Source organism: Vidua chalybeata, chromosome 13 (genome assembly GCF_026979565.1).
Source record: "Vidua chalybeata isolate OUT-0048 chromosome 13, bVidCha1 merged haplotype, whole genome shotgun sequence".
NCBI lineage: Eukaryota > Metazoa > Chordata > Aves > Passeriformes > Viduidae > Vidua > Vidua chalybeata.
Genome location: NC_071542.1, coordinates 5,333,618 through 5,477,796, shown reverse-complemented (window position 1 = coordinate 5,477,796; position 144,179 = coordinate 5,333,618). Strand labels below are relative to the sequence as shown.

Here is a 144,179-nt window from a genome sequence, read left to right as displayed (position 1 = left end):
GTAAAAAGGCCTCACTGGTGGCAGGCAGAAGAGTTGGAAAGCAGAGTCCCAATTAAGGTGGGCACCTGGTGGACTCCTTCCTGCCCAAAGGAAACCACAACTTGCCTGCCCTTTCACTAAGGGTCAGCTGCTGTTAACTGCCTCATTGTGTTTGTTGTGCTCCTCATTGTGCTTCCTCATTTGCAGGTTTCTCACCTGGGGAATCCCCTAGCCCAAAGAAAATCTGTTGTTTAGAGATGAGCTATAGAGTCAACACTATCTTTGTGCAGCTACTTTGAAACATACAGGCATCTTCTTCACTTCCGTGGGTTCTGTGACCTCCAGCTAGAAGGTGTGTGCTCTGACTCACAGTACTGTAATGTACACGTTAACACTTTTCACCCAAACAATGGCATCACGTGTATTATTTAATATTTTCACTATATAATCAGTAAAGCATTTCCATATGTTATTACGTATCATCACATTCCAATCTGAACTGCCTGTATGGGATTATTTCTGAATGGTATTGCAAGTTACAACATTGAAACACAAATAATGAAAATAAAATTTACCTTACTTATTAAATGAAGGTTTATAATTTACATACAAGTGCTGCCATGGCACTATAGTAATTACTGCAACAAGTAATTAAGCCTGCATCCTTACTTTGTCTGTACAAGATTTCTGTTGCAAGCCTCAGCCTTCAAAGTGCAGTTCTGAAAAACTAGACAGTTATGGGAGAAGGACACAAACATGTCCAAAGCAACATGATGTTACTTCTCTTATTCTGAGACACAGCATGGCAGTTCTGCACTATGGAATAAATACACTGTTATCAGAAAGGCCCAGTTGGTTCTCCAAAAAGCATCCCACTCACTGAAGGCATTTATTATTAATTTTTAAATATCTAGGTTTCTTGGAAAATGCATGACATCATGTCCCTCCCTCACTGTGCTTTGTTCAGCACTTATGCTATGCAGAATCATGAAAAACTGTTAAACAGTAAGCCCTACCCGGTGGCGCTTTGCTGTCACCACTGTGGGACAAGCAGTCCCTTGTTCTGGGCTGTTGTTGACCACAGTCATGGTTCAGATGAGCCCTGACATGCTCAGCTGGACAGAAGAGCACTGGCAGCTGTGGGACAAACACACGCAATTAGCCAGCACCTGGCATGCACAGCACTCACAAGCCTCATTCAGAACATGAAGCTGCCCCCTGATAGATAAGGAAGCTACTAAAGACAGAGTAACTACACTGGAGAGAACACTACAAATTAGACAAGCAACTGTTGCATTGCCTGGATATTATTAGTGAAGCACAGTATACCCCAGAAATTCAACATAGTGTTACTAAGGGGAAATCTCCTAGTCCTTCCTGTACCTGGGAAGAATAATTGCAGAGATGCTGTGACTTCTGCTGCAGGTGTTCAGCAGCAGGAAGACAAAAGAGGGTTTGAAAAGAGCTACTCACGGATTGCACCAAAAAAGCTAAGGTGGTTACTGTTACACAGACCACTAAACCTTTCATTCCTTCCAGCTCCAGCAGGGAATCCTAAGTCTATTGTCCACTTGAAGTACACAGGTCAGGCTTTGTCCTAAATCCAAATGACCACCAGCATGGTATGCACACTGCTGAATGTCACTGAACTCATCCTCTCACTGAACAAGGTTTTTCTTTTTTTTTTTTTTTTTTTAAATACACAAACCACCAAAAAGGAAATTAATCCTCTCAGGCAGGCAATGAATATTCCCACTGCAGAATGCATTGAACCACTTAACTGCACAGAACACAAGCCCACTGCCTAGCAGACCTAGCCAGACCACATTTTCCACTACATTTTTATTTTGAAAACAGCTGAATGCACAAAACAAGTCAGTTTCATTCCCCAAGTAAATAATCTGGGCTAAGAGTAAATCAACCAATGCACTTGGAAAACTATCAGTCTGTATTCTTAACACATTCCACTTAGTGCTATTTGAGCCCTTCTGTTTGTTTTCTTTGAATCTGAGTGAATGCATTTGATTCTGGTGAATAGTAAGTCCTCTGAAGAGCTAACTAAGTCCACACTTCTTTTTTCAACATTTACTCAAAGTAAATTCTGGATTACATAATTACTCTGAAGCAATATAAAAAGATGCATTGGAAATCCATGTTGCCAGTGCTCTCCTATGGCAGTTATTTTAAGGAAATGGAACTACTGCATGAATTGGGAAACTAACCAATAAAACAAATGGCAAATGTTCAGTCACCTGTCCGTAAACCATCTGCATAGCTAGAATTGTGTTGAATAGTGCTAAACAACAAACCATGTTTGTGATATACCCACAAGCAGCTCAACAATAATCAAATAGTTCTGTAGGCAGATGAATTTAAGAAAAACTATTTCCTAGGCTAATCAGCGTGGAATAACTTATGCCCAAAAGCTGCAGCTTCCCATCACAGACAGGGACCTGTCTTCTAGCCACTTACCTCTTTTCAAAGGACATCTACAACATTACTTGTTTTTATCACTTGAACTCACACAAAAAGATGAAGATGTTTTAAGTAGAAAACACACATGGAATTGAGTGAGCCTGGCTTCCATAACAAAAAAATCCATAGCAACCAACCAACCAACTAAGAGGAAGTAGGATCATGCAAAGGAGACTCCAGAAATTTGGCTCTGGATTTTTATGTTTTTCCTTTTGCAAAATTTATGTGGTGACTGCACTGGTTCCTCTATAGTCTAATGAGGTCTAGATTTTCTTTCCTTTAATTCAAAAATATGTGCTTTAATAGTTGATGCTAAGTCTGAAGTGTTACAAACCAGGTACCTTTGATTTCAGTCATATAAAAACCAGGATTGTATGCTAAGGACTCTGAAGATTTACAAAAAATACAATAACAATCTCACCAGTCATTTAAGGAACGAGAGGAAAAAGTTGTAGAGCTCACCTTTACTGTACATAGCCATTTGCACCAAGAAGCAATTTGGTAAATCTGACTTGGCAGAAAGATGGCCCATTCTCTTCCTCAAATGTGGGATGATCAGCTTGAATGACAAATGCTGGAGATTTAGGATAACTCCTAGGGAAAACCATTACTGTGAAAAATCACTCCTGATCCTGAAAAAGCCTATTTAAGTCTGAGCTAGTGAGATAGTTACTGATGTGGTAAGCCTTTCATGAAGGACATTCGATGATTTCAGATGTCTATAGTATGTGGGTCAGTGTGCAAATCATAGAATCACAGAATCATCTAGGCTGGAAAAGATCTTTAAGATCATCCAGTCCTATCTTTAACCCAGAACTGTCAAACCCACTATTTAATCATGTCTCTAAGTGTCACATGAGCACATCTTTTAAATTCCTCTAGAGGTGCTGACTTAAACACTTCCCTGGGCAGCCTGTTCCAATATCTAATAACCCTTTCAGTGAAGAAATTTTTCCTAATATCCAGTCTAAACCTCCCCTACTGCAACTTGAGGCCACTTTCTCTTGTCCACTTATGTTGTGGGAGGCTGACACCTGGTTACACCCTCCTTTCAGGGAGTCATAGAGGGCAATAAGGTCACCCCTGAGCCTCCTTCTCCCCATGTGGAAAACTAAACACTCACAGCTCCCTATAACACTTGTGCTCCAGACCATTCACCAGCTCTGTTGCCATTCTCTGGACTCACTCCAGCACCTCAAGGTTCTTCTTGTAGCAAGGAGCCCAAAACTGGATACAATATTGGAGGTGCAGCAGTGCAGCCTCACCAGTGCGGAGTGAAGGGCACTGCACACTGCACTCAGGTAACGAGTTCTGGGAAAGACATATTTCCAGAACTCAAAGGGAATTTCTCTCATATAGCTCAATGGAGTACATAGGCCTGCTTCAGAAAAAGTTTTCAGGTAGTAAACTAAACTACTCTTAGCTTAAAAAGAAGAAATCACAGCCAGAATTTACGAAATTTATGTCAAAGGTCTCCAAAACTACACAAAAGGAACCCAGTTTTCAAAATGTCTTTGAGCCCAGTGCTCTCAGAAATGGAGAGCATTGCTATAGCTTTGCAGGGACATACTGGACGATTGGGGAAACTTGTGAGCCAGCTCCCAGAGCACCAGCTGGTACAGCTCATGCTTCTGAGCCGTATGACATGCACAGCTTTACCCCTCTGCCTGGCTTTCCTGGAAATAACTAAAGTTTCTGCACAGCACTTAGTCATGTGTGTGATCATTTTTGTACTTCACTCTACAAACTGAGCCTTTTTTGTAGCTTGATGACATATTTCTGCAACTGTCCTCTGCTATAGAGGTATGATCTATCTTCTACATCAGGAACTGACTCAGGAGAGGAGAACATACTGTCATGTTAAATGATGTCACTGTCACCTAGTGATCCTGAAAAAAACCCCAAGAGAACTCTGAAGTCTGTCTGCATACCACACATAGCATCTAAATTGCATGTCTACCACTTAATCCATTTATTGGCATAAACTGTGCTGGTAAAAATTACTTGCTTTTAGGGTGTCAGCAAAACCTGTGCCTGGGAATTTCTGAAAATGCAAGGATCAGATTCTCAAACAAAACACAAAGGTATCCCAGGTCTCATTCTACAACAAAGTCACTTGGTTGGCCTTGAGAGTGCTTTTTTTCTAGTTTAGATTACCTTCCCACATGGATTAAGTTTGGGCATCTATGAATTATTATGGAGTAACTCATCCTATCTCCATCAAAGTATCTGGATTTTAGGCATCTGTAGGGCTGACAGTCAGGTGTCAGTATGTGTGAAAATCAAAGATGCCAGTACAGTGGAGCAGGAGACATGGGCCAGATGCAAGTCTTGTGCTGATAGTGCAAACATGGGCAGTAAACAAGAGGAGGAAAGAAAAGCAAATCACTGCTTCATGAACAGTTTCTGTTCATAAGGAATCATACAAACACTGCATTTAAGAGACTACACTGCATTTAAGAGACTACATGTGTTAAATACATAGGAAACAATGAATCACAGAGTTTACAGTAATAAGGCAGTCAAGCAGTGTGTATTCACAGATGAGAAAGGCTGGCTTAGCTTCTCAGGCCCTGTTTCTGGGAGCAGGATTATCTGCTGGCTAAATTTCCTTCACAGAAGAGGCAATAAAAAAGCAAAAAAAACCCGAAAAAAATAAACAACAAAAAAAGCAAAAAAAAAAAAAAAAAAAGAAAGAAAAAAAACCAAAAAAAAACACCCCAAAAAAACAATTCAGGAAAATCTCCCATTGCTGCCAAGAAATTCACAGCAGAGCAGGAGTTACCAGGAGTTACCAAAAGCTGTGGGTTGGAATAGGTGAAACAGAGCACCAGGACACTGCCTAGGGAGGCAGAACCAGGAAAAGGGACTGGTTTTCATAGACAGGATACAGCAGTAGGAAACTAAGTCCCACAACAGGTTCTCCCTAACTCTCCACACAGTGGGATGAGGGAGAGAACTGGAAGGGCAAAAGTGAGAAAACTTGTGTGTCAACTTAAAGACAGTTTAATCAGGAGAAGGGGAAACACAAAACCAAACTAAAACAAACCAAAATGAAAAACCAGCAATGCAATCACTTAACTCCAGCTACAGCAATACCCAGGCAGTTCCCAAGCAATGGCAACCCCTGGAAAACTCACCCCAGCCTCACTGCTGAGCATGATGTTGTAGAGTATGGAATACGCCATCAGTCGCCTGGGGTCAGCTGTCCTGGCTGTGTCCCCTCCCAGGTTCTTGCCCACCCCCAGCCTCCTCACTGCAGGGACAGAGTGAGAAATGGAGAAAGCCTGGACACTGTGTGAGCTCTGCTCAGCAGTAGCTAAAACATCTGTGTGATATCAGCACTGCTTGGTGACAAATCCAAAGCACAGCACTGCACAGCTGCTGTGAAGTAAATTAACCCCATCTCAGGCAAACCCAGTACAAGGACTCACTCACACCTAGTTAAAGCTGACTGAACCTTGTCAACAGCCCTTATCCCATGCTCAGCCTCCAGCTGCACTTGAGTAATGGTTTCCACAGGAGTGCAGTTCAGGCTTGGGTGCCTCACTCTCTTTAATGAATCAGTAAGAGACAGATTCACTTATTTTACACAAAACTCAGGGAGCTGACTTGCACAGCTTATACAGAAGGCTGTGTGGATAGACTGACTGACCACACACCTGGGCTAGTGACCTAGATGCAGACTAAAGACAGGAATAAAAGGAAGCTTTACGGCACAAAGACCAGTGAAGCTCAAATCTATGCTGATAAATCTTTTAAAAAAGGAAATCCACTTATAAATTCTGTATTCCTGACACAGACCTGTGTAACACTCTTGGACACACTGCAAACTCTGCTGGATTTGGATTTTGCAGGGCACTCCTGGGGAGCAAATTTTGCAGAGGTGGGATCTCCTAGATCCATCTACATTCAGACTCTCGAAATGGGTAAAAGTCTCCCAGTTAAGCGGACATTTTGGGTTAATAGTTTATTCCTTCAGTGGCAATCTTCAGGGAAAGCAAATATACAGATCACACGAGCCTGCTGAAAACCAGTTACTTTTACTTTACATATCACAAGTTACAGGCTCACATAAACACAGTAACCACCCACATACACTTGCCCGCTTTTTCAGCAACCTCACAACTCTCTAACATCAGAGGTCTCTGAGCAATCTAGTTCAGTGTCATTCAGTCTCACACTCTCCCTCTTTTGCTGACCTTTGAATCAAGCAGCAACAAAACAGATTTCTCTCCTTCCAAGTCCTTATCTTTCCTCCACCAGCAGTATGCTTATACTCTACTTAAAAGAAAAAGGCTAAGCAGAGGTGCTTTTATCTATAATTTGTAGCTATTTTGCTAAGCTCTCATCAGCCTCATAACATAATCACTGCTCTTGAATCTCCATTACACTCTCCCCTTTATGTCCAGATTCAGATTATAAATAATGCTCTGCCATGGAAAGCAGCCATTTTCTTACTCACAGAGGCTCCACTGGGATGCACAGCCACCCAGAAATACACAGTATTTCACCACCTCATGTCCAAAAGAATTTAATTTGTTCTTTGCAGTGGCTCAACGGAGAGGCAGAAGAAAAACTGACAGAACTCCCAATTCCAAATTCAGTTTGCAGTCTCACACAAATATACCAACTGCTCAAGAGCAAGCATTATTTGTCAATTGTACCCAAACATCATATCTTTTTATAATGATGCTACAAATATAAAATGCTGATTTTTGAGCATTGACAACTCCAGTAGGCCTAATATATCACGCATGTGACATTATAATATCTGCTTCAGAAAGTATATTGCAAAAATATCCAGCATTTTTTGCAATATTTTGCAGTGGTGTTTTCATCTGTGAGTCACTGCTGACTTGCAAGCATGAACATGAATTAATGTTATGCAACTTTTACTGAATAAGCTACTGGGTCAATTCACTCATCTGAGCACTTCCTGATGATGTGCTGGTATCTTCTGTGCTTTTGAATGAAAAGAAGCTTAGCAAAAGCGACAACACGCAATATTCACACATTGCAAAAAGCACAGAGAAGTTAAGAAACAGAAATAATAAATGGGCAAACCATAAAAGACCAAAACCAATGAGTTAAACTGAGCTCAGTGTAATGATTCTGTGGATTAAATCCAGTGGAAGTGATTATGCTTAATACATGGCTTCTAACTTCATTATTTTCCACTTCATAGCTGGCAAAACCCAACAAAAGTCTGGTTACAGAGTGAAAATAGAAGTAGTAATTATTTTATGTTTTACCTTCCCATATTTGCTGTACCTTAACTTGATGTTTCTCCTTTTCTTTGGTAAGCTTTATTCAACTTGATGTTGCATTTTAAATACATTATTTTCTTTTTCTGACCATATTCTTCACCAATACATAGCAGACACAGAACTTTATGTCATCCTTTCAAGTTCTGTGATTTTCTTATGGCAGGAAATTTGCAATTCCCAATATTCTTAAGCTTTTACATCAGCAGTTAGAAGGCCCTTTACTGGTGCAGCTGCTGATTTATGATTAGATAGCTCAGATCCACTGGCCATCAAACATTAACTCCTTCACTTTGAAATTTTTTCATAGTGTGTTACAGAGCACTGACCTACAGCTTGGCTCTCAATGAATTGCTCTTCTGTAAGGTAGGATGAACAGCAACCTCATGGAAATCAGAAGATAGAAAGGTAAAAGGAAGATAAAGGAAATTAACAGCAAAAATCCTGAATGTTTGGTTGTGGGTCACCACTTCAGAGGTCTCACCACAGAAGAAAAGCAGGTCTGTAGCTGGAAATGAACCAAGACACTCTTGTGCCCCAGCTGCAGAGGTCGGGCACACCATGAACAGGCCTGCTTGGTGTATTTGTTGATCACTGTGCAGCTTTCAATGATGACCAGCTCATCATTATTGGAAGAAACAGCACTAGCACCTTGAAGTCCTCTTGTCCTGCTTCGTGGCTGAAAAAAAACTAAAGAAATAGTCTTTTACAGCTTCATACATGATATTTCTTTGATCACAGCTGTCTCAGAGGTTGTCTGTAAGAAATAATGCCATGAGCATAGCAACTGCAGGTGTCTCCTGTGATCTGCTGAGATCAGTGCAATGTCTGACAGCTGAAGCAGAAACTGAATTTCAGCTAACAAAATTTCCATTTGCTGTTCGCAAAGGAGTGCCTGACTTCTGCCTCTGGGCTTTCCAGTATGGAAAGAGTAATGCCCAGAAGCTACAGAACCTTATAAGCATGTAAGGCACCCCACAGCCCCCAGTCAATGTTGCCACTAAGAAATTCACGAGCATTATTTGCACACAGTGGCTTTGATGACTCTGTGGAGAGTGTCATTGTGTTCTCCCAAAAAATCCATTAAAATTGATTCAGTTTGCATACAATGTCATTGCTGCTCACTTCTAAGATCTAAACTATCATTTCATGCTTTGTGACAGAAAAGAACTAAGCTCTGAACAAGAAATATGCTTCCTTTTGTTTCTCAGCTTTCAGCATTTTCCACAAAGATACAACACTACCCAGTGAATATCAATTCCCTCAGACCAGTGGGAGTGAGCCTAGTTGGGACTCTCCATTTCCCTGCCCCTTCCATTGCCATACTGGTCACTTCAGTCTCCTACTGCAGAAATGAAGACCTGAAAAAAATTAAACCTTTCAATCATTGCTCAATGCAAGATTGTGTTTACATTTATATTAAACTCTCTTTTCCACAGCACACAATAACACAAACTGATGTAATACACACCCAAGAACACAATCTCTTTTGTGTTCCAAAAGTATCAAAATGCTTCTTAAACATGAGACTTTTTTTTTCTTTCAGAGTTTATTTTCCTAATTATACTTTTATCACTGCCATGCCAATACCTTCTCCCATTCTGTGTGCAATCATCATTTACAACAGCACAATGGGCAATATTCTGGCATTTTGGATTCCTGTCACAGCCAGTCCAGGGAGCTCAGTGATAGAGCACACTGCTTTCACCAGAGCTTACAGTGCTTTCTCAGCCCTCCAAAGCTTCTTGCTGTGTTTCTGAAATGTCAAAGTTGCTGACTCACAGGTAAAAATGGCTTCCTGACTTTTTTTAATATTCAAGCCTTACCTCCACCTTTTGCAAAAGTACTGCCAAATGTAAGCCACTAGATATTTTTTTTTACCACATCTTTAACTGGAGTCTTATTTGTGTTGATACCCAATCAAGCAATTACTTGATGTAACACAGTGATTTGTCCAAATTCAAATGAGCTAAAAGGATTCTGAAGATGAGGCTAAACATCTGATACTCTTTTATTAAGACACTGGGATGCCTGGTGAAAACAACTGTGCAAACATTCAGGGAAGAGTGTGGCTCACTTTAGGCAAGAACCTGTTCATTGCCTCCCTCTCTTCCTATCTTCTGCACTTCTGCATTATTATTAACCTGATACCAACAAAACAGAGTGTTAGGCAAGGCTATCTTTGAGAGAGCTGCAGGCCATAGGCTTTATAATTCCATCCCCTTTTATTCCCTTTTCTTTCCAGAGCCCCCCCCAACCATGAAACCACTAAGGAAGAACAATGGGAAAGCATCAGTACAGACTGATAGATTCTGTAAAGGTATTGGATTGTGGCTGCAAGTACTGCAAGAACGCAGGCAGAGACATCTGCTATTTTCTTCTGTTTTCTTTTTTCCTTGCTTCTTCCCTTTCATTGGAAAAGGAACTATTTACATAGGCAAAATGAAATGAAACTACATTTCTTCATCTTACAGATGCTTTGTAGGAACTGAAACAGGGAGAGCTATGTGGCCTTTTCCTGTTCTCATACAGAGCTTCCTGAGATGATATAAAATAACATTACTTCCCTGAAGTCCACAGAACTCCTGTGGCTTACACTTCTTGTATCTCACTCACTGGATCTAATGCAGAAGTGTATGAAAAGAGGAAAAAATTACTGAGCAAACTCAGGCAGGAAAAGTGCTGATGAAATATCTGCTACTATGAAACTGCATGTTTAGATCTTATCACGTTCTTCACAATAGTAAACTAATTTCTCTCAGATAAAATTCCTCATATTTCCCACTCATAAAATTCTTCCTTCAGATGGCCCAATTTTGCACGTTGCAGTCTTCCACTATTATTTGGTTTATAGCAAACTTTTAATCGGAATAACAGCTTTTACACCAGTTATAAAAAATGTTCCTAGAGCTCAATTATTTCTTTATTTTGGTCATGCCATCAGTCTGGCATTTGTAGAAGGACTTTGTTCCATTCTGTTTAAAGTTCCTGTTAACAGAGTCCATAAAACTATTTTCATTTCACATAGCATTCTAGACTTTCTTATTCCTGTAAATTAAAACAATGAGCTATTTTGGGAAGGGCAAAACAGGATGGAGTCCATGTAAAATTATTCTGCTGCTACGCACTTGTAGCTAAACAGAACTCTAAATTATGTAATATGAAAACAATAAATATTAAAAACCTCTGCCAAAAACCAGGCTGTATTTCTTGAGTGGATAGAAAAATAGTGCCATAACAGAGGGAAAAATTCTCACCTCAGTCTGTGGGCCAGATGCCTGCAGGTAAGAACACATCAACAATATAATCAAACAAGAAAATTAAATAAGGAGGTAGGATCTATTTTTATTACTTTTTTTTTGTAATCTCAGTTTCAAAATTCACCTCCTTTGGTACAAACAAGTCAGGTATAAGATGTTCAACAGGGGTGAATTCGAGATTTACTGTGTACTTACAGAAATTCACTTTTCCAGTTAATCAGAAAAAATAACATGCAACAATTATCCATGAACTAACAGGCAGGTAAATATATACGATTATAAGGAGGAGTTGATAAATGGGCACAGTATTTTGTCTAGTAGTTTTCCATAAATTGTTTTTGTTCTAGGGATCTAATGTAACGACTGAAGTTCCTTGCAAAGCAGAGCGACCCTCTACCCCTGCTGCTTGCAGGGAGGCTATTTACCACTCTTAGTTCACACAGCTGCATTTGAGATTTGCAATCCTGCATTGAAGCCAAAGCTGGTCCCACTGGGCAGCTGGAATTATGTCCACGTGACAAATACACGTACTGCACACCCTGCTCTTGAACAAGCAGCAATAGTGGCTTTCATACTAACGGTGTGCAATACTTTTTTTTTTTTACTTCTAGTGAGCTTTTTGTGAAGCACACTTTTGTTCACAGTTATGATTTAAAAGAGAGTAATACATGAACCCTAACTGGACTGCATAAACATCTGCTGAATACCATTAACTTTTTTTGAATATAAAAGCTTTTCTATTAAAAGTAACCTTCACAACATTACTCTTTCCCAAATGAAGAAGGCAGCTCACAGGGTTCATCCAACCAAAGAAGGAGCAAGCGCTCATCCAAGTAAACCTCCTCCCCTAAGCCCCCCTCCCTGAACGCCACTGTGCCACATTGCCAGCCCGGTACTAACACCAGCTCTCAGCGCAAACCGGCAGAACAACGCAAGAAGCCATGGACCATGGGGAACTTGGTTACGGCCGCTGGTTTAACTTTAAAGGTACTCCTACACAACAGCAGCTGCTATCAGGGCACGGCTTTAACCCAACAGATCATCTTCAGCTCTACCAGCCATTACCCGCTCACAGCCGCTTCTGCCATCGGGCCCGGCTGTGCACACAACGCTGCGCCGCTCTCCGCTGGCCAGACACGCCAGGAACGTGGTGAGCCGTGTCCTACCCGCTCACGCCATGAACACAAAACACGAACAACAGCGGATTATTTCACATAGAGCCGCCGGCCACACGGACAGCACCATCCGCACTGTCCACGCCGGCACCTGCCTGAGGGACGCCTCGCACGGCATGTAAAGGCCTTCCCCATTGGCCGGCCCGCCCCGAGGGGGCCGGGATAGCCAATCACAGTTCTCGTCTCTCCCGAGGGGCTCTCCCCTCACGCCGGGCAGGCGGTGTGGGCCGCGCTGAGCGCGGGAATTCCCGACATCTGCGAGCTCCCTGTCGGCTCTGCGAGCACCTCTGCCCGGCCGGGGACTGGCCACTCCGGCCACTCTGATCCCGGGGAAGCCATTGCTACACAGCGGGAAAGAGCTCGACCAGAACAGCCCGTCACGGGATGAGAGAGCGTCGAGGAGAGGCGGTAGGAGAGGGGCCCAGCAGCGCTGAGAAGGTTGCGTGGGCTGAGGGCACAGAGAATACCAGGGAGCCTCTAGAATCTACATCAGAGCCTGCTGGTGGTTGGCAACCAGAACAGTCCAGATCTCCCTTTTACTGTACATTTTCTGATAATTGTCCTTGATCCCAGAGTTAAGACTGAGAACTTGTGCCTAAGTATTGCCCTTTCTTCATTTTCCTAAAAATGGCCTGTTTCTTCTCAAGCTGAAAGAGCTGCAAGGTTTCTTCTCTGAATCTACTACTAAAGAACCACCAGGTAGGTCTGCTTAAGCAAAGAGAAGAATACAATATTTCTTATAAAGATGTTTTCCACAGAAATCCTTTTTAGTCTAGCAGGTAAGTCCCAAACTCAACGTTTTTATTTGGAAATGTGTTAACATTTCCTGTAGATCTGCTCAGAACAAATGGTATAGTACAGTGTGTCTGCATCAAAATGTTCTGTCTCATTCAGCATTAAACCACATCCTCCTGCACTGGGTACCTTATTTCTTTCTTTGCTACAGAGACATCACCACAGGCCACCCTGTTCTGAGCAGACATGGGGGCACTGTGGCCCGCACAGGTTACCCCATGAGCCTGGCCCTGAAGGGCAGTGCTGCATAGGAACATAAATTCCATTTTTTCACAAAGCACAGTGGTAGCATAAGCAGACTTTACTCTTGAATGTGGTATTTTCACATGTACCAAATCAACTTTTTGCTCAACCTAACAGCAAAACTATTTGGGTTTCTGGAACAGATGTTCACTTCCACTCACGCCGCCTCAAACGCCACAAAATTTTCCTCCAGAAGGAAGGGCTTCCAAAGCAGCCGTCCTCTGATCATCTTTGTCTCAGAGAAAAAAAAATTTCTTTGCTAAAGACCTGAATTTCACAGGAATTACTCTGGAGAAACATGTTCCGGCAAAAGGTAATAGGTGTCACAAGTGCTTTCAGATCTCCATTCAGATGCATTTCCTTACTTCTTCTCGGTCAGTTAATTACACGTACAACTCTCTCCTTGATTCAGGCATTAATCTCTATAAAACTGGCCGAGCTGAATCTTTTACAAGCAGTGAAAAATAATGAAACCCAAGTTATTTGCATTTGTACTTTTAAATAATTCAGAAGCTGCGGAGTGCTGGAGTTTTGACAGGAAGGTGATTTCAAGTGTGTTCCCTGGCAGTTAATTAAACCTGTCACAACCCATTAAAATCCGCGCCCGAGCTCCATCTGTGTGGCTGCGGACCAAACCGTGCAGCCTCGCTCTCTGCTGTCACTTGTACCAGTTCTAACTTCACAACGTTTTAATCTCGTGAAGTTCCGCGCCTGTTAAATTGTTCCTCGCAGTGCAGCTCTAACGGATGCTATCGAATCGCTCGCGTCCGTCAGAGCGGGCAGGGGAGGAGGCGAAAGGCCCGGGACCTCCCCGGCCGCGCCCGGGGCCGGCGGAGGGGTCCGCGCGCACCGCCCTGCGCTCTGCGGCTGCGCCCGCGCCGGGGCGGAGGGTGCCGGCCGCGCGCGCCGCCAGCCAATCGTGCGCCTCCTCCCGTCGGCGGGCGGTGCCTCCGGCGCGCACCGCCCACCTGCTGGCGCGAGCTGCGGCCCCGCGCTGACGTCACGCCCAGATGTTCCCCCAAGGCCACGCCCCGCGGGGTTCGGGCGGCTCCGGGCAGCGATAACGGGGAGTGCTGGGGCCGCTGTCACAGCGCGATGGGAGGGCTGCGAGACCGCATCGCCAGCTCATTGCCTTCCTGAGGAAACGGCATTAATCCATACTCCGAGCAAAAAGCTGCCAGTGACAGGATCTATCTGCTGTTCTTTTTCTCTTCCACTGGACCGCCAACGCTTTTTCGATTTAGTGACAAGCTGGGTGCGATCGTCACGAACAAAGTGTGGGTTTGATGGCTACGATATCAGCCTGTACTCCTACAAACCGATCCTAAGAAATAAGGGAGGGAAAAGTCTGCTTGTGTAATCTTTTTAAAAAGGGAAAGAGCGCTTGTGTTGGGTTTGTTTTTTCTTTTTTTGTCTTCGCCTGTTTGGATTTCTTTTTAAACTTATGAAAAATGGCAACAGCAGCATATGTGGATCATTTTGCAGCAGAGTGCCTTGTTTCTATGTCAAGTCGTGCTGTTATCCATAGTCCCAAAGGGGAGCCTGATCCCCAACCTGATGCAGCAATACTTCCTTCATCCAATGGAGAAGATAGACGGGAAGTCAGAGAAACCGGGAAAGACAATGGATCATCATTACTTGTGGTAGCTAGCATTTTAGCAGATCTGAACCAGCATGTCCCAAACTCATGTGCTCTAAGGACAGAAAAAACAGAGACGCTTGATATAACAGAACAAATACACATTTCTATTGCTCCTAAGGAGTTTGGGGAAGAAAGTCTGTCTTCAGCTGGTAAGAGTGGAGGAGAAAGAGCAGCCACACCTACTAGCTTGGCTGCAGTAACTGAGCCAAGCCCCAGACAAAAGAACAAACGCATAAGAAGCTGGACTGACCCTGGATCACCCCAGAAAAAGCACAAATGCCACTATGTGGGGTGTGAAAAAGTTTATGGCAAATCTTCCCATCTTAAAGCTCATCTAAGGACCCATACAGGTTAGTTACATTCCAGCCAGAGATTTATTTGTTACAGCTTGGTAATTAAAATGAAAAACAAAACCAAACAAACTTTTATTTGGCCACTGTTATGGTTTCACCTCTGGAACTCAAGCTTGGGAAAACCAAACAACAACCAAAAAAACCCTCTGGGAATAAACCCTTACCGGGCATATATTCAAAGCTAATGTTGCCCTTTTTTATTAATGTCATAGGGAACGGCATGCGGGTCATCTGTGTGGATTGTACCAAGCTGTAATTTTTAGCTGCTGGCCTTCTTGTTCTGTGTGTCTTCTACTTCCCTTTCTAGTACTTCTTACCTCCCCATTTTTCCTACTCCGTGCTCCAGTCCCTCTCTTTATACCAGCTTATCACTTCCCATGCAAGTATCGATACTCTTGATATTTTAAAATTAAATGTTCTAGAGGCACCTACATGGCTGTGTATCTGTTTCTTTCTTTAGCAGACACTTTGTGCAAGCTAGAGTAAGTAGAAGGTAGATGAGAGGCTGAACACGAGTCACAAGGAGACACCATAAGTGAGGAGAGAGGGGGATATGGGCAGTGTCTAAAACACTTTTGGCATCTGGGTAGAACCAAATTAAAAAGAAAAAAACATTTGAAAGCAACCAGTGACTTGTACTCATTAGTGTTCAGTGCTTACTTCTTGGTGAAGGCTGAGCACTTTTTTGTTGCTACTGTAATTTATGAGACACACCCAACAGAAAAAGTGGAAATCTTGCAAGCTTTGAGAAAGTTGCACTGAAAGTATTAGGAAGGCCATCTTGAAATAGGCCCCATGACTTGCCACAGCTCACGCCTCTGCCTGGTGCTGGGAAACAGGATGGCTTCCAGTCAGAAAGGGGACAGCAAAAATTGAGGAGACCAGTCTCTGCTGAAGGCACCAATCATAGCACATGTGTCGAGGCACCACACTGACTAGAGCAGACTTGTGCAAGATGTTCCATTGAGTAATTTCAGATGGCAAATTAGTTTACTAAGATGTATGGTCAGTTCTCTTAAAAAGGGCAGTAAGAAAGAGATCCTCAGAATTAAACATGACATAACTCCTGAGCAGTTTTAGCTCTGAGGTGTCAGCCTCACCCATGCTGGCCTTACTTTCAGTGTGCTTTCAGCTTTTCCTGTTGCTTTCCTGAGATAAAGTAAGAGCCAGTCTAATTTGACGGTATGCTTTACTCTCTGTGGGAGAGGAGAAAGCCCCATCAAATTTGAGCATATGGATGGACAATTCCCTGTGGCACACAGCCAAAGGAACAGTGTGTTCCTGGCACCCCAGGCAGCCTGTCCTGATTTGCACTGTGTAACTGCTTTTTACCGCCTTGGGAGTTATACAGAAAAGGTGTTTCCACTTGGCTTGCAGGGAATTGTCTCCATTAATTTTCAGCTCTTTTGCATTCTTATTGCTGGCATTTGCCATTGTCCTGAAAGCGAAGGATAAATTTAGCAACGTTTATGGGTTTCCAAACCAACCAGAGACCAAGAAGGGGAACTCCAGCCCCTGATAAAGAGAGGAAGGCTTGGCATGCCCGCCCTGCGGGGAGAGGAAGGAGGGCAGGGCCGGCGGGGAGTGTCGCTCCAGGCTGCCGGCAGAGCGGAGTCATTCGGGGACGCTGGCTCGACTCCAAGTTCTCTCTTTTTTTTTTTTTTTTCTTTTCTCCCCTTTTTTTTTTTTTTTTTTTTTTTAACTCTTCATTTCCTGTATTTTTTCCAGGACTGTGGGGCTCAGTTGGTTATTGCTGTAGTTAATGGCACTAAGAGAGCACGTGTGTGTGTCTGAGAGCTAAAGGAAAAGCAGGGAAGGGACTGTTTTTGCCCAGGGAGTGGCAGGACCCTCAGGGACTACAGCTTCTTTGTTTTCTTTCGTCTCCAGTGTCTGTGTGGGAAGCTTTAAGCAAAGCTGCCAAGTTTCCCTCCTCACTGGCAACAGGTCTGTCTCTGTTTGGATTGAGTTTTAAACAGGCTTAAATGCCTCTTACTGTCCTTGTAGAATATTTTCTAAGGTGTTTGAATTTTTTTCTATCTTTAAAAGAAATTGTGACAGCCTTGAAAAAAGGTTGTAAGACAATAAGAGTTAAGCTAACAGAAAAAATGATCAGGACTGGTAAATGTTTGTTCTTACAAAACATGTAATGGTGTTTTACTGCTTTAGAGTGAGGGCTTTGGGTCTTCTCTGCTTTCTAGTCATCCTGAACTAGTTAAGTAACACATCAGTCTTCCCAGCTGTCAGATAGATAGGGTGATGGCTATCCACCTCACAGAGCAATGGTGAAAGTGCCCCAGGTACACATGGAAGCTGCTTTTAAACAGCTATCCAAGTAAGTCCCAACCATGTTTGCTAAGAATGGTCAAAATTTCTGCTATGGAGCAGAACTTCTTCCATGTGCTGTAAGACTAGATGAGCTGGTATTTAGGGGTGACCTGAAGGCTGAGGACAGCACTGCAGGCTAGAAGGTAGCTGATGATCATGCAAGAGATACTTGAGCAGTTTATGATCTGCTTTAGAAACTTGCTTGTCCTTGTCTGCTACTTTGGTGAGAAAGTAAAGGCTTTGCTCTTCATGGTTCAGGGAAGGATAGACCAGATCCTTGAGCTTATATCAAAGAGATACAGAGCCTTCCAGGTACTATTGCATCAAATCTAGCCCACATTGATAGGGACGGAGAGCTGGTACTATTTTCCAGCTGCTTGGTGCTCTGTGTGAAATCCTTCTGATAATTATAGCCAGATATCAGAGCTTAAATACATGAAGTAAAAACCATAGTGCAGAGGATGCTAATTCTCCTATTTAAATCAGAAGAACCAAGATGGAAATGCCAAGAGCATCTCATTTTTGTTCTTTACTCAGTGTACAGTGTTTTTTAGTACTCCTATTAGGACAAAATGTGCTGGAGCAAATTCACAGTTTCTTGTGTGCTTTTTTGGTACATACTGGTTAACCTGTTTCAGCCTTATGAATACTTCACCTTTATTACACTGAAAACCCTTGAACCAGGCAAGAAAACTTTTTTAACCAAAATCTTCTCTGTTCTCTCCACCAGCTTTCAAAAGTTCCCATCCCCCTGTGTTTCTTTCCATGTTTATGTTTTCCACTCTAGTCTCTCACTGAATGTCCTGGAGTTGAACATGATCATCAGCCACAAAGCCCTTGAAGTTTTAATGTTTACCAGAAGGTTATATTTAGTGTCAGTGGGTAGTTGTCAAGTCCAAATACTTTTTCACTGAGGCTCCCATGGATCTCAGAAGCTTTGTTGGGGTCCACAGAGGCAGCACCCCAATTTGTCCTAAGCTATACTGACCCCACTGATAAAAAAGGTGTCACCGATGCGTGGATTTTAAAAATCCTCTCCACTGAGAAAATTCCTAAACACAAAGGACTTACAAGAAAGCAGATAAATAATTCACATGACAGAATTCCCCTTCATCTAAGCAGATTTTCAACACACAGGTCTGGACATTTTCTGGAGTTACTGGAAACCAGTTAGTATCTTGATGCACCAGTGGTAGAAGGGAGACAGTACAAAGCCTAAGAGCAATCTACAGGCTACAATCTTGCAGAGCCTTGTCCAGGACCACTGTGTTCTGAGAGGCTGTAGAGAGTCCCAGCTTATTGCATTATATTACATATTTACACATAGAGAAAAAACAACGGGATTTTGAGCAGGAATCACAAGTATCCTATGTATTGCAGCTCCCCACCAAATCATTGTGACCACTCAAGCTTTTAGCCATCTCCATTAGCACACCATCACCATCAGGAAGCAGAAACCACAAAATAAACCTTCATTTAACTTTTTTGAACTTTCCTTCTAAACTTACTAGTTCTAAGCACTAAGCAGCACATCATAACACAGAAACAGCTTTTCAGTCAGTCATCAGAATTAAATGAGTCTGCACAAATTAGCAGAAGCTAAGAACTGGGCACTAGTCTGGAATCTTAGTAATTGATATTTGAAAACAATCTGAGAATAAAGCAATCAGACCTCACTGTGACAAGTATGACAAGAGCATAACAATTAGGCTGGACAAACAGGAGTAGTCTATGGTCTGTGTTCAGGCTGGTAAAGAGGCCTTTATGTAAAGTACAAATTACCCATTTTAAATAGGGGTTTGGATTTCACTTTCAGTTCTAGTAAATCTGATTTGCTCACACTATGTTTATTCAAAACAAAACAGTAAAGCGCAGCTTCCCTTAAGTTCTGAATCAAGATGCTATCCATTGTGTGTAGAAACCAATTAACCAATGTAAGAAGCAAGTTTTTCTATCATAAAAATAAATTCTATCTTCTGTTTTAGCATCTGCCAGTTACCAGAAACATAGCTAGTTAAATAAAAACCCGTGGACTAGACCTGGCTGAGGTTTCTTTTAACTTGTCTCTAGGCGCACAGTGTCTCTTGAAGGTGTATATGTGTATGTGTGTAGCAGGTGGGCAGTGTTGGTAAAGACCCAAGGCTTTGCAGGAAAAGATTAGAAGAGAAGAAACTCAATCTAGGGCCTTCTGTGCCACTCAAGAGCACTGCAAAGCAGGACTGCAGACAGCTCTTTTCTACAGCAGGATGAAATGAGTGATGCTGGTGCTTCAATCCTTCCTCCTGAGCTGCCAGTTTGGCTGCTCTGCATACTGGGACTTACCAGGAGCTGCACTCCCTCTGAACAGGATGCCAAAGGAAATTGAAAAGGCCTTTCCCCAACACAAATTTCCCAAAGGCAAAAGGACAGACTAATTGAATTTATCCCTCTGCATGTTGGGCCTCTTGGGTTTGATTTCTTGTGTTAAAAGTTAGAAACAACTCGTAGGCTCTGTATGCTTCCTTCAGTCTCATTAGCATACACCCAGATTATCCAAAAGCTGCAAGGTGCCTCTAGGTTGTTGTGTCCATTAAGTGCCTTCCACCTCCTTACTTTGCTGAGTGCATCAAAACATTTTCTATAGGGTTTTTTTCTGAGATGGGCCCAAATGGTGACTTCTGGACAGATTCAAATACCAGCCTCACAAAACAGTTGTCTTTCCAGCCTAAGGCGTAAGCCTTCTTTCTCAGTGTTAAGAACTTCAGCAACCTGCTACTTTTTTTCTAAAACTGATAATCTTAACTCTATTAATAAGCCTGTATTTTTTAAAACAATACAGATTTTCAAAGCATTGTTTGTGTTTCCTCTGAAAGAGCTCTGCAAGTCTTTTCTTACTTCCACTAAGAAAATTTCATCATGTAAAAAAAAGTCAGTAGAAAACGTAGAACAACTTCCCTCAAAGTCCTGCCTGAGTCCTCACCCTACAATGCAATTCTCAAGACTAAAGTTCTTATTTAAAAGCATTGATTTTAAACCTAGATCAAACAATCTGTGTTCATTGAAGAGAACAAAAAAATTATATATGCTATAAGTTTCTTAATGTAAAAGTCTTTGAAATAAACACAGGACATAAACTTCTTAAAGAGTAAGCAAATTTTAAAACATGTTTCAAAAGGAGCTGATGTCAAGACTATTCATAGTCAGTCCTTTTACATGACTGCTTCAAGACTGAATAATAAGATTCAGTTAATTCAGCTGCAAAAGAGTTGGGGCTAAATTAGTTGCATGGAGAATCCAGCTGAATGACATCTGTATTTACCACACACTTGATTAATATGAGCTGTTAGGGGGAACTACCTCTCCTGATGGTTATACAGGTTTGTCTGTCAAAAGGTTCCCTTTATTTCCTTTCCCCCCTCTTTCTCCCCAGTCTTTGTGGAGATATTAATGGTGCAGAAGACACAGAAATGAAGTTTCTGGTAACAACAGAATTTAGATATTGTAGCTAAAAAGCATTTAAAGTAAAGCTGTACCTATCATTGTTGCAATTATATGTCTAATGAAAAATCAGAAACATCATAGACTTCTCTTTCCACAAACCATTTTTCTTTTAGCATGGAAGTGGGACTTAGGTCCAGTGTAATGAAACCTATCACTATTGGAAGTAGTGAAGATGGATGACCCTCCAGTTGTTTTCCTCACCCTAGACACAGGTAGCAGCACTTTCCTTCTCAGTGGCAAGACCTAGGTCTTACAAATAGTTGAGAATAAAGTGGCAAACAAGGTTTTTAATGAATGGACAGTTGCAATTGATTGCTGTGTTTGTATTAGAAATTAATCACAGTCCTATGGACAAGAGTATTCAGAATGATCTGCAGAAGACTTTTCTGCAGTAGCATTTCTCTGCAAGACACTGGAAAGTGTATGTCACAGAAGTTTAGCATAAACAAACCTTTTGCTAAACTGGAATTCCATATGAAACAAACTCACAATTGGATTCCATCTGAAAAGAAGGCACCTTTAACCATTTAAAACAACTGTTCCATTGTGTTATTGTCTGGCTGAACATGCTTATGGCACGTCCAAGACCAGAAACCTGGAACTTGTTTATATTGGACATGTGTATTCTAGTTCTGTTTTTTAAGTTAAACATGTTCCAACTTCCCCCCACCCCCTTCCAATCTTGGATCAGCTGTCTGGAAGTTGGTGCTGACAGAGCCAAAAAAATACTCTGCTGTTCAAATGCAGGACAACTTTTGAAGGGTCCTTTCTGTAGAATTTCTATAGGTATACTTTTTCCCTTTGTTACCCACTTGGCTTTTATGAGGTAGATTTGCATGGGCAGTGAGATCATTATCTTGCTGTGTTCAGTTTAACAATAGCTAGACAATGTGGGTTATTTAAGTGCAGGCACTGAAGTCAGACACACATATCCTGTATTTTTCAGGTCTTGCAGATTCAGCAGATCTTACAGGGCCTCCACTTAATAGAAAAGAAAAATTTTAAAAGTTTAGAGTGCCACCGTTGTGGTTACTTGTAGAAAAAGTACCTCAGAAGCTTTTTTGCAGCCTAAACATAAAAAGCATTTACTAACCAAGAACTTGGCACAAGTCAAATGGTATTAAAGTAAGCATATCCTGAAATGACCTCTAGTGCAAGGAAAAGATTTGCTGTAATCACTTACAGTCCTTTTGTAGTGCTCTCAGGAAATATAGGCAAAATACTGATGACTGGGTATCTGCTGATGTTGCAGTCAATGGACCAGTAAGCTATCTTAGATTTATTGCACATGCTATTTCTACCAGGTTATAAGTTATATGAGTTTTTGGAATAGAGGACCTTGAAAAAGTCATATGAAACAACGGTGTTGCTGCTGCATGTTTCATATCTTTCCATCTGCCTCGGTCCTGTAGCCAGCTAGAATATCCCTTGACAATAAATACCCAAGCAGAATGGGCATGCTAGTTATGTCCTTCCTTCCTTCAACAGTAGTTTTTAAAGCTGGTAAAGGAGAGCAGCAGAAATGCTAACTCTCCCAAAGTAAGATCAGGTGAGGTACAGCAGCCAGAAGCAATGTATTGAGCTTTTGAAAGTAAACAGCTGTCAGTATTTCCACTACAGGAAGTTAGAATAGAGCCAGCTGAGAAGGATTAGTACATTTTCAGATATTTCCTGCAAATTTTTGGTAAAATTATGAGCTGTTTGTTAATAGATCAGGGAAATATTTATTTTGTGTTTTCAGGGTAAATAAATGAAATTACACTGGTAGAAATTTACATACTAGACTGGTAAAAATTTACATACTAGAGACTATTTTACATTCTTGCAAACCTCACAGTTGAATATAGTGCTTTCCTACATTCTTAATCTAGTAATTTAGGCCTTTTTCTGCTGCAACAAATAGAACAGAGATGCTGCTGAAACCTCACAGGACCATGGACTAATTCTTGTTATTTATATGTAGAGGCTTACTGAATTTTAATTTGCAATCTCTTTTAAATGCCAGCAGAAGGACTGCAGATGAGCATTAACACATGAGGGCCATGGAAGTTTTTGACTGTTCTGAAGATTGATATCTTTTCCAAGCCCTATGTGAATTGTATGCAGCTTTCTTAGGCACTGAAAGCCCCTCAAAGTCAGTGGAAATTTCTATTTGCTGTATATATGTCTATACAAGCAGTGCCAATAGAATGTTTAGCCTGACTGTGTAATAAATCCAGGATGTGTTTGTAAATATGTCTTCTAAATTCTCCTAACATGGCCAAAACAGAACCAAATTTCTTAGATAGCCCATAGGATTACTTTCAGACTGGATTCTCATTGATACACATTGATACATATTTCCCCTACATATTTCCCCCTTATGCAAAGATGTACCATATTTACACATTCTATTTCCCCCAGCTTTCATAATTGAAAACTACTGAATTCTTCTCAGTAGCATTTAGGAATTTCTCAGACTGGCAACATTCAGAACCAAAAAATTCTAGCTTAAATAGAAATGTATGAGCAAATATATGAGCAACCAGAAAAGCAAATGCTTTGGAATTTATAGGTACCCCTACTTAGTGTTACTAGCATAAACAGACCTATAAGAAATGTATCAAAAAGCTAATTTTTTTTCTTTTTCAAATGACAGAGAAGATGTAAAATTTGATCATGGGATGAAGTAATTCTAATTACTGATTACTAATTTAGTAGATGCTAGGTGTGAATTTAATGGAATCAATTTTCCTTCAAGCTGTATGATATGAGGTAAGACTAGCTAATCACCTACCCCTTATCTTAAAAAAAAAAAAAAAAAACAAAAAAAAAAAAAAAAACCTCTCAGTGTCCCTAATAAAGAAACACACATGGGGTTTTTTAAGTACAGAATCTTGTATTTCATTGGGAAAGAAACCTCTTCCTAACTGACCACCTGCAAATATAATATGCAAATGTATAGCATTACATTAATAATACACATAAAAGTGGGTTTGCACAGCTAAATATAACTTTTAGAGAACCCTAACTCTGATTCTGCTGCTCTTCCATGTGTTGCTGAGACTTTGAAAGGGGAATAGGGCTGTTGCAACTTGGTAGATTAACTCAGCATTGCTCAGTGGAACCTGGAGAGAGAATTCTCCCTCTGCCCAAAACCTCCAGCTCTTACCTGCACGGCAGAATCCCTTGCACTGTTGCGAGGTAAGTTTTCAAATGACTGCCAGAGTCTGTGGGGGTCTGAAACAGTAACCTTAAGAGGAGCATAGCCGAAACTTGTGGGAACAATGTTACTCGGCATTCATTCTGGTACTCCACAGCTTTCTTAACATCTCTTCTGCAGAGTTCAGATATCACGCGAGATCGAGGTAATTACCATGCTGAAAGATTCACACAATTTTCCCACATTTTCCTTCAGCTTGAGTGAGTTTTGTTGTGTTGGCATCTCCTTTCAGTCTGCAGGATAATATCGTTAAGAGCACCACCTCACTGACCAAATCAGATATGATTTAAGCCAACATCTGTTGGAGATTGGAGTGCAAATTTAGCAGTCTAACTTCTGGGGAGCCATTTTAATTAATAAGTGTCATTGGTCACTTTCAGAGGATGAAGTGGTCGGGCAGATTACAATGTTATCTTTGCTGTGCTCACTGATGTAAGCAAATATTGTACAACAGCTGGCACAAATGTTTTACCATGAACCTTGTCCCAGACTTCTATAACTGGGATGTGCAGATGAAATGTGTTTAGGAACATGACTGTCAGATACCTTATACGAAAGTGACAATTTACAAAGCTCTAACTATATACTGCAGAGACAAAAGTGTAATGAGAAACAGCTTTTAAACACTGCTTGTCAAAGTACAGATGTTCAGCACCAGTATCTTCTAAGAAAAGTTTCAGTCAGTTCCCAAAGGGTGTTCTTAAAAAAAAAAAAAAAAAAAAAGACAACAAAAAGAACAGAACATTTTGTGATTCTGCTTCTTACCCTACTGCAGTATTTGGAATTGGCTGATGTTTCCAGTAAGCAGTGTGGACTAAGCAAATGCAGCTTTCCTCTCCCAAGGATAAACTCTGACCCGATCATACCAAAAGGGTGGGCATGGTGAAGGGCTACACATTTTAGAGACTTTTTGCTAACACTGCTTACTGGTGAAAAATCATGTAGAACTTGTCTGTTCTTTCTGCATTTCTGAATGTGATTTTTCTGAGCAGTATGGCCTCTGGAGAAAACAATATCACTGACCTTATCAAAACAAAATCACCTTTGTGATAATATGCTGTTTTCAACCTATCTTTTGCTTGCTACTTCCTTTTCGCTCACCTATAATTTCAAATGAGATTGTTTAATAGACTGCTGTTAATTCTTTGAAGTTTTAGGACTCTGTAACATGAAAAAATCCTAGCTCACCCTTTCACCATGTTTGATAGATTCATAAGGATTTGAGTACTTCCCTTCTCTCAGTCTAACACCAAACCTCTCAGTGAAAAAAAAGAATCCTGACTGATGTTCTTACACATTATTTACAAGAACATAATTTAATTTCTACATGCAATAGACTACTCCCCCTTGATTGTACAAATAATTAGATTAATTTTTGTCTTTAAGGCAAAAATTACTAATTTTTTTTTTTGTCACCAAGAATATAATAAGTTACAAAAACATTCTGAGAGAATGTTATCTGGCTGGTGCTTTGTTTTTGTAATGAATTATTGAAAAAGCAGCTATACTTTCTGAGGTTATGTCATCAGTTTGTGCTCCTAAGGTTAGCATTTGCAGGTGAATTACAGTCTAATTAGTTTAGAAAAACATTCCATACCTCTGCTGAACTTCTGTCCAAATGTTTGCTTAAAGCTTCTTTCCAAGAGCCAACTCTGGTTCTGTGTGTAGAGTATCCTTGGAAAAAATATACATATACACTGTCACTTGGATATGACCACTGTTTTTTGCAAGAGACTCAAACTCATTCGGTATAAGCTATGTCTTCCTGGTGTTGGCATGCAAATTGCTTTCTTAGATGTTTAGACAAATTTATAACAGAAAGACAAGGAGCTGATGTGATTGGTGTGCTTGATAGTTTTTCTTCTTTGAATGCTGTGGAGGAACTGAGTTCCAGTCTCATTTGCAAAGAGATCCAAATTATCACATAACTGTTTCCTCAATCAAATAGTTCTAAGGAGGCTGTACCATTCTCATCTGTGCCATGTAAGGTCTGCGGTATTCCCTCTATGAAGAAGTGACTGTGCTGGTACTTTTTTCACTTAAGTACACATGTTGTGGTTGTGGTTTCACAGACTAACACAGTAAGAACAACAGTAACTTTCACTGTACAGCTGTTTCTTACTTGGAAATCAGACCACCGTTGGATTTTTTAATATCTAATTTTTTTGAATATAAAGAGTCCTAAGTTCCTAGGTCAGTCTTGTACTCTTCTGATTATAAAACACAGCTTAATGAGCATGCAGACAACATGGTGTACAAAATTTACAGTGCTGAAGAATTTCTGTTCTGAAAAAAATGCTAAACACATACCTGGTTTTATGCAGTGTAATGATGAATCATTACAGACTTAAGTTTTTCTCTTATTTGTCCGTTATTCACAAATTCTAAAATTGAGCTCTAAAAACTAATTTTAAAAAGAAAGTCGAAACAAATTCCAACCAATTGGCTGAAAATCAAGTTCAAAGTACTTTGTGTATCACATCTTTTGGGAAGAATAATAAGCTGTCCCATTTGGCACTGTCAAGCTGCAACAGCAATAATTGGATCATATCAATCCCTCAAAGCTAAGTCAGGATACAGCACCACAACTCATGAAGCTGCAATTCCTGTTTTCTTTGGGTTTATTCACAGTCTGTCTGTTGTAACAGAACCTCCTGATTACTCAAGTTTATGAACCTTGCAGTTCTGCATATTGCAATTCCTGAATCTCAGCCCGAGACCCATGGTTGCCAGAGTTGTGCTCAGGAATATGGACCAGAAATAAGGTTCAAATAATTTTGTGGTCCTCAGATTTAGGACTGGATTAAGCAAGAGTCCAAATGGAAGTAAGAACAGCAGGGAACTTCTGTGATCTTTTTCAAAGTAAAAATTATATCCTGTGCATAGGATTTTGGAACTAACCTGCAGACTTACGTGACACTAATATCTTCTAGAATTTCATAGTAATGGTGCAATTCCTATTATATTTCATAGAAGTTCCCTATCCCAGGAATCTTCTCCTGAAAAAATTTGGCCACAATAAGATCCTGTATTGTAGAGTGCTTCATTAGCCCCTGTGCGTCAGGCATGTTAAGTGTGGTCAACTAATTTCCTGCAAACACAGGAAACAGGTGCTCCACCTCAAAAATCCAGAAAGGCCAGTGGATTTCCTCTCCTCACCCAGAAGAGCAGGTCTGTTAGAGAACAGATCTGCACACTTAATCAAACAAGTGTACAAGAGCAGCAATAAATGTGCTTGAGGCACTAGGAATTTATGTTTTGGGAAGTAATAGGGACCTTTCTACTACAACTTGTATACATTTACAGCTACTGAATTTTTACCTGACATGTATGGACCCATAGAACTAAGAATCTCTGCTAAAGAATCACTGATCTCTCACAAGGTGAAATGGTTTACATATGAATCAAGTTTTTAAATACTTTCAGAGAAAATGGTGGTTGCTGGGCAGCCCTTCTGGCATGATTCATATGTATAAACCATATTCTGCAGTGACATGTAACTGGGTTTAACAAAGTTTTAACACTTCACAGAGTGCTCTCTCTGTGAGTCCGTGGTAAAATAGTTTTTTGAAAACACCTCTCCGTTTTTGAGAGGTATGTTATATATCTCAAGATGCTCTTGACAAAGCTGTCTTTGAAATATGTCCATGTTCTACGTAAGATCTCAGCTTTTCAGTTATGTCCCACATCCAGAGTCGTATTCAGATAATTGGCTCATGACTTGGATCCTCCAGAATCCAGAAAATACTCCATTCATTCAATTCCAGCCCTGGCCATGGCCTCTCTCCTACACCGTGACCTCACACGTCAGGGACAGCTGGTGGGGCTGACTCCCTCAGACCCTGCACCCGCTGTCCTCAAAACCAACATCAAACAGGTGGGAGGGCGGGGTGCTCACAGTAGCTGAGCTGCACTTAGGCTGTGTCACACCCTGAGTGTTAATGAGAGAAGTGTTGAAAACCTTCTCTTACTTATTTTCTGATTTGGTATGAGAATGAGGCCTGCATGGGTATGTGCTTAAAACATTTGTAGGGACACATAGAAAAGACTGAAAAAAGCTGAAACTGGAAAGGAGCAAGTAACTTGTGCACTTTTTTCCTTTTCATACAGCTGTGGTTGAAGGGGCTACAAGGAGATGCAAAATAAACAGGGAAGGTATTTATGAAATAGAACATGTAAATTAGACTTGCAAGAATTGAATGTTGAATTGCAAATTGTCTTTTCTAAAAAGTCTACCTGTTTTAAAAATGGGCAGTGTAGAACATTACAACTGTTACAATAGAATCTAATTCCTTTATTGTATCCAAAAAATCTGAAGCTTTAAACAGAGAAGGTGGTTTAACAATCTGGGCAGAAGATTTTGGTGTGTATGCAATAGTTTTATGCATACCTTGAATGGTAGCTGCCTTGTGTCAAGCAACAGATTTTGTGTTTGATTATCAGCCCATAAAACTACTTTCCAGAGCTGCCTGTTCCCTGAAGTTGGATGCTCAATATGGCCATTGTCAGATGCTGCTCATAAACTACTTCAACACCACCTTGCTCTCTGGCAAACAATCCACCCAGAATGAGAATAAAATAACAGGAAATCCCACTCCATCTCTCTCCCACATAGTTGCAATAAACTCTCGGCATCAGATTTTTCACTTAGCTTTACAGCTTTAGCTGGGTTTGTAAATGCTGAAGCCCCATGTTTCAGGCATGCTGTGTTACTGTGATGTTGTTGATTGAACAGTTCAAAAGTTCACAAGGAGACATTTCACAATTACAGCCAAAGACAACTTCACTAACTTATGTTTGCTTGGCTTCTAGCAAAATGAAATCTCATCCTGTCCCCAAATCCTGGGAGCTGCTGTGCACATGAAATGTCATAACTTACCCGCAAGGTCTATCCATGCCAAAGTATGTGCACTTCAGTTGGAGGCAAATGACATTCAACGTCTTCCAGAACTCAGATAAATAAAGTGCAGGTCTCAGATTAGATGAATAATCCTTTAGTCTGTTATTTTGCATAGCAGGACAGCTTTTCATTAATTTGATAAGCTTTGCTTTTACAAGCATTATCCTGTTTTTAGTAGAATAGAATAATAAAAAAGTCATTGATATGTCAACAGAGAAAAGACTGATTTTTCAGGACTGAGAAAGACCCTGAAAAGGGTCATATGATCCCTTCTTTGCAGCTATTCATGCAACTGCTGGGCAGAGCTCATGGAGCCAAAGTTTCCCAATTTCAGCATGAATTCACCCACAGTTCACACCAGATTAATATAATTTGTCATTACCTATTTAATTGCTCTCCCACTTAAAACATTTCCATTGTCTAACCAGAGATCATGAACATTACCATGCAAATTTTTTTGAAAGCCACCACAACTAAAAATTTGTGTGGTATACTGTCATTGAAAGCAGTCTAAACCACTGCAGAGGTCATTCCTGTGGTCATTGTACAGACAGGGATGGTTTATGATGTTTCAGTTTGATTTCAAACATTCTTGCAACATGAGCATCTTCAGTTTCAAGTTTTTATCCATGGAGATACATTTGCAAAAGAATCTCGTGAAAAAAGTTATGACATTAAGAAGTCACTGTGTGCCATTTTTGGTTCCTGCCATTAGACCTATGAGTACCTATTGGTTAATTCTGCTACATATATAATTTCTGTATGCAATGACCACACCACTGAGAATGAATGGCTTGAGAGCTCTGTTGGCACATAATCCTGGGCTTCACAAAGAGAAATTCCCAGATTGGAAGGAGAGGTGCACATGTCCTATAGTGAGACTGTATTATTTTTGTCCACTATAAAGAGTGGCCTGAAGAAAGATGGGATGCCGAGGAGTGTCATACTCCAGAGATCCCATGAAGCTGCTAACAGTCACATGTCTGATCTGGAACTGTTCTGGGTTTGCAGAGTGGGCTGGGTAACAGACTGAGCAATTCTGAGGTAGCACAGGAAGGATCCAGACAGGAGTCTATAATGGAAACCTTGCGCTTCTGTTGGTACCTTAACTGCGCCTTCCCTGTAGATACATTTGGATCTGTTGTTTCCACTATCAGAAAGACATTTTTCCCTCCTGGAGAAAAAAGAATCAAGTCTGGAGAGTTTGTTTTCTTGGCTTCAGTTGCTGTCTGCATAATATTGTCATTAATCACCTTGTTTGCTCTAACATAGGGTGAGTAGTGCAGCTGAAAAGCTTGTAGCAGACAACAAATCAGCATTGCTAGTGTGCTGCAACAGGAGTAACATGAGACCTCAGGTGACTGAACAAGGCCTCAGCCCAGCATATGTATTCATTAAGGGCCACATTATTACTTTCAACTTTTAACTGGACTCGTTCAATAAAAACAGTGCTTAATTATTATGTGCATTTGGAGAGCCCTCCTCTCTAGTCCCTTGTCACTTTAAAAGGTTTGAATTGACTCATCAACAAGACAGAAAAAGAACAAAATCCCACATACCTTCATCAATATTAGTCTTTTTTAAGAGGCCAGACTTTTGTGACCTATGCTGAAGCCACAAATTTTTTTATGAAAGGAATGAAGAAAGTCCCTTAAACAATTTTTGGCTCAAGGCAAGAACTCTAGGCTGAAATTCCTTTGCTGGGGTGATGCAATAGGTCAGATTTGCTGATTAGCACATAGATTTTTTGGATTTTCAGTATTCTTTTCAAGTATATTTATTTAAAAGTTTAATTGACCAATGGAAAAGGAAAAAAAAATTCACCATAATTTAGTTTTTTTGTCATTCAGTAATACCTAGATGTATTTTGAGGCTCTTTTACAGATGGTTTTTTATTTTCTAATCACAATAGATATTTAAATAATCGCCCTTCTTTATTACATTCATAGAGCTGAGTGAAAAAAATAGAAAAATACAGTGATTAAAGGGCTACTATACTAAACTTCAGAATTCACTTCTTTGCTGAGTGTTATACTTCAGTGTGGTTTGCAAATGACACAAAGCTAAGATACATCTTCATCTTCCTCTCCCCAGAATTCATCACTTCATCTTTTCAGCATAACACAATTTAATTATCTGGCATTTAAATGCAAAGTCAAAGGGTCAGCTATTGATCTCCATTCTTGGAACAAACCACAGGAGAGAGAAAATCAAGTGGAAGTTGCTGCTCTTTTAAATTAGTGGATTTCAGCTGTTTTACTGAGCACTTGTCTAGGACTTAATGCCTCAGAGATAAGGAGACACAGTAAGAGTTTTAGGCTTAGTGAACAGAAATTATATGCAGCAATTGCTGGTACTTCACTTTGATAGAAAGCCCAGCATTTAGTTTGCATTATTTTAGAACATAAACTCTCTGTCACTGAGGCTGTTGCCTTTCATTTTTTAAGTTAGGCTTGTCATTGGTATTCAGTATAAGTTTATTTACCCATATATTCCAGCAAGAAGGTAAAAAAATGCTGCTTTTATAATTGGATGTGGCCAAAGTCCATGTAAACAAAGGTATTGCACTTAATGGAAGCACGATCAATAGGAGTTATTCCTGTGGGGCAGGAAGGGTGCATTCCAGTCTGCACTTACCTAGATATGGAAGTTGTCCCTGCTAGTTGGGTAAGTTTCCACCCTCATGGCTGTCCTAATGGCTCAGATGTCTCCCTTTTTGTAGATGAGAAGTCTCTGTTTTGGTCATGTGTCCAAACCTTTAAGAAAGAGTGAAATAGTGAACTTTACACTTCAGAGTTAAAACAGAATCCACAAAGAGCATTAGGTAACAATGATAAATCCATATAGGACTACAAGGAGATTAATACCTTATTTTTGAAATTGTATGCATTGTCAACACCATCTCATACAATTGTGTAAATTACCATTTTTTTGTGTAATGGATTCTCCTTTGTAGGAGATGGCTAGAGTTTTGATTGCTCACAGCTTTACTGACCAACAGGTATTTCTCTACTGGTAGTGCATTTTAAGTGTCCATGCTGTCAGTACAGTCACATAGCAAAACTACAGCAAATACAACAGAAAAGGGTCAAGAGAGATAATATTTATGTAGACTTTGACAAGGCCTCCTGGAAGATACAGCAGTAATGCAGTTGCTGCTACAAAGTTTTTTCTAGCCATGAAAAGAAAGCTACCTGCCTTGTAGATGTGGGGACCATCCTTCATACTCCTGTGAAGAGAAGACACATGTGTGCATCTCCTCCTTACCTAACATGTCTAACCAGAACACCCAGAGTATCAATGAGCAAGTTTACATCTGAGAGGACCTGCTGTTACTACATTTGTATATGATCAACCCTAAGTACCCCAGAAACACCTTGCTAAGGATTTGGAGCTGTTTTGTTAAATTTCAGTGCTTTAGATACCAACAAGAAAGAACATTGATTCTTTCCTTCTTTGTTGTGGCTCCTAGCAGTTTGTGACGGGAAGCTGAGAGGGGAGCAAAACCAAAGATGCCCTCATCAACTTTTCCTAAATGAACTCCCATCATTTGGTAGCAATTGGAGATGACTTTTGACCCTTGCTTAAAAAAGTGATGAGGAATCCCTAAGCCATAGGGGTGTTTTAGACATTACATTTCTCTGTTCCCTCACACTCCCTTTCTCAGCCTTCACTTTCAGAGTTGCCTTTCTGCTGGCTTTTCTATTCCACTGGATTCTTCTGATGCATCAAATCAAGTCATCAGATGCACACATTCATACCTAAGTGATGAGTGGATGACCAGGTTAATTAATTATTCAGAAAGTTATGGAAGTGCTGTTTGTTCAATGCGTTATTCAGCTAATTCAGCTTCTTTGCTGAAATAGCTTTTAAGACTCCAGTTGCTTCTAGAGAAGATGATTTCATAATTTGTGTCCATATACCTAGGCCCCATAATAAAAGGAAGGAATTTTAAATGCTGAACTCACCTTAGTGATTTTGTTTCTGGTTGTGTTTCAAGAGAAAAGCTCTTTAACATATTTAACACACCCCTACACACCCCAGCTGTGTTTTGATGTAGTCTGTATAACTGATTTCAGAGCTTCACAAAGCCCTGGCCTAGTGCAGCTGATTTTTTGTAGTTTCAAAAGAGAAAGGAACACACAAGACAGGGAGGGGTTGTATAAGGAGGAGATAGAGCATGAACTCTTTCTGAAACCAGGAAGTGACAAACTGCACAGGAGAAAGCCAAATATTGGCATTACGTGTCTTAGTATAAAGATACAGTAAAACAAGTAGCATCTCATTGCTCAGGTCTACAGATGTGAATTTCAAATTGGAAATCCTGAAGGGATTTTAATGGCTTTTTTATGATCTTCAGTTGATGGGAAAGAATTGAATTTCTCAATTGCCCAGCAGGATTACCTGTGTTTTGGAGTACTCTCTAGCAGAGAGGAACAACAGTATGAACATAGCTAGAGAGAAGAAAACCAAACAAAATCCAGTACTTATCTATGGGATCATATTGTATCAGTGCAGAGATGATCATAAAAATACATGTTTGGAAAATATGCTTGGTCTTTCAAGCATGAGCTTTGGGTTGGTTGTTTCTTTGTCGTGACAGTGCATGGCACGTTAGTGCATCTTTGTGCTCTTTGAAAGGAGAATTCAAAACAGACACAGTGTTTTGAAGGCTGCATCACTTTACCATGAGTTTGCAAAATGACTCCAAAGGACAAAAGTAGAAGGAAGTGAAAGCAGCTCAGCGTAACTCCGGAAAATGTTTCTTGTACTTAACATGCTGTAGGGAATCACCCAAGGCTTTCTGGGTCATACTGTAATGCCACAGGGCATATTCTCAGGCACATTTTCAGCATAGATCTAAAATCTATTCCAAGATTTCTCTGTGAAGTGTAGGATAAACTTTCATGGTCGTTACCCTTGGCTGTCTTTGGAATTCCCTTGTGCTTATAAACACAGGGAATTTAGTGGAAGCAGAAAGCATAAATGAAATTGTTCCCTTCGAAGATCAGTTCTCCAGTGCGTCACTTAATAAAAATGTCTTCATGGATAGAAAGCTGCCAAGAAATGTTAATGAAGGATATTAGAAATTTTGTATTTCTTTGCTAGCAAGAACTACAGGAACTACATTTTTTGGTGAGCAGTTTTTCACAGACAGTTAGTCAGAAAATTGTTTAAACTGACATTTTTTGTTTTAGAAAAGTTGTGTGTTAGTGTGTTTTATTAATTCATTTCAGATTAACATCCTCACTGTCTTGAAAACTGTCCCCAAAGCTAAAGGAATTTAAATAATGTTACAAAATCCATACTAAAAGAAGTAAAACTTTTTGGTCAACTAAAAATAAAATTACTATGGGTTTCTTTGTTTGCAAAATTCTGCAATTCAGTGGGTTTTTTTAATTTTTCAAATGAGCAGGGAAAAAGTTATCTGCATAGTTCTTGCCTTTATTTCTCTTTTCTATTCAAAACCTTAGCAAAGGATATAGCAATATTTCTTTTTATTAGATTTTTGGACATCTCATTTTAAAGCAAATTTGCTGTAATATTTATTTTCCAGATCTTGAAACATAACTTTAACTACTTGCAGTTTGTGTGAAATAGTCTGGAACTAGGTTTCAGCTGGGAGTGGAACACAGAACTTAATTTACTGTAGACACAGTGGTGTGTAGCAGAGATGAAGCAAGAACTAAACAGGAGTCAAGAGTCAGGATTTTAACTCCTCATCAGGAGTTAAAATGGCAGGCAGAAAATGACTCATTAAAGCTAGCAGGTTCAAATTTCAGATTCTTAATTCACTGTGCAAAAATACAGGATAAAAAAACACAGATATTTAAAATATGCTAAGCTATAGATACTTGGAGCAGTTCAGCTTGGGCACCCCTGCTTGTAAAGAGATTCAGTAAATATGATGGAATGCGTATTTTAGACAATAGAAAGATTATGTGATGGAGGATCCTGGGGAAAAAATAAAGATGGAATAGGTTTGAATGATTCTTCTTTGACAAAAGAGAAACAAATGTGGCTGATAAAAATACAGTGAAGTAGTTAAAATTATTATAAATGGTATTTTTAAGACATTATTGAATAAGTTTGAAATAAAAGCTGAGATATAACTGATAGAATGCAATCTGCTTTAAAAAAAATTGTTTCCATTTTGGTGAAAATGAGTGTTAATTTTTTTAAGAGGACCAGATATCTGCATGGAACACACCAAATGAGCTATTTTGGTTCTCAGACAGACCTGCCTGTGGTTAAGGCTAGGGTAGGAATTTTTCACTACTTACATTTCTCTGGCATTGTAGCTGTTACCATAATAATATCTGACTCTGTGTGCTCGTCATTTGTTATTAAGTTGTTCTAGTTACTGTGGCTGTAACAGATAAATCACAGGGTGTAATCTGTGCTCCCAGATGGAGTAATACAAACACTTGCACAGCAAATGGTAACACACACGGACTTCAAATATAAACTTGCCACTTGGAAATTACCCTTTCAAGAAACATTCATGTCTAAATAACTCAACGAAAATGTTGAAGAACAGAAAATAAACCAAGGATTTCAATCATGGATGTTATGGTAGCTGTTGCACTCTTGCTCAATAGTAGCTTCCTATGCACACAGGAAACATAAGATCCAATAATTTATGAATGTAGTGACTGGATTTAAGGTCAAAATAAAGATGTGCACACTTTAAAGTGAATGAACTTTGTAGATGCCTGGGTTTGTGCCTGCTGGAATTCTGAGAACTCCAGTTCCTAAAAAAAGGTCACATGACAGATAATGGAATTAGCAGGACTTTGCATGCTTCTGTCTGCAGGTCCTAATGCAACCTAGCTGCTGTTGCTGTGTGTCCTAGGGGCATGGGGACTGTTATGTGCCAGTGTCCAGTGACATGGGAACTCTAACTGGAGTTTTTCTTGGATTTGGCCATTCATATCACACTCCCACACTGGGTTTCCAGTGTCTAGTGACAGTTTAATTCACCCTATAACTTTTCTTTTCACTGAGAACATTACTAAAACATCCTAATTTCCCTGGAACTAGTGAAGCTTAATATTGCTGAATTTGCTACCTCTGTTAGATGTGTGTGAAGGTGGCTGAGATACTCCAAAGCTGTTGGACAGACACAAAAAGCAGATGTAAAAAAACCCAATTGCATTTGGCTTATTTGGTTATGAAATATCACCCCTAAAATCATTAATTTAAAACTAAGTGGTTCCATCTTATAGGAATTTGAAATTCTGAGGCTTTGGAAATTTTTAATCCCTTTTTAAATACTTTATAAAGAAACCACCATTCACCTAACATCAAAGCCTTATTCTCTCTTGCACTGAGATTATGGCTTTGTTATTTGACCAAGCAAAAGGACTTTTTTATAAACAAGAGAATATCAGAAATTAAAACAGAAACAGTCATCAATACATATCAGTACTAATGAAGGATGACCTTTCCTTGTTTTTTGGGGGGTTTTTGTTGGTTTTTTTTTCCAAGTAACAGCCCAGTCTCAAGGAACATAGTCTGCTTGGCTGAATGTTTTTCCCAAGATAGCATTTCCTCTCCTGGAGGAAGGCCTCTTCAGTCACATCTCTATTTAACTGTCTGCCCCTCATCCTCCCCACCCAGCCTGCTGATCTGTATTTCCAAATATACTCTTAATTATGTATATGAAAATGTAGAAATATAAGAATAGCATCCAGCAGCATGTTCAGGCTTCTAGTCTGTTTTTATAACAACATTCAACCCTGTTCTGGGAAGCAGCAGAACAGATGAAAGATCACAGAAAATTGTTTCTGGTTTACTGTTTCTGGTTTTGCAGACACTCATGGAATTCCCAGGATACAAATTTCTTTGTTACTGCATGGCCTTGACACGTGCTTGAAGATGCTAACATAAAGTGCAGAGCTATTACATGAGTTAAATTGAAAAAAATAGCCCCCAGTATGTGGTTTGACGTAATAATACTCTAATCTGGCAGCAGATAGGAAACTTCAAATTCTTCACATACAATTGCCTAATCTTTGCATTTTAAGTTGGAAAATGGTTAGGTTCACAATAGTCTCAATCTGTTTGGGCATTTCAGTCATTAGTAGGTTATTTTTAAAGTATGCTTAGGCCTATTCAGTACTTGCTATCTTTTTTTTTAACTGATATTCAGATGCTGGATATCAGACAGATGAATTGGTGAAGCAGGAAGGAGGTTACTCCAGGGTCTGTACAGGAGGCTCACTATATAGGAAAAGAGTCCTTAAAACTATGTGTACACTAAAAGGATTGTACAAATCAAGCTCAGTAGACATTAGATCTGATGCCACCATCTATTTAGTTTTTGTTTCCCATAACTACATACAGTTGTCTCACTATATAATGATTGAAAATACAGAGTAATACAAAGGACCTTTATGTAATATCATAAGAACAGGCTGGCTCTAGTTACTTCCGAATCCTTTCCAGCAAGAGAGGATAGAGGTGCATTTTTTTCATGCTGTTTCTATAGCCCAGGCAACTCTGGGTTTCCTTTGGCAGGCTTCTCTGCCAGACAATGAGCGGCAAGGCCTGTGCCCCTGACAGGAATTCAGAACTCTGTGCACCTGCAGAGCTCACGTACTTTCACTTGGTGAGCACTGCAAGTTTCTTAATGTGGCTTTACACTACCTGCATTTTTTTCTTACTGGATGAAGTTCAGGAAAAAGCCAAAAATGTTCTTGCTTGTGTAATTTTCAGTTGAGATCAGCTGAATCTAATTCTCCAATGTGATGTTTTTCCATCAGTTTGTGTAACCTAAACACAACTTAGATGTCATGTGCCCTGGCAAAGGAGCTAGATAGGTTACCATTTAGTAAGATTTGGAATATGGATATCCAAACCTATTTAAAATATAAATTAAAAAATTACAGTATTCCTTATCTTTTAAAGGCATCTCTTGCCTGCCTCTCCAAAGATAAAGAAGGCAGAGTTGCATTTTGATTAATTTATTTTCAAGCATCTTTATCTTTTAGAAATGTAGGGCTCTGGGAGACCTGTTGGTAAGGCTCATAATGCACAAAGATACTGCTGCTGCCAAGGCACAGCATTGACTCTCATGCTTGATGTGTTTCCTGCCATATCTAAGGTACTTGAAAACACTTCTACAATTATCTATAAGATCAAATTCTTCACTCAGTGTATAAAGGTAAAATTCTGGCTTTGACACTGCCTGAAATGGAGCTGAAAGAATCCTTATTGTGTTGTGTTACAGCCATTTTAATGGTGAAATCTCTCTGTTGAGTACAACATGTCCATGGGTTATTGCTTATGCAGGAACGTTGTATTATGGCTGCATGTTCCCTAATGAAATTAGGCAATCAATTCATATAATCTCTCATTCTGTTGATTGCTTTACTGCTGGTAAAAGGACATTTATATAACTTACCTGCACAGAAAAACCACATCCCTTCTGCTTGAGAGATGAGAATGATGACAGACTGTGAATTTCCATGTGTGGTTTTGGAGCAGCAGCTGGGTCTTGCCTTAATTAATACCCCCCAGCAACTTTGTTCCAGACTGTGTACTAATTTTTTATGACCAATAATAATGACTCTCATATCTTCACACAAGGCATCCAGCATTTCCTCACAATGCAGTTTTTCTTTGAAGAGGAATTGCTAAACCTCAACAAAGCTGGGAAGTACTTTAGAGAATTGTTACCACTACTAGAGTGATGCCAGCTGTCAGTGGAAAATCACTTGGCCAAGAAACTTAAAACCAAGGACCAAGAAGATATAAAATCATGACTAGAGAGGACTGAGGGGGAGAATAGTCCCTAGTAAGGAGAAGTACAGGAATGGTAGAAATACAGTGAAAGAAATACCACATTTTTTGGCTCAGCGCCCAAATCCTCACCACCACTGACATCAAATCAGACAGATGAGTGGGAACCTGAATGTTCTCATCCAGACCTGATGTACACTGAGGAGAAGGGGAGATAAGTTGTGCAATACCTTCATCACCTGGTTAACACTGAGCTTACACAATCCTGCTTCAGAACCACCTCTCTCTTTAGGAACTGGAATGTTGTGCCTACTGCTGGCTCCCAAATGCTAGAATCATGGACAGGAGCAGCTGGTGCCATTAAACTGATTGGAATAGAAGGTACCATTTTTCCTGTGCTTCATAGTGGTGTCAACAGTAGATGCAAAACATTGCATGAAAACTTTTGCCTTCCTTGTCTGAAAGCACTCATTTCATGGGACAGTTCTTCAAGTGGAGAACATTTGCTGATAACATTTGTAATGAAAATAAACAGAGACCTTAACTCAGGCAATAGAAACCTCCAAAGACCATTGTCTTAGCAAAAACGGATGCTATAGCTCAGGGATGAGGAACTCTGATTCTGCAGGCCAGATCTACCCCCAAGACCATGCCTCACTGCCCTTCTTCCCAAAGGTTCTAAAGTCCTCTTGGATGTATATCTGTACTATGACCAAAACATAGGGACAAGACCAGTGAATGTGGTCACACAAAAGGGCTGTCACACCCCAGGCATGTCCCACCACAGGCAGGAACATATCTAAGAGCACAACTGGATATATGACAAACAGCCAGAATACATTTGTTTACTATTTCTAGCAGCTGGTGGAGAGTTCAGTCCCTGACAGTTTGCAGGCAGAATAAGGCTAAGGAGGGCACTGAATGGATTTGCTTGGGTTATTTTATGCAACAAGACTATATCCTTTAAATCCAGTTGCTTGTGGTTTTATTCTTAAATTCATTTGTGTAACCCTGAATTTTTTAGGCTCCGTGTCAGGGGAAGCCACAGTTCTGTTCATCTTTGGTGCCTTTTGCAGTCCCTAGGCGGGGTGGTCCCAGTTCTCCATATGAGAATATCTGTGTGTACTGCACAGAGGCAACCACTGCATTATGCATTGTGGCTGTAGGTGTAATGAAATCCACCAAATGTGCTTAAGAACAGTTGGTTTTAGCGAGCCTTGGTCTTTCTCTTAAATAATCAAGGAAACATCAGGGACACTTACTTTCTCCAGATTCTTGAACAAAATCCTATTTTAAAAAGACTTGTTTGTCTGTTCTTTGAGACACTGTTTTGAGATTTGGCTGAAGTATCTTGGAGGCCTCATGAACAGAGAGAAAAGGAACCTATTAAACTATTTTTCTGAGGAGGAGTTTCCTGAGCAGATTCTAGAGATAAATGTTATTGCCAAATCTGTGAATTTTAAGCAGATTATTGGCTGCTTAGATTGAAGATTTGCTGGGTCAATTTTTATCTCAGACAGTTTTAATTAAGGTGTATTGAATTTCTCCAGGAGGCTAATTTCTTTCTTTATTTCCTATTCAGTGTACTGTGGAGAGAACTTTTATTTATGTAGCTCTGTTGAACAGGGCTATTCAGAATTAGAAACATTAGGATTAGTGCAAGTAGAAAGTTACTAAAATTACAACTACCAAAAATGCTAACTCTATATATTTAGGTATTCACAAAAGAGTAAGATGTTCTCAATTAATAACAATTAAAGAATGTGTGATGTTCAGACTCGTGACAATAACCAAACCAATAAGCAGAAGTAGTAGACAGCAAATTTCAGGATTCAACATTTTCATTTTTATGAAAAGGAGAAACTAAAGATGGAAGCAGATAATATGAGGTGCCCAAGCTATGCAGCATATCAGTGATGAATCTGGAAATAGATTCCAGATACCCATCTACCCAACAGCAATGCTACTTCTGTCTGCAGCCTCTGCAGAGCTTCCTAGGCTGCACATCTACCACAGTGCGTGGCCCTAAAACAGCACCAGGCCTCTGTCCCATGGCTGAGATCTGTTCAGAACTGCACCAGGTCACCAGATTGGTCCTGCTGTGAGCTCACTGCTCATTGCTCCAAGCTTAAGTTCCACAGCTCATGAGGTTTATGTTAGTTATTCAAAAAAGGCCGGTACCTTCAAGGTGACACCTGTCCCCCGCTAGAATACAGCACTCCCTGCCTCACTTTTGAGTAAGACAGAAGGCAGTGAACAAGGGAAACTGCAGTACTTTGTAGCAAATGCAGAAAACACAGGCATAGCTGTGGAGAATACACGGGGAGAGCCTCACATCCAGAGCCTCAAAATTGCCATTTTGCAGTTTCACCATAACTTTTTAAATAGCTGAAGAAGAAGACCTCATCATGCCTTGGTCAGACACATAGGGACAGCTTGGAGGAATAAGTGAATATACTATAAAGCTCAGTACAGATATTATTAAGTCATAAAGTTCAACAGACCACAAGAGATAGGAGATATCCATGAAAGGATCAGGAGCCCAGCATCCCTGAAGACCCATTTATTAAATAAGGTGTCTGACTACTTTGAGAGCATTTTTTAATGGGTTGGAACACCACAGCAGCCTACTCTGGCAGAGGATAACACCTCCATCCACTCACTGCCAAGTGGCATTCACCCTGCTTCCAAACTATTTATTCTATACCCTGCATACAAAAAATAGCCCATGGAAGACGCTGCTCTCCCTTCTAACCGTGCCGTGTTTGCTCCCTGCAGGTGAGCGGCCTTTTGAATGCAACTGGCAGGGCTGTAACAAGAAGTTTGCTCGCTCGGATGAGCTGGCCCGGCACTACCGCACTCACACCGGAGAGAAGAAGTTCAGCTGCCCGCTGTGTGAGAAACGGTTCATGCGCAGCGACCACCTGACCAAGCACGCCCGGCGCCACGCCAACTTCCACCCCAGCATGCTCAAGAGGCGGAGCGGCAGCGGCTCCAGGACGGGCTCTGTCAGTGACTACAGCCGCTCGGACGCCTCGAGCCCCACGATCAGCCCCGCCAGCTCCCCATAGACTACCTGCACTGGATGTCAGCACTTTGCCTCTAATGCCTAACGCGGAGTTTTGTTTGTGTTGCACACATTTTAAAAACTCTGTTGCTTCCCCTCCTTCCATTCCCACCCTCTCTTTTTAAAAAATCAGTAAATAGCTGCCTCCCACTGCAATTTTTAGTCAGATTTTATTTACCCAACCACACAAGTGGCTATTCTAACCTCATGGACAGACAAACCTGTTACACTTAGTGACTCCTGCTGTCTCAATATTTCATATATTTTGCAACCATTTATGGATCCTCTTCATTATTCTTTATAAAAAAATGAAAAAAATCTTTAAAAAAAGGAAAAAAAATCTGCTTAATTCACCTCAGGTGTCGAAGTAGTTAAAACCGAATTGCACAATATAAGCATACATACACTTAAAAATCAACTGTGTTGGATTTGTGTCCCCCTTCTCCTTTCTCAGGGATGGATATTTATGTTACACAATAATTACAATGAAGACACACCCTAACCACGGCCTTACTCTGTAAATATAATTGCACTCAGAAGCTTTTTGTTAGGTTCTTTCACACACTGGGGAAAAAGTAAAAAACAAGCAAACAATACAGAAACCAGCCCAATACTGGAATGTAGTACTGGACTCTTCCATTGCTCATTTTCCTGATTATACACCTGTGTTGGGGAGTCTCCAAACAGGAATCTTGTCTTTCTTCAAGCTGCCCTCTGCCTATGGTAGCAAGCTGTCTTCTCACTTCACACTGAAGATGCTCCAAAACCAACTTCCAAGTGCAAAAATCTCTGTGAGGTTGATAAACTTGTTTGTTGGTTTGTTTCATGCTAGATAAAATTCTGAGAAAAATTTTTCAACAAGGTGCCTTAAATGAGTAACCTAAATCACAAAGAAACAAATTTACACTGGGTAACGTTTTATGGCAAGGTGGCCTGGAATCTCAGAGGCATTCTGTTGTCACTCTCTCCAAGCTATTAAGCTGTCTGCACTGCCTGTTCAGTATGGGACCAACAGAATATTCAAATCAAACCACACTGACTTGAACCATTTCCTTTGTTTCTTCTTCCTTTGTTTTGTTTTGGTTTTTTTTTTTTAATTACCTACGGAAATAGCATTACTGAACCAATGCCCACCAAAACTGTTATCAAGGTACTTATCTACTGTACAGCTGTATCTTAGAAAGAAAAATTGGCCAAGACATAGTTTCTGTATTCTGTTGCATCAAAATTGTGGTTGTTGATAAAAGGAAGTGAAAATCATAAGGTATCTTCTGACTGGAATAATAAAATATGCATTTTTAAGTTTAAAATAAAATTATAGCTCGGCACTACTTCAAGTTTCTCAAACATACACATACCAGCATAAAGCAAGGTGCTCTTATTTCTGAATAACTGCTTAATAACAGAAAGGGAATATTAGCTAGTTTTCAATAACTTTCAAATATTTAACACTAGATAGAGCACAAAGGTTTTTATGTTTTATATGGTAGAAAATATAGTAACAGACCAGAAGCACAGTGATGTACTGAAAACCTCACTGTCAGCAAATACACATTCCTTGGTTTGTCTGGGTCTGATGGTGCATATTATCAATTCAGGTCGTTTTGATTCTGGAATTCTGGGATGTTTGCTGTTTTTACTGTAAAGTATAAATGCAGTTAAGAGTAGCATGGTGAAAAGAAACTCTCTATGCCAAACCTGTCATTTGATATTAAGTGAATGCCTCCAGATTCCCAATGAACCTGTATCTTACTTGCTGCTTTGCATTGATCCAATTTTGCAAGGTTTTATTGTACTGTATGTTAACTGTGAGAAGCTAATATAGATTTCCAAGTAGTTTCATAGGTACTTCCATAATATACGTTATTCCTAATACTACACCTTCTATTAGTTGTACAGATAAATACTCTCAGTATTTATCAATACAAATACAACTATAAATCTAAACAAGTGCAGATGTTTCAGTATTTTTTTCATATTCATTTGCTTCATATTTCACCTCTGTTAATTTCCCCCTCTGAATTGGAAGTTGTGAGAGGCACAATTCTATTTCATTTCACAGAAAATGAAAGAACATAGTAAGGGTTTTTTGCAAGATGATAAATAGAGTTAATGTGATGAGTTGCCCAAGCTCTGGAGTTGAGGGAAAACCAGATCTGTTGGCCTCAACAGACTTCCTGTTCTCTTTCTTTTTTTTTTTTTTTTTTTAATCTCATGTACTGAGATGCACAATTTTAACAACTTGATAGAATTCGGGTAACAGGAATTCACATTCCAATAATTTCTGTCACTCCTAGAAGTGCTCTTGTGCTGTAATTAGTAGAGAGGAATTTCAGATATCTAGCTCAAGGAATTCTACAGGTCAGCTGTGTCTTGTGCACATACTTCAAAACAAGTCAAACACATTTCTCATTATCATTATACCTTAAGAGAGGCATATGGAGGAGAAGGGAAACAAGCAAAATCAAAAGGAGCACTAAGTACTGGCAAACATTATAGGCTTCATGTTCCAAATTCATTTTGCTGTAAAATCACCTGTTCCAACAAGAGCATCATTTAGTCTTCAGGAAAGGAGGAACCACTCCAGTTCATTTATTTAGGACTTAATAATTCAGCATGAATCAATTTATGGATTACAAACAAGTTGTTTTACTAGCCTGGAGAAGGAATATTTGCACCAGGTTTCATTAGTACTGAGATTATAGGATATAAAGGTTTTGGGACAACGTATTCTGAGGGACACAGAACTATGTAATCTTTAACTCAAACAGTTAACTAATATTTTACTCATATTCTTCATAGATTTTACTATTAATTTTTCAAGTTTAAGCAGGAGAAAATAAATTGGTTCAAAGCAAAATTTTCAGTTAAGTCAGTTCATTTAATAAGAACACCATGGGGCTGTATGCAGCCAACATAACGAGACTTTCAGGAAATACTCTGAAATTGGTCATTAAAACTTCTTTGTTTTTACATCTTAGCTGTAAATACCTCAGCATATATTAGGCTGACAGTCAAGTTACTGTGTTTTAAAATCCCAGCTAGAGTTTCAAATACATCCATTAAAAGTTCAATACTTCATAGTTTTAGCATAAAATTATAAATTCCAAACCACTAGTATTTTCCAAAATTGAATGTAAACAAAAACTTCTCTTAATATTTTCATATGAGAGAAGAGTGGGGTTTTCTAGCATCTGCTAGAAGTGTCTGATGATCAGCAAGGTCATTAGACTCCATTCTCATGATGGTTCCTCCTGAGTTTTGCAGATATGAGAAATCAGCAATAGCTCAAATTATGTTTTGAAATCTGTTTACTGATCCAAACTAACCTCAGATTTTTACCCTTCTGTTGTTTCACCAAGCAGTGTAATCTAAAACAGTCTCCTGGCACAGCAAGTAACATGTCACACTCAGGAAATACTGCTCTGGCAAGGTGCAGGTTTCTCCATCTGGAGGAGTGTGCATCTCTCCTGCCTCCTCCTTTCCCCATGCAATCTGTTGAGGTGTTCTCACAAAATACAACATTGCCATGATTTTTTTTTTCATTTCAGATGATAGCAACAGCTTTATTATTATTAAGAAAGCCCTGGAAAATTTGTTTTTCTCCAGCCATGATTCTAACTTCTCTAAGTGTTGAGCTGAACTGCCTTTCTATAGGAAATAGTTGCAAGTGAAAATCATCACCTCGCTACCAGGTGAAATGAAAGATGCTCTTAGAAACTCATTCACCCCTTCCATTAACCTCTCCCTGTGCAAAGGCCTAATGGCAACATGAATTCAGTTTTCATCCTGCTTCTTAGAAAGCAGTCCTGGTAAATTCCTGGCAGCTAGATTTTGTGGGAATTTTTTGTATCTGCAAATTAATTGTTCCTTGCTTTTATAATACATGCCTAGTATCTGTTTACATAACTGCAAAGGTATATATTTATGACGAGTCATCAGAAGCCTCTGTTCGATGGTAACGCCTAGTTCCTGTCTGTATCCCACCCTCTTTACTGCATTAAGCCTTGCAAGAAGTTGTAGCTATGAGAGCCTCTGCACACCTTTAAACCTCATTACCCTCTACCCAGACGTTCAGCACTCTCCTTGTATCACACAGCCAGGCATTAAAGGCTGTGTGAGGAGCCTACCTGTTTCACAACTGCTCGACTCCAGTGTTTTGTCATGAGTTACAGAATTTGTACTTTGTGAAGTGCAGTGTTGGTTTTGCCTTTTCATTGCCATTAGATTTACTAATTTCATCAGGTCATGCATACAAACTAACTTTCAGGTGCTCTTTTACTCCATCACACCATCTGTTTGTGCATTGGGTACTAACATCCTAGTTTATGTCAGTGAATGGTAGGATGAACATCTGTATTTGTAACTCTCGGGGATAAGAGCTATAGCCTTAGGCAGAAGAAAATATCCAAATTAGTCTTGTTTATCCCATAAGCCAGAATATAGAATGCAAAAGCCCATCCACTGGTATAGGTTTTTATAAATATATATATTTATACATATGGATTTATATAAGCATATGCACATATATATATATAAATAGATATATATGTGTATATTGTATAGTGTATGTGTGTATACATAAATACACAGCAGTGTGTCTATACTACACGCTGACTAATGAAGGGATGTCTACAGAGCAAAAATAGGTATCCATTTCATTATAACTAGTGATGGGCCTGAACCAAATTCCTAGACCCAAATGCCATTGCATTTGGACTTTTTGAACCTGTTAGAGATTTGTGGTTGAGTTTCATCTCTGGTTACAGGTGCATTTACTTGTGCATATTGTGCACGTGAGGGACACGTGTGTGCATGTACATGTGCTTTTCCAGCAGCACATGCCCGAGTGGGGGACGGGGGACGTGTGTGCTGGGAAGAGTGCACGTGTTCACAGCTAAACTTCCAGCTGCAGTGAGCTGTAAAGCTGCCAGTGTCACCCTCACTTGGACAAATTTGTCAGCAGCACATGAAAGCTTCTGTGGCTCACTTTTCAACTCTTTAAATCACTACATTGAAGTATTACAGTTGTACAGTTATATGTTCATCTATTCTTGCTCTGCTGTAACTTTTTATGTATTTTGTATTGCATAGATTATATATTGTGATAATGTCCTATGCAACTATAAAAGGAAAAAAATGAAAAAAGGAAGAAAACTAAGAACTGTAAAATATTGTCTTAACTTGTATGCATGGTTAGTGAGGTTTACATTTTCCAAAATAAAACTTATAACTATGAAATATTGGTTTTTTCTTAATTTCCTTCTCTATTTATCACCTAAAAAGCACCAATTGTTAATATTTCTGCTGTTCATTTGAGACTTGATATCTTGTTCAGTGTTTTTATTTAAATTTCACCCAGTGCTATTGTTTAAAATGGGATTTCTTTTAACTTTTGAGAGAAAGTTTTGGTGATGTTTGTTTTGTATTCTGTGCTTTAACTGGTATTTTGTACTTGCATAGTGAAATTCCTTTCTCAAAGGTGGTATATATTGTGGTTTTTTACAAGATGGTTATGGGATTAATATGCATGACCTAGAGTTCAGAGTCAGCCGTCCTTTCGTTCAAAGCCCAGTTCTTTGCAAATTTCTGATATCATCTCTGCAAGTGGCAATACCAATGCAAAACAGTAACAATGTAACCTCACAGTATCCTGAAATGGTTCCTAATTTTAAAGATAAGAAAATTGAAACACAAATTTGAGCCACTTTCTCAAAAACATAAGGCATTGGCAGATGTGAAGGAATGAATCTGAAGTTTCTTGAGAGTACAGGTTACACAACACTTCTAGGCACTGTTTGTTACAACAGGCCCTAAAGAGTGGCATTCCTGAAGTCTTCCTACAACAAAAGATCCACCTCATGTTTGATAAAAGAAGAGCAGTCAGAGATTGTTTCCTAAACTTGCTAGAAGGATGAAAAGGGAAACAATTCCCTCCAAAGGACTATGCCTGTACAGTTTGAGTCTGGAGTTGCTGCCTTGATACTGTAATGTAATGTGCCTCCCTGCCCAGGCACCCACTCTGAAATGTGTATTAATACATTCTGTCCTGCTTCTCCTCTGCCGTTCCTAAATGCAAGGAGTGTGCATCTCTCCTGCCTCCTTTTTCTGTCTTGCAAGGGTTTCTGTCTTGCCTGTGACTCAGCGTTTGCCATGAAATGTTCATAGACTTGGGCAGGAGTCCAGCATTTCAGAAGAGAAGCAAGAATAATGCTAGAATTAGGGTGGGATTTTCCCATTTCCATTTACCTATATATAATTTCTGGCTTCAAAGTAATCCACCTCAAGATTCATTGCACAGGCTTTTCAAGTAACCACACCCATGGCATGCTTTGCTAGTTGACTGCAAGAGATTACAGTGACATTAATATAAATACACTGTCAATAGAAAGAGACAGAAAAGTGAGAGAAGATGAAGACTGAAATAAAAATGAGGTGAGGGCAATGAGACAAGTGTTTGTAGCAGCTGACTTGAAAGGCTTGTACAGCACCAGAATACACGTGGGGCTTCCTACAGAATTTCAGAGCAAGCAAGCAAGGCAGCACCTTCCGAGACGCGCAGAAACTGCAGCATGTTTTCCAATAGCAGCAGAGAAGGGAGCTAAGCAAGCATTGAAACAGGCAAGCACATGTGTTTAGCCAGCTACACTGCACTGCTGGCACAGCTAAGAGGATAAAAAGAAAGGGAAGAATTTTCTGAATTGGTTTCTCAATGCATGCAGCAGAAAAAGGATGGAGTCTGGATGCCGAGATATGTGAGCAGCAAGGTGGGAAGAGAGAAGCATGACTCAACACAGGCTATGGGGCAGATTTGTGCTTTGGGCAACTCGGAGAACAAGATTATGTTAAACAAGTCATTAAAAAAAAAAAAAAAAAAAAAAAAAAAAAAAAAAAAAAAAAAAAAGACACAAGAAAATCTGAGGGGGGTTATAGGCAAGAGTAGGCCCCAAAGATCTGCTAACAAAACCAAACCACTGAGCTTAGTAATAGCTCTACCTCACCAAGAGAAAAGAGCCCGAGAGTATAATTGCTACCTCATCATAATTGTAAATAAAGGATCAACCTGTCCCACCTGGTTGGCACTGGCAGGAGTTAGATTTAATCTTTGGCTCCCGCTGGCTGAAACAAATATTCAATCAAAAAGGAGGGGTTGGCACCAGGGCCTGGACTAAGGGAGGCTCCAGGATGATGTTGCTGCCAGGTTTCTGCTGAGCTGATGTTTCCTCTCTGCATCACTGGATGATTGTGCCTGGCTGAGCACAGCACAGCAGGTCTGGGCCTGCAGCACTAGGACCTACAGTGAATACTCCAAAGGGTTGCAAAGGTTCATAGAGCCGAGGCTGGCTTGTTCAGAGCTAGCCCAAGTGTTCTCCCCAAGGCATACCAGGTGGGATTGGGACATCTCCCAGAGGGAAGGTGTGGTATTGCCGAGTTGATGGATATGAGGACACCATTGAGAAAAAAGGCCCAGCTGAAGGACATGAGATGGTGCTGGTTAGAGACTTTCATGTGTATGGCAGCACGGAAAGAGGGATGAGATGAGCCAATGTGAGGAACAGATGAGAGGTACAATAAATGGGGAAGGTAAGTTAAAGAGGGGGAAGATAAGTATAGACAAATAAGGAAGGAGTAGAGGGTAGGGAAATTTGATGTAATTTTCTAGAGACAAAAAAGCCTAAGGTGCAAAATCCTAACAGGGTTCTAAAGAAATGAGAAAGGTAGCTCATGTGGTAGCAATTCCAGCAGTCAGAAGGTGAGGCATGTCAGTGTGTGATAAACAGGGCTGTGTGTCTTTAAGAGACTAATGTTTGTGTTTTCCCATGCTCTCCTATTGTGGAAATAACTTTCTGAGTCACTTCTCTGATCCTGGAGACAAACTGAACAGACACAAAACATAACAAAACACAATAGCAACGGGAAGAGAGAAATTCCTCCCTCCCCCTTCCACCACACACACATTTTATGTCCGTGATCTGAATGCACTCAAAGTCTCACAGTGGAAGAGAAGGAAGGCAGAGACTGGCAGTGTTTTTTGGTACACACTCTTTGAATCAAGCTCACCTTCTCCACCACTGCATAAACAGTTAAAACATTAAAGCCACACTTCCCTAGTCTGTTACTTTTAAACATTTTCCAGTCTCTTTGGACAAAAGTCTTAGCTTCCAGATTTTCCACAGACAGTGAACTGCAACAGGAATTTGCTAGCTTTTTTTTTAACTTCAAAGCCTTGCACTTCAAAGGCCCTGCATTTTTTTTTTCCCTCAAGCTTCATGCCCCACCCTTTGCAAAAAAGATGTCAGTTTGGGACTCTCAAAATGCCACACTTGGAAGCTCACATATGTCGAAGAATCAACGTCACAGCTACCATCTGCCCAGAGGGGAGTAATGAGATGGGCACACCCACAAGTGGCTGGCCCCAAACCCAGGCTGTATCAAGACGTCCTACACCAAAACACAGAATCACCACTCCTCAGAGCCGAGTTTGAGAACCAACACAAACCCTTTGAAATGATCCATGAAGTTGCAAGGCCTTGCAGATTCGGTTTAACTTCCAAGTGTTTTGTTGACTTCGGAAGTCTTGTAACAAATCCCAAGGTTTCCCTCTCTGGGGTTGCTGTACAAACTGCGTTTGCAGCCTGCTGGGAGAAACAGGATGACTTGATAGAAGAAGAAAGAAGAAAGTTTTGTTCAGCAGCCAAGGGAGACACCCGTACTCCCAGGCACAGCAGCTTGGCAGGTCCCTCAAAGGAAATGACCTACGTGCACCTTCCTGCACGAGAGGAGTTGCTCTCAGGGCTGGAAGGTTTGAAGGCAGCCACCCTCCCCAGATTTTGCAACCTCCCAGAAGCCTGGGTAGGGGATGGCTTCCCCTTCACGTGTCCTCGCAGGCAGCTGTACTGATTAACTGGGTGAGCAAATAAGAGGCAAGCCTAGAAAAAGGAACCTGGTGTAGGGTGGGTCTGCAAAAGCAACAAGGCTGGGTGAATAAATCAGGTCTGGCTGTTGGCTTCCCTGCAAGAAACCTTTCATTAAGGCTCCACTGGATATTTTTGGACCACATCTGTCTATTTTTAGGAGGGATAATTAATGCTAAAGGAAATAAGGAAAAAAGTAAAGTTTTAAGTCCAGGAATGGGAAATTTGTTATTCTCCACAAAATCACTGTGATTAGGGAGATTTAAAACGGAAGGGTTGTATTTCAGGAGTAAAAATATGCTGCAAGTCGTTGTAAAAATTGCATGTTATGGGTGTTTGCTAAGAGAAGGGAAGCTTTTCAAGGAGACTGCACTTCACCACTTAACTGCTATTTAATAGTAGTAAAGGCAGAGCTGTATGGCCAGCCTTAAATTGCAGCTGTGCTGTGGCTGTGTTTTTGGCTAGGTCTGTGCTGTGCTCAGGCTCCCTCTTCTCTGGGTGTTGTGATCTGGCTTTGGGAGGGCCAGCTGGGACCTGAGAACATGTCCAGGCCTGTGCCTGAAATTACATAGTGAAAGAAAAATTGCAGCTAAGCTATGCAGCACCCTCACCAGGTCCTTCAAATAATCTGCCTGAAGTACAGGGCGATTGTAAGGCCAGAAAAGTGGCTTTATGAATTGTCATAGAAGATTCTTGGGGGGAAAAAAAAAACAACACCCTGTTGGTTTCAGGAGCTGAAATATGATGGGCAATGTGTGCAATGCTTTCAAAATTCTGCTGTTTTACTGATGCCAATGGTTTTTATGTTCACATCCCTCAGCCGACATAGGCTTCTACCAGTGTTCGTGTTACCATAGAAGAAAAAAGCTTTTCCTGGGTCATCTTCTGCTTGTGTGCTCACATCCCACTGCACTCCAAACAGCAGCTGCTTCAGAGCAGGGCCTCCCTGCTTGCCTGCTCAGCCTCTTCTGCCCAGCACCTTGCAACCAACACACACAGGATGGCATCCTTGCCCTCCTCCAAGGGAAAAATCTGGCTCTCTACTATCCAATTGCAATCTACATGCACTGCTACATACACTAATCTTTATACTGTAGGAGCACCTCAGTCTGGACTGAGCCCAGCTTCTAAATTCCTGACAGCACAGGGAACATTTGTGTGAAACACCTGACACAAGTGGAACATGTCAAGGGGCAGCAGTCAGGATCTAAAGCTGTACCTTCCTTTGAGGTGCTTCTAAAAAGATTTGCTTTGGGGAGTATCACACAAAAATTTTCCCAGGGAAAAATCCCTGGGAATTATTCAGTACTATTCTTAATCATACCTTTCCTGCCTGATAAACATTTGCCCTCATGTCTCCAGTTCCACAAAACCTCTTTGCAAACATGCTGGATGAGGATCTGTTAATTTTTGAGCTCAGGGAGGTAAATGTCATCTCCCATGAATAAATAGAACAATTGAAAGAATGAAGACATACTTAAGAGTATCTTTTCTAATGAACAATATTTCTAATTTTAAAAAGGTTTGCACATATTACAGGGTAATGAGCATGTCAGCTATTTGGTACTACCCACATTTTAATAAGAAGCACTAGATGGTAAATGTGATGCTGCTGCATGTATATTTTGAATTTGCTTTCAATTATTTTTGATAATAAAATATGACAGCAGTATTGTCCACAAACCTTAGAAGACCAGATTTGTGAGATGTTTATGCTATAGCTAATGAGCTCCTGGCTTCTCTGGTAATTTCCTCAAACTACAAGAGTCACTGTGTGAAGAACAGAAGGCAAAGGCAAAGCAGACTGGCTGCAGTACAGGTTTTATCAGTTATGAAGATACACAGCCTGTCATGACTGTGCAGATCTAAGGCAGAGGCACTTCAAACACCTCACAGGCCATCAGACAGCAGCAGATCGAATTGCCACATGGGAAATGAGCTTGGTGAGTTCATGCAGCTCTCAGGTGACAATGACCAAACAGCAGCCACTACCATGCATGTCTGTGGGTACCACGAGGGGACACTGACAGAGCTGACACAAACATGGGTGGGTGTTTTCCTCCATAGCTACATTCTGCTCCACAGAAAAGATCTGGATGCTGTAGCAGAAATGGTGCTGCCTATACAGTCAGCCCTGCCTAAAACCATCTTCCTTCTTGGGTGTATCCTGTTCTCTCAACCCCACAAATTCTTTAGTTCTAGTGGCAAATTTATAACACACTTGGTAACACATTAGCCAGCCTTCTGGAAAGTGTTTGTTACTGTATTCAAACCCAGCTAGCACACAGAAATTCTGGAAAATTGTCAGAACAAGTAATGTGTCACCTTGGTTTTTTACCTTCTAATTAAATGTATTAATAGCTGGGCCCTTCCTAGCCATTGCCATTTGCTCCACTACCTTCCTCAAATGATCCAAGGTTTTTATCGTAAATGGCAGATGAGGTCTAGGGTCTAATGTCATGTTTCAAAGAAACTTGACTATACCATGACTTACAGGCTGTTGAATGTTGTGGAAGAGGAGTGGATGCTTGGGTCTGCCATCTTTTCATTCCAGTCTCTCCAACAGTTTTCAGCCTTTGCAGGCATCCTGAAGAGGAGCTCCTGTAGAATGAAGAAAGTCAATTCAGCATCATTCAGCACAACAGTGAGACATACGGCTTTTCTGTTCAGATGATTCTGTGACCTTCTTGAGTGAACACAGTAAGTTAACATTTTTCTGTGCAGAAAGACAGTATTTTGCAAGCATAAAATGGGGCACAGCAGAGAGAGGGCAGGAATCCATTAGTAATTTCTCCAGCTCAGGAAGCTCAGGTAACTGCCTTGGCCTTTGCTTCATCAAACAGGTTTCTCTTATGCTGCAAATAGCTAAACATTTGGACAAATACTATGGTTACAGGAATAATAATAATATTTTTGGTCTTTTTTTTGGTCTTAAATTCACATCTCTGTGAGTTTTGATTAGCTGTTTAGTAGTCCTGCAAACCATTATTATCAAGTGCCAGTGTAGCCCTCTAAGTCCTTCTCCTTGAAGAGGCCTTCATCATCCCTGCTTGGAGGCACATGACTGGCATGTTAGCTACAGCTTCTACTTCCATTTCAGGCTCCTTTTGCTGCTTTAAGTTCTTCACTCAAGCTACCCTTGGCCTTTTTCTTTTTCCTTCAATTACTGCCCTCAAGGGGCAGCCCCTGCAATGCCCTCTCCACTTCCACTGTGTCCCTAAACCGGATAACTGTGACACAGATGTTTTTCAATGGTGCAATTCCATTGTCACCATTTCTGATGTACACCGAAATTAGGTAAGAGAGAATCAGCCCCTACAACAGGCAAGAGAAATAAAATCTTTCCCACAGGACTTGTACTTGCTCTTGATCTAGGGTTTATAGCAATGTTAGGCTGCTTGAACTACTTTCATTTTGTTTCCTCTGAGGTAACAGTATTAACAGCTTGATTTCAGCAAGGTATCCAAGCTAGGTGGAGTTTTGGGAAAGGGACTCAATTTGTTATTTAAATGCACATTAAGGTAGCAGGTTGTGCTGAGGAGCCAATTGCCCCCCCCCCCCCCCCCCAAAAATGCAGCACTTATCCTTGTCCTGCTCTGCTTTTTCCCTGGGCTTCAAGGTCTGTCCAGCATCACCCTGAGAGAGCACAAAGAAAGCACAAACAAGAATTCAAGCAAACAGGTACTTTAGAAATAAGTTACTTTTATTGAATAATCATTGTAGCTTCTCTCAGATTCAAATAATAGAGAAGCCAATTCACACAGATTACAGAGCTATCAGTTACTTTGAGTAATCTTTCATAAAAGAAAGAAATTAAATACAGTTCTGCTATAAAAAGTGCAACAGTTATAACTGGAAGTTTTTCAAAACAAAAGCAAATTTTACTACCTATTGCAAAAATTGGTTTAGTGCTTTAATATTTTACAAAGTAACAATCCAACTGCTAAAAACAGCTCTTACACATCATCTTTGTCAAAGTATGGATCAGATTAAAAATGACATTCAAGTTAAATGAAAACTGCATGTAGAAAAGGTTCTCAAGAACTCACATTTTTCACAACAAGAAATATTCCTTATTCTTCAATGTTAATTAATGCTCCTGTTTCTTTTGAACAGTGGATTCAATCAATATGGCAGTCGGCTTAAAAATGATCAACTGTTTTCTTTTGCAGAGAAAGGTGACTGCAAACAATTGTGTTTTGAAATTATAAATAGGGTGGGGAAATGGGAAAAGATAAATTCATTCCTTTTTGCATGAAAATTATCAAACAAAAAAACCTGAAGAGTAATTTCAGCTATAAATAAAATTCTGTAATTTCTATTACATAGTTTATTGAAAGCCTAAGTCAACATTTGCTAGAAGAGTATAAACTTATAGAAGGCAACAAGAAACTCAGACTTTGAAAAATGAGAAGAGTGGTAAGACTACGAAGAAGTTGAATTCTCAGCCAACCAAAATCAATGAGACTTACTTTATTCCTTATTAATATTTTCTTAAGCCCCATTGAGAGCCAACTACTTTCTATGAAATAGACTTCAAGTACAAATACATTTATTGTACATTTCTATGGGTTAAAAATGCTAAGTTTGCCAGGTTATTAGATAGAGTCACATTACCAGTCCTGATACTTTAAACTTTATATAATTAGCTTTGGTTATAATTGAACAGAGACTCTCAGTTAATGAGTAAATATACTTCTTTAAGCCAAGGCTGCAATATCTGTTACTTGTAATTATTGTTTGGGAGAAAAGCCACTTTATATGCAACCTGAACTGCAAAGCCAAATCTTCTTTATTGGAAAATCTATCACAGGCTTTAAGGACAAAAGCTTTAGAATTTGTTTAAGAAAATAGAAGATTAAAAAAAAAGTTAGCAATAGGAAAAATGATGTACAAACAATTGGAGGGGGCATATTATACCATAGCAACAGTAGAGTTCTGATCAATTAACTACATATACTTTTTCTATCTAATACTTCAGACTGTCCTTCAAGCTTTGCCCATGTGTGAGAGGCATTGGGTTTTAACAACACAAAGTGTACCAAATGGCACAAGTACATGTAAACAGCAGTGCTGTAAACAGCAGAATGGTTCATTCAATTTTTTCCATATAAAAGTGTTAGTCACAAGAATCAACGAGGAAGAACAAGGCCTCTCGAGGAGAACAAAGTCCTTCAATCTCACAAGAGACAAATTCAAGGCATTATGAAAAGTTCATAACAATATTTTATGTCTTAAAATTGAATGCAAAGTAAAACTCAAGATGGATTTCAAAAAGAAAACAAGAGCTCTACGGAGACTTAAAAAAATGCTTCCTAGCTGAATCATGCTAAGCCTGGCACATTACAAACACAGGAGTTAGAGACAAAGAGCAATGGGCTTGGAAAAGACACAGAAGTAATTGCTCCTCCCCAGGAAAGAGCACAAACCTAATCTCAGTCATTGGGATGGAGTTTTGTACAAAGCTGTCAAAGCTGGCCTAGAACACCACGGCTGGGAACTTGCAGCTGTTTAGGTCTATGTGGCTAATTTCATCCATTATTTAGTCTAGACCTAAATCCTGTTTATTCCCCTTGGTTATGGTGAGTGGGCAGAGTTGGGCACCGTGTGCATGCAAAGCTTTCTGACAGCTCTGAGGGAAAAGCATTTCTGTACTGTACACACACTGTGCATTATACAAAGACTGTATTTACAGTACTCAGAATCTTGAGCAAATAAACAATAAAAACATTGCTTAATTTTTGTTAGTATTAAAAGTGCACACAATTTTCTAAGTTGAGAGATGAGAGCGCTTCTGTCGCGCCCACATGGCTGTGTTTCAATTCGTACCTGATTGCAAAGCCCATTTAAAGGAAATGTGGGGCATTCTCTGAGCCTGAGATGCCACATCCTGCTGCTGCATCTCCTGCATATTTTAACCAAAAGCATGGGGAAGAGGCTTTTTGTTACTCAAACCTGGAAGCAAATGGCAGCAAGGCAGTGTTCCACTTCATCTTTACTACAAAGATACTATTCAGACACCACGGGCCAGAATGAACTGCATCTGTGTTAAAGGCAAGAATGATCAAGACCTGCTGTTTCTGCTACTGCAGCCATGGCTCTCAGGCTCCTGATGTGCTGTCAGCCTTCATCAGGCAAAGGTTCCATTTTACTCTGTGGCAAGGCAATTGCATGGAATTTACCTATAAAGGTGGCTTTTACCTCTCAGCAGGGGAAGTGCAACTCTAGTGTAACTCTTTTCATGTTTATATAGATTCCACATGTGAAAGAAGGAAGAACTGGATCATTAACATACAAACTTAGTCTCTTAACTTCCCCCTCCTTCTTTTTCTAAATAAATGGTGTTTGAAAGTGGCAAAATGGAAAGTAAATACAGAATGCACATAAGAGTTAGGCACTGTTTAGTTCCAACATTGGATCATATTTTTGCAATCTCAGATGATTCTGCCCCTAGAATCTTCTTTAAGAAGGGAAGAGAACTTCCCTTTCCCCCTTCTTCCCCAATAGCAAACTTCTGCAACAAAGTAAGAGGCTCCATTAGATGCAGAGATGAATGGCAAAAACATTTCTCTGTTTCCCAGAACACAGGAAGATCTACAAAACATACAGTGTTGACAGGAAATAAGTTTTGATAAATCTTAATTATTTTCCCCCTTTTTAGTATTTCGTTGCCCTGGTTCCTGCACTAGCTACGATAATTTCTCTAGTTTAACTCCATCTCCTCTCTTACGAAGGTTTCCTGACACACTAACACTCATCAAAGAATCACTGTTTTTTAAAGAAAATTTTCTGTTAAGATTACAGGGTATTCAGATGAATATCTCTAGAGACACACAGACTACAGCAGGCTTGAAAGTTTTACAGTCATGGTTAAATGAGGAAGTAGGACAGAGGCTGCATCCAGTTAAGTGACTCTCAGTCCCCAGAGAGTCGTGATTTTAAGGCTCTTTGGAACACAGTGGCTTTAGCCCACATGGCCCATTCCACAGTGCAAATGTGCATCAGCCATTTCAATTCTCTTGGTACAGTACAGGCATTCAGGTAATGGGAGATAAACCATCGGAGAACAGCAGTCAGAACAGCATACTCACTTCAGAGGAATAACCCAACCAGAGAAGTAACAGGGTTACCATACCCAAGGAAAAAATAAGGTCTTATTTCCTCACCCCAGCAGCAGAATACAAGAGCCCCATTAAGAATGCAACAGTTAAACAGTTATGTGGTGTTTTGGTACAAGGCAAGTCTCTCCATACTCAAATAATCACTTTATGAATAAGCTGAATTATTTGTTCACACATGGAAGATCACTAAAGATAAAATGTAAATTCCACTGACTGAAAAGTGTAGAGTGTTAATAAGGAAAAGACCTGAATATGTGTTGGAGTAACACTCAATTGATTTTCTGAAACCAAGAGGGAACTTTTCTTCCCACACAAACTGATGCTCAGGACACCTTAAAACCAGTCTATTGATCAGGAGAAACCCAGATGCACAATCATTAGGTATCCAGGTTTGAAAATTTTGGTTGCAGTAAATACCTTAATAGTAATTCTTAAACAAACAAATCCCAACAAACTAAACTGCAAAAGTTTGGGAGTTTTAAAAATGACACAGACTTCTAATTTAACATATGCATTAGTTTGTGAAGTTCTGTGCATTAGTTTGCACAGTTCATCAGTAGTTGATATGTACAGTACAAAGAACTATGAAGAAATAAAATCTGAACACTTCAATCTGCAAGAAGCTAATGCACACTTGATACATATTAAGAGGATGTATCTGCCAATTAGGGATGACATTTCTAGGATCTAGAATGATTTTTTTACTCCAGATACTAAATGATTGCATTCGTTCTTGATTTTCATTCTGAAGGAAAAATAAATAGTGGATTATCTTTTTAAAAAAAGCAAATGAATCCTACTCCAATGGGTTCAGGGTGTGTTATGAATGTCCCACGTCAATCAATATCTGTGCAGAAATGTTTCATTTGGCAAGGAAATTTTCCATATGCATGTTTATTCAGAAGCTGCTTATAAAAGTGGCTATTGGTTAGGACTGGAAGAGAATTAAATAGAGAGGAACAGTGTTGTACCAAAATATATAAAGAAAAATTTAAAGCTTTTCAATTAAAAAAAAAAAAAGTATATTCAACTCACATTAGATACAGATGTGCACAACAGACAGAGCAGTTAGAAACAACAAGTACATTTACAAAGCTTTCTTTCCATGGTTAATTTCTACCAGCATTTCTGAAAGTAACCTACTAAAATGATGACCCTGTTTATAATAGAGGCGCAAAATATTGCTCTGTAGCGTATTTTGAAAATAATATAAAAATAATTTCTATATTACAATTTAAACTTGGCTTGTAAAATTCCAACATAATACAGCCTTAAGTCTAGAAATAGAACATACTTACAAACACATTTGTGTTGTTTTCCTCTCATTTTTAACAATAGAATATTTTAGTCATATACACTGGAAATCCATGTGCAAATTAAAATAGATATTAGTGTCTGTTACTGAAATAATTTCATTTCTATGCTATAGTTTGGTGATCCTCCACATAAGCTGCCATTCCCTAAAACAAATTCTCTTCAAAGACACTGACAGAGACTTAAAATACACTAAGCTAAAAAGCCATCTACAATCAGCATCAGTTATTTTGCTTCTCTGGACTTATGTTTATCTGAGATCATTGTGGTTTCTATGAACATATGAGTTCTCACCTGTGCAAAACACTGACAGTGCTATGAAGACCGTAATCCCTTACTAGCTTGGACTTCACTTTCGTGCCCAGTTTGCAATGTTTTATGTCAATGAAGCACCCGGTTTAAGACCCCCACTGCTAATGGGATTCTGCCCACACCCTGCAGAGGACAGCAAAGGCAGCCCAAAGAGGCCTAAGGTTTCTCTCTACTCCTCAGGCAGAATTCTCATCCACTGTCGCCTTGGCAGAGTAAGGTAGGCAGCCTGGGGAACAGACACTGCCAAAGGCTCAGGTCTCGATCAGAAACATTTCTTCTGTAACACTTGCTGGAAGTTTCTGAAGATAAGCAGTCTCCTTGCAGTCAGGGAGAGCATTCCCATTGGTGAGGGTGAGCACCAGTGTAGCTGTGTCAGAGTCAGGAGGTGTGTGGAGGGCAGTGTTTGTCAGCTCTGTGCTGTGCATGTGTTGATACCTACACGTTCATCACCCGAGCAGATGGCCCTGCACCAGGAGCGGCCCTCTGGGCCCTGCAGCCGCTGGGACAGGTCCTGGGCAGCGTCCTCAGCATCCTCTGGGCCACGCAGCACTGCTCACACCTCAGCTCTCAGCTCCACAAACACCCTGAACACTCCACTTGGCCTGCTCAGACTTCTAGGATACAAGCAACACAAAGCTTTTCAAGTACAGCACCTTTCTTTTACTGATGCTCCTCATGTTACCTTTGTTTCAGGAAGAAGCATCTAATTGCTAAAGAAAGCTGGGACAATATTGCCATTGTATTCATAGAACAAAAGGCTCACCAATTGTTTTAAAATCCTAAATCTGAAGTTACTTTTGATAATCTACAAAACCTTCTTCTGAATGAGCTGCTTGTTAGCCATATGCTACAACTAATATCCACCTCTGAAAATATATTAGTAAACTCCAACAGTGGTTTATTAACTCTGTATGCATAATTTTAAATAAAACTTTAATATAAAGCATGACTGAAACCTATTATGTATCACAGGTATCCTCTGTTACAAAGAGACCTTTGGATCAGAGTTTAGAAGAAAGTAAAAAAAATTTGCATAATAGGTTTAAGCCTTTTTTAAATTAGAAAAATTGCACATTCACACTTTAAACGAATTCCAGCTTCCTCCAACAAGTATCTCCTGGTGATTTTGGATCCATCTTGGAAGGTGCAGCCTACGCAGTATTTACTCTGTACTTCTGAAATCTGGACTACAGTGACAAATGTTGAATCACTGTCAAGAAGAGAGGGGGGGAAAAAAGCACATACAAATGCAAAAATATGTGTCTGCATTGCAACCACTCGGGTTAACAGAAGGAATGAGTAGGGTCCCTCCAAAGCAAAGCAGATTTCTCCACATCTGGGACTATGTGGGAACTCTACAGCTCTGGAAGGTGTAGAGAGAGCAGATCAGGCACAGGGCTGGCTGGCCTGCGAGCTGCACACACTTCCAATTGTCAGGAAAAATAATCCAAAAGAGCACTGAGAGGTCAGCAAACAGTACAACAGAAAAATACATATGAAGGTAATTACCTCCAGCATGTAGCTAAGGAATGGCACAATGTCTTTCACTGCTGGTGAATGCAAGTCATGAGCAGTTGGGAATTCTCTCTAAAAAAAATAGGGAGGAAATTTTCTTCTATAGCTACAAGTCTGCTTTAAATGAAACAACACTTCTTCAGGAGGTGGGGGCACAGTTTCTGCATGTTTGGTCTGTTTAATCACAGCTATGGCACAACTACCACAAATAGCCCAGAAACAGAAAGAATGTTTGAAGAGAATTCTAAAAGAAAACAGCAATTAGAAAATTATTCAAAGATATCCCAACAAAAAGATTCTAAGGAAATAGGCACAACTAAAAAGGGTTCTGTCAGTATTTCATACAAAAGATATTTTAAAGTGAGCAGTCCTGTAGGGGTAAATATTTATGGAAATATCTGAGTGTCCTGAGGATGATAATGAACACTCAGGTTTGGTATCCTATACAGACAAGACTGACTAACTTCTTAAAATAATCTAACACACGAGTACAATGTATTCAATAATTCAGAAAAGCGTAATTTATCTACATGATGACCAGTGATAAATCTCTTTCTTTTATGAGAAGTTCTTAAAAACATCCTATAGAAACAAATCCTGTGAAAATGGGACAACAGTAAAATATCGTGATAATTGCTTATTTTTACTATGTACTGCTTTTTTTCCTCATTTGGAATGGATGTAACTCACTTAAACACATGGGCTGGTGTGGTTTACTGCTAATGTAATATTTCTTAAACACAACTTTACACAGAAATGATTCTTAGAGTATCACACAGTACTGCTACTCTAATGCCCTAAAAATTCTTAAATATTTCTGTTATTCTTGAAGTTTTATCCTGCCAGTTTTCTCAGTCTCAGCAGCAAATACAATCAAGTATAATACTGAATTTCTTTTAACATGGTCTGGCTTGTTTTAACATAATTTGCAATCCCAGTTTTCTTTGACAATTAGAACTTAAATGTAATAATCACAACAGCAAAGCAAAACAGGACACTGCTTACCAGTGTATGCAACAGGAGACATGGGATTTGGAAGGTGCTTACCTTAAGGACAGAAGTTACACAGAGCTTTAACAAGTACCAATATTTCCCTTTCATGAAGGAATGCAAGTTCAGTAAGATTCAGTGTATGCTCAGTATACAGCAAGGAATACAAAGTACAGGTCTGGATTCATGGAACAGCTAACATGGCAAAGACCCTAACCTTTTACAGAAGTGCCCAAGGGACTTATTTTGAAACCTCCCATTCAGCAGAAAACCTAAAAATATGGTCAATTTTAAGTATATGCTCAGTTCTACCGATTTGGAACACTGGGAAAAGCTCACATGCTTTTTCTGAAAGCCAGGACACAGCAGCAGAAGTTTGTGCATCCCCATGTTTCATAGGGGACTTAGGCTTGGTTTCAGGGTTAATTAGGATTAACTGTATGCAGCGGTGCCACTCATGTCAAGAATTCAAATTGGGCTGCAGCAGGCAAATAATCAGAAATGAAGACTCTTTGGCAAAGAATCTTTCCTGTGTGGGCCAGAAAAGTGTTATTCCCTAATGAGGAAGGCAGAACTCCTGTTCTGCACCTTGAGGTGGCAGAGTCAGCAGCCCTGAAGGCAGTACTTTCACCTGTTATGTAAAATTAGCTCTTAAAACGAGCCATTGTTCACAAGGGTAACAACACCAAAGAGCTCCTGTTACTACATTCTGCCAGCTGATGGTTGGAGGGGTGCAAACCCAGAGCTGTATCGCAGAAAACTTCCTCGTGTCATCCACCTACTTCAACAGTGTCTGCGGCGTCTGCTTTGCAGAAATGCTTCTGTGAGCAAAGTTTTATTTTCAGAAGTATTGCGAACACTTACGTAAATATTTGGATCTCAGACTTGTGCAAATCTGTGCTAGGAGCTGCCATTCCTGCTGGAGGCATTTTACAGCCATCTGGGAGCTTCCTGGGGGGGAGATGACTCACTCTAGGAGACTTGAAAAGAGGTGGAGCCAACAGTCTTCAAGAAAGGCTCAAGTAGTTACATTTGCAATAATTATCACTCAATAATGATTAGAAGGAATAAGTAAATAATGAGTAGGTTCTTGCACTAGCTAAGGCAATAAATTGATGCATTACATTGGTTTTGGCAAGCAGTTTGAGTCTAAAATGATCCTAAATTTCCTAGCTGGTCATAAAATTTTCCATATCTAATAATTTAAAAAAATATTTTAATTTTGTTGTAATATTTCTCTGCATTTTAACATCAATGAAAATACTTCTGAAATTCAGGTGCACAAAACTATATTGTCAGGGGGCTTGGGGACATGATGTCATATTGAATTTTCTTATAAAACCTCTTTAAAAACTCAGTGCAAATAAAAGTGGCTCAAATCTACTTTTTTAAAAAATGAAAATTTAGAAATAATTGGTAAGAACTTAAAATTAAGACGACCTACAGCTCTCATGAATTCAGACCTTTCACTCCCATTTTTCCAGAATCCTTCAATTTCAGACTGAAATATACAAACATTAGTAACAATGCAATATGCTGTCATGTTAAAAATGTGCAGTATGCAAAAATCACTACCCTCCTGAAAAAAAAGGCTATGAAAAATTTAGGTTTTACTGAGGAAAAAATACTCTATAGCTATATCATTTCAAATGTCTGCAAGGCAGATACTACCCTACTACAACACCACATCTTCACTAGTATGACGTTCCCCTATCATTCTACTACCTGAGTGATGTCAGTGTAAATTCAGGCACCATTAGTAAATTTTTGACCAAACATATACACAGCACTGACAAAGGAGTAAACAACCCTTCAGCTTACCAGTACATGTAAAAAAGACACTGACAAAATGGAAAATAATATTTTTTATGATAAATTATTCCTATTATTTCTTCATTGCCCCAGAAAAGCGAAGAGCTGGACACTATTTACTCATCAATCCTTTATTCTTTAAGGATTCCTTTTACTGCAATCCAACACTGTTTACTTTGTAAGTAAGAAAATGGTAAAACTAAGTAGTCATGGAAGAATTCTCAATGCCTGTGTCCCTTGCTGTCCCTCTCCCTGCGCTTTAACTCCTCTTTGTAGCAGTAGGAACAGTAATTTTCAGTCTCAGGACGACCATAAAAGGAACAGTTCTCCTTCTTACAGCGGTTCTGCTGGATGGAATATATTGGGCAAACTGTGCTTCTGCCTTGGTTTTTGTCGTTGTTCAGCCAGCTCTGAGGAGCGTCCTCGTCAGCGTACTCCAAGCAGTCTCTGATGTCCACGGTGTTGAAGCCATTCGTGTAGGTCTGGGACTTGTGTTCGGCCGGCCTGGTGTAGCTCAGCGACTCCACCGTGTTCACTGTGCGCATCCCAGGCAGCCGCGCGGGGCTGTAGCTCTGCGAGGACAGCGATCTGTTCTGCTGGGGGTAGGTGGCACAGGTTTTCAGGGTGCCAACCACTGGCTTGTAGGTATCATCCTGGAAGCTCGATGGCTTGGAGTTGACATCATGCAAATGGATGACACTTTGCCTTTGAACAGGGGGGGTATGGCTATAGTGGGCAGACACCGGGATGGGGCCGCTTTTCTTGGCACCGTTGCTGGGTGAAGAAAAGGACCCGGGAGTGGGACTAGTGCGGTCTTTGAATTTTAAAACCAGTTGAGTTGTATGGCTTTGAGGTAAGATGGGTGATGCCCTATCCTGAGGAGATGGTTCTAATTTTTCTTTTGAAAATGCCTCTGGCTCCAGTTTCCTACTAGAGGAGCTATTCAGTGCAGCCTTTTTCTCAGCTTCCTTTCTTTTCTGCTCCTGTTCTGCATTGAAGCGCTCCTGGGCACTGGTCAGGTAATAGCCGATCATCTCCTCGTGGAACTGATGCCTGTGACTGGTCAAAAGAAGGCCAGCAAAAATAAACTTTCGTTCACCCTGCATGGCAGCTCTCAAAATATTTAGGCTGAGTTTCACGTCTGTGCTGTACTTCCATGGGTCGGACTGCTTGTCAGAGAAGGGTTTAGTGTTCACCTTTTCAGTGGGGGAGCTGCTGGCTCTGTCAGTCGGAGATGGAGTGGTCTTTTCAGACGGAGACGTGCTCGCAGACTGTCCAGATTCCTCTTTGCTCCCTTTGCGAGTCTTGGACTTCTTCTCCTTGACTTTTTCTACTGTGTCACCATTTTTTCCATTCCCTGAATTGGCTCGGCTCATCTTCCCATGCACCAGACCTCCAAGACCACCCATGTTCTTTTTCAGTTTAATTCCCAGGGTTTTACTGAGGCTTCCTATTTTATTGGCAACTGAATCGGTCCTGGTTTTGTCTTTATCTTTCCTTTGTTTGTCCTTTTCTTTTTCTTTACTGTTTTTGCCATTATTGCCATTGGAATTACTACAGATGGAATCTCGGTCTGAGTCCATGGAGTCGGCCAGAGACTGCACGTCTTCTCCAGCAGAAGCTGTAGGGGATTCTGGTTGAGCCAAAGGGGCCTGCTGTGGAAAAGGAATTATAATTAGATACAGTAAAATCCATTTCATACAGGAGTTGGTACAAAAATACCCACCCCCAATTCAATACAGATTTTGACACTAATTTTAAATACATTTTTTAATTTATGCACTGACATTTTTCACTGGTTTCACCACTAAATAAAGCTTTTCTGGCTGTGCTTGCTATGTATTTTGCTTGTTCCTACTGTAGATTTTGGCTCATTTCAGGCACATTGGTAAAATAGAGGTCAGTCACTCAGAGGCTCTGTGAAAGTCAACGCCTGAGTCATGGTGGGTAGCAAGTTCCCTCCTGCCCCAGTGAGCCAGGACAGGGAGGATCAGCAGTGCAGGCTGTCCCTCAGCCCATGGGAAAGGAGCTGGGGAGGATGTGATGGAAGGGGAATGAACTGCTGCTAAAAGCTGTGAGGGGGAAACAGCATACAAACCTGTGTGCAGCAGTATTTCAAAATTGATTATGTTCAAAACCCAGCTTATTTAAGTTGATTTTTTATTTATTTAGGTCTCTGGTGCATGAAAATTAAAGGTACGAGGCACCAGAGCTAAACATCTCATCTGAAATATCAGACATTAAACTCAAGCAAGTAGGCTGAGGAATACAATGATGTGTATTCATGATTATTTGAAAGGAAATGCAGATAAAACTGGTCATAAGTCTGAGATCCACTTTATATTTTAGATAACATGGTAAAACACCTTCCTTGAAAATGCAATAACATGGATCCTACAGTACTTTAAAATAGGACTCTGTTCATGTACTCCTGTAGAACAGCCTTGCTTTCAGGCACCATGAACCTAAAATTTCCTAGTGATAAATCTGAAACACTCAACAGACTACAAGGATATGGGGAGGGGTAAGCTCTGTACATCTGTATACTTCTGGTATAGAAATACCTGCCTACCATTGTCCCTGGGTACTTACATGTCCTCTCTCCCAGGAAGCCCTGAGCACCCCAACACTCAGTTGGGGGCAGAGGTGTTATTCCCAAGGAGCAGAGGCAAAAGTGCTGCAGTGACTTGACCATGATCATGCAGCAAATGTGAGCAGGGAGAGGTAACCCAGGTTACATGAGGGCTCACCACTTACAACTGCAGGACCATTTTGACTCTACTTTTTCTGATGTGGTAGCTACTACTGTAGAAAAATGGATTTTTCTTCTCCTGCAGCTTGCTAACATACTTTCTCCTTTTGTGTTCTGTTTCTCTGTTCAAACTCCATCTGTGTAGGCTGTCTAAATCACCTCCATCCTCTCCTAGCAACCTTTTGCTTCCAGCCCAACCCCTCCACCTATTCAATGCAATTTGCAGAGAAATTTCAGTGCCAGCTGAGCATGGTTCAAAAACAGCTCTCTTGAAGAGGCAGGCTCCAGTTCAGTGCCAGTCTGTGGCCTTTTGTCAGCCATTTTAAACTGGGAGCTGTCCACAAGTGCAAATGCACTTTCAGAAAGAAATTGGTGACCTAATAGTGGCATCAGGAGAGCAAGACAAAGTTCTGAGAAAACAATGGTGAGAGAAAAGGTTTCTTTAAATTACACAATCCACTGAAATTTATACCAGAAAAATTAAGCTAGAAGACACATTTCAGCAAAAAATATACAAGCAACAGTGTTATTAAAACAAATAACCATAAAAATCTGTGAGCCTGATTGGCATCAGCGAGCCATGAGTGACTGTCCCTGCTGCCAGGACACTGAGGTGTTTGCAGGCAGCCTATCCTACTGTGCCTTGTCTCTGCCATGCTGTGGGACACCTTACCCGTGTCTCAGAGGGGATGCGGATCCAGGTTACATTCATGTAGCTGTGCAGAAGATTAAGCTTTGCCTCAAGAGACAGAATCAAACTAAAGATAGAAAAGAAGGGAACAAACAGTCAAACAGCCTGAAAGAAAAAGCAGTACTTCATAAAAGGGGGAGATGCAACAGCAGCCTGATTGTGATTGTCAGCCCCCCCTATGTCTTCTGCCATGTAAGCAGAGCACATGAACCAAGGTCTTGCTGTTAGCAGCTCTCCCAGTACTCCAACCAGGTACAGCTCAAGACAGTTTACTGCTTAACACCGAAGTTACAGAAAGGTCTTACTTGGCCAGTCTGCTGTTATCATTGTCATCTTTTCCCCACTCCCAGTCTTTCCCAGGATCGACCGCAAAGTGCAAAGGCAGTAACTTGTGTTCAGAGTCAGTCAGGGGGATCACCGCTGAAGCAGAGAAGAAACAAGGATTGGGTTGGGGGAAACAAAAATGACAAAAAGAAGAAAAGCTGTGAAAAGCAGAATCGCTGCTTCAGGAAGAGCAGAATTTGTGCTGCAGAGCTGCATCATCCAGAGCACCACAAATGATTTATATTGGGCTCCATTTGCCTGTTTTCATGTTTGTGCAATAAAAGAGGAGAGGTTAATACATTGATTGCTCGATAGTCACCTGTGGAGGAGGGGAGACCTCTGGAGAGAGCCACATGGCCATTTGTACTGTACAATCAACATTTCCTGAAGACAGAGCCATTAGAATAGCAGAAAGCAATAAAATGTTGCAATATTCCTGCCTATCTCTCAAAATCAGAGATTCACACGTTTGTTAATTATTTTGTCTTTTTAGTTTAGTACCTTTGTGCTGTCAAAGAAGTAAAAATATATTGATATCAGCATTAAGAAAGAAAGCAAGAGGAAGCTACAGTGATTTTAGATTCAAACTGAATTAACATAATTGAAGAGCAGAGATCAACATGCATATGGGTTAAGAGGTCAGTTTGAGGCCTCTGAGTGAGTGCAGTGCAAAGGCCATTATTGTTCTTACAGCCCAGCACTTTTGCTCTTCTGCTCTTTCCCCTCTCTGTTCAGGCTCTGCCCTAATAACTCTGCCTCTTAATGATTCTGCTTTATACTCAGCATGCAGGGACCACACTCAGATGTCACAGAGTGTCTATCATTCATCACCAGCAAGAAACTAATATAGAAAGCAATGTCAGTTTTAATTAAAGCCACCAATTCACTTCAATTTTATTAGGAAAACAAGTAAAAGCTTTTGAGGGCCTGGGTAGTATCCTCAGCGTGGTGCAGGTCACTGCTGCTCCTCTGACAGCCAATCAAGGCATTTACCTTTCTGCACTAAAGCTCTTCAGGACTTGCCCTGGGTATTCATTCCACACAATCCAAAGGCAAAGAAATCTGGAGGAGCCAGTTATTTAAACCTGACTTCACTAGGGGCTCTATGCGGTTTGTAACCCTTTCTGCGGCGCAGCAAACGCGCGGTCAGAGAGGCGGCTCAGCGGCTCCGGGGCCGCTCCTGGCTCAGCCGCCGCCGCTCGCGGAGCTGCGAAGAAAGGCCCAAAGCGGCCCAAATCCCGCGGGGCGCCGCCCCCTGCCGGCCGCGCCGGGAAATGCCGCCCTCCGCCCGGCCAACGCCGCTCCCCAAACGCCGGGGCACGGACACAGCGCTGCTCGGGACTGCAGCTCCCCAAACGCCGGGGCACGCGCGGGGAGCCCCAGCCTGCCGTTCAGAATACACCGCACTGCAGCGTCCTGGGGCACCGGAGCAGCACAAATGTACAGCAGACATGACAGATGAATACACTTCTAACACTTCCCAGTGTAACATAAGGGTTTACTCTAATGCATTCAATTAAATTATTGCAACAAAGAGGCTGGAAGAACTGAGAAAACAATTAACTGAACGTGTTTCACAAGGAAAATGCATATTCTGCCAATTACCTGAGTTACCAGCAGGCACTGACTGGACTGACATCTCACCTCAATCATTTAAAGGAAGAAGGCAACTCAGGAAAGTGTAATGTTGTAAGTTTACAACACAATAGTTCCCTTCTGGTAGTACCTGGTTTTACAGGTACAGCCTGGTAAAAAACTGTGAATGTAATCCTAGGGCAGGTGACGATGAAAGCTTGGAGCAAAGAACCACTAGAGAATTGAAGCAGTCTCTTTTTGGGATAGAAACTTCAAAGGGTAAATGTGACTTTCTTCTCTATGGACAGCTTGAAACTAACTAATTTTCACATAGTTAAATAAATATTTTGGTTTATAAACAAATTTTAAAAGAAACCTTTTAAATACTGAAAGTACCTATTAAAAATGCTTAGCGATACTCCATTTTATTAAAATACAAAGTTAAGTAAAAAACAAAGCTTAGAGCTGCTTGTCTGTAACATGTCACTGTTGTCTTAACTCCTGTACACTTTCTGAATGCCAGAAATGTGTTCGTTGAGTGCTGATTGTATCCCCATTCTAAGGTAGAGTCTAAGGCTGGTGTGAAGCACTGCTGTTTTCATGGAAAACAGATCTGCTAAAGTGAGGGACTTTGAAAATTCTGTCTTCACTGCAAGAGATTTTCTCTCTCAGGAAATTTTGTTTGATAGTTGGGGTTTAAGGTATGATTTCCCAAGTTCCTCCTAGAAAAGTATTTTTTGTCACAGCTGCAAGCAGAGTCCATCCCATTCATTTCTATAGCAAACCCCACAGACTGTAGCACCTCCCTGACACCCAGCAGGGTCTGCACTTTGGTTGGTGTTGGCCCACTTGGCTGTGGCTCTTTAACTGAAACTACACTTGAAGCACAGCCTACCAGCTCTAATTCCAAGAGATGGGATAAGTGACAAGCAGCAGCCGCTGGCTGGTCCATGGCAGCAGTGTGACACACACAGTGAGGACTCTGCTGCCATTCCCTAGCTGGGTGTGCTGCTGCCATCTGTGCTATGAAGGAAGTCACAGCACTTCCCAGCTCTCATCCTCATGCCTCAAGTGCCACTATTCATCTAAAAAAACAACACTTTAACTCTTTCTGAACATGCCAGTACAATAAAATGCTGACACACAAACTGACATGGTGCTGTTCAAGACCACTGCCACACCTCTCACAGTGTTACTCGGACTGAGCATGACAGTGTGGAAAGCTCCATTGCCAAGGGAGCAGTCTCAGGGACAGTTGAGTTCTAGTCTGTGTTTTCCATAAACAAAGACACAAAAGACCTGCCTCAGTGGAGCCTGCATTAATATAAAAGTATTTACCTGTTTTTAATCAGACACTGCATTTCCAAATAAGAGGGCCTCTGGCAACCATCAGAAGGCCAGGGGCTGTGTGCTGTGTGTAAAAAGAAGTGTCAAAATGTCTCAAATCCTCTCCAGACAAGGAGATATTAGCATGTTTTCTCTTTATATCTATTTATAGTAGTGTTTTAAATGTTCTGATACAGGACTTTATGCGAAAGCATACCTTCAAGTTCACATCAGTATTTATTTGATCACACACACTTTCTCAAATGCAGACATAACTGTCTCCTCCACTAGAGAGCTCAGCAGCTGCTTAAACGTGTATATGTACCTGCAGTAGTTGAGACATCTTCAGATGCTGCTCCTGACACTTGGTTAGAGCATAAATACTGTAAGTTATGAATGGCCTGGCTCTCCAGGATGCTATTTTTAAGAAGGTGCAGCTCTAAGCTGCATTCTGATAGCTCAAAATCTGCCCATGTGCCAAGGCCCCTGTGCCATTGCTGCTGACACTTGACAACTGTGGCTCTGTTGCTCTCCCTTGCCATGTGCCAAAGCTGCCAGAGCTGCTCTGCTGACAAGGTGCAAACTCCAGGCACTGCTGGAGCATCCCTGTGCCCATCTCCCTCCTGTCACAGCACATGGAGGACAACAGCAACGCTGTGGTTGCTGTTGGACTGCTGCAGTCTCCAAAAGCAACTGGCTTGGCAGCTACAGCATTCCCTTCATCCCAAAATAAATGCCAAATGCTCTCTGCTGCTCTACACAACTTGAGCCTGTGCATTCGAGGCCCTGAAGTAAGAGAGGTACAATCAGGTCACACAAACACCACTTTGATTCACCAACCCTTGTAATTAACGTCGATGAACTCGTACATGAAAGTCAGTAGTTAATGTTTCTGATGCTGTTCTGGATATCTGGTAGGGGTTTCTCTCCCAACTCCTTTCCTGTGGGAGTACAGGTATAGGAAGATCCTACAGCAAAGCAGTTGCTAACCTCAAGAAGGACATTTAACATTACTGAAATATTACTGTTCTTGTAAGACCTGAGGTACTGGAGGCAGAGAGATGTGCCTGAGATAAACGAGGCTCCTGTCTGCTGATATTATTCCAGATGTTAGAAAGGAAGAAATGAACTGTGCCATTGTTTTGTGATTAAGCTGCTCAGATTCCTAAACATGCAGCAATAAAATTTAGTGAGTATTGTTTCCTTTCTGACAGATAAATACATCTATAGGTAAAAGAAAGTACTTTGTGCACTCTATTCAATATATATGCCAGTGTTGATGTGTTTAAAGTATACCTTGTTCTCTCTGTTGGTCTTTTTGTTCCATGGAGACAAGAGCAGAGAAATGGGCCTGATCATAGGCCAGCACAAGAGGTGAGCAATGGCATCTGTTTGGCAGAACTTCAAGTGGCAAATAAATTCCTCCAAATGGTATCGGTGCAAAAGCTGCAGAGACAAAGATTTTTGCAACTATATGAAAGAACAGACAAGAGTTGTATAAACAACTGTGCTGCAATATCATCAGAGTTCCAGGAGAGCAGTTTAATGTGAAGTAATCAATGCAGGAACAGTCACAACAACAGGTAAAATTTCATTATAAAATGTCAGTATATATACTGACAGAAAGAAAGAATCATGAGGAAGATCTTCCACTCTTACATAATTTTCCTTGTTCTAATTGTTTATTCATAAAGATATTATGGTCTTATAACAAAATCTTGATGACTCTTATGCATGTAAGCAGAGTTGTACCTTCCTGTAATGCTTCTAGGCATAATTATTTTCTAATAACTATCAGTAAATACACTGTCAGGTCTTTTGGTAACAAGCTCCACTTGCACCTCCATTAACAGATTTCTATAAGAAACATTACAAACATGTTTATAGTCCACACATTGTACATATCTGAATGTACATACACATGTATATATGATAAAGTTAAGGAGGGACTCAAAAAAATCCTACAAGTAGAATTTGAATGGGATGCTCTATCTGGAGGGGCAAAATTTTCCTTCGAAATATTCTACACTTGTTTATATATATAATTATGGGAAACATCAAGTTTGTTCAGGAAAACTCTCTCAATGTTTTTGCTTCCAACCAATTTTCCTTTTGCTACAAAAACATGAGACTTTATTGCTGAAATATCTGCAAGATGAGTTCCTCTCATGAACCCCTCATTCTGGCTATGAACAATGACTGCACTGTCTTTCAGTTGTGTTTCTCAATAACTTACAAAATAATCTACAACCATTACTTGTAGATCATAATCTGCAATGGAAACTGAAATATTGCAGTATTTTCCTGTGGAAGTAAATTTCTGTAAACTCCATCACCTGCTTAACATCCTCTTTTAATCAGCTAAACATCGCCCTTTAATTAATTAACACCCCATCATGAATTAGAATACTATTAGTTCATGGTAGAAAGTGAGATGAATTTAATGCTCTGAGTCCTGCTCCAACAGGGTCGAGCTGGCTCCACATATGGATCTAACATTTTAGTGCTCACATGTGCAAACTGAATAAAACATTCTGGAAACTTTTGAATGAGAAGCTGCAAAGAAGTCATTAAAAGCAAAAATCCAAGATACACACATTTAAAATTCAATTTTTCAAAGTCAGATTAGATTGATTTCTGCGGAGTTTTAAGGGGCACCTAAGTAACATGGCAAAATTAGAACTTTGTTCACTTAGACCAGTCAGAAATGTATTATGTTTTGTAATTTGGTGATTTTTTAAATTAATTGGGAATATCTGGGATAAAGAGGTTTTCAGCAAGGATTGTATCTTTTATTTTTTTACTTTTATCTAATAGAAAGGGATTGAGTATTGTTCTGTGTTTTCCTTTTTTTTTTTTCCTTTCAGAAAAAGGCAGCAGCTCTTCCATAAACACTGGTATGTTACAGCTGGGTATTTTACTGGTATCAGGTTACAATTGATTTGATTTACAGAGGTGCATGGATCCCTGATGAAAGCCCTTACCTTCTCCTCCTGAGTCTCGTAACATCGTGTCTGCTACTACAACAATTGGTCTTCTCAAGATATGGGCTAAGACAAAAACATGGAATTCTTCCAAGCTCTCATACACTGGATCTTCTGCATTGTCCACTCTGGAAGACACAGCATTGAGACTTTAAGAACCAGCTTGAACCAACCACGAGACTTTGGTGGATCAACATGCCCCAGCAGCTGTTTCTTCTTCACTGTCCCTTATATCCCGACTCCTCTGAAACCCATATTTCAATCACTGACGTAGGTAAAAAGAAATGGAAAGGAAAATGCATTTTTGTCAATAAAATAATAGCAACATTAAAAAAAAAAAGTTTTCCAACTAGTATCACTATGCTTTAGATCAGCCCCACAATCTTCCAGGAGATGGAAATGCCCAGCACCTTTAGAAGCCAACCTAGAAAGTAAATTTTCTACCAAAGAGGTCATTCTTTTATCTGGACTGCAAGAATAAATCTGTTGAAGTCCCCACTTCTCTAGCTGACCATTTCCAAGCCCTTCTATAACTGCATAAACAATTTAATGAACTTTTGGTTTCAGTTATCCCCTGTTTTCCCAGTTTGATGTCATTAATGTCAGTACCACATTTCAAGGCTTTGCCTTTGCCTGGAAAACAAAACCAAACTAGATGAAAGACTGAAAAATGAGACAGTTGTGGGAAGCAGACAAAAGTGAAGATGATAACTCACTGCTGAGTGCCACTTAATATAATACACCCAAAGTCCTAGCTTTTGTGAGCCCTGACAAATAAAGGTGGGCAAGATGACACAGGCACACTCTTAAATGGAGGCAGCACCTGTCCTCTTCCTGCCAGCTGGGCAGGGAACCTCCAGAACTGACTGCTGTTAATTTTCTGTGTAAGTGAAGAACAATAACAGAGCAGAAGTGCCTGGACACTGCTCCAGAGTGTGTGGGACAAGCACAGCAACCTCTCAGAGGTCTCACAGCATCGAGCCTATCCCTGGAACTTCACTTTAAAATCTTTCATCCCAGCCTAGGAGCATAGCAGGGTGGAAATGGTCACCAGCAGGCTGGTGCAGAACATTCACTGGTCAAGCAGTGAGACACCTCTCTTTCCCTGGATCCCTTCTCCTACTATCTACACTCATCAGGAAACTTTCCTGATGTTCAAACCAAATTCCCATTTTGCAATTTCTTACCCTATTCTTTACTGAACTCTTTTCCACAGCTGGCTGTGACAGCTTTTTAGCATTTGCAGTCCATTCTGTCACCTCAGAGTAATCTGTCAGCCAAAAGCAACTCAGGGGAATCACATTATTGGCAGGACAATATGCGAGAAAGATTTCCAACTACCTTCTCACATTAGTATTTCCAGCCTATCAGTCCTAATTTTTTCCTTCAAATCCTCTAATTACTCCTCATCTCCTAGTTAATGAGGTTTCTAGAAGTGAAAGGCATATTCCAGATACAGCTGTTATCAGAGGGATCTCTATCCCTTTGATCAGCTGATGCCATGCCTGACTGCACAAATTCCAAAATTCCACTGGGCTTTTTTCCTCTTCAGTATCACATCCCCATGTTGCCTGATTCACTATCTCTGATCATATTCATGCATTTCAAACCTTTCTCTGCTATTACACATTCCACTGCTCACTGCCACAAGATCAGAGTGGCTGAGGTCACAAGGGAGCTCTAGGGCACTCCTTATTCAGCTCCTGCTCCATCAGGGCCACCCAAAGCCCTGGATTGTGTCCAGACAGCCTTTGGGTACCTCCAAGGAGAGAGAGTTCACAGCCTCTCTGGGAAACCTCTTCAATGCTCAATTTTCTACCATCACTGCCACTAATTCACGTGGCCTGATTTATATTATTTCAGTGCCACTTGCTGAGGATTCAGTATGAATTTTCCTAGAGATTAATGAGAATGAAAAAACATCATTAACAAGTATCCATAGCAACCTGCCACATCCTTTGATCCACTGATCATTCCACTTTTTTTCAGGGATCTTTTATGTATGCTGGCTACATGACCATGAAAATTGTGGACAGAATAATTTTGTCAATAAAACATAGAACCCAAGAAAATTTAGGAAACTGAAATTAATTCCTCTGTTCATGTAAAGATAACTTTAAATAATGAAATTCACTTATATAAGAGCATGTAAATCTGCATTGCAGAATCCTGCTCAACCAGAGCACTCTGGCTAAATAAATTATCTCTATTCTAAGAGCAAACTACTAATAAAAAGAAAAACAAGTAAAAATCTCAGTCTGACCTACAGGACCACTGGTACCTCCAGTCCAAACACAGCAGACACGGTCTCAGCACTCCAAATAGACTCCCTCTCTTATGGAAAATCCAAGTTGTACTGCAGCCAGGAATGAAAGAAAACCTCTTTCAAAAAGCTGGAAGGGAAAAGTCACCTACCTTGCTGTTCTACCTCGCTGGCTGCTGCTCTCTCAACTGTAAACTCTGGGCAACATCTGTTCTCATGTCCTTGGATTTCCTTCTAACAGCTCCCTATGGTAACACTGCTTTCCTTCCCCACACACAGCTCCAGATTTTCAGTCCAACAGACTCTAACAGCTATTCTGACCTTAGGACTCCTTTTGGGATTCACACAGAGCAAGAGACCAATGCCCTCAGACAGCTGAGACACACTGAAATAACATGACAGAGCTGAAGTTCTTCAACCTGGTGGTTTGCCAGAAGCAGAAGATCAGAAGTTCAGAGCTCAGTTTGCCTCCATTCCATTTCTGACACCTTTCTTTTCCTGCTTAACAATCCCCAAATGAAAACCAGCACAAACCACAGCTGCAGCTGTAGGTGTAGGAACCTCTCCTTTGATTTCCTTACAGTGTTTGTCAGCAATTCAAACATGGGAAATTGCACAGTAGTGGAACATTCTCTTTCATTCTTCAAGGAAAAAAAGATATATTGAATTGACTAAAGGAAAAGAAACACAGAATGTGAATGCTTTGGGCTCCATATTTGAATCACCACAGGCTGTGCTTGGCTTCAGTACTTTATGTGAACTGAAAATAGGCCAGATAAAAAGAGGTATTAGCCGTTAGAAACTACAGCTAATAATCAATAAATATGTTTTAATAAACCATTTCTATCTGCACCTTACAATTGCTTCATATACTGAGCAGTTTAAAAGAAATAGCATTCCTATAACAGACACTAGATCAAATAAAAATCATTTTAGGGCAATGCCTTGTTAAATGATCTAAACTAAATTCTGTGTAAGGTGAGGGTCTTGCATGGCTGCAGGAGTTGTGTAAGAAGAGCTGTTTGTTGAAGCACTCTGAATACCAAGCCAAGTCCAAAACCTCAGAGGACACTTGCATTTGAGAGGTGCTTCCTGTTTAAATGTTCTGGGTTTCTGCTTGAAACTCAATTCCAATGATATACAGGAAGATTACAGCAGTATTCCCTCCTTTCTTCCCCATTTTAAGTCCCTTGAACTTATTTATAAGATAATGCCAATAGCACAGACACAGCTGGGAGGTGACAGTAAGTACAGGTACCATCCACTTCCAGGGTCTGTATGAGCTCAAACCACAACAGCACCTGGTTTTTCAACAGTGAATAACAACAGTGATATTCACTCTCACATGAGAACAGGCTCTGACTGACAATTGCACAGTGAAAGAAGGGGTTGGAATTTTCTTTTGAGCAGGACAGCAATAGCTAGGTTCTTAACAAAAAACAGAGTAGCAGACATTTTCCTTTTTTCAATGTAGTTCCTTCAATTCAGTGCCCCTGCTTTTGCTTGTAAATAGTGATAAATGAAGCAATTATGTTAATCTAGAATTCATTTTTTACATTTACAGGAAGATGTGCAAATCTATTTCAAAACATGCTGGAAACAAGCACTTAAGAACCAGGTCTTTCTGTGTTTCCTTTTTCTTTTTTTCCAACTTCCAGCTTCAGAAGGAGAGTGTCTCAAAGGAGAAATCTTTGGAAATTTAGCATCAATTGCTGATCTCCTTTGCACGTAGCTCACTCTGAAAAATACCTAAAAGAAGTTTGCATGTGAATGAGGCAGCACAATTCCATCCTTAGGTTTGTCACTGAATTCTTTTGAAGCAGACACAACTTCTGATGCTTTAGCTAAGTCTGACACCAAAAGAAAACGTCTCATCTACAGTTCAAAGACTGATGTGCAAGCTTGCTTAATACAGCAACTAACTAGAGGACATCATATACCCCATCTCAAAAATACTATTTTGATATTCCTTTTCCTTGTCAAGGGCCCTGCTTTGAACATGGGCTCATTAAACTGAAAAAATAATTCATTCTGTCTTTGGAATGAATGTAAAGAGAAGTATACATTCAAATCTTTAATAGGATAAGGATTTCTTGTCTAATCCATATTTCACTATTTCAAAGGAAAAATTAACTGTTGGCTATTTGTATTTACTTTATTTTGATTGAAAAAAGAGATAAATGCAAACCATGCTGAGAAGGTTATTTAAGTAGTACCTATACTCCCCGTGTAGGTACCTGGGAACTGAAGGTTGACTGCCTGGCAAAGATAACATTTGAGGGCATCTCTGACTAGAAGGTACTGAAAATATATGGTACATAGAGAATATGGAACATACAGAATTAAATGGAACAAGTCAGAGAAAATTTGGGCTGAATGATCAGATTTAATAGAAATATGAATTGAACTGCATTAGAAAACTGAAACATATCAACAGGAAAATATCTACAAACATATAAAACAACCTCGATATTAAGATGAAAATAATTTTTTTTACACTTCAGAATAGAAGAAAATGAGACACATTGTGGCTGAAAATTTTCTAAGCAAAGTCCTCCTGAATTCCTAGAATTACCTATCCTTAACATCATCAGGTTAAAGGGAAAATAAAATATTCTTTCAGAGCCCAAAGAATATTTTCTACAAATTTTGTTACTCTCATTATGCTGTATGCCTTATTCTGTCAATTTACTTACCACCACACATTATTTTCTCCAGGGGAAACAGTAGGTAGAGAAAATTATGCACTGACCAAATACTAAATATTTTTAGTAATAAACACTAGACACAAAACCTAAAGCTTCTGCATTCTGAAGGTTGGTCAATAATCCTGTCCTTTGGGGATAACTGCACTGAAAGCAAGGGATGGTTTATCACAGTGGCTACTTAAAGCACATTCTATATGTGGGTCAGGGGTATTTGAATGTTGTAGATACTATTTCATCCCCAATCTTTTCACAAATATATTCCTGAAAAAAAGCTAAATGATACTGCCAACATGCTTGTTCCACAGGAAAAAAATTAGGATTTATTAAATGCAGACTCTTTTGGATATAATGTAACCTCAAGTTAGTGTGGTAACTGTACAAGAAAACATCACCAAAAAGCTAAATATTATAATGGGATATGTAGATAATTCTGCCATGCCAAAAGAGTACAACAGCTGCAAAGGCAGTTTGGTGGTGCTATGAACACCTTCACTCAGTTGTGCTGTGCTGTTTTCCTACTGAGAACAAGCCTGGGACTGTGTCACACTGTGAACTTACCCCCCACCAGTGCCCCCGTTCTTGCTGAAATGCGTGCGCGGCTCGCTCGACGCCAGCTTGAGCAGCTCGTTCCACTCGCGCTCCCACTCCTCTTCCGTGTACACCAGCCCTGACTATGCGGCAGAAGAAAATGCTGTCACCACTATGCTGACGCACAGGGGAAGCAGAGCTCTGTACCAGTGTTTACAACTCAATTGAGTTTCACATGTGACTCAGTTCAGTATCAGGACCATTAATAGTTCAATACTTCTACTCAGGTGAAAGAATATTAACTTATTAAAAAGATCTAAAATACCAACTGTAGAGTGAGCACATTCACTTGCTTGCCTTCAGGATTACTCCTGAAACTGGCTTGTCTAGCCACTGCTTAGGCACAGACATCTTCAGGAAACAGTAACATGCTGAAGGTACAGCTTTTAATCAAAAATCAAGTCAAATTTACAGATGATTTTAGTTACGACACTTCCACTCAATATTTGGCCACAGCTCTAAAAATCCTAATTCAAGATTCTGGGAAATCTTTCCTAAATGTAGTTCTCTTTTGTGGATTTCATCCACTCATTTTTAAATGCTTTTGATAGCTAAATTACACATTTATTTTTCTATATGTTCCAAATGCACCTTAGACCTTTTAGGCACAAAACTCTGCATACTTATACCCACGAAGCTACAAACATATTTGCATTCTGGTATAAAAATTTCAAATACAAGTATCTCTTTCCCCAAACAAAATGGCAACACAAGGAATTTGATAGCAATTAAAACTTTCACAGCAAACTTCAGAAGAATGCTTGTAAACCTAAATGATATTAACAAGGCTGTCTTTGGGCCATACAGACCTCCTTATTCTGCTGAGTCTGTTGCCATCTCCATCTTCGTTTCAGTGCTTCCCTTTCAGCTCCACTTCTCATCATAGTATAGAGGGCTTTCCGTAACACAAGGTCCCGATCGTGAAATCCCCACATCCCTAAGGCAGCACAAGATGACATCCAGTTTTAAAGAAGCTACAGTGAAATAGAAATAGCTAATACATAATTGAAGATTCTCCCTGGCAAATAATTCACCCACTATTTTTAAGATTTCCAAAAGAAAGAGTCATCGCAAATAAGCTAATGAGAAACAAGAGGTCTAACACATTTTAAACTTTGATTAGGAACAGCCAAGGATATGAGCTGGTTCAGTGTTTGCTTGCAGGCAACTCCAGCTTTGTTGCAAGCCATGGAATATTCAGTGCACAGGTTGGTTTTAGCTGCAGTTGCCAGCAGGCACAAGGATGTTAATGAGCACTGCAGGCACCCCTTGGAATCACAGACGGTGCCGGCCCCCAAAGGCTCCGGCTCCTACACAGCAAGAAATTTCCTTTGGCTTCAAAATTAAGAGAAAAGCATTAAAGATGATAGAAAATCTAAAAATACCACAGGCTTCCATTTTAAGATAATGAAACATTTTTATGTGGTTGGGAATAATAACCTACACCAAAAGAAAGCAGAGCTGTCCCCAGTCCTGTGCTTACAGACAGCCATGTTTCAGTCACTACATTGTCAGCTGCTGGGTTCAGGTCAAAATACTCCAAACATTTACAGTAATTAACATACAAAATTAAGTAGATAAAGATAAAATGATCCTTGGAAACAGTGACAACTCTTTTTTTACTGCATCTTTCAACAACAGGAGTCTATTCAAAATAACAAATGTCCCAGTGTTTTTAAACAGTCACTCTTTGGAGTACTTTTGGTGGAAGATTTTAGTAGCTGCAAAAAGTCCAACTTTCCTCATAACAGGTTAGGATGTAGAAAGCACAAAGACCTTCAGCTTCACAGCTTTCTATTGATTTTCAGAAAGGCTTAAAAAATCTTGTATAAACAATTAATTTATCATTTGGAAATTATTTTAATTCACCCCAAATGCTATTTCACATATACTTAAACCCTATAAGGAACTAACAGATATTGACACTGCATGCTTGAAACAGTGGAGAACTGTTTGAAGAAAATCAAGAGAATGAATTAATTTCCTTGCACATTATGAAGGCAATCCTACAGAAGCATCTGGAATTTGCCTGTTCCAGACCTGTTAGGCCAGGAACACAAAAAATATAAGGAAAATACAGATCACTGGTGTTTGTGATACATGGTTTTGGATACTGTTCCAGTTATACTTTTATATCCTGAGAAAATTTTCCTTTCCTGCTTTAGGTATGCTGGACACTACAGTGAAATGTGAAGGACATATTGCTCCAGAATCAGACTTTTAATGCAAATCTTTGTATCTCATGTGTTTCTGAGCTGTGGCTGGGGCTAGAAGAGAGCAGTGAATATTTCTGGCAGAAGGTTTCCTGCCCAGACTGCCCCTTACCTAGAGAGGCAGCATGCAGGAGGCAGTTTCCATCACCCGTTGTGGCCAGGGGCAGCAGGCGCTTGCAGCTAGTGCACACCGTGGACCACCAGTTGAGGCGTCCTGGAAAGGAAACACTGGTTACAGGGGGAGAGGAACCTGGAACAGGAGCAGTGCTCTGTGCAGGTCAGCACAGAGCAGGAGGGGTAACCATGGACATTCTCCTTACCAAATAAGCTTAAATGTAATGTTAGAAGTTAAAACGGAGAAGATTAGAAATGAGGCAGATAAACTATTCTCTACATGGATCTAGAAAAGAAAAAAGCACCTTTAATTAATTTGCATCTTCCAGTCTCATATGCTGCATCCAGTGATGGATTTCCAAGGAGTTTATTGCCTTAATACCATTCTGAGCCTTGCTGTCAGTTCCCAAACATAATCGACATTGGCCTCCCACACGCACATGACAGACTTCATTAGGGTAATAAAGGAATTTTTCTTTTGTCAAAAGACAAAAGTAATATGTATGTTGTAATCAAGATATGTTACTATAAAGGTAAGTTTATTAAGTAAATTATTTCAATCAGATGGATTGTTTCAACAGCTGATTCTCCTCTCATTTCCCATAGTGTAAATCATTATTAGATCTACTAAAACCAACAGCTACACTGCCAGAGAATTAAAATTACACCAAAGCATAGCCTGAGGTATAGTATTGAATGTAGCCTTTCTCTTTAGGGAATACTTAAAGAATCACTTATCCATCATTGCTATGTGAAGCATGTTTTACAGATTATAAACCAGAGATGGGTTCTGGAAAAGCCTGGCAAAAGAACAGATACTCGGTGAAGAAATAAGTCATGAAGACTATCACTGCCCAAGCCCACACTAAAAGCAGGTCATTCCTGGCAGACAGGTTGCTATGTGGTAGCAAACTCAAGTGTTAAGCCTAGGTTAAAAGGTCATGGGAGCACTTCTAATAGAAAGAAAGCAAATGGGGGTAATTGTGTAGCATCTCTGGGGATGAGGAAGAGCAGATGATTAACAGGGATGAATAGAGCGGGTACATTTCCCAAGTCTTGGCAGGTCTGTGGGTAATGCACAAGTGAATAATTAAATGAATAATGCAATAGGCAGACATTTTCTCCCCCAGTTTCTTGACTGGGAAGCTGGGAAGAAATAGCAACTATATATTTATACAAGCAGTTTTGCACTTAAGGTTAAACCCCAAAACAGGAGGAAGTTCAAACAACAAATAAATACCTCTCCATTAATAAGTTTTCATTACAAAATTACAGTGAAGTTTATTTGTAACTACAGGTAATATACATTAGGGGGAAAATAGTGTAATAATATTTATTATGTACCCCAGTTATTTGTTCTGGGTACTAAGAACAATGAAATTTAATTGCAATTAGTCCAAATGTGTTAAGAGTACCACACTGTCAAGATGCACAGCAGATCAATAAGCACATCTGGTAACCCTCAAATTATTTGAGCAGCTGGTTTGTAAATGCACTACACCTCAGACTAGGCTTATTGAGTTCTAAATAAAATATGCAATAAATAAGCTTAATTTAAAGCACTATTAGACAGCCTCTGGAAAGAACAAGATCATTTTTAGCAACTCCTGCATCTGTGAAATAACAACGTGCCACCTGTTTTTAGCAGAATGTTTTGGTGGGATTATATTCAGCAATAAGTTACACCAAGGTGCTGTGTAAAGCCTGGTTAGAATACCTAAAAAGAGACAGGCCTTAGGTAGGACTTAAGGAAATAATGAGTGGCGTTGCTTTGCAGATTAACTAACATCTATTGGTAAGAAATGCCAAGTCTGGAGTTTATGAATCTTTTGAGTAACAGGAGGTTTCTATAAAAGGATCTTCCATCAAGTGCATCCTGCAAAAAGCGTTTGGGGCTTGGTTAACATCACAAAGCTTATGGCTGACTGAAAAAATAGCAGGTATGGGTTTATTATTGGATTATAACAAAAAAGTGATGCATTTTCATTTTTCAAATCTAGTGGTTATAGTGGGTCCCTTTAGGGAAAAAACAGTAAAATGAAGCTTAGATGAAAACTGAGATCAAACATCTCCACAATTTTGGTGGATTGGTTTGGGGGACACAAAGCCCAGGCTAACAGCATATTACTGTTTTCTTTGGCTGTTGCTTCTTAGAAAACACAAACATGAGCACAGAAAGAAAAGCATAGGAAAACAGTTCTTGGACTTTCATACAGTATACTTGTACCATTTTTATTGAATTATATTTCACCACTGCAATAGAATTGTTTTTTCTTTCTGTTAAAAACACAGCCATTCCTCTGTCTGTACTGTTTTTTAAAACACAGTACTTCAGTAGAGAAGTTTTCATAACATCTCTCTTTGTCTCAACCCACACATTAACAACACAGAGGGGAGCACATGTCTATAATGAAAATCAGCTTGCTGCACAACATATTTAGAATGATAAAATTGCTTTCACACAGACTTCATTTCATATTATCAGTACCTCGAGTCAGCCTCTGTTGAAGAACCACAGCAATTCCTGCCAGAGCTCACAGAGTTCAGTCTGCCTGTTATTCACGAGCTGACCTCATTCCAATTCTGGCAATAATCAACAGCTGAGTTTACAAGATGGACAAAACTTCAAAAAGTTATGAATGTGATGCATTCTCTTCTTTCAAAGGAATATTTGGAAAGCAATCATATTAAGGAGTAAACCATTCACTGCAGCAGTTGGGAGTAAATAAATCACACCGCCTTTGTCTGGGCCTTTCCTTTATCATCTCACACAGAACTTTGCAGTAAATTGGGAATTTTGTTCTGAGTTTCCACACAGATAGGATGTGACCAGGACATGCTGGCACATATAGATGTCAAGCTAGCAAGAGTTTAAGCATATTTAAAAAACCCATAAAAACCTTACAGGTTTTACAGACACCCAGCTCATATGGTCACTTCAGAACCCACATGTGACACTGTTAGTGGCAATTTTGCTCTCCTAGTCCAAGTTTTGGGAGTAGTAAGCTGTTAGTTCTGAGCAAATTTCCTCCTCCTTTGCCTAATCAGCTTCTTTTCTATTTCTTTTCTCTTGAAATTCACAGCATTATACCCAAGCACATTCCCCTCTTCCTTTAGCAACACCCCCAACCTCAGCTACAAAAGCTACTGTCTTTCATGGGATTTGGTTTGAAATAGATTTTCGGCTCTTTGCAGGGAATGCACCTCATCTTTTTTTTTTTTTATGTCATTGACCAAACCATAGTTAAACTGTTGGTAGGAGACATTAAAACGTCTAATACTATGTGACTTTCCTATTAATTCATTAACTTCATTTTGTACAATAAAATAGGCAGAAAACGGAATATCTTTACATCTAAAACAAAGACAAAAGGTTCATTTCTATGAAGCCTTACATGATTTTCTTAAGCAAACCATTCGATCTGTTTAACTTACTTGAAATACAGAAGTGTTTCCCAGGAAGTTCCAAGTTATTTGAATGAAATGCTCACAAAGTAAACTAAGTCTATGTAGGCTACAAGCACACCTGTGATCAAAACCCTGAGTACTTCAAATGGTCAAACCCTCTCCTTTCCAGGGTGCAAGAAACTCTGGGGATGAAGGCACTTTTCCAGTGTGTGTCAAGTTACTGCCCTAATTAATGTGAAGAAAAGAAAAAATTATTTATTCTAATTTTCAGAGAGGTTTGAGAGAGGAATGCTAAGAGGCAGCAAATTTGGTCGTTTCTGCAGCCATTTCAAGTTCAAAGCCAGCCAGCTCTGTATGGATTAGAGGATGCCAGCTCTAAATTCACATATTCTCTGATTGTAAGGTCAGAAAGTCTCTGTGATCCTCTAGTTCATACTAGACTCTAAAGGCTGTGATTGCACTGAGGCAGGTAGGTCAACAATGGTACCATACCAAGGTATCTTCTGCTATCCCTCAGGAATTTGGAGGGTTTGGCAGAGCTGACAGAGGAAGAATCATCCTACTTTTCCCCTGTCCTCCTTGGCTTAGCTAGTTCTTAGAGAAACTGGATATATTTTCTTCATAGGTGACTTGCAGTTTTCATGCTTCATAGTTGCCTGGTAGAATTCCTACCTTATTTTACACTGCTATTTCTCCCAGAAAAAGGCCTTCTGAACACTGCTTGGGGCTCTTTTGGTTGTTTGTAGGTTTTGTTTCTTTTTCCTTAAGTATGTACTGTTTGAGGCTTTTATCTAAGTATGTCTGGCTTTTCAATCACCAAAGCCAAAAAAGAGCACATGACAACACCTCATAAGTACTCAGTGGGACACCAGATTAGCAGAGCTCCTGCCTCAAACCGGAGCTGCACTTCATCAGTTTGGGCTCACACAGGGCACCAGGGCTGGAGAATGAATCTCCGATCAATCCAGTGTTACACAAGCCAGTAGAGCAATCCACACACAAAAAAGGCAACTCTCTGTTCCATATTCCACAAGCAACCCTGAAATCTGATTTTACAACTCTTTTTTATCACCAGGGTTGAGCATTTCACTATAGAGATGTGTTCATTTCATGGTTCATTAGCATTCCTGCTGTTTCATACGGCACCAATATTAATTTTAAATAGATTTCTCCATATCCTTCAAAATTGGCTTAAAACTTTAAACTACTAATACATGTCAATTAACATTAATTTTAAATATCTACACTTTTTTCCCCCATGGCAATACTGAAGTATTGCTTTAAAATTACATAGTTTCTCACTATAAAAAAAATAAATACATAAAATACATATCTAAAAACTATATTCTCAAGCTGCAACAGAACCTTAAGATGTTTCCTTTCACAGTCACTGCAATGTAATTTCCTCATAAGAACTTGAAGTACCAACTCCCTCTGACCATCCAGACTCATGTCCTTGTCTATTGCATGACTTCCCCACCAGTCCCTTCCTTCCTCTCTCAATTTGTTTTATTAACTAAATTTGACAATTTTTTCTATAATGTTTCAAAAGAAACAGAGGGTTGGGATATGAGTCATTTGGAAAAGAACACAGTAGTTGCATTTACTCTCTGGCTTTTATTTCCCAGGCAGGATGTGCAAGCTCTGGCCATGAAGCAGGATTAGAAATGCCAACCCAAATGCTGGATTGGCCACCTACTGACACCCATGGTGTCACCCAGCTGCTGACAGACACCTGAGGTGTCACCCACCTGCTTGCTCCAATGCCACCATGGTGGCCTGCTCAATTAAGTCCCGCTCGATGAAGCTCCTGAAGTCCTCGCTGTACACGCTCAGGTCTGGTAGCTGGAATGTGTAGATGGGCATCTCCAAAGGGAACTGCTCATTGCTGCAGTCATTTGCTACATGTGAGCGAGCCAGGGAGACTATGGCTGAGCTGGCATGGGAAATCCCCCTGGAAAGACGCTTTTCTGTCGAGAAACCAAAGAGCAGTTACAGCCTGTACCACTGCCTAAAAGGCCAGCAATGCCAAGGCTGGTGAATGCACATTCATTTCACTAGGAATTTATTCCACATCTTGTTTGCTACCTTTTTCAGGTTATTTCCCTACTGTGAAAGATTGCTTGTTCTTACTACAGTTCCCTTGAGCAAGCCAAAGGAACTTGACTCTCCTTCTAGCAAAAAAGATCAGCAGTAAAAGTAACAAAATATGAAAAATAAATATTCCTATAAAATTTTTCTTTGATGTATCTTAAGTTTTCAAGGATTCATTGGAAAAAAAATTTACAGACAGATGATAATCAGTTATTGTTTTGAACTCCTAATTAAAGCTTACTTTAACATGATTTATCACTAATAGTGTTTTTAGGACATCTCAAACTGACTAATGGTTATTTAAAATTAACTTTCTTGCAGTTTGTGAACTTTTATTTCTCTAATAGATCAAAATATTTCTAATTCTGAGACTTAAATTGCACTACCTAAATTGACCTAAATGGAGGGAGAGAGTAGAAGGTTTGATTTTGCATTTGTTTCTTCTCCCTGTACATCTCAGCTAAATCCCCTGAGAAGGGGCACTGAAGTGCAGGGCAGCACCTCTATGTGACGTCCCCTTGCTGTCACTCCATCACCCCTCCCAGCACAGCCCAGCTCTCCCCTGCTGGCTGCATTCTCCACTCCTTGGTGCAAACCAAGGTGCTCCTTTCCCTTCTCTGCTCCTCCCTGAACATCCCTAGGTTCACCTGTCAGTCAGAGGTGGCTCTCTGACCAGGAGATCCTCAGCTATACACTGAGTTGACAGCCAAATTCCTGTCAGTCCAGGTGGTCAAAGCCAGATGTACCTCACACTACCTACTGCACCCACTAAACATCAGATGAACATTTCAGTGCAAACTGTATTACAAAGAGGCTAAAGACACATGGTTTTATCAACTGTGCTGCTCTTCCTCCCTTTATTTGTATTCAGTGCTTTAAAGAGTCTTAAGAAGTACCACAGTTCCTTTTCTTCTGATGAAAGTCAGCAATTTTTAAAAAGCTTTACTGAAACTCTTAAGTACTGAAGCTATTTCCTGTTTAACAGGAGGGAAGAGTCAGCAGGAGAAGGGAAGCCCTTCTGTTCCTTTTAATGGCTGCACAGAAAGCCATCACCAGGCTATGCTATTACCTGCCTACATGACAAGCTGTCAGACCTGCAGATTTATTTTGGGACAAGCTACAGCTTCTTGAGAAATTCATAGAAAAAAATTGCAACCCAACAGTCAGAGAGAGATCTGAAATAAAACCCATAAGAGGTCTGCAAACAAAAAAGCAAATTCTAATGCTTATCACCTTGTACTGGAAATTAACTGTTAGAGGTAGTTGACTAATTTTTCTTAAGGTTTCAATTTCTGTTCAGCAGGGGATAGGAGGCAGTTTCTGTGGAACCATAAAAGAATGACATTTCAAAGCTGAAAGTTATTCATAGTCTGCTTACACCCTATCCACACACTGTGAGTAAGAATGCAAAGAGTGAAATACAGATTTTAAACCTTTTTGTTTGCTTGTTTCAATAAGCATAGAAAACTATAGACAAGAGTGGTCTGTGACAGCCTCTAATTAACTCCTTTCATGAGTACCACAGGACTGCTTGGGGACAACATATTTTACTTTAATCATCCATTTAAAAAAACAACTTGCAGAACTGAGGCAGAGCTCACAACCACCAAAACATGAAAAATAGGGTGTAGCAGCAGCTCTGAGCCCCATGACAATGACACAGCTCACACGCCGCTGGCACATGGCCTCCCACATTCTGCAGCCAAGCACAGCTCCCAAGCAGACAGGTTTGAGACCCACCTGTCCCCTGAAACCCCACAGAGGAGCTCTTACCTTGGGCGATGTCATCCTGCCTTTGCAGGCAGGGCCTCTCAGCCTTGGCCACCTGGGGAGGCTGCTCTGGCTCCTGCTGCTTGTAAAACCTGCCCTCGTTGAACACCTGGGGCAGGTTGGCCGTGTGCACCTGCCGCAGCTGCTCATAGTCATTCAAAGCTGCTGTCAGGTCCCAGTTCTTGCCTGCAAAACAGCAAAGGAATCCTCAGCTCACCTCTGTCTGGGGAGCAGCTACCCCCAGCACCCTCCTGGGACTCCCCAGCCTATGGTATCCCAACACAGCAACACTGTGGGAAGAAGTGTCAAAGCCAGCTACCACTGAGTAAAAGGTACCATCCACTGCTCTCCTCTCACCCATAAACTCAACATTTTGACATTGTATCACAGGAGTGATCAAGGCCAGGACTTCCCTTGCTCAGACTAGAATCAAATGGCTCCAAAAATCAGCAATTTAGGATGAGCTCTAAATCCCACTGAGAGGGAGCAGTAATTTGCAATTGTATGGTTGTATTAATAATAATTAATAATTAGGAGCAATGATGGGAAGACAAGAGTCATAGTGTCATAGCCCAAAAGAGTGAGAAACTTTCTTATCTTTCATTTGCAGAACAGCTAGAATGCAAACAAAAATACTTTAGGTCCCTTTATCTCCTACATGAAAGAGAACTCACTCTCTTAGAGATTTTAAAAGCTTTTTAGGAAGCAGGTAAAAAAGGACAGTGTTCTGTAACAAAACCTGCAGCGAGAGACTCACACAGTGTGGTTCTATGTCTGTGGGAACTGCTCATGGAACCTGTCAGCACAGAATGCTCTAAAGGACTTGCTTCCAACTTCCACTTCAGTATATTGCTCTGACCAGCAACCACAGAATGCAGGCCAATATCCAGAGAAGCAAAAGTCTGTTTAGTACAGGTAGTGAAACAGGACTTGTTATTCTCAAAAAAAAAAAACCATGAAAAAAATGTTGAGATGTCTGCCTGCTATTTTCAAAATAATCCTACTAAGTTAAGATACAGAGATGTTTACCATTCTCCAAGTACTTGTTTCTAATTGGAAAATTAAAAATATTAAGTAAAAAGAGAGACCCTCCAAGTTATATGAGACTTCCAGAGCATTCCACAAGCACTTTTCCTGGCAATTCAAAAGTAACCTGATTCTGACTAATACATGATTTATTACATCATAGAAGGTTGTCATTTTATGTACTTTGAGAAACTACGTTACATGAGTAGCAGTTAAAGATAACTTACTTGCTTACACCAAGAAGATAAGCTAAATATAATACAAAGCAGTTTTAAACAGATAGAAGAAAGCCTTTTACTGTTACAGTCATATCTGTGAAGAACAAAAACCTAACCAAAGAAGGAAAAAAACCAGCACAAACAGCTGGTACCTACAGGGTTGAGCTAAACTACCTCGGGTTTTGAAGTACTAACAAAATTCTGAAAGGAGAATTGGTATCATTGAGCAAGAATGTTATCTAGCTCCTGAGGAGACTAGAATATAAACCACCATGTGAGCCATACAGAATTGTTCTGTAATGCTGTAATTGCCTATTAGAAAGTCTACAGGACAAAATGTAAATTCAGTGAAAATCGTCAGAGATACTGGAACAAGAACTTCAGCTATTGCCAGCATTTGTTCCCTAAAAAGCCCGCGTAGAGTGAATGGCTGTAATCCAGTCAGGGCTCTGCTCTAACTTTACACACATCCCAATCAAGTTACACAACCCAAACAGAGCCATGAGCGCGTTCCCAAACCCAATCAGTGTTTGGAGTAAGAACTGCTTTTCTTTGCTTCTGGTTTTAAGAGGCACTTTACACACATTCTTAAATTCTTCTTCCCAACCATAAAAACAAAGTAAATTTTAAAAAAAGTGAAGGTGACAATAAATACAATTCTAGGAAATGTAGCTTTAAACATTATTATTCTAGTATTGGCAATGCTACAAACCCAGGCTATGTGACCTGCAGGAACATCCTGGATTCATTGAGTACAGATCCCTGAGTACCAGACCTGTAGCACTGGAACACAAACAGCATTTCTCAGGGCATTTTCTGCAGTTCCCCTGCTCAAGATTTTTTCATGTTTAAATTCTGAAGCTAACAAAAATCCCAGTGCACGTGCTGTAAGTGGCTGCTGTGTGACAGGGCTTTGATGTATGTAAGAGAAAGCAGAAAATCAGCAGACTCACAGAAATCCCGCTGGCCTCAGTTTTAAGCCAAATGCAATCATCTTGTATAAAAACTCTGTCATAAAAATTACATTGAGCCTTCAGAAAGCAGGCTCACAATGTGTTGCATTTAAAACTGGATTGCACAGTGGCTCTTGAGTTACACTCCATGGTATGTTGTAGCAAATGAACTTCTAAAACAGACTTGAAACCTTACAAAAATTAATATTTCTATACCTAACACATAAATATTTAATTTTCAAATCTTTTCATATCCCTGGAATTCTCCCCATCTCCTGAAAAGAAGCACCAATTCAGCACCAAAGCCCTAAACTTCAGAGAACCAACACAGGAAGTTATGATTGGACTCACTTTCCCTAAATTTGCTGGAGCCTCCAAGCATTGAAATGCAAGAAAAACATTCAACCAAATTAAAGAACATATTCAGCACCTTTCCATCTCCATTAAATAGTGTTTTTGAAAATTAGCCACCCTCAATGACCAGGATAAGTGTTTCCAGCTACCCTCTCCACTGGAAAGATGGAAGGTTTCCCCCTTTGCCCCTTTCCATTTGATTTACACTTTCACAAGTAAATACAAATGACAAATCTTTTGTTTTCCTCATTGCCTGTAAAAAAAGGAGGAGAATTCATCAGTTTGGGAGAATCAGCAAAGAAAAATCATAATTAAGGAAACTGGAGGCAGCAAAGACATTTAGAGAAAGGAGAGAGCAAAACCAAGGGTTTTATGAAAGACTCTGAGAGAAGAAATACAAATAGGTACAAAATTTAATGCAGTGCAAAATAAATTTTAAAAATGTAACAAATCTAATAAAAAATATTATGTAATTTGGACCACAGGAATAGACTGCAGAAACAAGAGGTAAGCTGGGAACCAATCAGGAAGATTATTAAATTCAGAAATGTCCAGAGTAGAGGATCTGAACAGGTAGGTGAGAAAGTTTCAGCTGCACATTACTGAGGAAATTAGTGAGGCTTGTGGTTGTGGAGATTAACAGAACTAACACTACCTATCTCTCCTCCTTTAAACATTGCATACTAAAAGCTTTTGAATTTCTAAAACTATACCTTATTACATTACAAACCAAGTTTTGAGAGACAAAACCCCCTGAGTTAGAAATGACAAAAATAAACTCATATAATATGGAAAACAAACATATCCTCCCACCCAAAGCCTACAGGGCAGGTCCCTCCTTCCAGTCTTGCCCCTTGTCCAACAAGTGCCATTGGCCCCTGGTTTGGGGCAGACTGCACAGACTCCCTCTGGTCCCTAGAGAAGGGAAAGAGGAAGTCTTCTCGTAAGTTCTGTTTGTGTGTGTGTCTCATGTTCTTCTCTGACATCTCCCAGACCCTGCTCCTCACACAACTCCCTTCTCTGTCACATCTCTCATTTTCTTTGCCATCTCCTGCACAGGCATCCAACAGAAAGGGCCAGTCTTTCCTACCTGCACAGAGGTTATGCATGAGGGACAAGTAACAGGCAATTAATTTATTTTTCATAATTTCATCAATTAATTTAAGTAAAGTAAAAGCTTGTGTTGCAATTTCACAGACAAAAACAACACAAGGCTATTTTTTAGATTGCCTGCTATTTTCATTTCACTGTTACTTATCTGATGCACCCCGTTCACTGACTGCTTCTTTGTTTATATGACATATTATTGTATTTAAAAAGGCATTTCAGAGGCATAACAACGTTATTTCAGTGCACACAATCGTATCAGATAAGCCACTGGCAGCTCTGGATCAGTAACAATTTGATTGCTCCAAACCAGCACCAACACAGTAGGTTTGCAGGAAAGGCTTCCAGCTTCAAATGGCCAGAGAACGTCAGGTAGCAAAAAAGCTGGAGGAGCACAAAGATGGTTAGAAAACACAGGAAGTGAAATCATTATCAGGGTGCTGAAACCAAAAGAACTCACTGACTGAACAGAAAGAACACTCTTAGTGAGCAATTGCTTCCTGAACAGCTACATGTGCTATGTGAGTCAGCAGGTGTGTAATTTAGCAACATTCAAAGGTCTCTGCTTTGAAACCAAGTCCTTCTTGTTTGGAGGAAAAACAACAAAACACACACACACACCAAAAAAAAAAAAAAAGAAAAAGAAAAAAAAAAAAAAGAAAAATAAATAAAGAGGGAAAAAAGAAAAAAAAAGAAAAAAGAAAAAAAGAAAAAAGAAGAAAAAAAGAAAAAAGAAAAAATTAAAAAAAAAGAAAAAAGAAAAGAGAAAAAAGGAAAAAGAAAAATAAAAAAGAGAAAAAAGAAAAAAGAAAAAATAGTGCAGCTGAGTAAGGAATCAGAGCTACACTGTGGCTGAAGGCTGGTTCTGATGTTTTAGTGTCAGAGATAGCAGACACCTACATAAAAGGGATATTAAAAAAAAACCACAGCTACACTGTGAAGTTTCTGCCCTAAAAAATGGCTCCTTGAATAACAACAGGAGGCATCATGAGCCTGAAGAACAACCAAAGATTTAGATAAAACAATATATGATCTAAGTAGCCATTTACCCTCAAACTAGAGCAGAGGGTTAATAAACAAAGTGCTAAAGAACAGCATAACTAGGATTAACCTTAGAAGCATTGATAAAATCATAGACTCTAAGAATGGTTTAGGTTGGAAGAGATCTCAAACATCATTTCATGCCAACCCTCTGCCATGGGCAGGGACACCTTCCACAGGACCAGGCTGTTCCAAGCCCTGTCCAACCTGGCCTTGGACACTTCCAGGGATGAGGCAGCCATAGCTTGTCTGGACAACCTGTGCCAGGGCCTCACCACCATCACAGGGAAGAGTTTCTTCCCAATATCTAATCTAACCCTGTCCTCTTTAGTTTGAAGCCATTCCCTTGTGTTATCACTTGTGCTCTTGTCAAAAGCCCCTCTCCAGCTCTCTTGGAGCCCTTTTAGGTATTGGAAGGTACCCCAAGGCCTTCCCAGGGCCTTCTATTCCCCAACAGCTCAAGCTGCTGTCATAGTAAAGGTGCTCCAGTCCTCTGAACATCGTCATGGCCTCTTCTGGACATGTCCTGAGAGGTCCACTGGGGGAGCAAAGCTGGATGCAGCACTCCAGGTGGGGGTGTCACAAGGGCATTCTCCAGCGCTGTAACTCCAGAGCAACATGATATTATTTAGTCTTTGTGGTTTTTTGCTTTGTACTATTTTGGCTAAAACATTATAACTTAGTATAATTTTAGTTAATAAATCTGTTGTCTTTCACTTCTTAAATCAGGTATAATGAAAACCAAGAGGATTTTATCATCAATTAGTAAGAAAAGCAAACGTGCAACTATCACACAGTTCCCTCCCCCCTTCCAAGCTTTCAAATATCCACCTACTCCAATATGTTAAAAGAACATTTGAAAGGCCACTGAAATTCCTGATTTAATGATAAATAAAATGCTGGAAAGGATGCAATTTGAGATGTGGAACTAGGAAAGATCTAAACAGTAAGAACCATAATGAAAGGCAACTTGCAGCAACAACACATATAGACAGAGAAATGTCTATACAGAACATATATAGGACTTCAGCAGAGGAAAGGTTCAAAGGGACAGGAAATGCTGCCTGGAGTGAAACAGGACCAATGGACCCAATGGGATACAGCCATTATGGGACAACATCAACTGAGTGGGCAACAAGTTCACTTTCAGTGAGAGAAGAATCATCTGAGGAGGGCACTGAGCATCAAGAAAGTATCTATGAAATGCACCTGTAAGTGCAACTTGAAGGCAACAGAGAAACACCCCAGGCTAATGCAAAGAAGTCTGCTCTTACAAACCAACTGCTAATAAAGCAATCCTCAAGTTCAGTTCAAATGCAGGCACTTCTTCCTGTTTGGCATGAAATAGAGGCAAAAGGTAAGAAGAACTTCAGATCAGCTCTTTTTCCTTCTGAAAAACTAATACACAAAATTAGGATAAAATTAGACCATGTGTTTTAAAACAAGATTTAATTTTGGTCCATGTTCTCAAAGGAAAATAATACAGCAAGGCCATTTTGTTAACACATGCCATTTTCTGCTAGAATGCAAAGTGTCACTCCAAACTGAACAGGCAGCTGGAAATGACAGTTTTGCTCACTGTTTAACGAGACATTGGTAGCAGCTCAGCTTCCTCTTCCCATTGCCAAGCCTTCCACAAGAGAACTAAAAAAAGGAACCATCTGAGGGAGAGAAGAATAAGAGACTATTTTTGGGGAGTTAGTTTTGTACACTCAATCACATGACAGCACTGTAAATGTCTCTCTCCCTCTCTATAAATTACATGCTTTTCTTTGAATTCTGCTTGTATACATTGTTCTTTGAGGAGATGCCTCTGTACTGCGGTTCTGTCTTGTTCCATGGGGTCAGTCACCTTTCCTGCTCACATTTCATTACTGGAAAGCTAATTTCCCAGTTCCTGAGTTCATGTCCAGCTATATATCCCTCAATTAAGTGCTGTTTGAAGCTGCAAATAGACAGCAGTTATTTTTATATAATGGTGAAATGCCACATCATTTATATAAATAAATGAAACCATTTATACAAAGGGCAACTTTTCAGTTAAATATATTATTTTTGAATCAGTTTGTATTATTATTTCACAAATCCTCCAGTGCCTGATGATTGCCTACACTGTTGGCATTTTAAAGAATGTCATCCTATGCCTTCCCCCTCTATTCGAGGGGACACTGCCTGCACACCTGCAGCTCCCTGAAAACTGAGCTGCTTTCTCCTGATTTATCAGTGACCTCCAAGTTCATCCACACCTACAGCCTTGACACTGTGAACCATATACAGTACAACTTCTTTTAACGATTAAACTATTTTCTATAATGATTTTCTTTCTGCCTTAGGCCACATTTTAAGTAGATTATACATAAACACACCAGCATTACTGTTACTCTATGTGTGAGAGAATCAAGGTGCCAGCCCAGACTATCCAGGAGGGAAAGAGATGTGCCCTCCTTATTCCTGGACCTTCCTTATTAACGGGGAAGTTGGAGCTCACACAGCTGAAGAGAAATCAATTCTCCACCATGCAGAGCTCTCAGTTTATGCTTAAGAACATTCCAAAAACTGAGTGAGCCAAAGGAGTTTTCCCAGTGACTAGAAGGTGCCTTGCACACACAGAGGTGACATCTGGAGAGTCTTGCAGCTGATTTCCTGTTTCCCTGTGACATGAGGCTGATCCATTCCTGAATTCACTCCTGCTCAAAGCAGGGATACACATGGCTGCCAGCATAGGCTGCTTTTCAAACTGCTTTGCTGAGATTGTTGTTTCTGTCACCTGGGTCACATTTATTCTCAAATTTCTCTGTCAATATTAACTACTCAACTGAGGGCTTTTTTTTAAGGCTGTTTTTATAGAAAGCAGCAAAGGCTGAGAATGAAAGGCTGAAAAGGCAGATCCAGTGAAGGTTCAAAAAATATATTTTCTACTCTTCATCACCTCACATACACAAGAATGCTTTCAGTTCTTGAGAGCACATAAATAAGGTAAAAACCTCAGGAACTGGCAAACAACATCTCAGAGATGGGAAACGAAACATGAAAGACTCAGTAAGTAATCATCCAAAAATGAAAGCAAAGCTAGAAAATTACATTTCTAAGGAACAAATGGTTTAGCATGTGTGTATAATCCACTAACACAGTATTGGTACAGCTAATGATACGTAATTGAAATGTATGAATATTAATTTATAATTAATTTGAAATAGCTGTAAGCAGCTTAATAAATATGGAAGTCCAATATTAGACTTTTATACCAGATACCAGCCATGAAAATGTTATATAACTATTTTTTTTTTAAATCTCTTTGGCTCTTCATTTCAAAAGTAGAATGGACACTTTCTGAAAGATTCATGTCAAGCACAACAAGCAGAATGTTTTCTGAGATAGAGACAAGCAGCTGTGCTCAATATAAAGCTCAGCAGAAGAAAACTGCAGGGATTTTACCAGCAGGACAGGCAGAGTATAGAAACATCAAGTGAGCCAACATTTAGGACAGCTTCTGGCAATGTAGAAAATCTATATGCAATATATAGATTTTATAGCTATTTGCACAACAGTCAGTGTGTGTTTAACTCACCCACTTGCTGCCGGATCGAACAACACATACTATGCACAACTGTGCTGTGGATGTAGCGGGACATAACCAAAGTAAAACAATTAATATGTTAAAATAATTGGATAAGGAAGCAGAAACTGGTATCCTTGATTACCTACAGGATAGTGAAATTAAAGAAATTTTCCCCAGGGACGAACAAGAGAAACAGCATTGGCTCTGAAAAAGAAATGTTACTCCATAGGAGCACACTGCGAAAATTCAGTCTGATCAAGTTATAAAAATAGAATTTTTGAGTGGGTTGGAAAGAGCAAAGGGCTACTGGGTCATAGAAGATCTGACCAAAACTTATGATTCCATGGAAATGAGGCTCTACACAAGCCTTTTTTTGGCTCCAAGTTCACTATGAACATCATTTTTAGGGCTATGAACAACCAAACCTTGAAAATTTTGGGAAATATTTGTACACACCTGTTTTTGAAGTTTGATTGTAACAAACATCATTCCAAGGCCAGGTACAAGACATTGGCATCACAGGGGTGTGGGGTGGGTTGCTCTTCTGAATATTGTTTATGTTATTGTTAAGAAGCTACTCCATGGGTTTCAGTGCTACTCACAGAGAACTGACACACTGTGATAGTCAAAATGCTGTGAGGGCAGCAGTCCCTGTCGTGTCTTTTTTAAACAAATGGAGAAACCACTCCATCAATTACTGCCTCCCAGCACAAGATATGCCCAGTGTTAGAAGCTGTTACACCAAATGTAGCCACAACTGCTGAAATGGTTGTCTGAGCACATCTTGTTCAGAGCTAGCAACAATCCCTTTTACTTTGAGAAATTCCTGTGTAGGAGGAAATGATTTGGGGCAGATGCATATGTCTATTAGCCTGTCAGAATAATTAGATTCTTTATTTCTTATTTCTTTGTTAGTATGTTCAATGTAAATCTATTCATCTACAGAAATGAGAGGTACAACACTGAGAAACTCTATTCTATATTTATTTGAAAGCTCTTTATAGAAAGGAAAAAAAGGCAAGTAACTCTCTTCTGAAAGACCTCTGATATGTAGGAACCCTTTGAAATTTTGGCAATGCTCTATCAGCACAATATCTGACAATCTGTCCTGACATAGCTGAGAAAAATCTTCTCATGTTCTTTTTCTAGAAGACCATCAGACTAAGACAGACTCTAGGCGAGAATGACACATTGATCAAATCAGTCAGACAAAACAGACAAAACTCTTAAATATAGCAAGCCTATGCTAATATTCCTTGCTAGGCATTCCAAGGTTTTATTTCATGTAACAGATGACTTGGGAAATGCTGCAGAATTGTGTGCATCTCTGTGTTAATAAACTATCATGCCTTATTACTGAAAAGCCCAGAGTAAAGGAAGAACTTACCACAAAATTAAAAACTTTCAGCATACATAAAGTGAAGCAGCTCTTGCAAAAAGGAGATATATAACATGAGGTACATTTTCACATCTGCTGTAGCTGTTCAGTTACTTTGATTTAACTGAATTTCTTAGAGCACATTAAGATTAAAAAAGCAATCCCCAAATCTCTCAGGCAGCAAGTTCAGTATGGAACATCAAAAGAAATTAACAAACCCAACTATTATGAAATGCTCTCAAATACCAATGGTGTCTTTCCACTTTTAAGCCTATAAACCTAAAACAACTACAACAAAATGAGTAAATAGACAGTTATTTTTTCTGATACAGCTTCTTAGTTGTTTTTCAGCCTAGCCACTTGGCTCCCATGCTGTGAAGTTCAGTTATGACTATTAACCACTGGGACCTAAAAATACCTCTGGTGTCTCTATCACTGTACAGTAAATCCCTTTTAGACTAAACTTCGACTAAATACTGTGACCTGAGAAACTTGTACAACTACTTTCAGGCAGCTGAATATGAAAATTCAGCTAAAGTCTCCTCCCTTCTCTCCTGGCCTCCTCCCTTCTCTCACGGGCACATAAACACTTGACTCTTAGTAACTTAAAACATAGCAATCTAATACTAGGAAGCTTTAATTTAAGAATTTTGTTAAGAACACCTGCTTTAGTATAATCTATGGTCAGCTCATTACAAGAGTTGACTTTGTAAAAATACCAAGAAATATCAGTTTCCTTAGACCAGAGCTGCTTGTTATGACTGGTTCTTGGTTTAAGCAAGCAGTGAACACAGGAAATGGTTGGGTCCAAAAAGTTTACCTTCTAGTAAGTCTCTTGCCAGACCTGGTTCTGCCCCTGTGGACCGAACAAAGTCTGACAGGACTGCATCCATATCAAGAGTCATGTGATCATTCAGAGGTGCTGCCAGATGTGCAGCAGCAGTTGGACTCACTGGCTGGCTAAAAGGTCTCCATCTGCCAAGGAGAAAAAGCAACATGGTTTAGAATATATTCCCAGGTGACATAAACCACATTTCTCCTCTATTCCCTAAACAAGACTATTAAAAAAGCTTGCAGCATATTAAAATAAACAGCATTTGTCATCCATCTCTGCCTCTGACCAGAGATGCTGGTCACTCACATGGGAAGGTTTTCTCTATCCTAATATTTCATGTTTTTATTGATTTTTCTTATGTGAGCTCATAAATAGCTTTGCAGCTTGACTCCAATTCAGCTAAACATAAGATTGGTTTATTAAAAGCACAATCACCAGATCATTGTCACTGCTCATAAACTGAGGTTTAGCATTAATACTAATACTAACACATAAAGCAGGGCTTAGGATTTGTTCGTTTATTTGCCTTGCCAGTACAGCTCCTGTAATTTATAGATTCTCTGCTGTGCTGGGTCTGGCTGGGATGGAGTTAATTTTCTTCTTTTCTTTTCTAGAACTGTGGCTAAACCAGTGTTCATAGTAGCTGATATTACAGTAATTTATGAGGTTTATTTGTTTTATTTCCTTTCACTGGTGACCAATTCTGTAGCTGCTGAACAATTTTTACTGCAGTCTGTGGGGGACAATCTTACTAGGATGCTCTCCTGGTGGCACAATCACCCAGGGACCTGTTAAGAAGCAGATCATGTTTTGCCCCAAGTGAAATGTGACAATGTCTGGCATGGGAATTTTTCCTGCCAAATCCATGGCCAACAAAAAAAATATCTGCTCTACTGCATTTTGCATCTTCTTTTCATTCCTGAAAACAGAAATCTCCTCCTTCTAGGCAATGCTCTTTACAAACATAAAATAGAAATTAAAGCAGTCACCACAAGAGGAGTTCATGCCAGGCAAGCTATTAAAACAGCTGGAATTTAAAGCACAGTCATCCTAAGCATATTTCCATACTTCAACCCTGCCTGCATTGCTGCTGAAATGCTGCAAAGCAAAGAAAACAGGAGGAAATTAAACAATAGACAAGGTAAGGAAAAGCATATGTTTTACTCTCATGCTTGTTATTCTTTGGCCAAAGTTTACCTTTGAGCATGAATTGGATTTTTCCTGTTGATTCCTCCTCACAGCCTCAGTTGCAACTTTACCTCATGCCAAAGGTAAGGTCTGGCATGGAGATTTTCTACTGGCAGCAGATGATGTTGGTTGGCTCTTGCTTGGACCACAGCTACAGGGAAATAAACTGTGAAGGAAATTGGAATTCAATTAATTTCACTGTCCCCCACATGAAACAGTCCTTTCCTACTTCATATGTAATTACCTTGTTACACTTAGCCTGAAAAATGGAATGCCTTTGCTTTCTTAGACACTACCTTTTTGTGCAAGTACATATCCCTGCTACAATGCAAAAACATTTACCTTCTGCCTCAGGACAGTGGGGTCCTTCTCAGCCTCATCCATGGGGACTGGCCACTAAACCCAACTTAGTCCAACAAACTAAACATTTGTGGGATATAAAATCACAGAATCATAGAATTGTTACAGTTGGAAGATACTTTTAAGATCACAGAATCAATAAGGCTTGAAAAGACCTCTGAGATGATCAAATCCAACCCATGACCTGCCACCACTTTATCAACTAGACCATGGCAGTAAGCACCATGTCCAGTCTTAAACAACTCCAGGGACTGTGACTCCACCACCTTCCCGAGCAGCCCATTCCAATTTTCGTCAAGAAATTCCTCCTGATGTCCAATCAGAACCTCCCCTGGAGCACCTTAAAGCCATGTGCTCTTATCCTGTCACTGTTGCCTGGGAGAAGAGTGACACCTATCTCACCACAGCCTTCTTTCAGGCCAGAGCAATAAGATGCCCCTCAGCCCCTTTTTCTCCAGGCTAAACAACTGGAGCTGCCTCACAGCTCCTCGTCAGACCTGCGCTCCTGGATACCAATTCCATGTTTTTCAGGACAAAGGTAGATTACCCTGTTGATAATTCTACCCACTTCACACTCTTTTGGCCTCTACACTGCACCACCTGCATGCTTCACATCTTTTATACTATTTATACAAGTCTATCATTATGTTTGGGCCACATGAGGATAGCAGGGGAGGTGATCTTTTCCTCTCTATTCAGTCCTTGCGAGACTCATTGGGAGTTTTATGTCCCTTTCTGGATCTACCACACAAGAATGACATGGACATACTGGAGTGAGTCCAGTGAAGGACCAGAAACTGCAGTGGATCACGTCTGTGCAAGAGAAACACCTCTAAAGGGTAATCCTAATGAAAGTGTAGTAACAGAAGGAAAGCTGAAAATATTGAGGAGACTAGTTAAAAAGGAAATGCAGATATTTTGGAAAGAGAACTACCTTAATGGATTATGGCCAAATTTGACATCTAAGCTCTATCTCAACTGAATCTGTTCCAAAGCAAATGTAGGACAAAAATGCTACTTTTATTTTTAACAAACACTCATACGTAGATGCACTGTACTCAACAGCACTAATCTGTACAAAAAGATCACCAGAAACTGAACACAACTAATTTTTTAGTGACTACATGAAATAATAGAATTAATCTTAGCCAGCAGGATGGAAACATATGGATCAAACTAAAGGAACCTGCCAGAGATGATACAAAGCATTGGTGCATTTCAGACCACCACCAGAAGTGACTCAGTAGTATAATGAGTGTTAATTTAAAATGCACCAGCTGGGCCCTCAAGTACAGTCACTGCGTGGGGGCTGGAGTGCTCATAAGTTTGGGGAGCTGAAGTGTATATCAGCTTGGAGAAGCCAATTCATGAGTTGTCTCAGAATCAGCATTACTTCAGTATTTTCAACAGTAAAAAAAGACATCCTTCTTAGTGCAAAGAATAACACCAATCTCTGCATTTATGATGTCAGCATCACCTCAGAATTACCACAGAGTCTACACTCTGGAAGCAAAGAGCAGAGTTGGCAGGATCCTCTCTGCATGCATTTGAACTAACACTGGTTTCTTCCCTATGGAAGTTGTTTGCTCAGTCCTCTAGAACTTAGATTTAAAAACTCAACAGAAGAAAGTCTTAAAAATATTATCTCTGCCAGAAAACTACTGTGAAAAGCCACCGAGATGGAAGTGTAAAAAGTAAGCAAAAGAGAAAATAAATTATAAATTCTAAAGGAGGCAGTGACTCAGAAGGCAGGTGGCTCTCAGACCCACTTCTCCCCAGATGGATTTGGTCTCTCCTCACCATCAGCACCACCTTTGCTCTCAATGGCTTGGCAAAACATTAATACACTTTAAATACACACACAGAGCAGATCTAACACAATCATTCACCTCACACCACTCCTCTTGTGGGTAACACTACAGACACACACAGACACCTGCAGTTTTCATTTCAAATGTGTCACACACGACACACAACCGTCACTTGGAACTGAATGGATATTCACACATCTTGGCCATCAAAACACAGGAAGACCTTGGTTTTCACTCACTTTCTGGCCAAACTTCTTCCCTAAAAAATTTCTTATTTATACAGCGCAAATACAAGAAGCAGTGAAATCGGATAATTTGTTTTATAAGAAAAATAATTTTTAAAGTATTTAAAGAGAAGATACTGATTAATTTGAAATGTTAAGATGGGCTAATAGGACTTGAAATCAATTTAGTACAATCTCAGTTATATGTGATCTTTTCTTCTCCTTCAAGTACTTTTCTCTCAAAGCTGAGCCATACTTGGAAGTGAACAGTCTTCACCTGAATCTAAATTTAACTTCTTCAAAAGCAAACAGCTTCACCCAGTTAAATGATATGAAGGGTTTTTTCTCTAAAGAATCTTAAAGAGATGCACAGGGATAACTAATGAAGCAAAAGCAACCATGTTAAAACAAATCCCATCCCACGCATCCAGAACAGACACAGCTGACGAAACCAAACTGAGGAACAAAGAGAAAACAGCACACAGTGGACAAAGCCTCAGGAAGACAGAATGACTAAGCTGCAACTAAGACTTTTCACTTTCCTAATTTTCAAAGAAAGGATGAAATAAGCACCATCAGTAAGAGGCAGAGTCTTGGTGCTCTGGGAAATCAATGGAGAGACACCCAGCAATTGCATTAAACCAGTTTCCCCAGGCTCTTTTTATGTCCCTGTAGTGTGACAGGGCTCAGGGCCTGTTGAACATTGCTGCTGGCTCTCAGCTGCTCTGGCAATGCACAGAGGTGCAGCCAACTCCCAGGTGCAATGTTCCTGCTGCTTGACTGGCTGGGAGGGCAGAAAGACCCTCTTTGTGCACAGTTTGAGGTTTTGAAAGTAATTCTTTCTGACAGGCTACAATTGATGGGAAACGCCATAATTCCACAATTGTAACAACCTTATGAAATTAAACCACTCTTTATTACGTTAGACTATTAAGCAGAAATCTATAATTAAACAATCAAATTCAGTAGAGAAGATTTGTTTAGGAGAACAGCAGCTTGAAGGGAAGTGGTAGTTAATGCAGGCTACTTAAGAAAGTGGAGATGGTATTTTTTCTGCTAACTGGATTAAAAGGCATTAGTAGAAGAAGCCAAATCGATGGTAATTACCTAAAGAAAAGGTTACTGTGAACTAGACCTGATGGCAAAGTGGGGCATTTATATGTTAAAATGTGGACTCTCAAAACACAGTAAAATTACAAGACAGCATTTGGTGAGGATTATCTACCTTCTCCAGTCTAAAATATCAGAGTTTTGGAAAAAAGGAGAAGACCAAAAAAGACGAAAAGTAAAAGCTCAAATCAGACATTATTATTAAGGTTTTATCTACACAATGGAACTCAGGAAAATGAACCCCGTTAATTTAATTGGAGTTGTCTATATCCATTAAATTCCTTTGCAAACACTTTCATTTGTGAATAAAATGGTGGCCTTAATTTGGTTTGACTCATCTTGCCTTCAAAGTGAGTTAAACTGAATTCACTGGAGACCACTTTAATTATGAATGGGATAGTGCACACAGGGACTTGATAGGACTTAAGCTGCCCTCTTTAAATTCCTGCATGTAGTTCATTTGCATCAATTTTCCCTGGTATCTTGTGTAGACAAGTCCTGAACATTAACACAGAAGTGGAAAAAACAGAGAAAGAAAGAAGCTATGCTCTGTGGTAACCATCAAAGAGAACAGATGTCCAAGAGAACTGATCAAGTACATCAAGCCCAGTTCTAGGATAAATACCATCAAGGTTCAGGGACCAACTAGGAAGCATTTTAAAAATGCAGGTACATTTCAATTTTCAGAAATGTTATTTCTGAAAATTTATTATTTGCTTACATATTTGAATTATTTCAAGATAGGACACAACTAAAGTATCTTTAGATGAGATTTTTATAACTGTATTTTCATGGACCTTCAGAGGGTTTTCGTAACACCATTTTTCTTACTTAAGAGTGATTACATTCTCAGGAGGAAAAAAATTTCACAGATAAACAAGAAGGCTATAGAAACAGGGGTCCTGAAGTACAAGAAACCAAGCAAGAGACATAGCCTTTTCAGGTAAGGATCTCCTACATCCCTGCATCAGTAATTTTTTCAAAACACCACCATTGTTATAGTATTTTTTTCCAACAAGAAAACATGATATAGATAACAAGATGAAACAAGATATGGAGAATGAATGTAAGCCAATTACAATGTTGCTCTTATTTTATTCACAAGGGCCCTCATAGTGTGGTAATTGTATTCTAACAGAAAGCAGCTGTGCAAAGGATAAATGTAATGCCACTGATAAAGCTGGAATTTCTCTGAAACAAATACCTTGATTTTAAAACCAATTCAAGTATTAATTATTCTTTTATCTATGAGAGTGATAAAGAAGTAGGCAGTATTATACTGCACTGGAAAAATGACAATTAGTCTTTCAGATGTTAATCCGAGGCCTCTTATTAAATGCAGTTTCATTAAGTAACATACATCTCCTTTAGTAGGATAAATCTCCAAAGAAGCAACATGAACAGACTAGATTGCTTCCTCATTTGGAATTTTTTCCCTTTTTTTTTTGTTTTCTTTGTTTATGAATTTGTTTATGAATTTTCCTTATGAATTTGTCCCCATACAGCAAGAAGACTTACTGAAATACTTAATATATTTCTCCAAATGCTATCCTTCTAATACAAAAGGTAGCCGGCCAAAACTCTAATCTGAACAGAGCCTTCTCTCTCAAAACATCTATCATGTACTCTGCCTGCATAAAATTAACTTCAGTGCATGAAAAGCAAGCATTCGGAGCAGCCATTTTTGGAGATCTATAACGTGGGAGTTTCATTACTTTTTTCCAAGCCAGCCTTGCATGAGGAGTGACCCACTTGGGCCTGTGGGCACCACGAGAAGCCTTCAGCAGCACAGCCAACACCACCAGCTGAACCCCTCGCAGTTCCTACTTTTTGAGCTCTTTATCCCCCCGTCTCTCCACTGCGACGTCTGAAATCAATCGTCATAGCAACAGGAGGCCGAGCCTTCATTTGCACTGCGTCCTGATCAGCCGCTGTCACCGGGGCCTGACCCCAGCGCGCAGAGCCCGCTCCTGAGGGGACACCCGGCTGGCACCGGAGCAGTGGGCTCGGCCCAAGCCCTGCCCACACCCGGCCCTGAGGGGACACGCGGGGGACACGGGAGCAGCGGGCTCGGCCCAAGGCCCTGCCCTCACGCGGCCCTGAGGGGACACGGGAGCAGCGGACTCGGCCCAGGCCCTGCCCACACCCGGCCCTGAGGGGACACGCGGGGGACACGGGAGCAGCGGGCTAGGCCCAGGTCCTGCCCACACCCGGCCCTGAGGGGACACGGGATCAGCGGGCAGGCGGCGGCTCAACCCAAACCCTGCCCTGAGGGGACACGCGGGTGACACCCAGGCGACACCGAAGCCGCGGGCTCAGCCCAAGCCCTGCCGCCGCTTGTGCTGCCTCTCAAGAACCACGAGCAGCTGCAGCAAAGCCGCCCTGCTCAGATTAGCGCTCCGGGGAAGGCTGCTGGTCCGGAGCTGTAAATAGACACACACCGCTGATTAAAACTACCAATATCAAGTGGTTCATTTGACTTACAATAGACTTTAAATAAGAGTTCCTTGAGGCAGGTGTTGGATGGGTGTTATGCTGCTGGTTTTTGGTGAGGAAAAGAATCCATTTTTGCCACAGTAGAAGGTATGAATAAGCAAAATTTTGTCCCCTGAGAAATCTGGAAGAAAAAGATAATAGTAGTATATTAATCAATTACACTTCTGCTGTTTGAATAATAATAACTGCCAAAATAGCCTTTACCTTTGACCTTAGAAGCCTAATGGATTCTTCTCTTAATACAGATAAATTACCACATACAATAATTTGCATTAAGAATGCAAAATTCTTGGGCACAACCCAGACAATTAATAAAAAAAGAATTATGAATGTACAAAAATATCCTTATGTCTTTCCTACATGAAAATGGCAACTTGCACTTGGAATTTCTTTTAAGACTTCTTTGTCCTAAGACTCATCAAATACAGCTTTGAAAGTTCTCTTCTCATAAGCTTCCATAAGCAATGAACTAATGAAGAGATATCCAGGAGAAGACTCAAGCAGGATAGCCACTCTTTTTGATGAAAATTAACAGATGAGCACACAAAGAAAGAAGGAAACACCATTTCATGGGGTCTATTTATTTTTAAAAGATACAGCAGTTCCCTTTCCATATAATCTACTACTATCTCCTAAGAATAAATTCTGCTGTTTGCAAATATATAATCCAATTACTATAAGCTTCACATTATCATTCTAAAAGGCATTTACAATCAGTTTTATTGTTTCTGGTTTTTTAACCCATTCACAAAACTCATACAGTTGTAACTGGACCCAGCTCCACCAAAATCGGCCCAAATCTTTTTATGATGTAAAACATTCCTTCTGATAATGCTTTTAAAACAGGCAAAACTATAACAAGGTCCACAGTTTTTATGTATTTTTGAGAATTAGGATATGAAAATAGAACTTAATATTATTTCTTGCTATTTCCTAAAATACATACACAAGTAACCAAATCTCAGTAGATAATAGTTCCTATGCAAAAACTCCCAGTTGTCTGTGTGACAGCTCAACTGTAACATGAGTTAAGCACCTCAGTTAACAAATGTTAACTTACCCAGCTCTAACTCAGGTGCATGTGAACTAACATACAGGAGTTATTAAGAGTCCTACCTTTTTTTTCCTTCACCCTGACATATTTTCATGCAAAAACCAAAAATAAGACCGAAGTATTATCTTCAATTCTTCATTGGAACTCACTTATGGATGTAGCACACCACAGATACCCTCACACTGAAGCAGATTATTTCAAAGTTCATAACAGCACAAAAAGCTTACGTTCATATATTGCAAAGGAAATTCAGTCAAACCACATTTGCCTGTGACCCTTTCTTTATCACCCTCAGGGAACATAAAAATAACTGTAAAAACCTAAACTTAAAGAAGCAACTTTTAATAACTCTTAACACTTTCAAGGGTACTTGGACTGCAGGGGATAGAAATAATCATCAAATGTGAATATGCCTCCACATTTCCAGCTATATGATATTAACAAACTGAAATATGTACACTAGGAAACTCCTCTTAGCTTTGGGAAATAACTAAAAACTCTGATATCCAGCCCTGATCCAAAACTGAATGATGATGCTTCTGCTAAGGAGATCATTACCCTGGAAATAAACAAACAAAGTATATTCCATTTTTTTTTCAACACATATTAACAAACAATGATCAAAACATTTTTATAGCTTTGTTCAACACTTCTGCTGCACAGAGTAATAAACACTTTCCAACACTCAGCCCACTTTTTCTGTTGAAAGAGGACTCAACTTATGTGCTTGCAGTAAATTTTATTAAAATTATATCACAACTTACCATTTAAATGAAAATAAAAATTATTCCATTTAGCTTGCAGTTGTAAATAAGTTATCTAAAATATTACCCTGGATACTGTAATGATCAGGGCACAAGGACATGCAAATAGCTCAGCCTTTTCAGCCTTCCTCACACATGTATTGGAGCTTCAGCAGTTTAAGATCAACCCTAAATACTGCTTACTCTGCTGTATTCCCCTATATAGTGAGCCAAAAACCTGAAGAATTCTCCGTATATGACCCCAACTTGGTCTGTGACAAACTACACAAAGATGTAAAAGCTCAGAATAAAATTATCATGATATGAAAAGGTTCAGGATGGAATTTCAATTGCAATTCTTTCATCATTCTGAGCACAAATTTTGAATTTATCCTTTTGCCTTTGCATGGTCCCTGCAACAGCTTCTGTGTGAAGTTAGCAAAGAAAATGAAACGCAGACTGAAGATGCTACATACGTATTGCAAACCAAAGAACTCCATCTCCAACAGGTCTTTTGAAGGTAAGAGCCTGAGACAGAATGAGCTGAGGCCAGAGATCAGAGATGTTCTTTGTTAATAATGCATATCCACATTAACTCTCATTTTCCCCTTTTTTAATCTGACATTTCAAAGCAGTCACTAACAAAGAGTTGAAGAAGCTTCCTCCACTTAGTTTCTAGAAATACCTCAATTCTCGCCCAAGACTCTCATGCACTGCTTGTTCTGAACTCAAAAGGGGTTCCATTTACCACTTCTGCTTCTGACATGGGACTCACTTCCTACAATTTTCTCAGCAGCTTAGGATCAGCTGCACAGTGCTGAAAACCTCTGCTAATGCTCTGTTGAATGTGGATCAGCATCTCCCCAGGCGTGAGCACATCTCAAGTGTGTGCTTGTTTCCATTATTTTTGTTACATGCATGCACATGAAGTAAGTCCAGACATAAATCATCACCTTCTGTAACATCACCTTTGTGCTTAGATTCTGTCAAGACTTGACTTCTTCAGTGCAAGTTCTACATTCAGTACAAGGTCTTGCCCACTGCTCATTGGTTCTTTGCAATAATTTATTTAGCTCAAGCAACATATGAGGGAAAAGATATCTCTAATAGGGAAGCAATAACATTCAAGAAATAATAACAAGACCACCATCAGGAAGGGGTTTCCATGATAAAGATGGCCACTATTGGTACTGGTCTTCTTAAAGACAAAGGACAAGTACCAAAGAAATGATAATTCTATTCTAGCTATGGAACTGTGTCTATCTGTGTCCTGCAGATGTCTGTGTTGAAAACTATGGGGGCAAGGATACAAAATTTGACACACAGCATCTGTCTACAGCTCAGCTACAGAAGATTCATGACTAGCTGATGTTTCATGCTCTTGCAGATCTGTGACAGTTGTCATTCCCCAGAGTAAGGCAGCACCTCAATGATCTAACTTTCCAAAGACAAGTTCTTGAGCACAGTCTGAAGTGCTGGCACAGACTCAGCTGTTGTTTTTGGTTTTTGTTTTTTTTTTTTTTTTCCTGAACCTTCATCATTTGAAATCTCTTTATAATCACTACATGAGAAACACCTATTGCTTTATCTATGGCTTAAGTCTGTGGAGTCTGTCACAAGTTACTGATGAAGGAAAGGATTTCACCTTCTGCTAGAAAAGTCTTACTGTGACCAGTGTTCATGCATGTGAACACATTTCTCCCCTTCCCAGCTTTTGCCAGTTTGACTCAGAAAATGTGTGCAGTGGATTGAGCTGACAGGAATATGATGGCAGAAGTTTAAGGACATCAAAAGTGTTAGCAGTATGAGCTCTGTATAAATAGTCTGATACAAGTCTCCAAGCATCCTTTATCTTCCTGTACACAGAGATTAGAGAAAAGCTCCAATGCTTAATTGTATGTCAAGTGCACGGTCAGCGATTAAGGGTTCAGTATAGTCTTTAAAAATGGAGTCTGCAGTGCATTCATGTCTTTATGAAGATAATTCAGCTGCTGTTTTAAACACAAGGCTTGACTGTCTGTTACTCTGCACGTGACATTGTTCCTCACATCAAGGCAAAACACATACTGGTGATTTTTCCACATTCCTCTTAAAAATACTGATCCTCTCAATTGGTTCATCCCACAGCTTCAGTGACAGTCTGATGAGAAAGTTCTCTCTCTTACAAGTACCCTAAAAATAGCAGCAGGATTGAACTTCTGAAATTCAGATTATGTACAAAAAGCAGGTCCTTGTAAGTCCTTAGGTGCGCATAAGTTAGAAAGAATAGCAAGCTATGAGCAGGCATTTGTGTAATGTGCTGGAATTCAGCAGAAGCTGGAATATCAGCTTGGTGTGTGCTGAGCTAAATGAGCTCCAGCAGGGAAGAACACACACACACACAACATGCAGCAAAATAGAACTGGGTAATTTCCCCCCAACCCTGAGACTCCCACCCTTATTTCTGTGAAACATGATGTTCCTCTGTTACTGCATTTAGTTTAGAAAATTAAACTAAGGAGAATGGAAGACTTAATTCCTTTTCATCCTAAAAAAACCGTATCATTTAATATCATCTCCAAGATTTCAAAACAGCTAGAGATACAAACGAGGAAATAAAGATTTGAGACATGGCATCTAGAATGATTCATTTAACAACATTTTTAAGATTTATAAGTATAGCAACTGAGTGTTTCACTTAGACTACGTAAGTAATTGAGAAGTCCTGCAATAGGAAAGTCAGTGAAATGAACGTGAAATTATCTAGTATTAAGAATGGTTGTTCATCAAAATTTTTAAAAAACTGCCCTAAACAGGTTTTTCATTTAGTCAAATCAATTTAGTAACACAGACTTAGTTTTCTCCATAAATAAGCCATAACTACCTCTACACTTATGATTTTTCCTGTAATTCAGACAATATGAAAACTAATTATTAATAGGAAATACTCAGGCTGAACAAGGAGAACTGAAAGCTGATTAATCAAGGGAAGTGTTATAAGGAAACACGCACCAGAATTGTACACACAAAAAAAGCAACAGCAGCTAACAGATATTCCAAGTTTGATGTTAAAATAGCCTAATTCCTGACCAAGTTCAACAGGATTAATGGATATTCAGCATCTCTAAGAAGTAGCCCATTAGTTCTAATTGCCACTGTCGTCATCATCTATTATTGCATTCTATGGAAAAGCAGGACATGGAATTAAATAGCACTGTACAAACTAGGAAATTCATAATGCCAGGAAAAAACATATGGAAAAGGCTATTGATTGCAAAATAGAGCCAGGGGGTGGGGGAATAAAACCCTTCACCACACAGAATATTAATGTCTACAGGCAACAACTAAAAAAAAAAAAAAAAAAAAAAAACCCAAAAAAACCCAGTGCCTGCATTTTTTTAACTTATGTATGAAATTCACATATGAAAAGAGCACCTGTAAACTAAATGAAGAACAATCTCTTCTGAAACAAACAGCTCATCATGAACTCCCAGACAGGAAAAAGAGAGGAAAATACAAAAGAATTTGCAGTCTCCTTGAGCCTTAGCTGACAAACGTGATGACAACCTCACTTTAAGGAATTCGGACATATTTGTAGAGCTTACTGCAAGCTTCAGCATAGAAATATCTTTCAATTTAATCTGCTGCAGAGAAAAATATTTATATATTTTTTTAACATCTGAAATTGGATTCTGAAAGTATTTCAGAAAAACCTGTATTTTCCCCTGAATTTTGTCATAAAAGCCCTGGAAATTTGACAGATACATTAAAAAAAATCCTTTAAGCTATCCAAAAAACTATTCTCTTTCATACATTTTTTTTTTTTTTTTAATTTTAAAGACATTGATCAAACTCCTCTGCTTTGCTGCTGATCAGAAGCCAGATGCATAGCAGAGCTGACTGGGAGTTGTTGCTGATTATTTTTAGAAACAAATGTTTCAGCACTTTGGACAATACCCACTGTCAATTTATTAGAAATTATTCAAAAACTCATAGCAGAAAATGGCTCTGCCTGACTAGCAGGGCTGCTTAATAGCCAGAAATGCAAGGAGGAAAGAGAGAATTCTGTTACTGTTAGTTCAGAATAAAAAGTTGTGGATGTGGAACAGGAACAATTTCAATGAAGATCTTTAAGTTCATTTAGGCTTTATATGAAACAGAAATGGCTGTGTTGGAGGGAGGGAAAGATAAAATTACGAATTGATGCAGGGAGGTGGTCCCACAACAACAGATCAGAAGTTAAGTTGGAAGACAGATGCTCAACAGACAGACAAAACTATAAACCACACAAAAGGAATTTTTAAAAATCCCAACAAACCCCACCAAAACCAAACAAGTGAAACAAAACCCCCAAAAACAAACTGAACCTCTCAAGCCCCCCAAAGGAAAAAAAAAAACAAAAAACAAAAAAACAACCAAGGAAAAAAAAAGAACAACTAAAAAGAGTTTGCTTGAAACCATGTTCTTCCATCACCTGCAAAAAACCCAACTATATGAGCTTTTCAAATTGGTGGCTTAAGGAGTGACCAACCACAGTGCAAGAAGCAGAACTCCCATTTCCTCTGCTTAGCTTTGCAGAAACCTATTTGAAAAAATGATGGCTTTATTTTTGATGTCAGTCACTTTGCACTAAATCAGTCAGTCTGCCAGACAGGCAATGTGTGCTGCTGTGTTTAACCCCAGGCAGCAGCTCAGCCCCTCCAGCAGCACCAGGATGAGAACTGGTAAAGGTAAAAGCTGGAAAACTCCTGGGTTGAGATGAAGATCATTTAGCTGGGAGAGCAAAGCAAAACAAAGAATCAATTCAGTGCTTCCCATGGTTGAGCAGGTGTTCAGCCATCCCCAGGAGGGCAGGGCCTCAGCACACAGAATGGTGGCTGGGGGAGACAAACACCATCTCTCCAAATGTCCCCCCTTCCTCCTTCTTCCCCCACTTCATATACTGGGCATGATATCACAGGCTCTGGAACATCCCTGTGGTCAGTGGGGGTCACCTGTCCTGGCTGTGTCTCATCACAACCTCCTGTGCACCCCTAGATCCCTCCCCAGCCTAGAAGTAGGAAAAGCAGGAAGGGCCTTGGCTCAGTGTGAGCCCCACTCAGCAATGACAGAAACATCTCTGTATCATCAACCCTGTGTTCAGCACGAATCCAAAACACAGCCCCATACCAGGCAGTATGAAAAAAAATTAACTCTAGCCCAGCCAAAACCAGCAGACACACAATATTGACTCACTTGAGTCAGCTTTTCTCTTATGTACAAATGTTTGGGAAAAACCTCCTGCTTTTCCATTTGCTGAAGCAGTCAATTACCCAGCAGCGTTCTCCATTTAATGACAGACAGAATGAGCTCATTTCTTGGAGCTGCAGTCAGTACACACTGAAAAGTAAACTATCTGTGGGGAGTTCATGATACTTAAAATGTAAACTGGTACAAGCTGAACTTTACCCAGTTGATAATAATTTGATTTTTCAAGCAGTAGTTTCAAAGTAAAAGTGGTATGTCAAGAAAAGAAGGTCACCACCATCAAACAGTCAAATATTTAAGCTTGGATCAGAACTAAACTCATGCCACTAGTATTTGTGTTTTAATTAATATAGAAATTGATCTTATGCTTATGTGCATTGTAATATATGCAACTCAGAAACTTTACACAGCAACTACTATTTTCTTATGTATAACAATGTTTTCTGTGATGATGATCTCTATAGATTGGAGACTTTAAATAAAAGGAAGAAAAAAAAAACACCACTTCCATAAATAGATTTCATCCAAAAGAAATTTTGTTGCAAATAACTTCTTGGGCAACTTCAAACAGTCCTGAATCTGACCTGTGAATTTTTTCACAACTTATGTGACTGAATATCTACTCCACATATACAAACCCACATCTGCTGGATTAAATTAGACTGTCAGTCTCCTGAAGTAAAGCCACAGCCAAATGGCCCGAAGTTATACAAACCATCTCCAGCAGGAGGTTGAAAATCTGGCTTTATACCTTCTCTGTAATTCAAATTATAGAATTTAAGCTCTCAAACAGAAAGACATTCAGAGAATTTATATTATAATTGCAATTGCTACTTAGAGATAAGCAGTAAATGTTCCCATAATACTTTACCTTTAGAAAGTCAAACACTTAATAGAATGTCTCTCCAGCAAGCTGACCTTGGAAATCTTCCTGTCCTATCAGGCATTCTACAAACCACTGCAAGCACTTACTAAGGGACAGATTAGCTCACATTGTTCTCAGTTCTTTCCATGAACTAATCCACCTGTTAAACACTGAGATGAAGGCACACACATCTATGAGACCAAAGACTTCAGCAAGGGCCTTTTTTTCCACGTGGAAACAAAAAGGTAAGGACTGAAGCTGTAGTGTATCAGGTTTCTTACAGGAGAAACCTGGCTGAGAAAATACCTGGAACTACAACACTTTGTCTTGCTAACATGGAACAGCAGCAGTGAAGGAATGTTTGCAATGGAAAGGCTGTAGACAGGTCAACAGACTCACCGTGCCCTGGCTGAGGAGGAAAAATGGACAGCATGTATTGCTCTAAAGAGTGCTGATGTGCTAAGGAAGAGCAGGGAGGACTGTAGTCTTGTTCCTCCTCCTGCATCTGCATTTTAAACAGCCTCAAAAAACGACTGAAAACTTTCCCAGTCCCTGCTCATTTTAGGTAGAGGCATAAAGATGAAATTTGGGGTTTAGCTTTTATAGTACTTTTACTCCCCCTTCTAGGCCTTGGAAACTTTCTCCTGGGCATTGCTAAGCTGGCTATGATGTCAAACAGCACAATGTATATACCATGTACTCTGAAGAGAAATAAAGAGAAACACTAAAGCTTTATACATCATTTGCAATGTGCCACAGCGCTTCAGTGAAGATAAAATATCCAGTATTCTTGCAGAAGGCCTTAAAAATAGAAAAACAGTCTTGTGATTGTGAAAGCTAGGAATACAGTTAATTACAATAGTACATCAGAAGCTGAACTAACAAGCATAAGCATGATAAACTACATACAGTCCTGTGACCTTCCAAATTTATAAATAGCTTGTGGTAGATAGGGACAGGCGAACGGAAAATCTCAAGATGTGATGGAAAGCAAGACCCTTCCCCGCTCTTCCTGCTATAAGTGATCAATCACCCTTGAAGCACGCAGCCCCTCCTAACTCCAGTAGTTTTCCACTCCTTACTAACCCTAACCAGACCCACCGTCCCCTTTTAACGTAGTAAAGCCCCCTTAACTATTTAACCTCACAAAATGAGATAATAAACGCCATTTAACCATCCACCACATTAGTGTCTGTGCATATCAGTAAACCAAGTAACCCAAAAAAGGCCGAGTCGCCGTGTTGTATCTTAAAACCAGGTCGCCTGCCTTCTCATCAAAAAGCGACAATAGCTCCAATATTTTTCAGAAATAGAAGGCAGATCTCAATGCTGAAGGTGCCAATCTCTTCAGTGTTATCTTGACCCATCTATCTACTTTTGGTTAACACACAAGGATCAGCATGCTTCAAGGCACACTTAATATCTATGAATTCATGAATGAATAAACCAGCTCCATGTGTAGAAAATTTATTTGGGAAATCCTATCAGCTTGGCAGGAAATTGTTCTGCAAGCAGCAGAGAGAAGGAAGCATCATTTTCTTTGGATTTCTGTCCTTTAATACCCTAAACTTGTGCAGCCCCCAGCACATCCCAGAGTGAGCCCAGACACATGTATGCACTTCTGTCAAACAGTGTAAAAAAGAAGTACTGTGCTAATTTCAGGCATTTTTTTTCTCCACCAGCCAAACTTTCCCAAAAGAGATGACTGGCTTCCTCTTGGGGGGCACCTGCTCTCAGTGATGCTTTAATTGTCACAAGAATGACAATTGCATCTAATGGTCTCATCGTAGTATTGAGCAAACCAGCAGATGCTTTCAGAATCAATGAAAAAAATATTAAAATGATTTCTTGTATGCAGTAAAATCTATGTTAACAATTGCTGAAAAGAATGTAAATCTCTCTTAATTACTGCATAAAGGGAAAGATCATTCCCTCAGGAAAACAAAAAATACCTCACCATAAAAATTTATCCAATTACTCACAGAACTTTTCAACCAAGACATTTTAATAAGACATCCTTTTCATCCCTGCCCATTTGATAAGACATTTGGTCGTTTATTATACCAGCAGTGCACAATTCATTTTTGTAACATAGCAATAATAAATAACACAAATTAAACAGTCAAATCTCATAGCCTCCAGTGAAACAATATTTGGAATATAATTACATGCAGTACACATTTTGCAAAGGATCTAGACTCAGTTTCAAATTTAGCAAAATATGACCAGGAAATAAGTATCTGGAACTTCACCACAGTGTTTGTTTGACCCTTTTCAGCCTTGAAATATACTATTTGCCAAATGTCCTTTCAGCTTATAAGAGTGTTAAGGCTCCTCTAGTCCCTCTGTAAAGAATTAACTGCTCCATGAAGAGATGCTTTTAGAATCTTGCTGGTCTAATTTACGCTGTAACTTATTTTAGTTACTCAAAACTTTATTCTCTCTGGGTAAAGTTTCCAAAGATTTTAAACATCTTTGTGAAACAAATGATGTCAGTTTTTCATGCTTTAAATAGACAGAGGTAGCTCAAAAGAAATGTGAGAGGAGATGACTTACTTGGAAACAAGGTATTCCTCATCTTCCCTATGAACTGCCTCTTTCTTCTTTTAGCAATACAAACAGTGCCAGCTTCTCCAGCCATGTGCTCTCTGCCCTTATATACATTAAAAATACTGAGAGATCAGGTATGGATAGCTTTTGTCTAATTTACTGAAATCCTTTCTGGCTTTGCAGGAGAGGTAATTCAAAACCACATGAATTTAATGATAAATATGACTCTGAATGAACTTAGGCTGGGCCATAATTCAGTTGGGCAATGCTTAAACTCTACTACAGAACCCCTGCAGCATCTAGAACAGATGGACATATTTATTTTAAACCATTCTGATTTTAAAGGTTTAACACATTAGAAATTAAAGAGTTTCTAATCACCTTATCTAAAATAGTAATAGCTCAAGAGAGACAAAGATCATGCTTTCATCATGCAGCCACTGTCTATTTTTGTCTGCAGTCACCATGCTAATATGCACATCATATTATTAACAGCAAATCCAATGAAATAGAAATTCCCATGGACTTCATGCTAAATAACTATAAAATGAGTCTATAAATACTCTCAAAGTATCAAATACTTAAACTGTATCCTTTACTGCTCTATATTGGTAATTTTCATGGATTAAGATTGTTAGATTAAGATATATTTCTGTAGAATGACAGGATCTTGCTCTGAACTGAAGCAGTCCATATCTTTAAATTAAATTATATCCTGATGGCTAGATTGTCCAGTGAGAATATTTTTTAAGGGATACATTTAATTCTTTTCACCCAGGTCTAGAACTACCTACCTCAGAAAAATAGGTTTACTGTGAAAAAGAAATCTTCAGGACAAACAAAAATTTCCTGAAATTCCATGAGAAACTACCTTGGACAGTACAGGCTAAGAGAAAAAATACACTAGCCAGAAAGGCTCTGTGAAGTCTGTGCTTTAGAGACATGGATTCGGTGATAAAAAACAGGATTTAAACAGTTTGTGCAAAAGAGAATGAATCTAATTTCTCACTGTGGAATAGGACTTAGAAGTATTTTACTCTACTTCTAAAATACAGCAAAAGTATTTTGATTTCATGAGAACTGAGTAAATGAGTTTAGTTCACACTGACAAAATAAGTGATGAAAGCTGTATAGGCATGTAGAAGAGCACTAACTGGAATGTTTATGTTTCCTACATCTCCATGTTTGCACTCACAGTAGGTACCTCATGCCATAACAATATTGTTGCTATTATGTAATATAACTGTCTGATAATAGACAGTTATTAAAATAACCAATCCAACCAGAAATTAAATCTGAAAATGACAGAGCATTGTCTGTAATTACAACACAGTTCTACTTCCACCCACGTTAGGCAGAGCTGCCCAAGTATCCTAATGCAGTAGTTATTCTTTATTAATTGTATCTTAATGAGGATTCCTAGGGCAAATTCAATATTGAAATTCAGACTATAATCAAATGGTACATCATCTTAAATCAGCCTAAAATGAACAGTAACTGCCAAATGATGAATTCAAGAGTAAGCTGTCTGTAGTGGCAGGTAATGTGTCCCAATTACTTGTAAAACCAAATGCCACTGCTCTATAATAAGCTTCTATAGACTTCTGTAAAAATACTACCACAGCAACCACCAAGATGGAACTTAAATAAAATGGAATAACATTTGTGTCTTATCACTCTGACTACAAGTTATAGTAACTCCATCAGAAAATTAAAAGTGATAACCACCTCCTCACTACAGGAGAGTTCTGGGACTTGGCCTACATCCCAAAGAAGGCAGTTTCCTAACAACTCGTAGGCAGGAATTTGTTGTGCTTTGGGTGATGCTGTCCCCAGCCCTGCTGGAAAAAGCAGCTGCTTGATGCAGATGTGTAACACAAACTAGAACCTGGAAATTCCTTTGCAAAAGAGGAGCTGTGAGAGGAAGGATGAGAGACACTTGGGCTTATTTACAGGCCAGAACACCACCTTGCTCAAGTAGACACTGAGCTCAGTAGGGCCTGAAGGGCTCCTACAACTCAAGACAGCAACAAACAGCACCTGTGACTTGATGATTTAGCCATCTAAACCAGGGCATCAGGGGACACACAGAGAAGTAAGTTCTGTGAAGCTAGTAGAAGATATATCCAAGAAGGATCTATTTTTACAGAAACAATTAATAGCTTAAAAGGGACTTATACCATTTAAAAAAACTTATGCATGGTGGAATAATAGACAATTGAATTTCCTCCTCTCTTTTCAAGTCTGCAGGTTCCTTGGTCTACTCAAATTTTTCCCTCTTTTGGACCCTTGGTCTACTCAAATTTTTCCCTCTTCTGGACCTTAAAAACCCAAATCCAACAGAAATATAAGTAGAATTAGACAATTCAGATGCACAAACAAGATACATTGCATAAATTTGGTTTAGATTAGATACATAAGAGTTAATACTATATTGAGGGCTAACCAGTATTACCTGAAATCAAGGTTGGAGAAGGTAAACCACATAAGCCATGCAATGTTATGACTTCTGAGAGACAAGTTCAGAACTTTCTTTTCAGTTAAATTAGGTACAAAATGAGCAAGATTAGAGCCTGACTTGTCTTATGCAGGCACTGCTTATCTCTATTTCACTATATCCCTAGCAAGAGAATGGAATTGGCTGGAGCCACTGCCCCAAATAAAATAATCACTTTTAAAAGATTAAAGAAGCCATTAACATGGATTGACTTTGTCCCAGCAGAAGAGAGCAATGCAATCTGCTCAGTGCTGGTGATCTGGCAAGGACAAATCAAAGTAGTCTGACACCCAAGCAGAAAGACAGGGACTCGCAGATGCTGAGTGCAGTGTCCAAACTCACAAGGACTTCTGAAGAGACAGTGGTTCCAAAGGAAAAATCCTATATTCAACACATGGATACTGCTGCTTCTCCATGATCAAAATGGATACTCATACAATTCTCAGCAAGAATCCCAAAGGTTTTCCTAATACCATACTTAATCCTCAAAAGCTTAAATTAAATCCAGTATGCACAGAGGAGGGTGGAGCTTGGAAAGAATTTGTGCATCAGCTATAGAGAGAACTGATGAGCTCAGCAATAGTTCAAGAGCCTTGAGACAGTCTGGACCATCAAGTCCCACTTTTGAAAGGAAGAGACAAAGAATCTATGTTCATGCAGAGACAGACATGGAAACTATGTTCAAGCAGAGATCTCTGGCAGTCAGAGACAAAAAAAAAAACAACAAAAAACCAAACCAAACCAAACAAACCCAAAAACACAGGAAAACAACCCAAAACCAAAACAAATAAAAACAACAACAAAAAAAATGTGCCCCCAAAACAACACAGGAACTGGAGAAATTCATGCTTGAAAGTAGGAAAGAAAGATTTGTGAATTCTAACTTTGCTTTTTTGCTTATCCACACATGATCCAGTCTGTTTACACATATTTGGTATGAAGGTTTTCTTGAAAGTAGAAGATATTTTCAGAAGATATTGCATTTGTTTTTGTTTAAATTAATCCTGAATTAATTCAAAATTGTCACATTTGTAGAAACACAAGTGCTTAGGCTATCTGAGTGCAGTAAGTGGGAACTCTCTGCCCAGAAGCTTGACCTTACATATCTGTACAAGGTACTGAGATGATGTGAAAACTGAGATAACACAAAAGTGGGAGGCTGGGAAAACCTGGAGAAATGAAGGTAAAAAAGAAGGCAAGACATGAGACAGAATTATCACCAGGAGAAGGAGGGAGAAGGGCAATGCTTCTATAACAAACTATGTTTCATTACTCCCTATTACTGTTCAGAAAGTTCTTTGCAATGAATTTCAAACCTAAGGTTAAGCTTCAAAATTAGAAACAAATCCATTAAATGATGATACCAGGGCAGATAATGTCCATGCTGCACTGCTATGGACTGGGACTGTACTCCTGGGACTCCTTCACAAACACAGTGAACAATGACTGAAAACTTAATCTATAGTCACGCAGAATTAATCTCTATGAGTATTTTTATGAGGTATTTTAGAGGGCATTTAGCAATTCAAAATTAAAAATACAGTTCACATGTACTTAATTTTAGGATAATGTTCAAGACAGATGCTGTGGTACCAAATCAAAGCTACAGACCACAGTTTCTCATACTTTTCATGCATACATGGTAGACAGTAATTATTTTCAGCTCCATTCAATTTGCTGCTGAAGGTCCCCCCAAGCTCTTTTGTGGACCTAATGGGGCAGGGGAGGCAAAAGCAGTAGTGAAGAACTTCTCAATCCAGCACTGCTGCCAAGGAAGTGTTATGTGCAACATACTTCCAGGGAAGAGAGAATTCTGTGTGAACAGTTTGGTTTAAGCAATGTAGCAACACTGAGAAACTCTTACAGCAAAAGCAGGGACAAAATCTTAACTCACCATGATAGGTTCTGCTTGCAAAAGTCTCCCTTCTCTCCTGCATGCCCTAACTCATTTTGGTGAAGCAAACAAGGCAGGCATCCACAGCAGCAAACCCACCTTCTCCCTGGAGAAAGGGCAGAGAAGTCAGCAAGGAAAAGGCAGTTCAGAGCAGTGAGTATCAGCTACACAGCAGCTATTCAGCAAACATTGTTCTGTTCACTGCCCTGACCAAGGGGGTCACTCTGGGCATCTTCTGTTCAAGCCTCACAATGGGTTACACCACCTTATTACAGAATGAACTGCTAAGAAATACAAAAGCAAAGAACTAAGCCCCAAACAGCTTCTGCAGTGACACATCAACTGCAGCATCAGTTTAACATGGCAATGATATGGATGGTTTTAGGAGCTTGTGCAGTATGCAAGCTTTAGGAAGCACAGATAAAGGTTCATTTCATGAGTAACAATGCATCATCCATCAGCTCTGTGCAGCCACAGGCAATAGGCATGCTGGTAGCCTGGTAAACCAATTTTAGTTGGTTTCTTTTTTTTGCTACACTTAATTGTTGTCAACAAGAAAACAAATTAAAATTTTTGTTTTCTTCACCACATCCTTATGCTCAGCTTTCCAAAACAACTACCTGGCAGATGCTGATTTGAGGGATGGAGGGGATGTTTGTAGCTACTCACAGGAATGAGGTAGGTAGGCCCCTTCTTCTGTTTCTAATATATTTGCCTGTTTAGGAAGGCAGGAGGCAATTGTCCAGCTGATTTACTTCTGATTTTGAATCTCTGCAGTATCATGTACCTGTGAGGATGGAGAGAAAAGCAGAACAAGTTTTACTGTTTTATTCCAAAAGTGACACTAATTTACTGTTCTGCATCTGTTTGTCGTACCCACTACACACTCTGACCCTGGAATACTTTTCTGTAGCATCATTATGGAAAAAATAATTCTATGTTTTCTACATCAGATGGCAGCTTCTTAGGAACCCAGCCCCCTTCCCATTTGGCTTAGATAAACAGAGAAAACACACCTCAAAATCAGTTTAGAGGGCTGGCTTCCTACCAGTTTGACTAGTTCTGTCCGTGGCAGAACTGAGTAAAATATTCCAGTAGATCCAATATATTTAGTCCGTTTCTACTTATGAAAAATTTACCTGCAGATTGACAGCTACTCATTTTGTTCAAAAAAAATAGTATGATCTAAAAAAACCAGCAACCCCAAAACCAACAAGCACTGCAGACTGATCTAAAAGAATCCTCAATATTCATTAAATTAACCATGAAGCAGAGACTCAGGTGGTTTAATGAGCTTTATCTCAAGTGTTTTGTATCCTGACTGTGTAGTTGTAGTTCAGAAAGCTTTGATCTGCTTGACCTGCTAAGAGAGCAAAAATGACTTGTACATACACTTCTTTTACAGCCTGTTTAGCAACACTGTGACCAAATAACATTTTCTCTTTGACACTGATTAAGTATTGCTTCTCTATTAGTCTATGTATCATTCATCAAACTCTTAAAACATAATCTAAAGTTTCTGGGGCTTTCATTCTTATAATTTTTAAATACTAAGAATATGAATGTGAATTCACACAATTTTTAGTTATATCCCTCCTAGTTACATTTTCTCCTTTATTAAAAAGAAAATCCAATCCACTCTTTTCTATTTTCCTTTTCCACTCTCTTAGATGTGTTTTTTCCAAGTATATGCTGTTGCACAAATTGATTTCAACATAACACACCTTTGTTGGACATTTTTAAAGCCCTTAGACACTACCTGCTCCACAGGCTGAGTTGAGCTCATGTCAGCAACCTAGAGCACTAAGATCAGTATCCTGTGGAACTGCACTGAAAAGGGAGAACAACCATGGTAACCTGACCAGAAAGAACTAAATAGTCCCCATATTCATACACAGAGTATTTCCAAGTAGTGGTGGTGGTCACAAAAGCAACATATTGAAGATTTAGAAAATGAAGATACAACTCCATGCTGTTGGGAACTCACATGTACATTTTAACAAATTTCTACTGAATTTCACATGCAAAATTCTACTGACATTTTTTACTAAAGATAACACATCTTTAATTCTTAGCATTATAGGAAACAAGCCAAAATGCCAAATTTAGACATTTTAAAGAGACTGTCCAGATAGTTTTTTCACTCTTGCCAAAGTCTTTATTTCAAACTTCTAGACTGAAACATTACCCAAACTTCACCTCAGTTTCACTGTAGTGTTTTTATTGTTACGTGCACATTGTACAAGTACACATAATTATGCCAAATTTCTCATAGATGAAAAATGGTGCTCAAAATCTGTGAGTTCATCTGATTCCTTTGCAACAGCAGCATTTCCTTCACACACCCACAAATCATTGAGAACAAGTGGTGCATCAGTAATGCTGCTGTGTTGTCCTGATGCCCTCTCATCCTGCCCAACTGCTGCACACTCACAACACTCAGTCAGAAACAGCACACATGAAAGGACTTCTCAGAGTGTCACTGTCCATCAGAGTGCCCCTTGGTCTCTCTGAAGGCCCAATAAAAACAGCTGTTCTAATTGCAGAAGTCCAAAGATATCCAGAACAAATATCACTTTAGATAGAAAAAACCTGAAGGAAAAAATTAATACATAAGGGGCTGCAGAGAAAAGTCTCTTGTGTTTTCTCTGCCTCCTGTTAACACCATCCGTGGATGTTTGCATGCATCCACTGGGTAATAAAACAGAGGTTAGGAAAATGAGAGAAAGAATATTGGTGTCATCCTAATTGGGTTTAATTCCTATGACAGCATAAATAATGGGCATGGAGATACAAAATGTGTCTCTCAATGAAGAGGCTAGAGCAAAAGCCACAGCTTCTTACAAGTGTGAACTACAGATTTAAATGAAATTCTAATTGCCAATACAAGCAATGAATTTTACCTCAGTCAAATTCAATTCTACATTCAGCTATTTGATGATTCATCCAGAATGAAAGAAAAACAAATGGCACTAGAGTCAAACTGAAACAATCAGAAGAAAATTTTTCTGGAAAGAACATGAAACATTTACAGTAATTTCCTATAAAGGTTATTAATACTTTCAAAATTCAACCTGGGTCTTGTTTATGGCATAACCAAAAAGTGACAATCTCTGATGACTCATTAAGGTTTTGGTGACAGAAGCAGTATCACCAAGATGCTGGGAAGCTTTCCGTACAGTCCCTTTAGCTCCCAGAGCACATGTCACTTTAAGGCAGATGTCTGGTTATGTGTTATTATCTGTAGTAACAGCATGAAGTCACAGCAAATGTTTGACTGGTCAAAAGCTACAGACACCTTTTCACAAGGGAAAACTCTCTTTTTAATTAAGACCTTACACATAGTCCTTCATCACAAAAAGCAAAGGCACTTTTCCAGGCCCATGCTAGAAAGATACCAAATCTCAGCTCTCAAGCTGATCAATTATCTTCATTCATCATCTGAAATAAGATAGGTGCAATCTGAATTGAACCAACAATGGATGTTATCCCCAGTCTCCACCTATCTCCCTTACAGCACTTCCCCAGCAAAAGTAGTCTGCACTGACTCAAAGGTGATGCTAAATCCCAGAAGGCCTGAACGGGTGGATTCCTCTTCCTTCTCTGCACCACTGGCTTTCGTCCACCGGGTGACACCTGCTCTGCTGATTGTCTGAGTGGTCTGTAGACACAGCTGAGAAATAAATACCTGACCATAAAGCTTGTTTTTGCCTCCCCAATACTGTGAACACCTACACTTTATTAAACATACTCATCTTTTAAAATAAGTAGCTCTTTTTTCCCCCTAGCCACTGAAAGCTCAGAATTCTCAATTAAATAAGAATCTATGTCCTTCATTCATTCATTCCTAGGTGGCAGAAGATGAATGACTTTTGGCATGCATATTCCTAATTTCTGATGATTTCTAGTTAACTTATCTGCCCTAAATTTCTGAGAAAAAGCTATTTCTGAATCTTACACACATGCAACCCCTCCAACAGTAACTGAAAGCCAAAAGCAAAACAACTTTCAGGCATATAGACATTTCAGTGGTGGGCTGCAGTAGGAAAAACTATTGCTAGAGAGCTGCACAAACTTTAGCAATTCAGTGGAGTGCACTGCTGCTAACAGAACTACCCCTTCTGAAAGAATACAAAAGCAAACAATTGCAGTTGCTCTCTTACACGCTGCACCAACCACCCAGTTTGATGACTTCAAGGAAAACACAGCCATAGCTTCATCCTTCCTGACATTTTTACAACATTTCTTCAACTTCATAAGGACAGCTCCACCTTTACCAATAATAAATGCAATTTCACTTTAAAAAGAATCATATTTTATTAACCGCAAAGCCACTTCTGGATACAAAACCTGACAAGCTCCCAACCCAAAACTAGATCACACAGTACATACAGAGTCTTAAAGACTCACAGCATAAAGTGCAATCTCCTATTGATTTTAGCTTCATCTCGTGAGACCCATTTTCCTTTAAATCCTATTTCACCTAATAAAGCCATTTTCCAGTTGCCATTCTCCTGATAATGCTAAAAAACCAGACTGACTTAGAGGCTAGTGAGAGCTTCCTATAAAACCTGGGAACCTGCTACTGCTTTATATAATCACAGAACCATTGTTTCTCCTCAGTCAGCTTCTTGGAACAGGGGAGAAGGAAGAGGGACAATGGCCTGGCTCCCTACCATGGTACAGCTGAGCCATGGGGAGGGCGGGGGGCTGCCCTCAAAGAGCCACTCTTTGAGGTGGTCCATCTGTGCCCATCTAGGATTCTTCTGGCAGCTCCTCAGGGGTGAGACATGGGCAGGAGGAAGAATGGCACCTCAAAGACACCAAAACATGCACAAATCTGTGCTTTCCTCAGTGACTGCTTCTACACCATGAAATGCCAGCAGAGCCAGCCTGACCTCTGTGCAAGAGAAAGCAATTAAGGAAAAAGAAAAATTACTAAGGGAAATTCTCCTATGATCTAATGAGGGGGGGGTGTGTGTGAGAAGATATTTTGAACCACAGGCAATAACTCTTCTATCACTAAAATAGGTACCTATAGCCCAGACGTCAGTGAAGGTTTTCCAAAAACAATTATTCCAAATCTCTTTTTAGAGGAAAAGCAAATAGAATTAAACCATCTTTCTAGTTTTTCAGAGATGCTCTAAGTGGAAAACATGATGATTATATGATGAGCTGTCACTTGGCTACAGCCCACTCAGTTCTATTACTGCTTGCTCCAGCTACTTTAACATTCAGTCATCTCAGTTACCTTTTATACTCACGGCACGCAGGAATTGTCAAATGTCCCTTACGACACAAGGCAATCCTTGTCCTCAGAGTCCAAGCTGATTTGATCTCTTTGTGCTTTACTGGAATTTTACTGCATTGTGAAAAAAAGCAGGAACCCTGTCTCCATATCATTTGAATTCCTGCACCACGCACATTTTTCTCTGCCCTTCCTTTTGCTCTCTAGAAGACTGAGGTTACAGAGTATAGTGCACCATTTGCATATCAAAAGCAATAGCACTTTACATAAAAAAACGAAAAGCAGGCACTTTTCTGGTTTCAGTGACCAAGAGCTCAAGATTTCCTTCCTCTGAACCTGTAACTTCGAATTCAGGTGTAACTCAGTTCATCAAGACTGGTTCAGATAAATATTTTAAAAATTAAGAAGCTTCCCCACTACCAGTGTTACCTGATACTTTTTTGCCAGAGACATTTTCTTTCCAGGCCCTCTTCTTCTGGAGCAGTTAAAGACTTCACTGTCTTACCTGAAAGAACAAATGAGAAACATGCAAACAAGTTCAAAGATCATAAGGAAACAACTCTTATTTATCTCAAGTTATATGTAACTTGTTTGAATGCTACATGATGCTACCTCATTTACTGCGGGGTGTCAGTATCTTCTTCCAGCTGGCCTCCCTGGGCTCAGGTGTGTCAGATGTTATTGTTAAAAGAAGCAGGATGACTCTCTACTCTACCTTACACCACCTAACAAAAGAACACACACACAAAATACTATTCCAGGTTACTGTAGCCTCATGCTGAGGTAGCAACCTTGCCCTAAGTTTCTACATGGAGGTGCCTTTTCTGAAGCAAAATGTCCAACCCTGGTATAACAGACACAAGCTGTTAGTGCAGGACAATGAACACACCGTGAACTCTGACTTGTGACCTTCATCAAGCTCCAAGACACCCAGCATTGACATTTTATTATTGCACCAGTTTTTCTCGGCAGGAGGCAGAATTGATCCAAGCACAAGCCATGCTGCCTGCTGAACATGTCCTCAGTTGTACCACCCCTAACCTTTACACCCTTGATCAGATCAACTGCTATCGTCCTAAAGCCCCAGAAAGCAGATGAAGACAATAATACAAAGATATTCACAGTTCTGTTTCTGAAAAAAACCCTTCCTGCACCTTAATAAGAATGTGCAGCTTAGTACCTGGCATGTCACAGGCAGGTGAGACTAAAGATACAAGCCATGGTGTCCTCGTGAGGGACAATAATTGGCTATCTCTGTGTTGGTTCCCTGCCCTTTTTACTGATGGTCACCTCCAGCACACAGGTGAGTGCACAAAGGCTCCAAAACAGGTAAGAAAAAGATGCAATCATGTCCCCTCTCCCCCCTAACATGACTGTGAGATGTGACATCAGTTTTAATGACTTCCTTGCCTAGAAACACACCTGGCCACCCACGCAGGTAGACAGAGTGATGAGGTGGGAACGGGGAATGAATGACTCAGAGAAATCCCAGCTGTTTACCACCACAGTGTCTCACTACTCCCAACACCAACAGCAGTGGGGGATGTTCCAGCTGTCCTTGACCCCACCAAATCACTCTTCCACTACTTCCCACCATTAGAAATGTTGATGCGTTTCCAAATCCTACCATGAAGCATTACCAGTTTCATGAGGAAGATCTATCTGGTTCAGATGGTTTAAAAGAAAAATAGGCAATTGTCATGCTCAGGAGAATCATGCTATAGTGTGACTGCACTGATGACACATTCCTTTGACCTGTTTATCATTCACTACTCACCTAAAACCCTTGTTAATCCTCAGAGATATCAGATCTGTTTCCCTATATGTCTTCAATTAGAGTCAGATAATTTAAAGAAACTGCACTGGGTCAGAAACAATATCAGTATTTAAAATCATTCTCAGCAAATGTCCTTCCACTTTCCATCTACTTTTAACTTAAAACACACAGCATAATGCAAGCTCATTAAACACAACATTGCTTTTTGCATACGAGTACATTTATGAGTACATTGCTTTTTGCATACGAGTCTTAATCCCCTTTCCTTTTAAAAAAAATGTTTCCAAATTCTCACACACATTTCTGTACTAATGTGCCTCACACAAAGCCAGTCCTGTCAGGACCATGTTTGAAGAGAAAGGATCAGAATAGTGGATGCATAAAGACACTGTTGCCATCACTCCTTAACCCTTACAGGACTACCACTCACCTGAAACGCCATGTCCTTTTATTGCCCTTTCAGCAATAAAAGTGAGAACTTCCTACAAGTGCAAGTTTGCCTTGGCTGCTGAAGTCACACATCTTATGAAGAATAGTTCTCTTACATGGTTGTCAAAGCAGAGAGTAAATTTGCTAATTATTTGGAGAAAACTACACTCATCTTTCTACAAGGACTCACTTTTGTGGGTTCTAGATCACTGCTGATTCTTCCAAGACCCTGAAAAGCTGACATGCTGCACATCACGTGTTCAGGAACCCAGGTTCCCCAGTCTGACTGCACCTGGCTAGTCGCAGACAAGTGTGAGAAAAGCAGCCACATTTCAGTACATTAGTCCTGCTCTCTGGCAGTCTACACAGAACACTGATGAAAAAAAAGGATTTTCCTATAAAACTGCATAAACCAGTAAGAGATAAAAGACACACAGAACATAAATAAGTACAGACACCTGGCAAAGACCAATGTGATCTAAGGTAGGTTGGAAAACTGCTGGCAGGTTCATAAGAATAATCACATTCAAACCAAGGCTGACTGGATGCATGAGTTTAGAGTGAGCATTTCTCACAACTCTATTTCTCAAGAAGCATGGAGAAGAAACTTAAAATTCTCAATTCCAACAACATATACAAACCTCTTAAAAAATATCCTAATTCAGCAGTCAAAACTGTCTTTTATGTCCAGCACTATCTTCAGTGCAGTCCTGCCTTTCTGCCTGCCTGATGTATTCAGAGGTTGTTGCTGGAGTCCCCTTCTCTTGTCTGTCCTATTTAACTAATGCAATTCAAGAGAATGAAATAAACTATTTCTGCAACAGCAGGAAGGCACATAGTGAACTGTGGAATACCAAATCTACCAATTCACTTTATTCAGTGGATACAAATTTTACCCATAATACTTCTCTGTAACTGACTGACACTAAAACAGAACAAATAATTCAGTAATCACACCTGCACCCAGAACAGGCTGTCTTGTTCAGAACTGAGGTCATCCAGAGAGGGGAATTTGCAGTGCAGCTGCTGTACTTTACATAAACACAGAGCTTCCATGGAAATTTGAATGCTTGCTTCTCACCCCTCCTCCCTTTTTTTTTTTTTTAATATAATTTTCCTATATCCTTTGGAAAACTGTAAATTTTATGGGCAGATGTGGGTTTTTTTCCTAATATGAGAGGGAAATACATCACAAAATTGTTTTCTCATGTAAACAACAGAATTGTCTGATGAATTTAGTATGATATTAACAGAAAGTCCTTACCTACTTTTGTATCATAAGAAACAAAATTTTAAACTGCTTAACTCTACTTTTTCAAAAGTAGGCAAGACAGAGCTTTAAAGGAGAAATTCACAACATTTTAGATTAAGTGTTTCAAGCTGATGTTTTATGTTTACATGGTTATAGAGTTCCATTGGCAAAATGACCCAGGATGCACTCACTTCTTCACAATGCTAAGTTTTGCTCCAAAAATTACTCTCCTCCTACTCCACATTTTTTATTATGCTAAATAAAATAGTTACTGTTATTTCTCATGTGCTAAATGAATATTATTTTCACAACACCCTTAATAGTTCCCTTTTGTTAAGGGCATTCCCCAGTACATGTCTTCTCAGTCCCTGTGAAAACCACATTCTAAACATTTCTCAAACCATGCTGGTAAAGTATGAAATTCACATGTGATGTACAGGATAACCAACTTTTCACTGATAGCTACCATTTAACAAAGACAGCAAAGAGTTCTGCAACACAACTACATGTTTACTAAACCTCAGGATAAGTTCATTACAATAGCTACATGTCCGTGTATCAATAACCTACATCAAAACATATTTAAGCTCTCATTTTGCAAATAGCTCTGTAAGGGTGCAGAGCCTTATTTACCCATGTTCCTGAAACAAATTGCAAAGGCAGCTGTTTCAATATTGGCCACTCTAGGTGTTCTAACTGAGCCCAAGTACCCCACTGCAGCAAGCTGGGAACTCTGCTTCAATAAGCATTCTTAGTAGAACCCATTCAAATTCTTATATATATTGGCAGAATAAGCAGGAAGGCCAACAACAAAAAAAAGGAAGTATATTTGCATGTTTCAATGCATTAGAATAATGCAGGACTTCCATTCTTCTCTATTCAAGTTCCCATGTAAGTGTAAAAGAAGATGAAGAAGCAGAATTTTCCATTTCAACCAGGGACTCATAGAAATGGCATCAAAGGATGGAAATGTATCTCTGCCAGTCCAGCTGAATGTCATCTAGTCAACTGTTATAAAAGGTACTTACTAAAATGAGTGGCACAATCACCATTCCTTCAATAACAAAGAATCCTCTCTGAAGCTAAAAAAAAATTACAACATGGTTGTTTTGCACTTTTACTAAGAGTTCTTGCATTACATCAGCGTTTGCATCAAAGCTGGTAGTGCAAAGAGGACAGCAAAGCCCATTTTATGAACTGATGTAATCAAGCCTAGCATCTCTCTGGGGTTTTTTTGTTCCTATGGTGGCAATGACATCAGCCTACTCTGCCTATTCAGTAGTGGAAGCACTGACAGTTCTTCACCTCTGCTCACACATTTCTCTAGTCTTTCCCTCCTGCTTGTACATCCTGACACATTAAGAGCCACTTGCATTTCAATGGGACACAAAACAACACTTGCCTCAAATCCCTTTACTAACGCTTTTCCTCAACTTACCAGCAGTCGAGGACAACCTAAAACTGGTTGAGAAAGTGGAAAGAGGGGAAAGAGGAAAATGTAACACTGTAAAGGGGCCATGAATTTACAGTGGGGATCCCACAGTCTTTAAGTAATAGCCTTATGTTAAGTGCAGCAGACACTGCCACACAGAGCTGCCCTGCAAAGGTTCTGGAGCTGTCTGGCCCATGGCAAGGGAGGTGTTTCATTGGCACCCAAAGACACCCAGGCTGCAGTTCCAGCAGCAGCTCCGTGCTCCCAGCATCCTCCTTCACACGGCCCCACACAAGGCTCCTAAAAATCCATGCAAGTAACTCTGCTTTTCCAGATCAGTTTCTACACCTGGAAAATCAGACTAATTATACTAATCTTAAGAAGAACATCAACTGAAGAAAAGTCGATTTACTTGCCACTGACATAATCCAGCACTGGAATTCCCCATCTAATTAATTCTCTCATCTGAGACACAACATCTAGGTCAGAATACATTAAAGAAAATACATTTATACATGGAAAGTACTGTAAAGCTTAGTGACAAATGTGATCTGTTACTAAAGCCTACTGGCAAGCACACTGTACACTTTGTAAATTTTCCTAACAAGAATTTTCTTGGGTCTGCTCTGCTGTATAGCACACAAACATGTATCTGCACAGTAGATGGTATCAAAACTTATTGAAAAAGATGAAAAAATATCCACCATCAAACCAACCAACCTATTAACCAAACAATCCCCCAATCTCCACTTCTTCCATATTTTAAACTGCAAGGAGAAACTAATAAATAGAAAACTATTTTTTTTTTACTTTTTCACCAAAGTAGGTCTTTTGCAAGGTTTAAGGAAGACACCTTATTATGTAGCACCTAATGCAAGCCTGCAAGAAATGTAACCTTGCCAAAGACTGAAAAAATTAAATGTCATGTTAGAGAGTTGTGTATGTAAGATTATCAGATTTCTTATGTTATCCCCTTCATATAGTCTTCAGCTGAAGTCAGAGAAATTATTTCCATATTTTCCATTACAAATGTAGACAATAAGAAAAATATGATTCTCTGTAGATGACCTGCCTGCTACAATCCCTAGAACTGATTTTTATTTCCCCACTGTCCTACCCATTAATAAAAAAGAGCACAATCCCCCCACATCTGCTATAATTTTTGAGCAGCTTACCAAGTAAGATGCAAAGAAATGAGCAAATATTTTAATAAGTCGAAGTCAAATGCATTGGAATAAAGGCATTATAAATATAAAAAATAAAAGTGAGTTTTTATGAACAGAAAATGCTATGCACACATTAAAATGTATATACATATGACGTGTTTATAGAATCTATATGCAACATATAGGTAGATTACATCTATACTGCATCTATGTTGTCTATATGCCTGTGTATTATTGATCTATTTATACAGATAGAAATATACATACTTTTATCTCTAGATAATATAGATCTCTTCACTAACATCACTACCATCAATTTTTTTCCCCATTTGGGAGAAGCTGTCAATTTAAAACAAAGAACTTGATACACATTTATCCCTAACCCTATGGTAAACCATGCAAGTTAGAGCCTAAAGGATTTATTTAATATTCTTTTTAGTAGCAGCTGACAGACATCTGACAACACAGAAATGTAACATTTCATTTAATTTCTCCACAGGCTGATTTCATGGAGCCCTATATGTTTTAGCAGAAGAAAGACATTCCACATTTTTACAGTGGAGGATGGGAAATTTGTTTACAACATATGACCCTTGCTTTAATAATTTCTATCAAAAATTAAGGGGCATTAATTTAAAAATATATCCTAAGTAGTACTTCATTCTTGGTTCATTGGCTTGCTTGTCTCTTTTTTCTTTCTTTTTAAAAATTATTTTGTGTGTTAAGGCACCACGTGTGGCAGAAACCAGTATGAAATTTTCTAGAGGACATTCCATATTATCCCCCTAAACTTATCATCTATGTATTCTTTCCCCTCTAGCAGAATGAAGGTAAATTACAACAAAAGACAAATAGCTCTTTCTAGTGTCATGTCTCATGAATGAAGTATTATACAACAAAATGCAATGAGAAAAAATTACAATAATCCCTAAAAAGCTTGCAAGGTGATTATGTTCCATTTCACTTCCCAAGCCTTCCAAAAGGATTGATTTTGTGCCTTTATTTAACCTGTATTATCTTGAGAAACTCTTCAGAGGGTTTTTCCCAGACAGGACACATACTGTGACAGAGGTGGAAATGACAAAAGGCAGAGTCTATACCAGCCACTGCTTCCCCCACTCCTCGCAGTGGGGCAGGTGAACCTGTCACATGTCCCCGTGGCACTGGGAGAAAGGTAGCACTGCCAGGTGTCTTGAACTCCATCCCACTTGGCTTTGTTCCCTTGCCACTTGCATCCAAAGTGTGTGTAATTACTATCAGGGGAACCAGCCATTTACAGAAGCACTTTCGAAGCACCTGAGACTATACACATGAAGTCTGTCAAAAATCTAAAGGCAACATTTCAAAATATACTCACTTGCTATAGTGTTAGACAAAGTAAAGAGCTCTGAACTGCAGCACAAAGGTCAAAGTAGAGAACAAAATCCTCGGTAGAACTACAGATCAAAGCGATTCAAACACAGTGACAAGATGTAAGTAACACGTCATTTAAGTAAGCTCAACTCTTCAACGTAACAGCTTGGCCAGTAGCAGAAATCCATCAGAAACTAAACTGAGTATGATGGTTACTATTACCTCTACAGGTAAATACTTAAGCTCTTTTTGCACTTGTTTTTTAGATTGTATTTTGTCTGAAACGCATATTGTGAGCAAGACAGTTGGAGAATGATGAATTATGGGTTTAGAAAGAACAGACAGTGCAATATAAAACCTCTATTGCCTCATAATATAGATAATACTGTAGTCTATTAAAAAAAAAAAGTATCTTTACCCTGACTGCAAGTGACTGAATACTGCTCAAGAATAAAACATTTCAAAGGTTGACCTGGCAAGGTGCCATCAACACTACCTTTCATTGAAAGAAAAAGAATCCTTTTGTTAGTTAAAAGACTAAAACTTTGTCAGCTGGCTAAGGAAGAATCACATATACAGCAACTTAAATAGAATTTGTAAACCTCAGCAAAATATGCCATTCTTCCAGAAAAAATCAAGATGTTTCATAGTGATACTGGTAGAGCATCTTTACGTATGAATAAAACAGAAATGCATCCAGTGTGCACACGGGCCAACATTCAATAGAAAGATTGTCATCCTGCAGAAGTAAAAACCTGTTCAAGTCATGAACAGAACTGTGCTTGCCTGAATCTCCAACTGAGCAACTGTGTCACTGACTGGAAGGACACCGGGCTGCACAGGAGAAAGCCAGCCCCAGTTTTAGCCGTCAGAAAATACAATGGGGGTTACAGCTGGAAGGGAGTTGAGCAATAGGCTGGAGACAAAACAGTGCAACTGACCATAAACAGAGTTTCAAATACTACAGAGTTCCAGCATTATTATACTAAATTGCAAAAAGAGAGGGCATTGCTGTTTTAAAAAAATTTCCACGTAACAAAACTGTAGCAGTGCCTGGCAAAATGAGCCGTGATCTTCAACAAGGTACATCTGTGACGTAAATTAATTGGAATATTTCCTGGTGAGACACAAAGTGAAACAGAAAAACCCACCGTAAGTGGAAAGTGAGATGCCTAATACAGAAGATGAGAAAACAAAATCTCTTTGTCATCTTTCACTCTCTTTTCAGACACTCATCTACCAAAGATGTCAAACAGATAATATGCCAAGGCAGCAACACAGCAGGAAAGGAATACTGCATCCTAACCTCCTGCTCTGTAACTCTGTCTTACATGTGGGACATCCTAAGGATTGAATTACGGTTCAAACTTCAAATGGAACAGAAAAGCTTTTAACACACTACATAAAACAATAAAGTAAATAACACTCGAGCAGATGTGAGGACACACGAGATCATAATTGCAATAACATTTACAAAAGTCATAAACAGCTTCAGCAAAGAACCAGCTGAGATACACTTTGAATAGGGTAGCCAGATTTTCCTGATGCTCAGGGCAGACCAAGTATTTCAGAACAAAAAACCTAGAACAGGGATCCCAAATTATCCTCATGATTTGCACTGTGCTTCTCAAGAATCTGTAGAGGTTTTTCCAGATAAGAGGTTTCTAGATTAACATGCACAATTTTCCGTCACTAAATCATAGCTCTGCAATTACTCACGTGACAGGGTAAAGACTGGCTTGGTCCATCTGCTGCTTACTGCAGTGTGGCCCCTTCCCTACCCCCATTATCTCTACTTAGGTTCTCCAGAAGCTGATGCACTGGAAATTGAATATGGGAAGAAAGCTTTAATTACGTCTTACATTGCCATTTATGATTTTCTGACAGAAAACAAACCAAGGATTTAGGTCAGACGGGATGCCAAGTTCCCTGTCTTAGGCAAGCCGGATTTCTCTGCCATGTGCAAATCTCTCCTCCTGCACTCGTGGCACATCTGAGCTGAACACACATCTAGGATTTCTCTGCATTTCTAGAGGAACTGTGACTCCAACTGAATGCCCCATGGCTTGATTAGAGTCCCTACAGAAATCCCCAGGCAATCCTCCAAAGGCCTCACAAAGCCTCCAGACAAGGATCAGCCTCACCCAAATTCTAGACACAGAAACCCATAGAAGCCCAGAGACCAAATCACTGGAGCAGGACAGAACGCCCTTCTTTGTTAGAGGCTGAACTTCCTAAGAACTGATCATTCTGACACTGGCTTCAGGAGGGAAGAATTATCATTCTAGGGATATCAGAATCTTCAGAACACAGATGAAAAAATTAACTATATTAAAATGCTAATTTATTGGTTTTAATTTCCCTAAGATTTAGAAGCTTTTGTGTGTGCGTACCAAGAGAAGAAAATAAAACCACTTTTTCTCTATAGCTTCATCCTCAAAAATAAATAATGCAAGGCTGTCAATATTCTCCAGACCCTTTGGAAGTTCTCACTCTAACTAAATGTTATTTTACTGCTGAAGCAGATATTGACCAATATTCCAAGACAGAGTGAGCTCCCTATTCAGATTATCCCTTATAAAAGCATTTCCTGACCACAGGAAGGCAATTCTTGTGGGAGAAGGGAAAAAACCCTACCATCTTTCATAAGGGATTTGTTGTCTAGATCAGCTTAAGGGTGTACATCTGTGTACCACAGACTTTTATGAATATTGTCAATGCCACAGTAACAACAAAATTCTGATTCTATAACTTCATTTTCCATCTGAGACATCAAGAAGAAACCTTAATTTTAATTCTGTGACCTGCTTATAGGGACAAAACAAACATTAGAAATTATATTAGCCAAAGACACTGAACCACTGACTCCCTGTGTTGTGACCTGAACAGAGGGGTGTTATCTAAAGAATAAACATTAAAGAGATGTCTTGGGAGAAACTGAACTAAATTGCAACCAGCTCTTCCCTGAAATATTTTAATGTCTCCAGAGGACCAAGAAAATAACTTTTAAACTATAACCTGAAACAAGATTTTTTGCTGAATTTGTGTAAATTCTATGGACTTCCAGAGGAGCTGTCTAAGCAGGGCTTTTACAACCCACCCTGCTACATGCACCTTCATGGTTTTATCGACATTTCCTGTCTCAGTTTGCTTTCCTAACAAAGGTTTGCAAATTATTTCCAAACAAAAGAGCAAAGAACTGTCTGGGAGCTCAATGAAGACATTTGTCCCTGAATGAATGAAGAAAGCAAAGAGTAATAACATGAAAATTTGTACTTGGAGAGGGCCAGGATTGACTCCATTGGTAATCCTGTCCCCCATGGACATGTATATTCCAAACGCACAGACAATTGGAGCCAAATGGAACAGCTTGCACACCCAAAATCTACCTGAGCAATCCTTCCCTTGACCTTGCAGGCCCTTGTCAGACTCAGTCGATGGCTGTAAGCACTCCCATTAAAAATGCTGCAGTGCTACCTGACTTGGACAGGTCATGTAGAGCAGGTTACTGAAAATTGCAGATAACGTGCAATTCAGCTGGCTGATTGTAAGCACAAGAGGTTTGCTATGGAAGAGTCCTGCTGGAATGAGGTTTTCAGCAATGACCACTGCTGAACCCTTGAACTAGCATAGAAAATCAGATAATTAGCAAAATGTAGATACTCTCTCTCTTTAGATATAGATATATAAATTAATACATTCTTTAAATTTTACATTATTTTCTCAAAATTTCAGTCTAGATTTCTTAAATTCAATTTAAAACAATGCTTAGTTATTGCAACATATTTTAGAACTAATACAATATCATATGAAGAAAAAGTCAAAAGATTTTTAGGAAGTCTTTAAGTCAAGGAGCACTTGATGCCGTTCCATGAATCAGAAAACCACCAATATCTGCTGTGTGCTGCTCACAGTTAACTGGAATTTTCCCAATTTTCCCCTATTATTCTATCCATGCAGTGTGCCAGTGGACAGATGGCAGCAAGGTGCAAAATACGTAATGGACACAGATAGCTGCATGATAGGAAACTTGTATATTTTTCCAGTGTATCCAGGTTTATGTCAAGAATGAGCTCTTAGAAAAAGCAAGTAGATTTACAAGCATGTATAAATAAAAGAAGCATGTATTAGCATATTCCTATATACTTTCATAAATATTTTTTTTTCATACACAGAAGGAGAAGGAATTTTTCTTCTTTCTTGGTTTTCTTCAATTGCAGCCATAATTGGCCACATTGAAATAGGAAGGTGAAACATGCAAGTAAAGAAACATTCATACAATGCTATGCATAGGTGAGGAAAAAAAGAAAAGGGGCCAACAATCACAGAGCTGCACACACTGGAAGGCTGCACATTGTCCTGCAAGAAGCTTCCAGTGGTCACAGACTTTTATGCCTGTGGGCTGCTTGAAGGGCAGTAGCTCATGATTTACAGCATGAACAAACTCATGCCATAAGACACTTCCTCTGAAAAGAACATCCACAAATTTCCTTACTCATCCAGTTAGGCACACGGAATGACGTGTACACTGAGAAAGCTTTTGTCTTAATTTGTCCATTAGTGCAATGACCACAGGAATGCTAAGTTTCTAAAAAAACAGCAAAACTGTTCTTTCAGTTGTCAAGATCTGTAATTCAAAAAATCATAAGCAGAGAACTGCAGTCAACCCATTCTGAAAACTTGGTCAAGCATTGCTTTTTTAACCTGGAATAACCTGAATTGTTATGAATTGAAATTTCACCAAACAAACTAGAATAATTAAAGTTACAGCTGGACTCATATCAAAAGTAAACCAAAATATTTATCGTTTAGATGTCCAACACCCTGGACATCTAAAAGGATGTAACAGAAGGGTGTTTACTGGTGTTTTCTCCTCTCCTTTCACTGCATTTTTCTCAAAACTGAATAGATTCTATCATTTACTAGAGATATAAAGATAAAATCTTTTAAGGAAAATTATTAATAAAAGGTTCATCAGAGTTTTGTAATGAACAAAAGGGAAAAATTAAACACGACATTTTTAGAGTTTTGACCAATTAAACTTGTTCCAAATAGATCATTAAAAAATTGGCATTTTATCCTCATAAACTTGAGAGTGAAATTGAAGTCAAAGTAGTAATTTAGAGGGCAGGAGTGTAATTGAGGGTCTCTGATTGTCTAGCTCTTGCATAAGGCAAGCCAAAGAAATTAATTCTGTCATCTTTGTATGACGCCCATGACTTCCATTGGAATGGAATTAATCCAGTTGGTCAGTCACTAGAGGTGTCCCCCAGGGCTCAGTTTTGGGGCCAGTTCAGTTGCAAATGACACCAAGTTGAGTGGAAGTGTCACAAGAAAGACAATGAGGTGCTGGAGCAAGTCGGCCTCTACTCTTAAATAACAATCAACAGGGTAAGGGAAAATAGCTTCAAGTTGTGCCAGGAGAGGTTCAGGTTGGATATGAGGAAGAACTTCTCCACTGAAAGAGTTGTTAAGCATTGGAAGAGGCTCCCCAGAAAAGTGGTGCAGTCACCATCCCTGCAAGAGCTCAGAAAATGAGTAGATGTGGCACATCACAATACAATTAGTGAGCATGGTGGTGTTTGGTCAAAGGCTGCACTTGATTAACTTGGAGGTCTTTTCCAACATTAATACTTCTATGAATCTATACATTTAAGCTACAACATTGATTTTAGGAAGACAACCAGCACTGATTAAAAGACTTCAGCTGGTGGAAAACCCTTCAGATTCCAGATGGTTAATTAAAATTGCCACTGAAAATTTGGTCATCTTCCATTCTGCTTTATCTAGCCCCATTTCTAAGTCATGGATCTCATTATACCATGTCAATGCTCAAAAAGATATTCCTACTATCACTTGTCTTATTCTCTGTTCTGGTAATTTTAGGCTATAATTAAATCTCCTCTTACCCTTCCTCCCCCTCCCCCATAAAGTAAATACTTAATTTTTATTTTTGCAAAGCTTGTCTTGTAAGAAGAGATTGCAGAAATTTCAGCTCTCATCTCACATACAGGCAGATCAGTGCTCCTACAGTACTAGAAACCCACTTTCAAAAGAATAAATGAGATGAGATTTACCCTTAGGCTTTAATAAGACACTTTTACAGCTCAATAAATTCCCAGGCTGGTATTGCAAGCAGCCAGCAGGATTCTACGTGACAGTACAGGACATTTGGCTAGTCAGGACAGGGACCCTGATAGTCACACCTGACAGTCACTGCCACTCCTTTTCCATTCCCAAGCATTCACTGGCAGTTTGCACACTGACAGCTGAGGACACCATTAAATGGAGTTACACATTCACCTCATCTGTTTTAGCCTGGTTTTTAGCTTAAGACATTTTCTCTGCCTGGAAGTAGTTAGAGCACCTCATAAGAAGACAAATTTCCTTTTCATTCATAAAGGGCTGACACTTGCATGGGTGGGCTGTGAGCCTTCACAGATCTCTGGCCTCACAGAAACTTTTACAAAAAAACCTCATCAAGTTTGTGAAGGGCCTTCCTATTTAAACCAGTAAAAACTTTCAAAGAGTATCTGCAAAACAGAAAAAAAACATATCTACTGATATGGAAGAGGAACTGATGAACAAAGCCAGTTAATCTTTAAAAAACATTGTTTTATTTTGAAAAACCTTCTGGGGTCACTCTTTTCAGATATGTTGGAAATGCTCAAGTTATAACCTTGAAATTGAGACCTAAAAATGACTTTATTACAAGGTTGCATTGTAATAAGTAAACATAAAACACTGATCTAGATAAATTTTCTTTTATCACTTCCTAACTTCTTAGTCATTGGATTTTCAAACATAGTCATCTGCTAAGGTAGCTCTTGCAGTATGGATTTTTGTACTGTTTGCTTATATTGTACAAATAAATAAACTGCAGACTTTCAGAACAGTTTCTACTGTGTTGTGTGGACACCAGGCAATGCAGTTTTCAGTCAAAGTGCTGGAAATATAAAGTGAATTTTCATTATCAAGTAAGTTCTGAAAATAGGCAATTTCTTTGTGTTATTGAAATAAAACCCAACAAAACTGCATGAAAAATCTGTATCTCAAAAAGGATTCTACCAAGCTCCTAGAAATTTTGTCTTATGTAGATTTTTTTATATATATATAAATGTATAAAACTATTGATAGAAGCAGGTAACCAAACTTTGGGGTACAATTAGTGGGTTTTAATTCAAAAAAGGATTATTATGTTCATTGGCATCCAGCAAGCAGTGAAATGGATTCTAGTCTGGTTTTCTCTCTCTGAAGTCAAAATGGCAACAAAACCCCCTGCTATGTTCTATTTGTTGGCAGAGCTGTACCTCAGCAGACACATCTTCCCATCTCACAAAATCAGCCTACATATTTTGTCTACCATCTACTGCAAAGAGCAAGAGAAATGCTGATTCCTTTTACAAAATCTATTTATTTCTGGCCATGCCTCTGAAGAATTGGAGGACTCATCAGATGAGATACTTCAGTGTCAGAGGCAAAGCTCTTTGGACACCTGCACGAGTGCTGCAATACTGATCTTGCAAAGAAAGGCTTTGGCACCCAGAGGATGTGAGTGAGACCCCAGGCTCTGCAAGTTACTTGGCTTTCAAATATTAACAAATGACAAGAACAGGAGGAGGATTTTGCTCACTGAAGATGCTGGCACTGTATGTACACCTAATAGGGAGTCCCCATCAGCTTCTCTGCAAAAAAAAAAAAAAAAAAAAAAAAAAAAAAAAAAAAAAAAAAAAAAAAAAAAAAAAAAAAAACCAAAAAGCCCGCAGCACAGCAGCTTATGCCACTTCTGCAGAGGTATTTTTACTCAATAATTGATGGGGCAAAATAACTGCAACTTTAAGTGATACCACAGACACTGTAGAAATGATGAGATTTTTTGCAAGTAGGCATTCTTCTAGTAAACTTTGGAAGTTAAACAGGAGTTTTCCAGTGTCTAACAAAATATTTAGTGCACTGTTCTGTATCTGGGAGATTCAGTTGCCTCCCTAACAGTGGACAAGACTGTCTGGAAAAGCTGTGAAGTCAACTGTTCCTAAGCCTGGAGGGAAACTCATATTTTAGTGTAAAATTAATTTAATGATCATAGCTCATAGGAGGGATTATCTAAATTATTTTCCTTTAAATTGTAATAGGACCAGGTGAAATATTCCACAAATAGGAATATATTGATGCAAGGAAAACCAGCTCTGTTAAAATTTGCATCAAATAAAGTTCCTCTCCCCAGCCTGTAGACACTGGATGGCAGGAAAGGGATTAACAAGGAGTCTTCTGGCTACTCACATACTTCATGTGCTCCTTTGCTAAAAACCTTGGAAACACACAGTATTCATTTCTTTAGGCCCTTACCAGAAGCCTTTTCTCCCTTAGCTTCAGGAAGCAAACATGTCAAAAGCTGCTCGGACTTCTGATATTCCAAAAATTAACACAGCGATCTACAGCTATGCTCTTTGCCATGCTCCAATTTTTCCTGCTTTCTCATTTAGAGTGATATTAGCTGCCAAAATATGTTTCAAGCTTCAAGACAAAAAAAAAAAAAAACCTTCTAAAATTAACAGTAAAATAGAAATAAAGTTGCTGCCTTGGTAAACCAGTAACACATACAGAATTGGGGAATATATTGCAAGAGGTGAAACATTACTTGAAGATAAGCTGATAAACCAAGATACCAATGTACAGTCCCAAAAGCTTGTTGACCTTTGTTCTATCAACCAAATTATTGAGAAAATCCTTCTGAGACACAGAAAACAAAAGAACTGGAAAGGGGAGATTATGTCAAATTATGACGGTTAACAAAAATATCATTATTATTTATAGGAAATCCTCCATCCAACTCCTAGAGAGAAAAACCAATCAAAAAAACTTCCTGAAACACAACAGCTACTAAATCAAAGCCATTGCAGTAATGTGAATATTTTATTAGGTAGTAAGTTGTTCAATTCTCTTTCCTACTAAAAGATCCCATTTTAGAGTGCCCAAAGCTCAGAATTGTTACTTCTGCATTAAGTCCATCTTTCACTGACCACAGCCATGGCTCAGCTTTTGGAGAGGGACAATCCTGAGTGCACCAGTGGAAAGCTGCAGATATTTTTCCCATACTAGCTCCCAAAGCAAAGCCAAGCCTGTGTCAGGAGCAGGAGCACTGTGGGAGCAGCTTCTCTCTCTGCCTCTCTTTGGGAGCAGCACTTTCTGGAATGCTGCATCCACAGTTATTTGCTTCAGTATCTGAAGAAACAGCTTAGCTCATCAATCAAAAGCACATTCTCAGACACCCACAGCAAAACCACCCCCACACACTGTAGGCAAAATGTATATGTGTACCAAGAAAAAGAAAATAATGATTTCTGACAGATGAGCAAGCTTTTTAGAAAAATAAGTCTGTTATCATTTAATTATTGAATTTGTACAGCATCTTGAACTACCCAGTTGCACAGATTGCTGTAGTACGCTAGATAGAAAATTCAGTAAATTCTGTCTCAAACTCCCAGTCTGAGCTGTTGCATTACAAAATTATTCTTGTTTGAATAATAAAATTAATTTTAAAATTAACTGGATGGCATACCAAAACAGCATTTATTTTCAAAACCTATGGAAGGTTTTGAAACCCACAGAAAAGGGGATGGTGAAGTATTCAGTCATAAATTTATACTTGCTTATTTGAAATATTTGCTTCCCAGCGCTATGAAAACATTTTACAACTATTTTTGTACATCATCCTTTCAGAAAGCTACAGTACTAGGGCTTGCATTCTGTAGCTGCTTTGATTTACAGATTTTTTTCCCTTGGATATCTGTTGAATTCAATTCACACTTAGCCTTAACTATCACATTTCATTCTCCAATAAATGGAATCTCCTATACCAAATTTGATTGCCTTTCAGAAAGGCATCTCATCAAACTCAGCTCTTTCTAAAGGAAAAACACACCAACAGAATTAGAAAACCTTTTATTCTCAGTATTTGAAATTCTTTTGGATTGTATAATCCAGCCTAGCCTATTGAAAAAGCTAAACAATTCATATCCACCCAAATCATGGAACATCTATGAAACACACACCATTAATCTTGTCCTAAACAAATTTCTACATAATTTATTTATTCTATTATCTAGAACACAACCCAAACTGGATATTACATCTGACATCTAATAGCTGTAGACCATTAATAACATTTCTAATTAGACAGAAGTACATATTCCTCAGATAAAGCTGTATCCAATCATCCAAGTCAAGCTATTTTGATTTTCTAAAATGTAGAAAAGTGAAATATTGCTGCCAAAAAAATATTCATCAGAACTATGATAAAGAAATTGTGTGAAAGGCAGCATGCTGGAACTCTT

General features: G+C 39.6%; 2 protein-coding genes and 1 long non-coding RNA gene across 6 annotated transcripts; 2 read left to right on the top strand and 1 right to left on the bottom strand.

The window, feature by feature from the left end:
• Nucleotides 1-14,116: 14,116 nt before the first annotated feature.
• KLF13 (KLF transcription factor 13) lies at nucleotides 14,117-44,083 on the top strand. The gene is made up of 2 exons (XM_053954896.1): nucleotides 14,117-15,186; nucleotides 41,622-44,083. The coding sequence occupies exons 1-2, from the start codon at nucleotides 14,646-14,648 to the stop codon at nucleotides 41,912-41,914; spliced, it is 834 nt and encodes a 277-aa protein (XP_053810871.1). The 5' UTR covers nucleotides 14,117-14,645; the 3' UTR covers nucleotides 41,915-44,083.
• Nucleotides 44,084-64,004: 19,921 nt separating this feature from the next.
• Nucleotides 64,005-106,435, bottom strand: OTUD7A (OTU deubiquitinase 7A). Of its 4 annotated transcripts, none has more exons than XM_053954936.1 (13): nucleotides 106,348-106,435; nucleotides 100,368-100,524; nucleotides 99,156-99,310; nucleotides 88,703-88,885; nucleotides 86,587-86,805; nucleotides 81,426-81,527; nucleotides 79,910-80,037; nucleotides 79,071-79,183; nucleotides 73,542-73,669; nucleotides 71,854-72,003; nucleotides 67,638-67,752; nucleotides 67,315-67,399; nucleotides 64,005-65,544 (listed from the first exon to the last, which is right to left on the bottom strand). In XM_053954936.1, the coding sequence occupies exons 3-13, from the start codon at nucleotides 99,238-99,240 to the stop codon at nucleotides 64,111-64,113; spliced, it is 2,742 nt and encodes a 913-aa protein (XP_053810911.1). In that variant the 5' UTR covers nucleotides 99,241-99,310; nucleotides 100,368-100,524; nucleotides 106,348-106,435; the 3' UTR covers nucleotides 64,005-64,110. The 4 variants fall into 4 exon arrangements, with proteins under 4 accessions (XP_053810911.1, XP_053810914.1, XP_053810910.1 ...); XM_053954939.1 differs by lacking the exon at nucleotides 106,348-106,435 and adding an exon at nucleotides 105,691-106,310 and having other exon boundaries at nucleotides 64,005-65,541; XM_053954935.1 differs by lacking the exon at nucleotides 106,348-106,435 and adding an exon at nucleotides 105,691-106,309.
• On the top strand, nucleotides 106,370-124,836 carry LOC128794743 (uncharacterized). The gene is made up of 4 exons (XR_008433261.1): nucleotides 106,370-106,446; nucleotides 108,579-108,676; nucleotides 121,792-121,866; nucleotides 124,706-124,836. It is a non-coding gene; the product is annotated as an uncharacterized LOC128794743 (long non-coding RNA).
• Nucleotides 124,837-144,179: the final 19,343 nt, after the last annotated feature.

Coding starts and splice junctions, on each gene's coding strand:
- KLF13 (XM_053954896.1), top strand. CDS start 14,646: ATGGCAACAGCAGCATATGTGGATCATTTTGCAGCAGAGTGCCTTGTT. Junction 15,187..41,621: donor TCATCTAAGGACCCATACAG/GTTAGTTACATT, acceptor TGCTCCCTGCAG/GTGAGCGGCCTTTTGAATGC.
- OTUD7A (XM_053954936.1), bottom strand. CDS start 99,240: ATGACTCTTGATATGGATGCAGTCCTGTCAGACTTTGTTCGGTCCACA. Junction 88,886..99,155: donor GGCAAGAGACTTACTAGAAG/GTAAACTTTTTG, acceptor GCTGTTTTGCAG/GCAAGAACTGGGACCTGACA. Junction 67,400..67,637: donor GATAACAGCAGACTGGCCAA/GTAAGACCTTTC, acceptor TTCTATCTTTAG/TTTGATTCTGTCTCTTGAGG.